Consider the following 125,164-nt stretch of genomic DNA (forward strand, 5'->3'; position numbering starts at 1 on the left):
TACTGAACTAAAGAAGCCTGCATACTGCCTGGTACAGACCCAAATTCCATTGTTGAAGCGGAAGTGCACATGACACGCTTTGCACAGGCTTTCTAGATGCTAGCTTGATGAAAGACAGGCAGGCAGTGGGTGGCTTTTGTGTATTCTAGCATGACACATTCACTGACCATCAATCACAGACCTATTCCTCAGCTTCAGCTCGGAACTTCAGTGGCGAAAAACAAAATCATTTAATCTACCCATTCAAAGTGCTAGATGACTTGAAGGTAAGCCAGTATATTACCCATTTGTTATCCCGTTATTGTCTGTCCATAAAACAAAACGGGAGTTTGGTTCCGCAAGGATTAACAAACGAGAGTCGTTTATTCACTATTAGTCACAGAATAAATAGCTTGGTCTTTGTTTTCCCAAAGACCATGTGATCACAAGAGACCATTATCCATTGTTTATCCAGTTCAATCATTAGAGCAAGATTAGAAATTAGACCACTGAAACCCTCATTTAGAAACACTTGTGTCCCCATGGTCAAAAATAGTGTTACTGCTAAATTCCCTATCAGTTGGTTTCGTGAAAAGTTCAACTAGACACACTACACTGAGCATGCAGGGTAGACAGAGAGTTACCACAGAGCTGTGTGTGAGACCAGGCCAGTACAGGTCAATTTCCCTCAATACATGCACACACACACACACACGCAATTTACAGTTTGGAGCGGCGTTGCTCTGGTGTGGCCTGTCTTACCCTTACTAGCTGTCTTGGTGCCAGATGGCTAATGAATCATTTAGAACAGCCATCCACATCAATTATTCATCACGGCTAAAGAGCATCATTTTTAGCAAAGTGTCACACTCTGTAACAAGGACAGCAGAGCAGGGCGTGGGTTGGTTAACTAATCTGTCATTCAGACTGATACGCACACACACCAATTCCGTGCCAAGAGGCCTGCTGGGAGCAAGTCCGAGGGGGCAGGAGCATCCCTCTGACCTACAAACAGGTTGTGCACAGTGTGAACCTGTAGCTTCAGAAGACACAGGTTGTGCACAGTGTGAACCTGTAGCTTCAGAAGGCACAGGTTGTGCACAGTGTGAACCTGTAGCTTCAGAAGTGGAGTAGCAGTTTTAAGGTCCTCCGAGACGGTGCTAATCAAAGACGCCAAATCCACCGGTGCCATACTTGTTGCCTGGGGGCTATAATTGACCATTTTTGGAATCCCGGAGATTCAAATTGGATTTTGTGTTGGCCGGTCTGAGGCGACTGACGTTTGTTTTTTTGCCACCATCCGCTAAATGAATGTTAATTGAGCTCTGTGTCCCCACAGATTAGCTTCCAGCTATTCATTAATTTCTGATGGAATGAGAGCCACCAGAGTTGGCCCAGTGGCCTTGTTTTCATTCCCAGACGGCCTCTGTGATACATGTGTGCTTTCTCTTTTAAGTCTGACTTACTTACTCTAGTCAGACTGTGCTATGGGCCAACATGTGTGTCACCCCAAAATATGTTGGAGGAGAGAAGGGAATCCAGGTCACAGAGCATAAGTTCCTCTCACAGTATAAACTAACGGACAGGAGCTTAGAGTGGAGTAGAGTAGCAGTTTATTAAAGCCTGAGGGGACCCTGCACTAGACGTTAGAAGTCATATTTCCCCCTTTTTGTTGAAATAATTATATTTACTATTTTCCAGATATCATTTCATCTCCCACACAGATGCAATGGTGTCCCTGTATAATATTGTCTAATATTCATGCTAACTTTGACTTTAATTATTGGGTGTGCTTTGCCTTTGGCAAGGGCACAACCTTTGTTCTCTCACATATATATTATTGTGAGAATGCTGTTAAGCATTCTCACTATTGTTTTCCTGTTTCTCTTTATTATTATTATTATATCAACTTCTTAGTTCTTCCGCCGTTTTTTGGCCTTTAACTCGTTCTGCATACTTTAACCGATTCCTACAACTTTTGTATCAAAACGTTCAGCTCCTTCAGGAGATGATGGCTATGACTTTTGGTATTTCTCACTTTTATACTTTTTAAGACATTAAGGTTTTTGTGCAAATTATTCTCCCATAAAAAGTAATGGTAAATCCTTTCAAATCAATAAAAAGCTTCCTCCTCTTTCAAACGTAACTACTTCAGCTTACTTTCAGCTAGAGACACCATTCAACCTTTAAAATGTTCACAAGACATTCAGCTATTCCCAAATGATTCAGCTTTTTCAAATGTTCAGCCAATTTTGAATTATGACAGTTTGAAATACATTAAAATGTTTGCTCCTTCTTGATTTTTATGAACAAGCAGCAAGCAGACTTGCTGCTCTTTTTCTGATATTCAACTAATTTGTCAAACAAATTCCTCTAACGTTCATATAGTTTAACTTACAGAAACAAGTTATACCTTAAAATGTAGGAAAATTTGTCCTCTTTCAGCCAATGTAACTACTAAAGAGCTCACATTTACAGATTTTCAGCTATGAGCCTTGAAGCGAGAGCAGCCTTTCAAATTCTCTCACTAACTTCAATGGAGAGGTGAGTAAAATCAGTCAGAGAAAGCAAGAAGGAACAAGATTTTGAAACTGCCGATAGAGTCGTATTTCTGACCGCACAGACATATAAAGGACATCTCTGGTTTCGGCAGAGTCTTGGGTCTCGGAAAATATCCTTATATTTTGGATTGGACGTATAGTTTTGCGTCTAGGTCAACTTGTTTGAGGTGTGGATGCTAGGTAAATGTTCGTTTTTCTCTCTGCCTAGCTCGTTAGCTTTCACAGCTGCGCCATCACCGTGGCAACCAAACAAACAAGCACCAGGAAAGCAAAAGGAACACGTTTTTGAAACTGCAGGTAGAGTCGTATTTCTGACTGCACAGATATATAAAGAATATCTCTGGTTTCGGCAGAGTCTTGGGTCTCGGAAAATATCCTTATATTTTGGATTGGACGTACAGTTTTGCGTCTAGGTTATCTTGTTTGAGGTGTGGATTCTAGCTACATTTCTCTTATTCTCTGCCCTCAGCGCATTAGCAATCATAGCTGCACCATCACCGTAACGACAGACACGCACCACTCAGTCTCTCACACAGGTGATTGGTACGTTTACTTGACCATGAGAAACACGATTACTAGCAATTGTCGGTTTATGCCAATAATACGATTACTCCGTTTACATGTGTAATTAGTTATGCGATTACTCAATAAACGCGTCTACATGATTCTTTTTTATTAATCGTTGTATGCTCCACGGACAAAACTTGCACCATCATCCTTCTGCAACAAAGTGTCGCCGTGTCTTCCTGTATCGGCCCTACTGCTGTATGTTTCATTCCATCAACACATTGAATCCAACTAAGAAAGCCGAGTAAACGCATAGGCTACATCTGCTACTGCTAATACTATCCCAACTATAATTTAATCTGTTAAAACGATAATATTCTTGTTACGACTAGCTAGCCTACTTCTTCTGTTTAACAGTTCAGCTTTCAGCTTCTCCCACATTGTAGGCTATTTTAGCTCTTAGCTTTGTTAAGATGATGCAGATGATGCAGTTCAGCTTCCACACTGCCTCTTTTGTGTCACTCACACATTTTTGAAATTCATTTCAGCTTGCGGGTAATTTCTCACTTTTATACTTTTTAAAATATAAAGCTTTTTGTGCAAATTATTCTCCCTTTAAAAGTAATGGTAAATCCTTTCAAATCATTGTTGGAATGCTGCTCCAGCCCCTTTCAAAAATACCTTTCGGTTGCTTTGAAGCTTCAGCTTATAACTTTCTACTAAATTTTCACTATTTTCAGCTTTTTTAGCATGGTCAGCTATCCCCATTCAGGTTTTCAGCATTCTCACTGCTGTTTCGCAGGAACAGCCTTTTCTAGTTATTATTATTTTTATTATTCTTTTTGCCCCCCTAAAACTCAGTCAATATTTGGCCTACATAGACAACCTAGGTGTCAAAAGTTTCGTCTTGGTAGCGATTGAGTTGCTTCTATTGGGATTTACGTTCCGTTGCATGGTTTAAGTGGAAATTAAGTTTTTGTGGCGAAAAGTGAAGCTAACGGTGGCTAACTTGCTAGCCACAGTCAATGACCCTACTTACGTCACTAACGTCACGAAAACTCGCGTGACTACCTCTAGCAGAACATTAGTTTAGCAGCTTGTTAACTTCTGGGAGATAGCTAAGCTAACTGCTTTACTGCAAGGCAGCTGCAGAAACGCCACAAGCAAAGAGGCCAGGGTGATAACTATTTACTAATTTTACTTTGTGATATGACACACAATTGTGACGTGTAATGTACAATATAAGCTGATTTTATTAAGGAAGTACATCTACTTTCGGAAACAGTAGTCTACTATGTCACTGAAGTATTAGCATCATGACATTAGCCTCTGTTGCCCGGGCAACACATACTACAGTGGTCTATGATGCATCTGTTTTCAATCGTTAAAATAAACATTCCTCACAAATACATTTTAGTTGTAGGATTTATTATGACATTACATTACAAGTAAACGATTTGTGGGTGAAATTATCATTACCTGTGGTTTCAAACCAGTGTTGCTCACTGAAACGCTGTAGCCTACGCGAGACACTACAAAAACATCTACACAGCTGTAGGAAGTCAAACGGCGACAGAACATGTTCGGCACTCCCCTTACTTAAATCAAAAATCTATCTAACTACTAACCTTAACTTCATTGCCACAGCCTAAACTTTGTCAATCTGTTCATGAAAATAATTAATTTCAGCCTAAACCGTACAACGGAACGTTAAATCCAATTCAACCAACGCAATCGCTACCAAGACGAACACAGCAGTAGTCTAGTACTGTACCGTAGTACAATTTACCGGGGCAGCTTCTCCACACAAGGCTATATCGCACTTGGCGTTGTTACTGACAATGATCGCTACCAGTGAGCTTTTTATGAAAGCGATTTTCCACGAAATAAATGTCAAGCTTATTTACGTTTTTGGGGGCATATTTTCAGTTAGCAGATGGTACTGTTTGAATCGCGATTCCATCTTATACTGCCGGTAACGTCGTAGAATAATCTTCAAAGGGGGTTCTTTATTCATGAATGAATGCAATATGAGTAGGCTAAATTCCTTAAAATATCACGAGAAGGGAAAAACTTAAAAGGACGTTTAAGTCATAAAGATAAGGTCAATTTTTACACCGGTCTGACAAATGTATTCGTTTTGATTCAACGATGAGGCTGCCTCTTGCAGGTGAAATAAGACATCTATTTTATTCTACACTTCACTCGTATTTTCAGTTGTAAATGAGCAGCACAAAAAAATGCTTTTAAATCTATGTAATATTTATAAATAAGTATGCATTTTTATATAAAGTATACAGAAATATCAGTTGTAAAAATGTCATTCAAAAACGGACCCCTGTGCAACCGACGCAAGCAAGCACACCCTACAATTTCCCCAGAAATTGTACCCTCTCTAGTTTCATTTCAGATAATTAAGTACTTCAGAACGGTCTTCAAACATTCCATGGAACAATGATCAACCATCTCTTGATTAACTGGATGTGGAATATCGACTGATGGTTTGTATCATAACTTTGGAGCGTAACTACAGACAGCTAATGTGGAGCGTTGCCAAGTAACATCTCCAATTAATCATAGAGTGCTATGCTATACATAGCTGCATAACATGACAATTTGTGATGACAAAAAGGAAAATACAGGTCACACTGGTGCGCTTACTAGCAGTTTAAAACTCAAATAAATAGTTCTGATTCACACAAATCCTAGCTTCACCCAGATGCCCTCCATATGGAGTACAGCTATGCAGCAGCGACAATGGCACGAAACACACACACAGTCATACACACACACACACTGACACACACAGTCATATACACACACACACACACACTAGCCACTCTCATGTTTACCAGATGGTGTTTGTGCTAGTGCACCATGGGGGCACAGAGACTCAGTGGTCCACCTATCTTCCACATGAACCAGATGACTCTTTGTTCAACATGGAAACAGCCTGCCTAAGTAGTCGACTCTCCATCAGACTCTGTGAACTGCCTGGACTCTAGCACTACAGAGGGAGGGAGGCATCCATACACACACCAACTGTATCTACCCCCCCCCCCCCCCCACACACACACCCGAACCAGAGATGTCTCTCAGTCAAGAAACTGACTACAGATGACTGCTGACAGCTAGTTTGACATAACCACCTCCAGCACTGACAGCTTCCTGAGCATGAGCATGAACAGAGCATGCTTTAGAAGATTCCAGAAACCGCACAGTTGCACATTTGCCATCTACAGTACATCAACATCTCCCATGGCTCCTGAAAATCCCCGATTCCTGTCCTTCTCTGTGAGTGACCTCCTTTGTTCGCTTCAGTCGACCCCCCGTACGAGCCAGGGAAAGCTGCCACACAGAGCTGGAGCATCTGTTCAGCTTGGACCTGTTCTCGGTGCTCTGTCAACGTGATGCTGTTCCTTTTATGTAAGTGCATTCAGTGCGAGAGAGTGGAGAGGAACTGACGTGGGTGTTGGGGTGAAATGAGAAGTCAACATGCCAACAGCTATCTTCCCTGAATAGTCTTCGTACCGTTAACCATAGAAAACAGACCCCTCGTCTGTCGTGTTCACTTGATGGCCGGCGCATAACTGTGCAAACACCTGAATAAATTAACTGAGTCCTGTGAGGAACAACAGAGCTGTCTGCCTCTCCACCTCTCTCTTTTTTTCATTGTCTTTCTTTTCCATGTCTCTCTTCTTCTCCTCTCATCCCTCTCTCGCGCTCCTTCAGCATTGAAATCTCCATGGCTACATTTACATTTATTCTACAGAGGTCCTGGGGGCTAAACGAAACAGGTTTTAGACACGACTGCCAATCCACTTACCCACCCACCTCTCCTCTGACTGCAAAACCACACTGAGCAATGGAAACATACTCACACCCGCAGTGGCTGTATGAGATGAGACACACGCACACACAGTCGTGTGCAAACCATGTCAAGAACAGGTAACGGCGACTGTGCCTGTTAAACATTCTTTAATTAGACAGCTCCCATGTACTGCTAACTATTCATGTCAAACATTAAAGCTTCCAATGTGAAACAACAAGCCAGGCGTCTACTGATGGACAGTGAGAATCCATCCATCCACCTTGAAAGGAGACAACAGTGAACTCTCCAACCTCTTCTGACGGTAACAGCGACAACTACCATCATGGCATGTACACAAGTCTGGAGACGGTTTCAGCCCAGTCTGCTGAGAACATCTGCTGAGAACATCACGCTCTGGTCTCCCCTGGAGGGTAGGGGAGACCAGAGCAGGGAGAGAATGGGGCAGGGAGAGACTAGAGCAGTGAGCGACCTGGACAGAGAACTCACCCGCTGAGCACCACGATGAAGTCCATGACGTTCCAGCCGTTCCTCAGGTAGGAGCCTTTATGGAACACAAAGCCCAGGGCCAGCAGCTTGATCGCCGCCTCCAAGCAGAAGATCCCAACAAAGTAGGGCTCCGTCTTCTCCTGTACACACACACACATGCAGGGACAACTGTATCATGGGTACACAGGGGGCATAGATAGGTACCCCTATAATGCATGAGCAACCCATACGCAAAACCCCTACGTGATGGCGTCTACATCGTCGTCTATATCAGTGCGTGCCTGCGTGCGCGTTGGCCGCGTGCATGGATGTGCATGGGTCAGTACTGTGTGTCTGTCGCTGGCAGGGGCGTTCCTCACCAGCCGTTTGGCCATGGGGGTCTTGTCTTCTCCAGGGAGGTGTTGCTCCAGGGCCAGCACGATGCAGTTGGCTGTGATGGTGGCCAGGATCATGTACTCGAACGGCGTAAAGGGACAGGGTCAAGGTCACAAGCTGTGTTCATGTATTGCACACGACACACCACATGACACACACCGAGAGCTCACGTCATGCATGGTGGCGTCAGGCCGTGATGGTATAGCATGAGTAAACATCATCATTCGATGGATGATTAAGATGATGGAACAGAGGAATGAAGAACCGTTGCAAATACGCTACCGTTGGAGACACTGTGCGTGAGGGGATGGAGTAACCATGGCAACCTGCTTTTAATGCTTCATAGGAGGATGGAAAGAGTGCTCCAACGTCCCTCTGGCCTGAGAGAGCGGCTTCCCAGCAGGCTAACTCCCCAGGCAGAGCCCTCTAATAGGACCTCTGGAATACAGCTATCAACGTGACTCACATTGTCTACATACCAAATTGCATTGGAAACTATACACACACAGTGTGCCGTGTGTATGTGTGTTTGAGAGAGAGAGAGAGAGAGAGAGAGAGAGAGAGAGAGAGAGATAGTGTGTTTGTTAGAGTAGGCCGTCTGTGTGTGTCATACAAATCCCTGTACCAGACGCTTTCTAATGTGTATGTGCACATATGTGTATGTGCACATATGTGTGTGAGAGAGTTTGTGCCTGTTTCTCATTGCTATGAATTCCTGTATCAAACCCTTTCTCCTGAATTATTACATTCTTGACTCGAGTGGAAATGGTGTCATTAACTCACTGAGTAGGCCTGTGATGGTGACCCTCAGGGGTTTCTAGTGACTCACATTGACAAGTCTGCATCTCCACCACTCAAACTGATCAAAAATAGCGGATCTAGAGAAGGCTCCACAATATCGCTCTCTAACCACTTCAGAACTTCAGAAATGGCGACAGAGAAATATTTGGTTTCAGTCCCAAACACAGGCAACACAGAGAAAGTGACACTTGAATATCTTGCGGTCACAGAGCATGCCAACAGACTCACAGCACACAGCAGCCTCCACAACACTGGCCACAGTCGCAAGTAGCTGCCTTCTAGAGGGTGTTGTGCCGCTGACCTGACCTCTAGAACTCAACACTGCAAGCCTCCCACCCAAACAGATTAGAGCACTGACAGCCGCACAGCGACACAACCTCAGATACCCAATGCCTGAAAGCAACAGAGCCACCCAGCTTCACATCCGCAAAGTCTCCCAGCAGAGCAGGTACACAACAACGTTGTGGAAACCCTCCCAGAGGCCTGTGGTGGTTTGCTATATGTGGACGGCGCCAAAGGTGTCCAGGGAACGTGTGTGGATTCTATCTCGCACTGAAGGTGATTTTGTGAGGACACGTGCAGTTGTATGCCTCGACACTACCAGAGAGGAACTCGAGAGACCACGCTTCTGTCCTGATACCCACGCATGCCCAAGTTCATGTTCCAAAGTGTAGGCTGAGAGTTATGCCTACATCCACCTCCCACTGTATGCAGAGCTGTTCCAAGAGATCATCTCTCACCTAGCCTGCTGCCTTAACAGAGCCCTAACTGACAACAAACTGTGTGTGATCAGAAGGTACTGTGCTCAACCAAGCTTAGCTAGCCTCAAGACTGATTTTAAGACATTCTCAAAGTTGCCACAATAACAGTTCTCATTCCCCTTATGATGATAGAAATGTCAACTTAACTTACAAATGATTGTCAGACACAACACACACATTGAACAGACACAGCTATTGCTGATTAATCACAACCAGAAACGGATTGCAAAGATAAAACATTTAAAAAGTTGACTAATTGTGCTGTATCACTTATGTAAGATCACAAATTGACAAACCGTTATGTATGGGGACACCTTCAAAAAATGCGAATGAGAAATCACAAGTTGCATAGTGACACTAACGCACCCACAAACTTTTATTTTGGGAAAAGGATATGGCCATTCTATCACCCTCCTAGCATATTTCCTAATGAAATTGTCCTCGGCGAATATAAAGAGCGATCTGTTGACGGTGAGGCAGTTCTGCCGATGGGGAACAGGGTTATAGAGTGCCATGGTGCGCGCTCTTTGCGCTTTAGCTTGTTTCAGCGACCCTGACATCCCACCTGAAGCGGCGTCCTGACCGTCTCCCCCGCGCTCTGGATCCCCCTCCCCGGAATCCGTGGTGTTCGGAACGTCGTCTCCAAAACGAGCCATCCTAGGAAGAAAATAATGATAACACTGGCTAAATGTTTTGATGTCTTAATCCATTGGCAGCCGATTTAGAGCGCAAAGATATCCCAAAAGTTGCAGTCTCATTCCATAAAAAAATGCATTCAGGTCAAATCTTTTTAGTAAGGCCTTTTAAAAAGAAAACTATTAATCCAAATAATATTTCGGTTATGTAAACTGTTCAACTTTACTATCAATATCCATCAGGTAGGGTTGGTGAAAAAGACGCAGTAAGGAGCAGTACTTCTGCCAACAAGTTTTGTGATGAAATGAGCACGCCGCTATATGTTCAGGTAACAACAGGTAAACGTTCCATCGAGATTCCATTGACACTTCCTTACACAATCGAAATTCAATTTAGTACATCGTAAGACCTATTCTGAACTAGTTCATCTTCAAACCGACTGATCGAACGTTTGCTTCCACAAACTTTAGACTAGGCATCTTCTTGAATTGCGAATAGACGTGCATAAGGCGAGTGTTTATCCCAGGTGACCATCACTTGGTATATTCCAAAACTATGTTCACAGACATTTATCCACTTGCAGTAAATGAATCAGGCATATGAAACTGTCTGTATCGAATACGCTTGATTTCATAAGCGCGCTCTTCGCTGATCTGTCGATGTTAACACCTGTTTCCCAACTGATCGAGACAGACATCACGCTCATGCAAACGATGCGCAGCCCCCTCCCACGTATGCTATTTCACTACAGTAATTTAAAAAAATTCATCTGAATGGGAATTAGAAGAGATGGGGAAAAAGTAGTGTTCCGTTGTCATGGCAATCTACCTTTTACATGATGAATACTGACATTTTCTCAAAATTGACGGTTTCTGTAAATAGCCTTTACGTGGGGATATGGAATTAAATCCATTACAGACCACTCCACCACTCATTTTAATCTCATTCAGCAGAGAAGAATAAATGAATAAAGAAATACGGAAATATCTGTGTGTCAATCAATGTGTAGGCTGCACGAATATTTAAAAAACAGAGCACAGCCTACATGGATTGTCTACATTACAGTGATATAACAATGCTTGAACAAAGATTATCTATTTTTCTTCAAAACCACATCTCAAGTGTAAAACTTTGTCCGATCTTGTGAAAAGCTTGCAATCAACTGGACCATTTTTGAATGTTTTTTTTAGGTTTGGGGGGGGGGGGGGCAAGATGATCTGGACAAGTTTTCTTGGCCCAGTCGCTATATGAACATAGCAGCCCAGTCGCTATGAACATAGCAGCCCAGTCGCTATGAACATAGCCCCACATCATAATACTTCAAAAGTCAGAGGATTGATGCATTTTCATTCATGGAGACCCACTTGTACTATTAACATGTTTTCAAAAAACCGGGTCATTGTGCTAATATCAGAGAAATATGTCGGAAATATAAATAGATCATGAAATAGATCTCAAGCCTGCTCTCTTTTCAAAGGGGGAGGAGAAAAAGCTGAGGATTTTGCGCGCGCGCACACACACACACACACACACACACACTCTCACACACACTCAAAGTGTGAACAAGACCTCATTTGGCGACCAGACTCAATCATTCCATCTGTCACCCTCCACGCCTCCCTACAGAGAGAGACTGGTGCTGTGACTCTTATCAAAATGACCACATCACACACCTTACTGCTCGTTCTGTCCGTCTGTCTCTCTCTCACACACAAACACACACTCGCCCACCCACACACGCCAGTAGGAATGATATTACCATGACTGTATGTATAGTATGTATTGACATATCATTTTGTCCACTAAGGGCCACTGTGGGAATATTCAAGAGTTAGGACCATTTCATCAAACACATAACTTGTTTAGAGAGGAGAGATTGATTTTAATCAGTCAACTCCTGTCTTTGAGTACCTCATCTCATTATAAACATAAAAAAATAATATTCCTGAAAGCATTTTGTCAAATGAAGCTTGAGCTATCCTTCAACTTACAGTGTTGTATTTATCAGTGTGAATCAGTTCTGTGTAGGCAGGAGGATGCTGACATAACAGGCCAATACTGTATAGACAAAATAACAGAAACATAATCTACCTATAGGAGACAAGTAAGTATGTGTTTACTCATCATGGGGCAAAGACATTTGGAAAGACAGAGAGAGAGAGAGAGAGAGAGAGAGAGAGAGAGAGAGAGAGCGAGAGAGAGAGAGAGAGAGAGAGAGAGAGAGAGAGAGAGAGAGAGAGAGAGAGAGCGAGAGAGAGAGAGAGAGAGAGAGAGAGAGAGAGAGAGAGAGAGAGAGAGAGAGAGCAGTTTTGTAGCACGGACCTGTTCTTCGATTCTGTTTCAAAAGGTAAAACAAGAAAGCAAGAGAAGGAGAAAAAACACAGAAAGAAAGAGAGAAAAAGACAGAATTGGGAGAACTTTTCAGGGGAAACCATTCCATGGGACAATTAGATGTTTTATATGAAAACTCAAACATTAAGAACACCCCCAAAGAAAAACATCCTCTGTCGGTCTCAAATATTTGTCCATTTCTATCATCATTACTTCCCTTTTCATTTCTTAACAGTGGTTTCCATAGCGACCCAGCTCGCTTGAATTTCTGCTCTGTTCTTTTCATTTTGCCAACAAAAGGCATGTTGCACAATAGCAACCTCTTCCTACAGAAATCTGTCTGTCCTCCAGAAGAAACCCTTTCAACACAGCATGTCAAGGCTGCCTTCCTGGCCTACGAGGCAGACAGACAGCAGCACACAGACAGCAGCACACAGCAGCAGCACACAGCAGCAGCACACAGCAGCAGCACACAGCAGCAGCACACAGCAGCAGCACACAGCAGCACACAGCAGGACACAGCAGGACACAGCAGGACACAGCAGGACACAGCAGGACACAGCAGCAGCACACAGCAGCAGCACACAGCAGGACACAGCAGCAGCACACAGCAGCAGCACACAGCAGCACACAGCAGCACACAGCAGGACACAGCAGAACACAGCAGCAGCACACAGCAGCACACAGCAGCACACAGCAGCACACAGCAGCAGCACACAGCAGGACACCGCAGCAGCACACAGCAGCAGCACACAGCAGCAGCACAGCTGGATGTGATCCATTTGCAATATTCCGTTTGCAAATAGAAAATTCCAATTTGCTGAGCTCCAAGTCTGTTTAGATGGTCAAATAGTGTCCAATGGTGAATAATCAAAAGATTCAGAGCCTACACACTGAAGAACAGAGAAACAACTTCTGTGGTAGCCTGTACGGGGGTCTGATGCTGTCTAACACCATCTCTACTCTATCAAGGTAACAAACAGCCAGATCAGAAAAGCATTAAGATCTGGCTACAGCAGTCTCTGCTGCTACAAAGAGAACAGTCACATAACAGAGCTACACTTCACTTTAAACTTGACAAAGACTGTGATGCACTTTTCTCTTCAACTTCCTTCATGGAATTTAGGAGCAATAAGCTCTTCTTTATATCTTTAAAAGGGTAGGTATACTGTACTGTAGGTGACAGGCACCATGAGTTAAAACGTTAATGGTTGTACTTATCGCCATAACTCTGTTGAGCATTTATGTAATTGGCGGCAGGCTTTCACCCCAGCGCTGATTGGAGTGGCTTTAGTGTTGTCTTTTTCCCTCCGTTACCAAGCAACAGACTCTCTTCATTCCTGAGTTGTGTCAGTTTGGTTCCAGCGATAAGCAAGGCTTACATAAACACACACATTAATCATAACCTACACTAAAAACACATCTTTCTGCTACGCAACAAACTTGCAAATTTGATCATGGTTAAATGTTACTTATGACAGAGCAAAAATGAAACACAAAACTATTAAGATAAAAGTAAATGTCACTGCACAGTCACCCTACTTGTAAAAATGTTTGGGACATTTAGCAAGTATAAGTGCACCAGGAGTAATACTACACATCAAAGACTGTAAACACTAAGTTCTGCTTCTAGCTGGGGTCTGAATACCCATAACACAAGGATTTCCTCAGTCAATGTTTGCACGCTGCACACCACTCAAATTTAAATAGTTCTAAGGTCCTGTCACACTGTCAATACAAAGTCATCAACCGGCCAATCTATTTGAAGTCCATCTGGAATGACCTCATGCTGCAGCTGCCATGTTTGGTCTCTGACGGCTTCCTATAGTTTGATTATGTGGCGCCCTCTATTGGCCAGACGTGCTCCCTGCAAGTCTTGTTAAAGAATGTCCTGCTGCTGGACAGCCTTGAACAGAAACACAAAGTGCATACCTGACAGATCTGAGTGAAATCTGCCACAAATACACACACTCAGCCAAACCCCAACTGAAAAAGAAGAGGGAGGGAGAGTAGAAGAGGCTTAATAGTAAGAGGGAGAGAGTGTGCATGCGTTTTTGTGTGAGCGTGTGTCTGTGTGAGCGTGTGTCTGTGTGAGCGTGTGTCTGTGTGAGTACGCTGGGTGTGGGGGTGCGCTGGGTGTGGGGGTGCGCTGGGTGTGGGGGTGCGCTGGGTGTGGGGGTGCGCTGGGTGTGGGGGTGCGCTGGGTGTGGGGGTGCGCTGGGTGTGGGGGTGCGCACCCCCACACCCAGCGCACCCCCACACACACGCACGCATGCCGAACACAAACGGTAGAGAAACAAAGGCAGGGTTCTCACACCCCTATGAGACTGCGGAGGTGAAGAGGATGGGGGCGGCCGAGGGAGATGAGAGGAGAGAGGGGGAACGGGGGGGGAACGGGGGGGTGCAGTGATGGAGTGCCACTCCACATTGGAGTGACTGGAAGAAGGTAATCAGAGCAAGACTCCAGATCTCAAAGTTCCACAATCAAGCATGTTCAGCCTCACCATTAATAATGTTAACATTTCGCATCAGATGTAACCACAGCCAGCAACAGTCGGCAGGTATGAAGACCACTTCACAGTCAAATGAACTGGCAAGTGCTTTCAGATGGAACACGGAGCACGTCAGCCAGGGCTGCACTCGCTGCCATCGCCTTTCTGCCTCAACACAAAATGGCGGCATCTACACAGCGCATGACAAAACATGGCTCTCCAGTAAACAGGATTAACAGTCATACTGGTTTGTGTCGTCATCCACATCGTGCTCCATCTGCACGTCCACCCTTATCCCCCCCACCCGCCCCGTCCCTGTCTCGTCCTCGCGCTGGGCAGACACATGAAGGGGAACCCCCCCCCCCGCGCGTACTCACTCCCACTCTTTCCTGCGGGCCTGGGGCGTGCTCTGGATCTTGTGGGCCTCGTGGGCCCTGACGACATCCCGCTGGTCCACCAGGCCCCCGCGTCTCCGCAGCATGCTGTGGGGGCTCACTGACCCCGGGCTCTCGTCCCCCCCGTAGGGAGACACGTCGAAGCTGGCCGCCCGGGGAGGGAGCCCCAGGCACTCGGGGACGGTGCGGGGCACCTGCAGGGAGCAGGAGCGCGAGCCCTGGGCCAGGCCCTGGCGGGCCACCGGGCTGGGGGTCCTGGGGATTCGCCAGGCCTCGGGCTCAGGGAGGGACAGGGAGGATCGGCCACTGCTGATGGGCCCCCGGGAGCCCCTGGGTCCAGAGATGGCAGGGCTGCTGTGTTTGGGGGTGAGGGGAAGGGACTGGTCTGAACTGGTAAGCATGTCTGGACAAGGTGCTGGCATCACTATACTGCTGAGGTAGAAGAGGGGTAGAAAGGAAAAAAGAGAGCTAGAGAGAGCGAGAGAGAGAAGACAGAGAGAACAGAAAGCGAGAGGGAAAGAAAGAAAAAGAGAAAAAGAGGGTTAGCTTGAAAGACCCAATATTTCTCCGTCCTCCGTTAGGTACCAGAAAAAATGTTCTCCTTTATTGACCAAAAAGGGGGTTCTCCTTCAACCTTTCTTCCCTCTCAGGAGGGCACAGCTTGCCTTACACCTGGGCCTTCCTTGTCAGCGTTGTGATGATGGACCAATAAAGAAGGGATGAAATGTGTGATCTCTCTGTGGGCGTTCAGCTGAACCGCTATTTGGAAGCTGAGTAATTGGATGGATCTGGTCAATTCAGACCGACGGATGAAAAGAAAAGCAGCTGACCTCCCTACATGCACCCGTCTCTCTCCCAGTGCTGTGCTTGTGTGATTCACTACATATAACTAACTCTGAACTGTGGAGGGATAGAAAACGTTATCCTGTACGGTTGATCGAGCCCGAGAATTAACATAAGGGATTCGATGGGCTTTTGTTTTTCTGAAGTACAAAGCCATTTCCAAATGCCCTAGTTATAGATTATTCCTGTCTTTTGCCTCAAGAAACGATGCCTTGATCCAGTCGATTCCTCAATTATGCTTCTCAACAAAAACGTCTGTAAAACAGCAGTTTTACAGACGGCATGCCTAACTGAGACACAGGAAACAAGGCCATTTCCATTGAGCAAGAGCTGAAAGGACCATTCCAGAGAGTGGGAGAGCTGAGGCAGGCAGTGACTCACTCATCAGCAGGGCTCTTCAGACCTGCACTGGAGACACTGCCCTCACCTAGCTACAAGGACATCAGGAGGAAAGCTGATGATCCTACGCATTGTACAGGATAATATACTATCTGGAATGGTGTTAGGGTGGAGGTGTTACCCCAGAACTCCATTAGGCTACATCACTGTAGGTATCACAGGGCAGACTCAAAGACCTGTACGTTTGAGGTTAATCAGAGTGACCACTTGATAAATACTGCTGATGTCCATAACTTTCATTCCACACAAAGTAGCCTAAATAAAGCAAGAAGTGGTATAGTAGAATGACCGACACATTATGATACAGATTTATATAATCTAGAATACATTTCCAGTGTTACAACCCAATGAACCGTTTGTTTATTTTGATTATTGATTTTTTAATGCTGTCAGTTTGATTCCGCCTCCCGTCATAGTAATGCACTTCAATAGAACGACAACATGTAGCCTACTTCTTGGTTAAAGCAAGCTTGAGTGTCTCACCTAATTTGTGCTTGTCAATAGACTAAGCGAGAAATGTCACTAAGCTTGGATATATTAAGAATTATAAGATGTTTGTTATTTTATCAAGAGTGCGCCTTCAACAACAAAAACTATTCGGCTAAATTACGGAGACCACATCAGATCGGAGAAAAAGCTGTTAAAATGGTCTCTCGGGAAAAGACGCATGGAACGTCAACGTTTAGGAAAAACATCAATTAACTAATAAAAATATAAATTAATAAATCAATTTTACCTTGAAGTGCTGTCGTTTTCTCCATATTATCATCTGAAAGTCAGTGTTGGATCAGGTGGACATGAATTCTAGCTTCTTTAAGTTGCCGTGATGATTTGAGGTGAATTTTGCGTGGATTCCTTGAGTGAAGATTACCGCTGGGGCTAAATACAGAAGAGTGGCACTGAGCCAAGGAGTCTGGCAGAGATGAATGTAAATAGGCAGGGGAAGGGAAGGGGGCTCAACATGCACACATCCCCATAATCTTTAGCCGACTGCTGTGCTACGAGTCGAGGGTACCTACTCTGTCAGATTACATTTCTAGATGCACAATAAATTAGTATGGCTGCGAATTATAAATAACAACTTGCTTTTATTCCATTTCTATCAGGGGATTTTATTCCAGTTAACTTCCAATACAGTTCTTCATCGTATTTTATTATTGGTTACTTATTTATTAATTGATAGACCATTCAAAATACTTGCACCACCTGGTTCATAAAACAATGGTGTATACTGTATAGGACTGTGTATCAAATCAACGTCACATCATCTGTAATAACAGTAAGGCAAATATTTTTAGATTAACCACTAGATGGTGGACTTATTTTACCACCGTAAATATTACAAAGTCTGGAATTATTTTCAAAAAATCTTAGTGACAACATTTTTGGAACCAAACTGAACTAAACTCAAGAAAAGTGGCAATTAGATCATTGCATTATTGGACAGGTTGTCCCAAAGAAAGGCGTGAATCCATTTTTTCTGGCAGAAAAGCACCAACGGGTGCGCTGGCGACCGCTACACCCCAGGGCGTCATCTCTTGACCGTTAGGACTAGCAAACTACAAGCTTAGGCTAAACAAAAATGTTGTATATTCTCGGCTAATTTAAGATATTAGATAATCATCAACGGGCTTTTTCAAGTAAGCTAGTAAGCAATTCGAGCAATACAGCATTATGAACAGATTCAAAACTGAGCATTTTGCATGACATTGCGGTAGGCGGATTGACCATTCGGTTCTTAGACCTTTAAAGCATTATGACATCACGTTTAAGAAATGTAAGTCAAGCAGAACTTTGACATGCACTTCCAAACACTCAAGAAGAATGCTGCAGTGTGCTGTGCTAAGCTTCACATTTGACCGATGTTGGACAAATACCAGAGTAAGTTGTTCTTAATTTTTTGTTTTGGAAAATGTATTTAGGTTCATATAGGCTACAACCTCTACAATGGTCAAACTCCGCTTCTATTGTCTGTAACATAAGGTGACCCCGGGTCACATGGCCCCATTCGGACCAAATGGAAAGATATTCTTGCTGAGGTAAAATAAATTACCGTGCTCTGTTTTGAAAATAATATTATAACAGTCGTAACAGTTTACTGAATGGTAAGATTTTTTTTTTTTTCTTAAACATGAAATCTAATCAAAAACGTAATTCCCCAGATAATATGGCAGAAACAGAACGCTACACTTCCTGCCCGGGTTAGGCCGACACAGACCCACATTAGTAACTCGGTAAATAGATACAGACCTATAACATAGGCCTTATCTTTGGTCAAAAGCTCTCCTTAGTGTTATAACTTTGTTTCTATGACAACCTTCCTAGTGTCATGGAAACCTTTCTGTTTGAAATATTGTAATTGCTATGACGATTTGGAGACGTCACAGTAACATGGTAGCTGTCTGTGACACAAATACAGTATATATCCATGATTCTTACAGTAATATGGTATTGCCTTAAAATATTGACAACATGTCTATGGTGATTGTATCTGCCGTTTGTGCTTGTATGAGTGTGTGTGTGTGTTTACTTGAGTGTAAAAATACTAATTAACATTTCCACAGAGACCAATTGGCCTCCCTCAATCTGTAATAGAGGGTCCAGATTCAATGGCGACAGACCCTTCCTTTCAGTCCCAGCAAACCTCTGATAACCAGAGATGGAGAACTGCCACATTCAACGCTGGCTAGTAAATTACCATCATCAAAATGTGACCATATTATTAATCTCAGAATAAAAGTGCTTTGTAATGTATTCCTAAAAAAAATAGTGTTGGCCCTTGTTTTAACAGCTTTGGAAGTCCAATCATGGCATCTACTTCTACTTGTACCCCTGTTCCTTTTACGTCCATTGGCACCCAGACCACATTTCCCAATCCCATCACAAAGAACTGTTTTGGGACCCCAGCAAACATGCAACAAGTGCCACTGTAAAAACCTTTTTTACTGTAAAACCCTTTTTACTGCTCCTGGCCGACCGTGCTGAGACACTGCTGTCATGACGTCACCGTGCTGAGACACTGCTGGCATGACGTCACCGTGCTGAGACACTGCTGTCATGACGACACCATGCTGAGACACTGCTGTCACGGAAGCGTGAGCCTGATGCTGAGGAGGAAGCTGTGTTGCTCTGGGAGGAGGAGCTCATGGAGGCGGCCGTATCTCAGGCACAGTGGCTTGTGGGTCCCACAAGGCAGGTGGAGGTCAACGAGGTGCCCAATGGCGTAGTTGAAGAGGAACTGCCAGAGGTGGAGGCAACACCTTCTCATGTTTTCGCCCCTGCCAATGGAGCCATTACCGAGGCGTCAGAAGAGCTTGTCAAGGAACATGTGTAGAAGGCTACCTCTGCTCCTGAACACACCCAAGCCCCTGTTCCTGCTCCTGCACCTGCCAGTGGAGCTCTAGGTGAGGTGACAAAGGAGAAACTTTAGGAGAATGTGGCAGCGGAGAAGGTTACCTCTGCTCCTGCCCCTACTCCTGCTGCTGAGCCTGCTCCTGTTCCTACCAGTGCAGAAGTGTCGAAGGTGCCGGAGGAGGACACAATGGAGGAGGAGAGGGCTCAGTCTGAGGCGGAGGAGGAGAGCGAGGAGGACATTGAGGAAGATGAGGAGGACGAGGCAGAGAAACGAGTAGATGACAGAGCAATTGAGCAGGAGGACAGAGTGGAGGAAGCTCAGCTGGAGAGCTCTGTGGAGACATCAGAGCAAGCTGATGATAGTTCTCCGAGGGTCCTTGTGACCCCAGGCCTCAACGTCATGGGTCCCTTCACAGCTGAGGAAGCCCCCAAGGTGACCTGGCTGGTGCACCTAGCCACGGACGCATTCTGGGAGTTCTGTGGCTTGCTCCAGGGGCCTCGTCTGTTGCAGGACACAAACGAGCCATCCATTCTAGGTTACTACCTCAGTGAAGTCTCCCATAGAGGCATTTGGGGTTTTAGCATGCATCGTTCCAAAATGGTGGTGAGTTGCGCTAACTGAACATCTAGTTTGGGACCATACTTTGTTTATAAGTGATGTTGCTCTGAGTGTACTTATTCTTGTTATTGTGTGCTATAAGGGCTGTTTTTGACCGGGCCTGGGACGTACTTAGAGATCAGTCCCCTGAAATGACACGTCATAGCCTCAGATATCTCAAGGTGAGCCTGTCTGGTTGCATGTTTTTTCGTTTCTTCTTATTGTATTTCATGTAGGAACACCTCACCCACGATGTTCTGCTGTCCTATGTACTCCTGGAGAAAGAAGATTCTCCTCTGGAGAATCTTGATGAGGACATGGTGGTGCAAGGCCTTAATCATAATACATATTGGGGGGGACACATCCCCCCCAATATTCCAATCTGGTCAAAATGTCCCCCCCCAATATATTGATATAAAAATATAAATGTGCTACGCTACGACAGGCAACCACGCACGCTCTTCGAAATTATCATAAAAAATAATAATTCGCCCCCCCCAATGTTGACTCCATGGCTACGGCCTTGTGGTGGTGGAATCAGAACGAGAGACTGAGCTGGAAGAGGAGGTGACGGATGTCAGCAAGGAGAGCGAGGAGTCAGAAGAAGAGGTAGTGGAAGAGGAGAGTTCTGAGGAAGAGGAGGACTTCAGATTTCTGATTGCTTAAATTATACAAAATTTAGGAATTGCTGATGGATATATGTTGTGGCCCCCTCATTTTAGGATGGGACCCCCAAAATAAAATTCTGGCTACGATCCTGCTCTATCAGCAAACTCTTTCTTGCTTTTCTTTCTCTCTATATATACATTATAGATCTACTGCACACACAAGCTGAATGAAATCTACTAGGGGTGGCGATTTAAATCGATTCACATTTCTTTCTTTTTTTTTTTATATATTTTTTTGGGGGTATAAAGAATCGCAAAAAATCGTGAATCGATTTTTAATCGAATCGTGACCCCAAGAATCGATTCGAATCGTGAGGTACCAAAAGATTCCCACCCCTAAAATCTACTCATGTATTTCAGTTGGAAGAGTTGCCTCAACACCAAATGCAGAATTGGCAGGAGGATGAGTTCAAGCTTTAAATGAAACTGGCAGACTGGTACTGTATATGAATACTTAATTCAAGATACAGTTGGAGCCCTGAACCAAGTCTGGGACAAAAAAGCCACTGGCCAAAGACCAGGCCAACAGTGAAGCAAAACAATTGCCTCAAATGCCACTGCAAAAAGGAAAGTAATAATATTTTCTGAAATATCTCTTGTATTTTCTAATTCCTTTTCCTATGTTTCTGTTTTTTGTACTTCTATCACTTTTTCACATTCAAAAGCAAATCATGTATTTCCTGCAAGATTAGTTTTGGTTATGATTATTAGGATGAACACTTTGTATAAAAGCACCTGGGAAATGAATACATTAAGTCAGAAAGCAGGTACTACAAACATTCATTCAGAAAGTAATGTTGACTCAAATTGTGACTAGAAAATTAGTCTGAAATGTCCTCTCCCATGTTTATGCCTTGGTGAAGGGTCAGTCTGTGCGAGTCTGTTTTATCTCTTTTAAAAAACACCAAAGAACAAAAACAGTTTTAATCATCAAGTGTTTTATTTTCATATTCTAAAATGCAAAGGACATAACAGGATTTGAGAATAAATCCCAGATTAAGTGCACAAAATATTCCACTGCAAGTGATTATGTACAAGAATGAAAAAAAATGACACACCGTAAATAATTGAACAGCTGTCAGTGGGGCCTTGAAAACAACTGAAGTGAGTTTCCACTCTTTTTGTCTTCCTAATCTTTTTTTTTTTTCACCTATACGAGAGACAACACAAACGTTCAGTTTTGTAAACCATTTTTTGCAACTATTCCGAGGTTCACAATTAGTGCATTAAGGACCACAGAGCCCTTCTTCTCCCTTTGTGGGAGAATCTATTCAGAAATATTCCTGTTGTCTCTGGAAAAACCTAACAGCAACATGTGAAAACGTCAGAATAAAATCTCAACCCAGGACTCATTTGACATTTCACCCCATTCTTCTACTTGTGTTTACCAATTACAAGCTATGGAATAAAAATGTGATTGTACCATCCATAATTCAAAATAAACAGAATCCATGTTTAACAAAGTTGTCTCACTTGCAGCTTAAAAAATGATTCACTTCAAGCAAAGGACATTTTGAGTAACGTTCCATTTTTATGTTACAAAAAAACATGATTTTGGTTTGGAGAAAAAAACGAGCATATTAAACAGTTCTGTTTGTGGTTGCTCACATTATTTCCAGTGTTGATTGTGTCAGCAACACCGCGTTCTGTTTGATTGACTGATGCCTCTACTAGTTACAAGATACAGATGGATATGAAAGCTAGTATAATTCAGTTTGACACTATGCGTGCTATATCAAGAGAAGCCAAAACACTTACTACCAATCCAACAAAACTGACATGAAAGTGACAATTTTCAGAATTTCAACACAGATGGGTTTAAATACATGGATACGTGATTACATTTCCAACCTTCAGTAGGCAATAACGAAAGTGCTCTTGTCAAACCTGTAAAAAAATAATTTATACACACCCCGTCATCTGATTGGACGATCAAAATTGGTTGACGACTGTCTGTTTATCGATGGTCCTTTGTCCCCATGGCACCTCCCCTCTCCCCTGTCCCTCCCCCTCCACCTCTGCCCAGAGGGCTGCTATTTGTTGAAGGGCAGACAGGCAGGTAGTATGACTGTGGAGCAGGCCGGTCCTGCCAGGGGCTCGGCCACCTCCCCTTCCAGCTCCATCCACGTTCCCTTCTCTGGACTGTAACATATGGTGGACGACTTGTAGGCTCCCTGCAAGCACAGCACAACTTGTCAGTTTCTCTGCCCTGAATGCGGAGCACTGTGTGCTTAACCTGTTCCAGCTGTTTTCAAAAGCTCCAGCGGGCTGACAAGCAGACTGGACGAACACCGGACGTCACGCACTACATGACTAGACTGAAAACACTTGGAAAAAAAAGAGTGTTCGATTCAACACTGCATTGGGAAGGTTTGTCAGAGCTGCTGCCCAGGCTGTGGGCGGAACCTCACCATGCTCCAGCTGTAGCCGCCCACCAGGTAGATGCTGTCGTCCAGCACGGCACAGCCAGGGCCACTGCGGCCCTCCAGGATGGGCGTCTGCAGGATGTTCCACTGGTCTCCTTTGGGGTCGTAGCACTCCACTAACATCACATCCAGATGGGAGAACCCTGGAAGAGGGACGGAGGGAGAAATTGAGGAGAGTGAAAGAGGGAGATGGAGAGAGAGAGGGATGGAGAGAGAGAGAGAGGGATGGAGAGAGGGATGGATGGAGAGAGGGGGACAGAGGAGAGGGAAAGAGAGGGATGGATGGAGAGAGGGGGACAGAGGAGAGGGAAAGAGAGGGGGAGATGGAGAGAGGGGGGCAAGAGCGGGAGGGGGAGAGGAGGATGAGGAAAGAGGGCATGAGGGAGAGGATTCAGTCCTAGATCCCACTATGTGACAGAGGTCACCGACATCAATGACGTCTCCGGCAAACCCCCTTAAAACAAGCACCATCCCCACCGCACCTTTCAGGTGGTTGCCGCCGATGGCGTAGAGGCGGTCGCTCATGCCAGCCAGGGTGTGGATGGCCCTCTTCGTGTTCATGTCCTGTTTCCTGGCCCACACGTCCATGACGGGGTCGTAGCAGTAGAGCCAGGAGACGTACTCTCCATTGTGCACCCCTCCTGCAAAGACAGCAGCGGGCACGAAGCGGCGTCAGCGCGCTATCGACATGCCTCGCACACCCAACAGGCCCCGACGTGCCGCGCGTCACCCAGGGACACGCGAGCCACGCGCTCCGGTGTTTACGCCAGAGAGGCGGAGCTCTCCGCCAATGACCCCGCGACGTGACGCCAAGGGGAATCTCCACCCTTTTCCACTTTGCCGACATCCGCATTCCACATCGGAATGCGCGTCGACGTCGACCCGCGCTAGGCTAAGTAAGAGAGGAGAGCTCTAACCTGAGATGTATATCTTCCCGTTGTGCACTGCTCCTGCGTGAGCAGCCAGAGGCTGGGGCAGAGATGACACATAGTTCCACTCGTTAGTCTCCAGGTTAAAGGACTCCACGCTGGAGAGATAGCCCGTCTCGTTCCTGCCGCCAATCACATACAGGTGTTTATCCAGGCGGCAGGCGAAGAAACTGGCTCTCCTGAGGAAGAGGTGTCAGCCAGACAACATCATTAAAACCGTCATGACACATTCATTGAACAGTTATAAACAGCTGAGCCGCGTGGGCGGGTGTGTATTTGCTAGGGGCGGTGGACATTGTGTATGTGTGGGTCTGTGAGTTGCGCAGGTGTACAGTATGCGTATCCGTCCGTTCATGTTCTCATGCACTCACCTCTCCTGCATAGGAGGAAGTTGTATCCAACTATTGAATCTGGGATCGTAGCGGCTGACAAAATTAGTGCTGTGTTTGCCTGCCAAACAAGAGATCAATTAGGATCCACTCATAAGGGAGACACTTGAACATATCTCGCTGTTTACAGTGTCACAGTGGAGTTCATTATCGTAGTACCGTTTGGGTTCCACTGGTCCTCCCCACCGAGCAGAAGCAGGAAATTCTCCACCTCAACCACACAGTGATGGGCACTGTTGTAAGGCATTACTAGACGAGCGGAGACACAACAAAGGGCAAAGTCATAAGAATCAACAGTAAAACAAGTGACTAAGTTATATTAGTTTGTGAAGAGACCCTGAACTAAACTAAAATCCGTCAGGACTTTCAACTAACACGTTTCAACTAAAACACAAACCCAAAACATACTAATGCTTGACTCCAAGTCAAAATAAACCTCACAGGTAGAAAACAGAACGTTTGAACAGTGCACTAGGCAGGTGGTAGTATCCCTAACAGTGTGTACTGTATATTTGGGACGTTCTGTCTCATCTTCCCCTGATAAAGTGACCCCACTGAGTTGGAAATGGTGTTAGGTGACAGTCATAATGAACACGATCGTGTTCACTCAATAAATCTCGGGCCCGGCGCCTTTTGAGCGTAAATCAGTGGAATGGTGAAGCCCACCTGTCTGTCTCCATCAGTCATTCCACCTGTCACCTCCCCACCGGCTGATGGATCACAGTTGCCGTAGAATTAGACAGCCTTGAATCTCGCTCCTCTCCGATTGGCCTCTCCTTACTGTCTCACTCTGGTTGGGAGACATTGACTCCACCCTCTGTGGGGGAGACTCGAGGCACAGCTCTATCTCAGAGCGCTGGAGAGGGGAGGGGGAGGGGGTGGGGGGATTCAACTTCCTGCCTTCACTGCGCTTCAAAGGCTACAGACGTGCGATTTCCTATTGATTTCCTTACATGTGTTATTTTTTTTTGCATTATGGTTCCATCAGTGTTATGGGGATTTGGATGGGCAGTTCTTGTTTTCTGGCGGTTGTCTCATGGTTCCAGGATGTAGTGACAACATCTGACATACCAACAAACTAAAAAAATATCACTGTGAACACCTTCTCAGAGCACCAAGGATCCAAATCATGGAAGACATCTTTAGGACCTCCACTGTCTAAGCCATTGGCTTTTAGCCAAAAACCTGTTCTGTCACAGGCTTATAGTTATAAGGGGCATCACCTACCAACTAGACATTGTGATGCTCTGGCGTTTGCATTTCACTTAGTTTATACCTTAACTCAAACCTACAGCAAGCCAAAAGCCTGCAGTGCTGTGTAAGCAACAGTGGGTTGGCTAAGCCGGCCCTTAGAGATGGACAGTAACGGCCCGGCTCACTAGAGGGAGTCAGACACCTCTGCATAGCAGCACGCGTTCGGTTCAGCCGGACCCCTCCACAGCTCATTCTCACTGCTCCACCAAACGCTACTTCGCATCGCTCCAACCACGTCTCAAAAGCATTCGTTTTCTATTCTTTAAGCACTAGGGTTAAGATAGCTTTCGACAAGTGAACACGTGATGTTGCTTTCATTGCGGGCACCTGAGGAGGGCAGCCTGCCAGCAGCGTGACCCAGCTTGTGTCACTGTCCTCCTGCACGCCTGCGTAGGCACACTAGATGGCAAGCGTTCCATTAGAAGCGACCAGAAGCAAGAGAGATCTGACACCATGAGAGGGATCAGGCTTCTTCCTAAATTGTGTTGATGAATGTCTTAATCAAACTCTGTCCCTCTCAGGCTTCGGCTCATTGAAAACTTATGATTGAATGTTAATAATCTTCTATTCCACATCCATTGTGTGGAAGCTACTTCAGGCTGCCAGTGATGTGTTAAGGGGATGATTTTGCAGTTTTGTCCTTCCACACGGCCACGGGCCATTTGAGAGTTAACTTTTTCGTTTTGAATGATGGAAATCCCTATTGACCTTTCGCTTTCAACACTTTCACTCTAGGAGTGTAACGATTTGAATGAGAAATGCTGTTTAGGAACACAAGATTAAACATGCCCGATAAACATCTGATGTGGGGCTCATACTGATGTCATTAATAGACAGACAGTAAATGGATATGGCTGTCATTTTTTAGATCATTTGCACTATTAGAAGACTCGTAATAGTGACATGCCATCATGAGTCACAATACAGGAAATATCAGCAAGGCAGACACCAAGTGGGAATGAGGAGGGCGGGAGGTCAAGCTGACAGCAGGTAAACCAGGGTCTCTAATATGTATGAATGAAGCATTAGTGAGGTATAGCCCACACCAAAGCACAGGGCAACAACTCAATAGGAGCACAGATGATGATGCAAAGGACAAATGGGGTTTCCCATTATCACTTGGTCGACCTTTGGAGTGTGGCAGGCCCATAGTGGTGCTCTGTAAAGGTCAGCGTAGACAGGTCGGACAGAGAGGAGAGGATGATACTGTATTCCTGGAGGTGACGTTACCCTTTGTCATTGCACACTTGCAGGATTGTAAGAATTATTCGAGGGTTTCTATTTTTGTAAACGGACCGTTTTGAGGTTCACAGCCTGAATTGTGGTACAATGTTACCTTCACATTAAAACAACTTCGATGAATTTGCACCTTAAATATCTTATTTTCGTCGAAACTTTAAAGCAAATATAATGCACAGCAAACGTGAAGCAAAAATCTTTTCAAAGCCATGTACATCTGTATTCCTCTCGTCTTGCTTTCTTTCTCAAGAACAAAAGGTAGCGTCTACCCAGTGCCCTACCTCAGTACTAAACATTAGAGCGTCCTTTGAGAAGCTGTTGGACAGTGACATGTCATTTCGCTTTGTTTCGTCTACACTTCAGTAGATCGTCAGAGTCAAGCGGATCTCGCCATGCATCTTTGCCAGGAGATTTCAGCGAAAAACATGGGAACCCAGGCATAAAGCCCTACAGTGGTGTAAAGTCACGCTCTGATTCAAAACTTATATTAAAAGTGATAGTGATACATCATTACCTCAAGGATTTAAGGAACTCTTTCTCTCATTTTTACCTGCAAATGAACCTGTGCTCGAGGAATCGCCCCAGGATCACTTCCCTCTATACTTGGTTATTGTGCTGTCATTAACTGGGATGTTAACTGTCATGCCTCGGCTAAGGAATTGTTTGTTCCATTGCTGCTCATTCTGTACATTAGCACGTTCGCATTTTCTTTTTCTTTATTCATTCGTTCGTTCATTTATTCACAAAAGGCAACTATGCACGTTCATACTCCCTCACATGTCCAATCCCTTCATTCATTCATTCATTTACATTTAGTCATTTAGCAGAAGCTCTTATCCAGAGCGACTTACAGTAAGTACAGGGACATTCCCCCCGAGGCAAGTAGGGTGAAGTGCCTTGCCCAAGGACACAACGTCATTTGACACGGCCGGGAATCGAACTGGCAACCTTCAGAGTACTAGCCCGATTCCCTAAGCGCTCAGCCACCTGACTCATTCATAACCGTCAGGGGTCTTCAGGTAGAAGGAGGGCCGGCGAGCCACTTACTTGTGAGGATCTTCCATGTCTTTTTCTCGTCGTCGTAGTACTGGACCAGATTACTGGGCAGCCGATCAGGTCCAGGGGGCAGGCCCCCGACCAGCAGGACCAGCCTCTTACTGGAACGGATCCTGTTATGAAGGAGCCAAACACAACAGGGGGGAAGACAGATCAACCCAGAGAGTCTGAATTGAAGAAACCAACACAGAACCAGGGAAGAATTCGACCCTTATAATCCCTAATATGAATGACGGATTGTGGTATGGCAGTTATTTGCTGGTATTTGTATAGTGCATATTCTGTGAATGTGGCAAGCCGTCGGCACATTTGTCATTTCGACAACGGAAACATGTTGTGTTAATGGCCAAAACATTTTGGTTTTGAGTGCGATAACTCAAATGGAGATTTGATTTGATCAATCAAATGAACATTTTGTGATCCCTATAGAACGATGCCATTATGTATGTATATAATAACCACTCATGTCAAAATGTTCAGTCACCTTTTGCATGGTTATTACAGCGAGCACCTATCATTTTGCATGCTTATTACACCCTTAAGACATCTAATCAATTAGCTGTGAAGTCATTAGGCCTGTTCTACAGGCTGCTACGCTGACAGGCAAATAAGCCCCTGCAACTAACCTATAACATGTCTCCATTCCATTGGTAGAGATGCCACATGTGACAGTTCGAAGCCAATTGCCCAACATATCCTGCAGTTTGTTTGCAAAGCATGGCGTCACAGCCAGACACCTTGACAAACATAAGTAGCTATTTCTAATAAAGTTCAGTCAAATAAAATATTTTTCAGGTCATACAAAGTTGGTTATTTTTTCATTTATACCAGAGCTTTTTTCTTCTATTTCATGCTTGACTAAATAGCCAACCTCTCTATGTATTGTGTCAGCTACACTGGCCCACTGTTAAGTGTTTGGGGGTTATTCATATGCAAATGAACCCTGGACATAGATAATGGTGATTAATTGAGAGGAGGGAATCAGTGGCATGTCATGTGATACTATTTATGAATATTCTTCATTCCTTGTTCATTTGAACCCATCTGTGCATCTCACTGAGAGTTAGCATGGCGCTACATGCAGCTCTCCTCTGTGTCAGAGCACCAACATCAGATTACCACAAGATACCCAACCACTGTGATCCATAAAATATTGGGAGAAACAGTGAAATTAATCATGCCATAAATTGCTCCTTCAAATGTAACTCTGGCAGTGTATTTGGATTGTGGTCGTTTCCGCATCTCTATGAGATATTCATACTGTTGTGCCAGTCTAACAAAAACACTTCCTAATGGCTCATCCAACTTTCTGAGGTCATTTAAACAGAACACCAAGTCTGTTTCCACCGGAAACAGTGGTGCAAAGCACTACCGACCGATCATGTCCCAGACCATGTCTGTCCTGTACCTGTCTCTGGGAGTGCTAGTCATGACACAAAGCACAAAGCAGGCTGTGCAGTTAGCCCTGTGGTTGAGGAGCTGAAGCAGACTCAGAACAGACAACCTGAGTAGTCAGGATAAACTTGTAGTGTGACGTAGCACAGGTCACAGCTGTTTAAAAAGATATGTTATTTATCATCCAATATAAGACACTGGTGAGTAGAACAACTGTGATGCTAAGTGAACCAAATGACTGAACATTTTGACTGAGCCAAATGACCATGAACATCAAACCGCCCAATAATATTTGCCGTAACCCGTGGTGGTTTATGGTTGTTATGACTGTGGCCGTTGTACACATCCCGGCAGTTTTGTAATGACACTGGAATTGAGTTGAGCTTTTTTGGCACTACACGGGTGGAGTGTACTAATAAGAAACGTCTTTCCTAACCCCAATGATTAAATATTCAGATAAGAAAGATCTGATGTATGTAAGTCCAGGCTTTTAACACAGGCATGGACCTGTTAAGGGTGTACAGTCTACATAAAATACTTCATACAGTCAGGAGATATTAACAACAGACAGCTGAAACTTGGCAACTATCAATATAGGCCTACTGATAACCCTGCAAACACTAACAACACAGCCTGATCTCTCTCTGTTTTGTAACAGTACAGCCTGATCTCTCTCTGTATTCTAACTGGGCCTGAACTTAATCCAATATGTCATCCTCCACCAACATTCTGTGTGTGTGTGTGTATTTGGGTCTGTGCATGTGAGTTTGTTCTTGTATGTGTGTGTGTGTGTGTGTGTGTGTGTGTGTGTGTGTGTGAGACACACCACTCACCTGCTAGCTATGGTCTGCCTGCAGTGCTGTCTGAAGGGCATCAGGTGATAGTTCATGGCATCCAAGAGCAGCTTCTGGCACACAGGGTCACTCCTCATGAAGTCCACTGACTGCACCCTCTCCACCAGCTCAGGGGCCGGGATGAGGGCGAACCGCAGCCTCTTCATCAGGTCCGGGGCGTAGTGCATACGCGTGTCCCTGTCGTGCTCCAGCCACAGCACCGACATCTGGAAGAGCGCCAGCTCCGACTCCACGGGGGGCGGCAGAGCGTCCAGCATGGCGCACATCTCCTCAAAGTTCAGCAGCAGCACGTCCTCCACCAGGTACTTGTTGGCCAGCTTCTTGGTCTCATCCAGGCCGTGGAGGGCCGCGATCTTGCAGATCTGCTTGTAGTTCTGCACCGAGATCTGGTCGTTGAGGAACTGGACGCTGAGCTTGGTGATCTGCGGGATGTTGAGAATCTTGCTGACCGAGAGAACTTCTTCCACAGTGTCCAGGGACAGAGTCACGTTGGCAGTGTACAGGTACTCCAGCACTAACCTTAGTCCAATGGAGGAGCAGCCCTGGAGAACCAGGTTGTTTATGGGCCGAGTGCTGGCCATGAGCTTGTCATCGGGAGAGGAAGATGGGGTCCCACTGCTCCCCTGGTCTTTGCTCCCCTCGCTGTTGAGCGAATGTGTGGAGAAGAGAGACCTGAAGTACTGGGAGCAGGATGCCAGCACTGCTTTGTGGCAGTGGAACTGCTGTCCCTGGGCAGTCAGAGTCACATCACAGAATAGCTGTTTCCTCCATAAAAGATTGAGCCCGTGCAGCAGGGTGTCACTGTGTGTTGGGTCAAAGGTGGATGTTCTATCCCCCGATCTGGACATGACTTCCTGCCTATGAACGCCACCTAGGCAACAAATAAACCATGCAGCCATTTACCTCAAGCCATTTCTCTTTTGAACAACATGAGATGATATCATTATTAAGATGCAGTCAGAAGGGATTTATCTCCAAGAACTTCACGTTATACCACGCTTAAACGTTGAATAGATATTCATCCGATTAGACCGGTAAACAAACATGACGACGTCGGGCTATTCACCATTGAAAAAGGTTCGGACGGTAGCGTATAATTTTAAACTTCGTTCTCTGTCCATAAAACAATGAAAAACTAAACCGTAATAACAATGTGTCACTCTTATTCATTCTTTCTATCGAAGATCTTAATGGACGCTGCGGTTTGAAGCGCGTTGTCAAAACAAACTGCGATAGGATGCTGCAGCGCTTTCCCTTCGATAACGCTACCGAAGTTGTAGGATTAGGGAACGGTGCAAGGATAATATGCAGTATTCAAGCAACACTTATCGTTCTCCTCTTATCTTGCTACACCCCCACAACGAGGACATTACACATTCCACAAATTTACGCACGGAGCGATACAAAAGCAATTAGTTTGTCTCTCACAGCCGTCATCACTGTCGGAGTGCGTTTTCCTTTTAACCTGAGTTAGGCAGACGTGAGTATCGAAAATTATTCATTAAATGCAGATATACAACCAATATTAATGAAATACGAACACATCTCGATACTTCTAAGGCGTAAAAATGATTTTACTTTATCAATTATGTTTGTAGACTTGATACAAACGTCCTGTACCTTGTTTCGTTGTCGCCACATTCTGTAAAGCGCCTCACAACTATATGATGTGAGCAGCTTGCCTGAGAACAAGCCAAACTTACCTGACTTCAGAGCTTCACAAAAAAAATAAAGTAAGCTTCAGGTTCCAAATATTTTCACTTGACTTTCCTTTGTTCTCCTTTGTAAAGAAATATCCTTTCCTTTAAAGTCTATGGTCGGTGCCTCAGAATAATCATTGATTCCAACTCATAAAGTCACTAATTCTCGTTATTTGTTGACGTTGATCATTTGTTCTTCTGAATTAACAAGAAGTGTGTGAGTGTGTGAGAGGGAGCTGTGCTTTCTGCAAGAGAAGAAGAAGAAGAAATATACGTGTGACAAATTATGCTACCAAGAAACAACACATCATTATCCTTGGGCCTGGGGCTCAGTGAGTCGTAACGAGAGTAATAGGAAATCCACGGTTGGGGAGAGAAACGGTCGTGCATGGCCGGTGGAGAGAGACCATGCAGGGGTATGGATGCTGGAGAGACTCGCAAAATTATGGCTCAAGGCTATTGTAAAAACTGTCGAGCGTAAATGACTGCGATTTCAAACATCTATGGAAGAAAGAAAAGAGAAAGGGGGAGAAAAACCTAGTCTTTCCCTCGCTGTTATAGAGAGAACCGTCAAGTTTTAGTGCGCATTGCTAATTAGTCAATTTCTCTCTGCCTTCACAGCCCGACGACTCTGCTGCTGAGCTGAAACTGCTAATTTCTGGGACCAGCCTTTTTTTGGCTGTGAACTGGATGGATGAATGGCTTGTCTCGCACAAATGACAAAAAGCCCCTGCCTTAATCTCCATCGCCAAAATAACCCCTCATCTTATTCTGTGCCTGCAAGTCCTTCAAAAGAAGGTGCTCTTTTAACAAACTTTAGTCCTACAGTATGCATTGCATTGGGACTGAGGTAATATGCATATTCAAAATGCATAAGATTTTCTTATATTTGGTCAGACAAGGTATGATCATTGACTGGGCACTATGGATACTATCCACATTGCAGTAACACAGTGCACAGTGACTTTAAGTAAGTAATATAGGCCTCATGTTCAAGTGTAAATTTCATTTCGACATCAAAACAATAATAGATAATATAACAAAAAAGTCCACTTTACAGATGATTGTTACATGCCCTTAGGCCTAGCTCTGAGCCAAACATAAACAAAGGTCTCAAGTCGAATACTTGATTGATTATGCCTGGATATGCAAGGTGTACTGAGATCATGAGAGAAAACTGCAGGTTTATACACATTTGGGCTCATGTTGGTTAATATGTCACAGTGGTGCAGTGAGTCTGTCTGCATGTCAAGGCCAACAACAGGTTCACCCACCACTGTATGCACAGCATATACTAAGGAGGAATATGCTCATTCTTACAAATGCCATAAAGGCTGCATGCATGAAAAGTAAAGAAAAGTAAAAGAGTCCCTGAACATTCAAGCTAATTATATATAAATGTAATTATATATATTTATAATTATATATGTGCCAAAAATACTTATTAGTAGTGTGAACTGTCAATTAAATAAAGAGCTCAATTGGAGCAAAAACCCACACATACAGTGTTCCCCTGGGACTAGAACTGACAGATACCTTGCAAGTTATCAAATGACAGATAGGGATAAATGGACTTGTTCATGTACTATGAAATAGACCAAACATCATGCTACCATACTGTAACGGAGGCCACACATAGATAGCATTTAAAAGAAGATCTAGAGATTTAATCGGGAGGTCTTGAATATCTAACAAAGAAATGTCCTTGTCTAACCTATATGCTAAATGGTTAGTCAGTGGGGTGCTTGGTTTCAACTGTGAACATAGTTACGCAATTATTAAATGTGTGTTTTTCAAGGTGCCATAAAAACCCAATGCAGCTTATTGGTTAGTTCAACCTCTTTCAAAGGACTTACCATATGCCCATTACAGTTCTACATTTCCGTTGTGTGCCAAGACTAAATTAGCACGACATTGCTTAAGCCTCTAGCGAGCCATCCTAGCACTATGAAATGACCATTTCTAACTCTTTCAGCTCTTTGTTGCAACTCAGTCTCCTGAGACCACTGGTCTTCAGATTGCAGGACATTTATGGCTGTAGGTTGTTGCAGCGAGGAGAGGGAGGGGGGGTCATCTGATAAGAGAAGAATTTCTAGACTAATTAAACCCTTTGAGACAAAGAATCACAGTACAGTGATTTACAACTCTCTCTATACCAGTTAACCCCACTCATATTTATCTGTCATATTACACATTTCCTATCTATTCCTTGTATAAAGAATTACAATGTTTGTTCATGCTTTCCATGCTTTTATTTCCTATACTTAAGAAATAGGAGTGCACAAACACTGGACAATATACCATTGTTTCTTTAAAAACAAAGCAAGAGTAGTCAGAAGGAATCACATGTCTACGTCAGGCCAGGTGATGATAAAAGTGATTTAATAACTTCAAGCAAAATGAGAATCAGCTGAGAGTCTGGAGTGCATGTTTGTGAAGATGATCATGATAAGGTGAATTGTCACCCTAAGCAAGTGGACATCAGTACATTTGACATACAATGAAGAGTCAAATCACAATTTTACTTGGCACTGTTCATGAGATGGACAGTGCAGCAACATTGAAAGATGTACTCTTTTAATACAATCTTACAATAGTACAAACCCCAATTAATACAGTAGATTAATTTCTAAATGTCATGGATGCATTCTCAGCCTAGAACATGCTTATTAATGTTAGTAACCACAGTTGTAACTATTGTGACTTATACTCATTCAATCAGCACAAACTGTGCCCTCCAATAATATAAGTAATTACTTTATACTGATAAAGAAAAGAACAGTGTTGTGTTTATCAATAAAAAAGACAGGAAATAACACAAGCCCACATCCTGCCCAGATAATTACAGATGAATATCAGATTAAAAACCGAGCCTTTAATCTAATCAATCCAGCAAAAATAAAACAAGGAGAAGATGGAAGTTGTGCATAGCAACGTCTACAAGGCATAATTCCTTTTGCTGGCTGCAGCAGAGGGTATGCTAAGATAGAAAGTATTATTTTCCTAAATGGAAGGTGTCAGATGGTCACGGAAATGTGATCAGCTGTTCAAGATCACTGCTTCCCATCTGCAATTTGTGATGTGTGAAAGATTCAGCCCAAATGTGCTCGCCAAGCGGAAATCCTCTGCACTTTCTCTTATCGTGGAAAAGCAAGATAACCAGCCGTTTACAGATCACAGAACATATCATATTAATATCATGGAGAGGGTGATATCATCTTGTTTGTAAAAACATATTTTGTTAACTAAGTGTGTTGGTATGCCAACCTTCACAGTGAAAGTTTTAATTTATCTCTCTTCCCAGAAGTCTGTCCGTTAAAAGTAGCTCTTCTCTGTCAATAAATCTATACAGGATGGCATAGCAGAATATCCAGGAGGGAAACATTAAGACACGTTCATTCTTGTGTTGGAGCTCCAACACTGTTCGTTTGTACTCCATGTTCCACAACATCTTAAGTTGAATATATACAGAGAAGTACAAGATTAATTTCAAAGCTTTAACTAGGGATAATAATCATGTATAGGTTGTCCCTGGAACCACCACCCCGAAACTCCCAACTAAATAGTTGTATTTGTAGATAAGGTCACAAGTTTAAATGTGATTCATGACAAATGGAGGGAGGCCCATTATTTACAACACAGAGCAAACACGGTTGTTGCTATTGCAGCTGCTTCTAAATTCATTGTAGTTTTGTAATGTTTTGGATAAATCCTCGTCACAATAAAATGCATACCTCTGATCCATTCATTAATCCTTGTTTCAACCACTTGTGACCGCCACAAAGTTATCACTCACTGCTTGGGGAGGCTGTGCACTTTCCCACTTAGTGAAACGTTAGTGATTGGGAGTCAATGGGAGTCTACCGTGTATTCGGTCGTCTGCTCTTATTTGCAGTAGGGAGGGCCTGCTGTTTGAAACCCCCAGACCCTCCACACATGGCGTCGCCACCACAGACACGGCTCAGAGCCCGCCAGCAGCCGGGAGGTGAGCAGAGAGAGGAACAGGCGGAGTCCCCTCTAGACTGAGCACAGGAGCACGCGCGTGTGTGTGTGTGTGTGTGAGAGAGACGGCGAGTACATGGCATTCTCATATGACAAAGGATAGCCGGTTTAAGCAGTGGGGGGAGGCCAGGGGGGTGGTCCAGAGGCTTACCTGGGGGAAGGTCTGGGGGGAGCAGGGAGATGAGCGTGTGTGTGGGGGTGAGAGTCAGGGTGCGGGGAGCCACAAGGGCCCACAGTGGGGAGGAGCAGCGAGGAGGCTGAGGGGAGAGGGGGTGCAGTCTCCCCAGCGTGATGCATCTACCTTCAGGGTGGCAGCAGGCGTGGAGTGGGGTGCGTTGGAGCGAGCATGGGCTCAGTGGCGCGGTCACCTAGGGACGCTAAAGCTGCTGTTGCAGGACTGATAGTTATTCCTTGGGAGAATTGCAAGATGAGCCCCATTGTATTAGCACCCCCCCCCCCCCATGACACACTCACACACACCTAAATTGTATCAATGCTGTTGAGCCCTGAAAGTAATGTTTTAGGTGTCGAGAAAATATGTTACACAATGTGACGTCATCTGAAAAGCAAATGCAGTGTCTTCAGTTTGGCAATCGAAGACAAACATTTTCCATGACTCAAAACATCAAACATCTGAATCAAATACCAAATATGTAAAAAAATGACCTTTTATTTTCGAAAGTGTATTATTTCCATGTACATGCTTGAACTATGAAACAGGACCACAGTAATAAACAGTTCACTGGCAACAACAAGCCAACAAATTATTCCAAACTGATTTGAAATTCTGAGACATTAAGCTTTTAATTTCCAGACGTACTTTGTGTTCTGACTATTGGAATTGTATCTTTTATAAATTCCCTGTGTCTAATATGGTCAGCACTCCCAATTATTCACTTCACTGACAAGTGAAACAAACGGGACCAACCAGTGCATTTTGTATTATCTACACTCCTTGGATTCTCTGACAATAATTAATACAATGGCAAGCTGCTGTTCCCAACCCTGGCGACATAAGCTCAACAACATTCCGCCCTCCCCATTCTAACAGCCCCAAACAAGAAATGACTTCCAGTGGTGATGTCATAGATGTTGTAGTGACTGATCCAAGGGTGTTGTGGTCAGTGTAGTTTCTATGAGTGAACGAAGGTCCCCCGACCAGGAAAAGGTTTTCATTCACCTCATAAACAATAATAATGGTGTGTGTCTGGAGGGCGTCAAGAATCATATAAATAGCTCTTTAACCATCACCATACAGCCTTTTAAATCACTGATTGTCCTATAAATCATGTCATGTCCAAGTCCTGTATGGTGTAACTAGCATGGGGACCGACAAACTCAGAGGAAGGCCTTGAGTCCATGAGACACAGTGTACACTACTCTGTCACTGAGCTCAAGCACACACAGCGGCATACACGGCAGAGCCACTTGGACACTGACCAGAAGTGAAGTGTTTGTACTTACATTATTACAAGGGAAAGACAGCACTGCACCATTATGTGTCATATCAATACAAATATGCATTGTGTACTATATGTACAGTAGCCGTGCTACCAAAGTTGACATGCACACAAGGTGAGTAAGGTGAATTACAAAGTATGCTCTGATTCGCTGTTTGGTTCCTCTCAACCTCAGCATATTTCACACTGACTTTAAATAAACATGTTTAAACATGTTTGTTTAACATTTCATTGGCATTTTATATATGCAGGTGTTTTTTTTTGCTCAGGAGGAGGCTAAAAGGTTTGTAATTATTGAGGGGCACTTTCCCCCAAACACCTATTAAAAGAATGCCACAGCATTTCTAAATCCTCACAGCAGGAGTTGGCATCAACCGAAAAGGAGTGGATGAGTTTCTCTTTAACAGCTGTAATTTGTGTTTTCCAATCACCATGCTGATTTCTGCTCATTATACTCTGGTTTCACACCGGTAAGTGAGCAAAGTTTGGATTGATTGACTCTAATTAACTAAAAAATGTTCAAGCATGGATTTATTATCATGCTAGCTAGCCACAAATGTCAAAGACTTTCACAAATTATTATCCTGTTAAGATAAATGTCTTTGAAATCAAAGGAGTGTGGAAACACAAGGAACACATATTACTTTTGTAATAAATGTGTTTGGCATGTTGGATATAGTCTTTAAGAACACAGATGTAGCATCGCTTCTCAAGCCCTAGTGACGCACAACATTTCCACACTGACAGACATGCTTGCAATTGATATCTAATAATTATCATTTGTATAGCACACTTTAAAATACAAAGAGGTCTCAAGGTGCTTTACGTAGGCTACCTAGGTGCAGCATGTCTAAAGAAACAACAACAGTTTTCATTTCTTTCTTAGATGAAATAACCATTTTTTTGTTGTTGTTTTTAACTGAATCTATGAGGCTAATCGAGAACCCGACCTAGCAGTAGGCCATTGTTGGCTCCTCTCTATCAAGCTCGATCCTCGTTGTGTGGACTGACTCTTGGCAGGCTCACCCTCATTGATATTTTAGACACAGTGGCACCTCTCCACACACATTCCTTACTTGACTCCCATCAGCTCCATGGCTCAACTCCCCACTCGGTGAAGAAAAAAGAAAGGACAGTTCAACAGTGGACAGGGACCAAACCCACTCCTCATTTCCCATGTTTTTAAAAACCTTCGACAGACATTCGGTTGGTCCCGGAAACATGCAGTGTTGCTACGATTCACTTGGCTTCACCTCACTGACCAGAGGTGATCAGTCAAGCGCAACCGACCGAAACGAAGCAATATTCAGTTTGGTTCCGCACTAATGTTTAGTATCAGGCAGTCGAGTCTCATCTTCCCTCCCTATCTTTTACAAACTGGCTGTTTATAGCACATGCCCGCACAGTAACTGTGTCGCAAAACGCAACAATAAAATGCCACAGTGAGGCATGTTCGTCATCTTATTAACACACCATAGCAAGCATCAGCAGCATATGACATGGGATTGAATATATGTCTGCTGTCCGGTCTTTACCTCCATCAATATCTACACACATAGTCACTTGCGCAGCTGTGCCTGCAGATGAATGCGATGACAGCAAGGACTGGGTCCTATTCATTTATTTAATGGATGGATTAGATACAAGGAGAGTAGATAAATGTGTTTGGGAGGTTCCTTCCTTTGAGATATGGCCACGTAGCCTATAAGAGATATCCGACACACTGAACATTTTTCATCGAATTTCATCAAGGTGCTTTTCGAGAGCTAACGGCCTCACTGCGTAGTGAGGTTTTGATCTGAGCCACTGTTTGGGCTCCATTAACCTGAGGCACTTCGGTGTGTCTGTGGAGAAGCACATATACGGAACAGTGCGGTGCTCTGTTGACACCCTGGTGTAACAACTCGTCCTGTATCCCAAATAGCACCCTTAATTTCCCAAAGACTAAATCCTCCTGTCTCCTGCTCTGAAAAACATCTTACAATTCTGTGGTACGTGGAAAAATTCACCTTTCAATACAGTGGGGGTCTACACACACATTCACAGGAGCAACATTGTCTTGAACTAAGATTGTGTGCTTCGAATAGTCATTGGAGTGACAGGAGTCTACTTAAGGAGTTGTTCCACACTGCCCCCCTCTGTCCCCCATGGGAGGTCCTGGGGTCATCAACAAATGCACTGCATCTCCCACACAGACAGGTGCGGAGGGCTGGGGGCTAACAGCTATAATTATGTTACATAATCACCCAGTGTCAACTGGGTGTATTAATTCAAAACACTTTACATTTACCGTGGTACCTTTTCTATAACCTATTTGCAATTACCCCAAGATATTTCAAAGTAATTTAGTTTATGCTAACATTTGCTTCAGAACTTCTGTGTTGGGGTATTAATGTGCCATTCCATTAGCATGAACAAGTTTGAAGATGCTTGACAAAATGAAAATCAATTATCTCTCAATACTAGGTGTACTGGTAAGGTGAGACGCCAAATTGAAAGCAGTGTTTCCTGAGGGCTCATTGGAAAGCTAGTGGATAGTGCTCACACAACATCCTTTTGTGCACACTATTTACCCCTGGATTGCTTCAGGCTAATGTCTCAATAATTTTCCCTCTTTTCTCAGGTCCTTCCCACAAAGGACTTAACTAATGATCCATGGACAAAATGAAGCATTTAAATTTATTCATTAATCATTCATCTCCAGCTCATTGAAAATGCTAAACTTCCACAAAATTAAGATTGAATATTGAAAAGTGATTGAGGGAGACAGCTTTCAGGGGGGCGCAGAGGAAAAAATGAAACAACAAAAATGAAAAAAAAGCAGAGGCCTTCAAGAGAGAGGAAGTGTCTCACCCGTGGGTATGGTCAGGCTACTGGAGGTGTACTAAGTGCTAGTTAAGGTCATGGGGTTTCACTAGTCCTAATTAGATCCTGGGATCTGGAGAAGCGTAGAATTTCTGTCAACACTGCCTGTAATTATTCTCTTTTCCAATTAATGGTGACATAGATTAATTATCTGATGAGGCAAAGCCAATTGCAATCATTCACCCAGCTAAAATTAGATCAGTCCTGACAGCAGCATGAAAGTCACCTGTTTCATTGTTATGGATCTGCTGCAAGTGAGATGGGGAGAGATAGTGAAGCATGCTGGGGTAAGTAAGTTGTCTGGCACAGGTGAATGTCCAATTACACTGCTATCTGAACTGTAGGCATCTTCTTGTTCAATCCAACGGCATCGGCACCGGCTTGTTTGTCCTCGGCGCCATCGTCGGAGGGAGTAGAGTCATCTGTCAGCGAGCGCAGAAACGCGGAGATGCGGCGAATAGCATTTGACAACTCCTCCTGTTGGAATAAGGGGAGCAAATGGAATCAATGAATGGCGGGGCTAATTAAGAACACAGAGTGACGTGGTGGAGCTGGGAGAGGCGTCTGTGCTGTGGAGCCACAACAAGGATACCGAGGAGGCTAGCTCTCTGTCTGTGTGTCACCCACCTCCCTGGCTAGCTCTCTGTCTGTGTGTCACCCACCTCCCTGGCTAGCCCTCTGTCTGTGTCCCCCCACCCCCCTCCCCACAGACGATGTCCCCCAGCCCTGTTCCTACTGTCGGAGTAACTTACCATCCTGATCTTATTGTGTGGAGGAGAAGGAACAGGAGGCTCCTGGTGAACCATGTGTGGGTTCAGTGGCTCTCTGTTTTAAAAACCTCAGCATCCAGTTTTTCTATTAAACTGCCTGGCACTGTCAACCAGCTTGGGAATCTGAACCGGCCTAGCCATGCAGAAATTCTCTGACTAACAATTATATCAGAAACAGGATCTTGGATTACGGTCCCCGGGGTCCAGGGCAGTGGGCGTCTGCTCCAATCATTACCGGCCATTCAACAAGGCGGTGCACTGCTCTATGCTGTTAGCCATTGTCAATTATACCATCCCTGGTGTAAACTGGCAGAACACACACACGCAAAAAAAAAAAAAACTGAACTGCCAGTTCTGGCAGCAGTGTAACAGGATGACAGCACCCCTCTCACACTCCCTTCCCCCCCCCCTCCCCCCACAGGATTCCCTTCGCCCTCCCTCCTCCAACCCCTTGAAGCTACTTTCTGAAAAAAAGGAACAAAAAAAGGTACCATTTGGCTCTGGTGCGAGCGAGCCTTAGTGGTGGAAGTGCTGAACTCAACCTGGCTTATGTTTTGGGCTCGTGAGGTTAAGTGGACACGATGGATTTGGATATCTCCCCTCCTGCTCTCTGGCTGGAGGTCTGGACGTTTCATATCCACGTTATTCGTTTCTTTTGGCGCAAAAAAACGGTGTTAAGTTAAGGGGACAAGCTGTGGCCGATGTCCTCTAAGCATACAATGCTCAGTTAGTCCGGCACTGGGAGGGTGGCCGTGTTGTAGGTGGATACCGGGAACACGGCACACTGCTGTGGAGGAGTCTGTGTTAAAGTGCTGCCTGCTCTGAGGGCCCCTGCGCTGGGCTGTGACGGGTGACGGCGCGCTGCGCTTCAATACACCAGCTCCTTTGTCCTTCACACTCTGCAGCTCCCTGATAGCTCCTCCCCCATCCGTGCCCCCCCACCTCCCTCCCTGCCTCGCAGCCTAGAGCTGCCGTCTGCCTGGGCCTCCTTGGGCTGGGCTGGGCTGGGAGACATGGCTGCTGTCTGGACTGTCGGGAGGGGACCTGTCAGAAGGTCCACGTCAGATATGGAAGGATTGGAATTGGGAGAGAGATCTCTCCATGTGGTACAGGCCACTGAGAGAGGTTCCCGAGATCATGTACGTTCCGTTCAAATCCATCAGTGTTTTGGGAGAGAAGGGGTTTTCAAGTCCGGATCTGGGAGGTAACGGTAGTGCAGGTAGGGAACACCGGACAAGCACGGCTGTCGGTCAGACAGACATGCAACGCAAAACGACTGGGCACCTCTGAGCGAGAGAGACAGAGAGAGAAAGAGGGAGAGAGCGAGAGAGACGCCGGGAAAAGAGGGGGAAAAGTGCATTTCTACGGATGAACGCCACCTGCTTCTTGATCGGTGACACAGGACAGGACGTTTGGTGGAGATCCATCACTCTCCTCCCCTGTCCGCTCTGACCTCTTCTCACGTCTCGGCACAGATTAGGCAGCCATTATCCTGTAATTGAAGGTCTTCACTCCTCTTCATGCAACCTTGCAGAATATGCACCTTTTTTTGTGTTACTTTTTTCTCCGGTGGAGGTGGGGGGGGGTTGGGGGGGGGGGGCGTTGGGGGGGGGGGGGGTTGGGGGAGGAGAGGGGGGTTTAGGGAGGTAATTCAACCCACAATAGGGTGGTTGTACTGGGGATGTCTCGTGTGTTCGCCCCGGGCCCGTTCCCCACACAGGGCCTGACTGTGAAAGCACAGAGAGGCAGAGGTGACCTGTCCCATGGGAGAGAGGGCTGTCCTGTGGGAGAGAGAGCTGTCCTATGGGAGAGAGGGCTGTCCTGTGGGAGAGAGAGCTGTCCTGTGGGAGAGAGGGCTGTCCTGTGGGAGAGAGCTGTCCTATGGGAGAGAGGGCTGTCCTGTGGGAGAGAGGGCTGTCCTGTGGGAGAGAGAGCTGTCCTATGGGAGAGAGGGCTGTCCCGTGGGAGAGAGGGCTGTCCTGTGGGAGAGAGGGCTGTCCCATGGGAGAGAGGGCTGTCCTGTGGGAGAGAGGGCTGTCCTGTGGGAGAGAGGGCTGTCCCATGGGAGAGAGGGCTGTCCTGTGGGAGAGAGGGCTGTCCTGTGGGAGAGAGGGCTGTCCTGTGGGAGAGAGGGCTGTCCTGTGGGAGAGAGGGCTGTACGGAGTAATCTGGAAGGGGGAGGCGGTGGCGGCGGAGGTCAGCCTCGGACGCTGGGTCACCGCATAGGCACCCCACTGTACACATCATCAATCACGCCCCCCCCCCATTCCTGTGACGCCTGGATGTACAGACAGGGCTGGCGGGCTTAACTGTGGCTAGCTGCAAGTGATCCTGCTGCTTGTTCCACTGTGCCTAGTTTCACTCTGCTCTGCCTGGGTTTCCTGACTGTGTAGGCTGGGGCACTGCACCAGCCAGACCACATTACAACTCTGGATACACACACACACACCTGCCATTCACAAAAGTCACTGTGATACCTACTATAGTTTTCAGAATAACTGAAATGCTAAAACTATCTATCAAGCTTGACATGGGAATGCAAATAGCCACCGACGGAGTCAGGTGGCTGAGCGGTGAGGGAATCGGGCTAGTAATCCGAAGGTTGCCAGTTCGATTCCCGGTCATGGCAACTGACGTTGTGTCCTTGGGCAAGGCACTTCACCCTACTTGCCTCGGGGGAATGTCCCTGTACTTACTGTAAGTCGCTCTGGATAAGAGCGTCTGCTAAATGACTAAATGTAAATGAAGGATTGTGCATTCGAGCTGAAATGTATAGTGCGTGTTGTGTTGGTCTGTGCATTCCCATAGTGGTAGCCATGTGACACGTACCTGGACACTTTTTATTTTGTGGTTGTTCTCGTTAGAGAGGACCTGGAAGTGAGCCAGTTCAGCCTGGCTGTGCAGGCTACGCTGTCTGAAGGATTTCACCACAGCTATGTGCATCCTATTCTGCAACAAAGAGAGCTGTGGAGAGAGCGCCAGAGAGAGAGAGAGAGAGAGAGAGAGAGAGAGAGAGAGAGAGAGAGAGAGAGAGAGAGAGAGAGAGAGAGAGAGAGAAGGCAGGGAAAAAGGATTGGTAAGGCAGGAGAGGAAATTAATGGCAGTGTTCAAGAAGAATGATGGAGGGGAATAGAGAAAGCAGTCAATAGCCCATTCTGCAGTACACGGGCCTGACAGGAATTTCACAGTCTCTTGGTTTCTCTGCCCACTCGTGTGCACTCATCAGTATCCAGTCACATCTGGCTGCCAGGATGGGGGGTTAATTTTCTCTAAATGCTTCAGCAGTTTTGTTCTAGCCGAGGCAAACTCTGTGACTGCAAAGCTGATGAGTAAAATATTTCTACTTCACCCAGTTTAACTTTATACCAATCCCCTCAAGACATATTTTACACATACACACAGAGTCATGAACCCCCCACCGAAACCACAAATTATTCCTAGTCTCTTGGAAAGACATGCTGCTCGCTTTATTATTTGAACACAGTTTTAAGCAAAGGGGTTTCAATTCTGATAGATGCCATTGCCTTTTTTTGTGTATTTTTTACTTTTTTTTCTCTCCCTAGCCATTTCTCCACTCTTCCTACAAAGCTTATCATTGCTTGGCAATGTGCTCTCTGGTGCATAAAAGAACGAAAGCGAATTAGCTCAGCCATCAACTGCAGAATGAAAGACAATAACAGGAATGCTGTTAAAACGCACCCTGTTAAAACCTGAGAGCTTGGGGCTTCCACAGAAACAAAACAATGCTTACAAGTACAAGAAGAGACAACAGGACGCTGAGGTGAACCACGAACAACTAGATGATCCTGGAGAGTAGAGGGGGCCAAACTGCTCTTCAAGAGTTTGGGATTGTTGCTGAGGGGGGGGGGGGGGGGGGGGAGACAGTACGTTGATAATGCAGCAGACCTTTGTAAGCCTCCTTCCAAGGTGAGGGAAGTATTAGACGCTTCCAGGTTGCCCAAGTACTGGGTTCCCCATTGGCTCTCTCTGCTGTATGACCAACCATGCAGGCGCAGTCTCTCTGACAGGAATGGAGTGTGATGCTTGTCATCATTCCTACCCACACTACCACACTCTGGGCTGTCAGGCAACAGCCGGCTATGATCCTGCAACACGGGATGATGTTGGCAGCCCGTCTCTCGTCTCCCTTTCCCCCAAAGTGAACTCAGCCAGCAATCACGGTTAAAAAGCTTGTGACGTCGAGAGCAGGGAATGACAACGGAGGACTTGCACTGTGATCACAAAGACATCAGGAAACGGACTGAAACGTCTCGTGAAATGTATCGACTAAATCAAGAAAAGGCACACATGCTGATGAGATTAATCCTTGTTCGGCGTGTAGACTCCTGAGAGATAATGTTAATTGTGGTGAAGTAATTGATATGAATTTGGATAGAGAGCAGGAATGATAGAAAGTGGCTGTTAAACATGTCTCGGGCTGAAACAAACAAAAAATGGCGGGGGCTGAATTGAGAGTAAAAGAAAATCAGGCTTTGATCATGACCGTGGCAAATCCTGTCCACAGGATTTTATTTTTGCATGCATTTCTCACTTGATAACATTCATGCAGTTAGATGAAGAATTTGCTCGAGTAAAGGTAGGCCCTATTAGTCATTTTTTGGAACAACTAATGTTTATTGCTTACTGCAGCGGCAACGTGGTTATTAAGGTTTTGGAAATGGTTGTCATCCGCTATTCCCCTGAACAGCAAAGTTAAACTGTCTAAGAAGAACAAAGTACTCAAACGGCTTGGGTTAGGGTTCCTGTTGTCTCTTCTAGCTTCTCTAGACTTGTTAGCAATGTTACACTTTGCTCTCCCAGAACGTATTCTATCACCAAACTAAAGCAGCAACATCATTCCCTCAGAGCACCCCGAGACCAAAGACCAGTTGAAACGGGTGAACTTTGTCTCCACGTATCTGCATGCGACTCTCCCTCCCTCCACTCCCATGTGGCCAGCCTACATCAACATCGTATCACATCGCATCCATCATCCTCCTACACGCCAGTTATCTCCTCGTTATTAGATTGCTGCAGTAACCTCCTCATTGGTTGCCCAACCAAAACTCTACTAAAGCCACTGCCCGTGCAAAGAGCCCTTCCATCACCCGGTAAACACTAAAAGCAAGTTCAGTGTTAAGTGTGGCCGTAACGCCGCATTGATTTGAGTTCCGTCCTTGTCTTGTGTGCCCTGTGTTGACGCCCTATGTTGTCCAGGTACTTTATGCATATTGCCCCAACCAAAACATCCCCAAGATCCAAAGTTAAAGTCGCTTAAAGTTGGTCCTTACATACAGTAGAACTGACGACCATAAAGTTCAGCCTGCAATGTTTGTGGGAGAAACCCAGTTCAGTCATAACACAGTGGATGGGATGTGGTTACTGCGTCATGTCTGGAAGAGTGGGCACCTGTTTGTGGTCGTGAAAAGACCCCTGGGCCCGGTTCTTCTTGTCGAACACACACACGGCCTCCTGCTTCTCCACCATCAGGACGTTCTGCAGCTCTCTGTACTCGGCGCCCAGCACCGCGTTCTCCTTCAGCTCCGTCTTCAAGGCGTCCTGGGAGCGCCCGGAAAAGAGGGGGTTATTGTAGGATGTCGTTATGGCGCTCTGAGCGTGGTGTTGCATGGTGGGCTTTACGGGTAGCTATGCAGAGTCGAGTGTTCAGTAATGGTTGATGTTGGAGGGTGTGATGCGATGTTGGTGTGTTAGGTTGAACTACCCAGCCAGTATAAACGCTGAGTTGGCAGAGATGCTGTACAGTACATCAGATAGAGTGTGATCAAAGATATGGATCAATGTCACTGCGTAGATTCTGTTGTGAGACTGTTAGCTCGGTAGACAAGCTTCAGACAGACAGATGGTTCACCTTCGGGGGAAAAGCGTGCTTGTAGAATGTTTTTTTTTATGCTTAAATTGATTCGTATTTTTACATGACACATCTTTCAGTTTCCATCAAAATCCTTGTTACCTTTCATCATGGAAGCAGGTTGATTTTCACGTCAATATTCCAAGCCTCCAAATAGTTGGGCTGGCATTTCTCAGAGATCTTACATGTTCTGCACTGAACACCCAATCTCCCCATTAATAAGATTCCACCAGGAACATTAGAACTGCTCCCATATCGGGTCTAGCTATGTCCTCTTTCTAAAGAATGATCAAGGTGATCTGCAGGGAACAGCGTGCGGGTGCTCATGATGAGTTGGAATACGTGTGTGTGTTACAAACTAGGCCACCGGGAACCGTGGAAGCCGGACACACTTTCCGGAAACCGAGTGAATAAATAACAGTAAGTGACTGTCTCCCTTGCCTGCACTGTTTTCATCTCAACGCTACTTGGACGGTGTTGGCTGGTGAATATCTCAACTGTACCTGCAGACATAATGAAGTGTGTCTCTGCAGTAAAACAGAACAGCACTAAAGTGATGAGTTTAACCCAGCAGAAAGAGGGGCTGTAAACATGACAAATGCCTGCTATTGATTTCAGGTTTAATTACTCCATGCAGCACTGACAAAGCCCATCTGAAGCTGTTGTGAAGTGTAAATGGAACAGATTCCACTTCATTGCCCAGAAGAAACTGATGGTGTAGGCAGTTTGGCTGTTTACTTTATCCTCGGCGAACGTCAGCCCCGATCAAATTAACGAATGAGCGCACCGCGGATCTCAAAAGATGTTTGGGTTGGAGCTGGAGATGACCACATCTCGTCTCTGCTTCAGGAGATAGCTGAATGTTTGTAGGCCCTGACCGCGGGAGCAAACAGGAACACAAGTTTGAGGAGAAGTGCGTGACTGAGGCCACAAGTAGGCCTATGCATAGACATGCAAGTGACTCCATGTAGTGTAGCCTAGGGTGTAGGCTCGCACACACACACACGCACACAGGAATAGACCCTTCAAGAGTTTAGTAATACTAATGAACTCCATCTGACACCTAACATCTCAAGTCAACATCCGTAGACACGGTGACCTCCAGCGCCTCACACTGATCATTTGAGGTCAGCATCTTTCTCCTGCGTAATCTTCTATCAGAATGTGTCCAGCCATTACCGCGCGCACGCTGTTCCGCGTCACGCACGCTGCTTTCCCGAACGCTTAGTGTGCTTATTATGCTATGCTAATGCGAACATTATGTGTGTTTTTTATTGAACTCAATGATCAAAGTAGCCAATTTCCTTAGAACCCAGCCCGCTCTAACCCTGATCTGTTCATTTGGTGTAGTGGGTGTATTGTTGTTTCCATTTTATTTTGTCAAGTGAAAAGGCTAAACCTCTTTTTGCATGGCTGACTTTTATCTGGCTAATGGGAGTCGCGTCTATGAGGAAGACTTCCAATTCTTAAATTGTCTCACGCCAACAACTTCTTTAAAGTTGCTGCACCCGGATGCATGGCGGCTTAAGCTCCATTGCCTTTTCTTGTTTTGAACTAATGCATTCTTGATCACCGTTTAATGAAACTATATACCACATGGCGATTTCACATTAGATAAGCCATGTGAAACTCCCATCAGCCAAGAGACTCCGGCTGGGGCTTCTAATCCTGCAGATAAAAACCTTACTACAAATAGGGCTTTTCTATTAAAACAGAGCATCGAAATAACTTATCATGTTCACACATCAAACCCCCCCCCCCATCCTTTTGATATGGATAAAAAAGAAGAAATGTATTGTTTTCAGTTACTGGATGTTAACAACAGCTTTGAGTCTAAATCAGCACATAGGGCAGTGGGTAAGGGTGGACATGTAGCCTGTACAGTCATCTTGAAGCTTCACTGTCCATCATTGAGTGTGAGGTGTGAATCCTCAACAGCTAGTTAGTCATTCATTGAAACTAGATAGAAACTAGATCGACCAAGGCATGTAATTTTAATTGCTCAGGGATCTTTTGTCTAGCCGTGTTGTAAGATAAGGATTGTGACAAGCAATTCTACTGACACTAATCCACAAATAAGTACACACAATGAGCTAAGAGCTGTTCAAGACTTGCCTATGTGGAGAGCATACGCTTTAGATTTCCAGGGGTTGGAACACTTCCGGCAATTTTGTAGAAAAAGTCAGTTTTTTGCATCTAATCCCGCAACTTTTTGTAATTTTAAGAAAATAGGGAAAGTGAAGGGAGTTGCAACGTATGCTGGCAGGAAGAGCATTGTGAACAGACAATGGAGCAGATATGGCCGTCAAGTTAAAGCACCAGTCAAGGGGAACTGTCAAAACGTCAAAAGCGTGTTATCAAGTCTTATGGAAGAATATAAGTGAATTATATAACTTAATGCACGTCTGCAGGGACGTATATAGCTACCAACTATGGAGCCATTGTTCTGCGTGACACACTTACTGTCCTTCCACGTTTTTATTGGGATTATTATAAGAGGCATTCAGCTGGAACGATCCCCTTACCTTGGTGTCCCTCATTTTCTGCTGTCTGATGGTGAGCAGTGCATTGTGGGCCTGCTCTGAGGCGTGTGTTCGCCGCTGGCAGGCCTCTGTGTCAGCCTGCAGCGTGCTCATGACCAACGTGGCCGTTTGCATTTTGAACTCCACAGCCTCCAGGACCGACCTGGAGAAGAACGACACACACGCAGCCATCACACGCATCGCATCGGAGCAGCACAACCCACCCCAGCATTACAAATCGATCATCCAAATTAGACGTCTTCAAAAATGGTGAGAAGGATCCTTCCGCGCTCCGAAGCCCAGCATGAGATGCAGTATTATATACGAGCCTCCAGACACTGTGGTGTCACGGCGTAGTCGTGGCACAGTGCTGTGGTTTCACAGGTCCTAGTCTGACTCTGGTGAAGGCTTCTTACTGTAGCTCGTCAATGACAGCAGGCATGGTTGCAGCTGTTTGGTCCATCTGATCGTTTGCTGCTCTGTACTCTTTGGATTTTTCGCTGAGCTCGTTCATCCTGCTCAGAGCGCGGTCGTATTTCTCTGTAAGTGCCCTGTGCTGTTTCTGTTGAAAAATAAGAAGAGGCTGGAGGCTTTGTACACAATGCACATTGCAAGGCTTTTAAAAGGCAGGGTAGGTCATGTTGTTGAGAAGCACTTTTTGACATTATTTGCTTTAATAAATTTCACATCCTGATAGCAACTAATAAATCTAAAGGTCTGACAGTAAAATGAAATTAATCCGATATCTGTGGGCATCTTAGGACTGTAATAAACACGACCAATCATTATGGTCGGAACGGCACTACTGATTGGACGGCATTTGGACCGAATTCATTGACTGGACTATTTGTCTGTCTATCTACCTACCTCCCATCAGTAGTCAGGCAGCGTTCATGTGTTTTGGGGGAGTGGCTTTGAAGGGAGGGGGTGGGATATTTTGGTTTGAATCCTTTCAAACTCAAGCTAAAATTGTTAGGTTCGCAAAACGTATCTACCCTGCCTTTAACATTAAGTATACGCTGACTTTAACTGTAGCACGTTGTGCATAGCTGCCAAATTACGTTGTGTCCTTGGGCAAGGCACTTCACCCTACTTGCCTCGGGGAGAATGTCCCTGTACTTACTGTAAGTCGCTCTGGATAAGAGCGTCTGCTAAATGTAAATGTAATGTTGTACCTTGACATTGCTCAAGTGGTCTAGTTTCAGGTTTCTCTCAGCTTCCATTTTGTCTGATGTTCTTTGGTGTTCAGATCGAATCTCGTTCAGTTTTTCCATCAAATTAGAAATGGTCTGAAAGATACACAGGTTAAAAATCAATGCACGTGAACAAAACTTTGCATTGTTGTTACTTACATACTGGTTCTGGTTGTAGTGCAATGGAATGTTGTACGGATCTTTCAGATCTCTACACATCTCAGTGTAGTCACAGTCACGTGACAGATCTCTACACAGCTCTGTCACGTGACGTCGGTTCCTCTACCTGGGACTTCTCCTCGTGGATCTTTCTCAGTTCCTCCATTTCTACCTCCAGGCATCCAGTAGCAGACAAAGCTTCTTCAAACTCCTTCTTAAGCTCTTGCTTGGCTACCTCTGTGGTGGACTGCTCCTGTTGCAATTGCGCCTTCACCGCTGAGAGTTGACTCTGAAAGCAGAATGGCGTCAACAGTCAACGCACGCTCCCAGGCCCCACTCGAGGAACGGCGAAGGGTGTCGCCGGAAGACGAGCCTCCGCCTCGAGATTTCCGACTCACCTTCAGAACGGCGAGGGCGTTCATCTCGCCCATCAGCTGTTTCTTCAGCTCTTCAATGGCTTTCTGTGAATGGAAACACATTGGTTACCCGGTGGTCCGTCCCTTCCTTCCTGTCGCGGCCGGGCCCCTGAGTGTGGCGCTGGGGCTGACCCTGTTCCTCTGCTCCTCCCTGAAGGTGAGCTGCTCCTGGGCTTCCAGCCTGGTCTTGGTGTCGTCGTGCACGCTGGCCGTCAGGTTCAGCTCCTCCTTGGCCTCGTCTCGCCGCTCCTCGTTCAGGCTGATCTTCTCCAGGAAGCGCTTCCTGTCCTTGTGCAGCCTCTTGACGGCCTGCTTGCTGGCACGTGCGCGCACGCAGACACACACACGCAAGCACAGGCGCACACACAGGCGGGCGCACAAACGCGCGCGCGCACACACGAGGACAGGCAGACACACCCAGACGCAGACATGCACATACGGGTGAAGGCATGCACACACACGCACAGAGTCAAGCACGCACTCACACACGCTCACACACACACGTTTCTATGTAGCTATAATACAGCTACTACAGTAAAGGTTTTTATTTGTTGGCCTAAATGTTATTGGACAGTGCATGTGTGTATTATGTGTTTTAATGTGTGTGTCCATGTCATGGAGGATGTGGAGAACCTCTCTTCGATCTTCTTGGTGTAGTCCTGAATCTCCATGTCTAACTCTGCGTTGTGGTCGAGGAGAGCCAGGAGGTCCTGGCGTTTCTTCCGGAACACCTCCTCCAGGAGAGAGACCTCTGCCTCGCCGGCGAGTCTCTGGAGCGGTCCCGTGGAGTTACAATGAGGTTCATGAAGTTCAACAGACATCCGTAAGGTTTGGGATGCTGGTTTGTGGAGTGCGGGACAGTGTATGCTTGCGCAACTCCGAGTTCATCATTACTCACAGTGCCTTGGATATCTTTCAGCAGCTCTGCAATCTGCTCCTTGATTTCATCTATTTTCCCGACTTCCTCGCCAATGATGATCTTCAGTTCCAAAACCTGTTATGTGAAATGTGTACAATATAAGCAATAAGGATTGTTGTGAGCGCGACTTAACACAGTTGCCAGAACAACCAGCGAGACCTAGAGTAGTGCATGGTATACTTCTTGGTGCAAACAATTACACGAGACAGTGTTTTGGGCGGCATACAGCATGCCAGTCCTCACCAGATCGGTACTGTCTCTCTCCTGCTTTTGCAGCAGGGGTATTTGTAGGGACAAGGCGACAGAGAGCTTCACGGTGAACGCCACCTTCTCCTCCATCTCCTCCACTTTACTGCGCTGCCCCTCCCCGTGGGCCTGCAACTGTTCCAAATCCTTTCTGGAGCAGGTAAACAGCAGCAGTTGTGAGTGCCTGAGTAGCGTGCGTGTATCTACCTCGCGGCGGAGTACTCACAGGCGTTGGTGCAGCTGGCTCTGGATGTCCTTGAGAACACAGGCCATCTCCTCCCTCTGCTTCTGCGCTGCCTCTTGTTCCCTTCTCAGCTGCTCCTCAGCGCTCCTCAGCTCTTTGAATTGATGTGTATATGACTCATCGGCCTACACGAAGACAAGATTGTTTTATTGATATTTTTGCATTCGTAACTACTTTTAGTGGAATGTTTTCCCACTGGTGGAACGATTCATAATGAACATTTAATCTCTGCACTTGACAAATGAACATTCTGACGAGTGAGAATGTGTCCAGAATAGAAAGTAAAGTTTAAAAAGGGTTTCAAAGAGTACAATGTCTACAGTATGATCACAAAAGCACAGAAAACCTTTCGGAAATAGACCACACCTGTTGTTGGGCGGTATTGATCTGATTCATGATGTTCCTCTCAAACTCCAGCTTCTCCTTCACGAGAGGGCCGTGCTTCTTAATGAAGTCAATGTCGTCCAGCAGGCGCTGGTTTACCACCGCCGTGTGGCTCAGCTTGTCTTCCACGTGGGTCAGTCGGTCTCTTCCAAACCTCAGGTGCCACTGCAGCTCACAAATGTCTCGCGTGCAAGCCTCGTGCTCTGGAAGGAAGTGGCGCTCGATGAAAACCAGGAACCGACCGCGTAATGACATCAAAGAGTGACAAGATCACGTTTGTCCTCTGATTCCGTTTGTGCCACTGACCTTTCTGAACGGCGCCAGGGAACTCCTGCTGTCTCCAGAGGCAGATGGAATCCATTTTCTTCCCCAGAGTTCTCCTCCTTTTCTTCTCCACCAGCAGAGCCTCCTCTGCATTCTGGCGGTCGGCCTCCAAGCGCTCGATCAGGTACACCACCTCCACAAGCACGTCTGTTGTCTCCTTCCTCAACGAGGGCGATGGAGCCCTCTCTGTGGAAAGAGAGGATCAGCTTCTTCATATCTGGACTGAAATGATTGAATGTGAGGTCGCTGTAAATCAATAGGACTTTCTGACAATGGTACATAGTATGAGAGGACTTTATTGAGTGCCCAGATCATAGTTATCTTATGGAAGGTAACCAAAGGTATATATTAAAGTCACCTCTTGCGCTGAGTCCAATTCCCTCAATGTATAGCTCTGTAGATATGAGTGAGTCCGTGTCTGAGTCAGTACAATGAAACCTGGCGAGGAGGGATTGTATGTCAAATTGAATAAGAAATACTGCATCATTAGACGAAAATGGGAACATCCCACAGGTAAAATACTGCTGTGAAATGATTTAGTTTGAAAACACACATTACCTAAGAGTTTTGCTGTTTTGGTGCTTTTCGTGAGACATCTGGTGCTGATCATTTACTGACTGGTAGGAGAGAAGGAAACCAAACATTATGGGATATTTAATGTAGTAAGTTAGTTTTTTTTCTTCTCCAGAATATGATCATACTGCTTCAAGGTCACATCTGATATTGGCAGTGTACCTGTTGACACCAATCTTCAAGTTTTCTCTTCAGCTCCTGGATATGGCAAACAGCTTTGTTGACACATGGTGAGGGGGTGTTAACCAAAGCACAGCTGCGACGTCTACCAGGGCACACTGCTTGAAGATCTTCCTGATCTTCAAAGATACCAGAAGTCACAAAACAAGCCGTAAAACAAAATTAAATTTTTATGTAGGCTTACATGAACCACGCTTGCTGTCAGGCTTGATAAGGAACCAAATATTAATACATGCCACCAAAAAAAATTATAAACCGATTTTGCATTTAGAATCCCTACGAAAAAAGTATGGTACCCTATGTTAGTGAATCAAATGTATTGTGTTTTAATGCAAAAATAACGCTTTTCATGTATCTAGCCTACTCTGTAGGTAAACCTAATCCATATGGTAAACTATGTTTCGAATTATTTGTCAGTTCCATAGCCTATTGAAAAAGAGGATTTTACTACTTTGAGGGCTTTTTAATTCTCCTTTCCAAAAGTAAAAAAAGTGACTCGGTGGTTGAAGAGCGCCATCTGGCCGCGACCGAGATTACATTATTACTGTATCAGTTTTAACATTATTCAGGGCAAGGGCCTGCTGGTGAAGCGATATCTGCAATGTACAGTAGCCTAGTTGAATAGGTGGCTGCCTAAATTAGAAAATATGCCTGTCTGCATTGTGGACCTGACATTAAGCAGTTTAGCTTGTATTATCAATTGTCCTCATAGGCTATTCAGTGTTTTTCTTTATTTTTAGAAAAAAATACTTAATTTCAGTCCAACCTTGTAAATTAAGTCCCCCTTCTCTTGATGGGAACCTGAGAGGTTCAACTTCAGGCATTTTGTTGTTGCTGGATCCAGTCTTCACGATCTAGGAATATGAAAATACATAGTTTAGTTGCATAGTTCAAGAGCAGCATCACATTTTGAGTTTGTACCGCGATACATAATGTTGGGGTACTAGTCTATCAGTAGTAGGCTAGGCTACAGTACTGGTAGCCTACTGTAGAGCAAACATTTCGTTGTGATAATCGGGTGCTGGTATCAACTTACTGTACTCCTCCCCTTGAATTGAATAGGGACCACTTTCTCTAGAAAATGTTACATATTAATTTACTTTCTGGCAGCTAAAATACATAACCCGCCAACAATTTATCCGGTAAAACCTTACTCAAAGTAACAAGTTTTGTGAAGGCGTTAAAATGTTACACAGGAGAATTATTTTTCGTCTCGAAAGGCTGCCTAAACTACTCAGCATATCCTGCGGTTGCTTAGCAACAGGCAGGTTCCCAGTGAGCTGCATTCACGAGCAGTGAAGATTGAATGTGTGTTCATTGCACCGTTGCAAAATTAAATAATTATCCAAACGACTTTAACGAGTCTTGAATATATTGAGAACTCGGTACGATGTCAGATTCGTGATAAAGTTATAGGCTGTTAATAAATATCAAGGATTAAGTTGTATACATTAAATAGTTAAATTACATTCAACTTAAGGCGCAATCAAATTGGATAGGCTTAATTAGCATCAGTTAGGCCGTAGTTACATATCTAAGTGATCCTGGACAAAATGAACGCCTTATTAATGAATAAAAGCAACCCAATTATTACCCTCCTCAGAAATACACAGAATATCAATAAAGTTTAAAACACATTCCCATACTTTAAGAGAAGCACTGACCAAAATGTTAAGGTCATAATATTACTTTTTGGGACGACTTCAATATTTGGGAAAGATATACAAAGTGTATGTACACTGACGCAAGAGAAGAGATTCCGCATTACGTCATCGTAGAGGCCACATACTCAAGGCAAATGCTGGGCTGCGCTACTAGAAAATTTCCATCACAGCACCATTTGAAAATGCACTCAGCAATAAAAGAATGTCCGTTCTAAGGAGGTAGCCAGGTAATTGATAAAATAAATAGTTATACCACCGCTGGAGACGGCTTACATTTCATTTTTTGGATAAACTATGCTGTTGAAAGATGCTTCGAAATTCTGGTAAGTCTAGAACAAGTGTACTGCTCCCGCCAGTATCGGCGATGAAACGACCTTCTGATTCGGAAAGATACAACTTTAACCGAGAAAGAAAACATTAGACCTATTGCATGCTTACAGACAATGCAGGTTATTAAACCCTAAAATTACACTGTTAAAGCTTTTATAAAGAGTGACTGCTTGTCGTGACAGGTGATCTCATAGCCTACACACAGGTAATAGTAGCGTGCATAGGTGTCAATATCTGCCTGTTGCCTTCACAGCTCGTCTTCTCATGTCAATTTGTTGAGCGATCTTCTCCTTCGCCTAAATATTGTTCTCAGTCAACTTGTGTTTGTATGACTTTATATCAGCTGAATCCGTTTAACCGACCTGTCCTTATAATGCAAGAAGAAGAATTAAGTTGGGCTAGCGTATTGAAACAGCTTGACGCGGGAAAAAAAAATCATAAACCATGCCACAAAATACACATTGAGCCAACAAGGGCTCTAAAGTTTTGGTCTTGTGAAGCAGAGAACCATGGTGATCAGTAAGCGGCAGTTCCAAGGCCCTTTGTGCAGACGTCACTAGCTGGTACCAGACAGCAGACTGTACTTTACAAGCACTCAGCCGCCACAGACATTCTGTCATATCTTACATTTACATTTAGTCATTTAGCAGACGCTTTTATCCAGAGCGACTTACAGTAAGTACAGGGACATTCTCCCCGAGGCAAGTAGGGTGAAGTGCCTTGCCCAAGGACAACGTCTTTTATGCACGGCCTGGAATCGAACCGGCAACCTTCTGATTACAAGCCCGGACTCTTGTCAATTATATGTACTAGTATTGCAGTTTGTGATGAGTATGCTTTGCTGACAAAGTATTGACGCTGTATTGTTAATTTAATAGACAAACTTTTTGTCCATTAAGTTGACAGTCCTTCACAGTCCCTCGAATCAGATGCCAACCTCAATTATATTCTCATGATGTAAAAATAACTCAGCTCAATCAGTGGATGTAAATGGACAGCTGCAATAAATAGCTCATGAGCCTACTGGGAATATGCAGGTCATAACTGAGGGAACTGCTTGTGTACAGAAACACTTTATGAAAATCTGACCCGAAGTATTTGGAGAATATAAATGGAAAAACACAGTCTCTTGCGTTTTCTTTACCCGTGTTGTAAATAGAGGCTTAATATAAATAAGAAACAACTAAAGTAATGGTTTTGCATGCCTGAAATTCAATAGATACGTAGCTGGGTGAGTATTAAACTGAAACGAGGTGACGCAGTGGTATGTTGCTAAGAGAAATGGCTGTAAACTGCATGGCTTGGATCATGGCAGGAAGGACGGCTACACACTTTATGGTATACAATGATCTGCTCTCTTAAGGGCAGTTATTTTCTAATACTGCCGGGGTGACACTGGCACAGACCAAGAGTAATGCCTGCTGGGCTGGTGCCAGTTGGGAAGTTTGAGGGGCTGCAACGAGAGAGCCAGCAAAGCTGGACAAGAATGTGGAGCCCTCTCATCTGAAGTTATAGATAGAGGCAGCAGAAACTGTGTCCAGACCGTTTCTAATTTCAGACATCTGTAGCTAGGCCTGTCCAACGGGGGTATAGCTTTCGTTGTCATAGCTAACAGGGGCTTATTCTGTACGGGTGTCATTAAGAAGGACATGCCTTTGCAACAGCGATCAGACAGACAGCAGAAGTGAGGATCATGGTTCTTTCTGAAGGGTAGGTCGATATTTGTCACTATTCAGTTTTTGACATCTGTGTGACGTCTTTTGTGATTTTCAATCAAAACACTCCTGGGTGATAGATCTGCGCTATATCTCAGAATTACAATATGATAAGTAGATACTTTGGCAGTCAAACTAGCTCTGTTCCGCTGTGATGTGGAAACTTATGTTTGTAACTTACCATTTAATTAGCAGTTAGTTACCATTCGCTTTGCACAATGTTCAACATTGGCCATACTGTAGACAATTAACAAGCAACGACTAAAGACAAATCTTTGACTCATGTAAACATGATGAAACCACAGTCATGAGCCTACTAAATCCGACCTTGGCAGAACATTGGTGAAGTCCTATTGCAAGATGTGGGTGTTCTGAGAAAATGGCATGTGTCCGCAATTGCTTGCTATTACACAATAAACAAGAAGTAAATTGTCGATCCGGTTAATATTGAAAATAACAGTTTGACACTACACAACCCATGCCCCGGTGCACAGTGTGTGTTCTGGTTTCTCCAGCTTGGATCTGAGTGAACTTAGCTTGATAGGTTACAATAATCTCTCTCTATATATAAAATAAAATGAAAAGAAAACGGATGTGCAAAGTATAAACTTTGGTCATCTGCAAAGGAAAAGGGGGGGCTGGGTGGGGGTGTTTGGGTTGGGGGCTGGGGGCTGGGGGGGTGGCACCCTGTTTTTAGGAATGGAGTGACTGGGTTCTTTGCTGCCATGGCAACAAACCACATGACTAGGTGTATTAGATTGCCTTGGACAGTGTGCAGTGAGGCATGGTGTGAGCATTCTCTGCCATTCTGCCTCGGTGAAAGACTTGTCCTTGTCTTACTCAAGTTTGTCAGCGGATTGAACCCGTCTCCCTTTGTTGTAAACACAAAACAACTTTATTAATCCCGACCCCTGACGAGTTAGCAACATACAGTATCCCTGGAGATATGTGTGTGTGTGTTAGTAGCACCCCACTGAATGCAGAATTAGCAAGAGCCAATCATGTCTAGATTGTAGTGAGTGCGTTTGAAATCCTCCATATGACACTATCATACCAAGTGAATTGTATGGAGTGGAACGTGACATTAAGTGGGCGATGATAGTGGTGGTCGGCCACTGCTGTTAACCAAGTGTTTCATATTACCGTTCTGTAATAGGGCCTAGTCCTGCATAGTAGCACACTTATGCTTTGGATAAAACGCTTGACATGCACTAGATACAGCCTGAGCAGTCGAAACACACATGCACTAGATACAGCCTGAGCAGTCAAAACACACATGCACTAGATACAGCCTGAGCAGTCAAACACGCATGCACTAGATACAGCCTGAGCAGTCGAAACACACATGCACTAGATACAGCCTGAGCAGTCGAAACACACGGGCACTAGATACAGCCTGAGCAGTCGAAACACACATGCACTAGATACAGCTTGAGCAGTCAAAACACACGTGCACTAGATGCAGCTTGAGTAGTCAAAACACACATGCACTAGATACAGCCTGAGCAGTCAAAACACACATGCACTAGATACAGCCTGAGCAGTCAAACACGCATGCCCTAGATACAGCCTGAGCAGTCAAAACACACGTGTACTAGATACAGCCTGAGCAGTCGAAACACACATGCACTAGATACAGCCTGAGCAGTCGAAACACACATGCACTAGATACAGCCTGAGCAGTCAAAACACACGTGCACTAGATACAGCCTGAGCAGTCGAAACACACATGCACTAGATACAGCCTGAGCAGTCGAAACACACGTGCACTAGATACAGCCTGAGCAGTCGAAACACACATGCACTAGATACAGCCTGAGCAGTCGAAACACACATGCACTAGATACAGCCTGAGCAGTCGAAACACACATGCACTAGATACAGCCTGAGCAGTCAAACACGCATGGACGTCAGGGCACCGCTAGAAAACCGGATCGACGGAAAAGAAACACTGCCGTTCTGCAGCACACACAAACAGCGCCATAGCTGTCCAGCTGAGCGCATGCAGCTCCTGTCCCTGTGACGGTGCGTGCGCCTGGGCGGTAGCTCTGTGTCGGGCCGCTGTACTGACACCCCTCTCCCTGTCCCTGCTCAGAGCCATAGAGGCCCGTGTGGCGAGCGGCGACACCATGGCGGACCGAAGACAACTGTTTGCGGAGATGAGTACGTATTCAGGGTCATTTCCAAAGTGACCCAGTTTTTGCGCCGATGTGCCGTGTGCAGTTCATCACATGGCACTGCGCATACAGTAGGAGCGACAAGCCCCTTTCCTGTAGAAGCTGTAAATGCAGATAAAGGATGTATGACAGAGTTGTCAGAGTGCTTAGGAAAGATTTGGGACACTGGCTTCAACACACAGGCATGCAGTGTTAATGGCTTCATGAGTGTGCTGCACATAGATATTTACTTGGAACATTGGCAGCGGCACCACACAGTCTATCATATGCATTCACTCCTGCCCGCAGTGTTGTGTTTCACACAGGTGTGTTTTTGTGTGTTTCTTTTCCAGGGGCTCAAGATCTGGACTCCATAAGGTTGTCGACGTACAGGACAGCTTGCAAACTCAGATTTGTTCAGAAGAAATGCAACCGTGAGTGTAGTACAATAACAGGCACATATATTGCATCGGTAACATTGAGATGTGTAGTGGCTGACGTCATGTTTGGCCTGCAGTCCATTTGGTGGACATCTGGAATGTGATCGAGGCTTTCAGAGAGAATGGCCTCAACACCATGGACCTCAACACGGAGTTCACTGTGGCTCGGCTGGAAGCAATACTGTCCACCATCTTCTGCCAGCTGAACAAGCGCATGCCCACCACTCACCAGATCAGCGTGGAGCAGTCCATAAGCCTACTGCTCAACTTCCTGCTGGCGGCGTATGACCCGTGAGTAGCCCCACCACACCGCCACCCACCCCCACCCCCAGTCATGGGGCAGTTGCTTGGCTCTGGGATGGTTGACGTAGCAGGGGTCCAGGCATCAGCAGCGTGACGAGGGAGCCCCGCAGAGCCACGGAGCCTGTCATGGCTCGAGGAAAAACACAGTCTGCTTTTCTATGGATGTGTCACCACGACGGTCTCGTAGCCAAGGCACGTATCTATCTAGTGACGGGTGTAGTAAACTGACGAGGATGCAAAGACGTCACGGGAAACATTAAGAAAGGGGACTGGGCTTTACTGTTGGATCGTGTGCGCTTCTAGCTCAACATACGTATGACAGGGAACTCTGTGCTATGCTCCACATGAAGACTGTTCTCTCTCTTGAAGAATAAACCTTTAGTACAAATTGTGAAATGACTTTTTCTCTTTCAGGGAAGGCCTTGGAAAAATATCCGTCTTCATTGTCAAAATGGCCCTAGCAACCATTTGCGGAGGGAAGATTATAGACAAGCTAAGATGTAAGTAAACCAATTCATCACTCAGTATTGATTCAAGTAAAGAATAAACCAATTTACCCAGAATGAAAAGCCAGCTTTAGTTGTGTACGGTTCAGAAATCCTGCACTGTAAAGAATGTGTGAACTTGAGTCTATAAGAATCTCACAGAATGTTCTGGAGCCAGAATGGGTTTCTTTAAATATCTATCTGCAGAGCCCATGGCTCGTAGACCATGCTCTCCACGGCTGGAAGAAATCATTATTCATAGTGTGAAGGATAGGGTTTATTACATAATCCACAAAATCTGTTTGCAGCTTCAGCAGTGTCTTGCGGAGGGGAAAGGGAGGGCTACTGATTTAGCTAATGTGTTGAAATAATTGACATGGAAAAACAGCCTTGCTTCAGTTTGTTTATCGCCTAGTAATGGCTATAATTGCATTGTCTAAACACTGCAATTAGTTCACTATGCTTTGTGACAACTGACAATTAGTCTGATTCATTTGATATTTTGAAAATAACCTTCCCCCCGTCCCCTGTGTTATGTCAAGACATTTTTTCACAGATATCAGATCCTGGTGGTATCCTGGTATACTCCCAGTTTGACCAATTTCTAAGGGAGGTACTCAAATTACCAATGACTGTTTTTGAGGGGCCATCCTTTGGCTATACTGAGCAAGCCACAAGAACATGCTTTGCACAGCAGGTGAGCATTTGTAGCGTGAATTGACAAAAACCCCAGACCGTTCCATAATGGGTATGCATGGATATGTGGGTGTTTTTTTTCTTTTTTTACTTTGTACTGTGATACGGATGTACCCCTGCCTGTGTGCTGTACTGTGATACGGATGTACCCCTGCCTGTGTGCTGTACTGTGATACAGATGTACCCCTGCCTGTGTGCTGTACTGTGATACGGATGTACCCCTGCCTGTGTGCTGTACTGTGATACGGATGTACCCCTGCCTGTGTGCTGTACTGTGATACGGATGTACCCCTGCCTGTGTGCTGTACTGTGATACGGATGTACCCCTGCCTGTGTGCTGTACTGTGATACGGATGTACCCCTGCCTGTGTGCTGTACTGTGATACGGATGTACCCCTGCCTGTGTGCTGTACTGTGATACAGATGTACCCCTGCCTGTGTGCTGTACTGTGATATGGATGTACCCCTGCCTGTGTGCTGTACTGTGATACAGATGTACCCCTGCCTGTGTGCTGTACTGTGATACGGATGTACCCCTGTCTGTGTGCTGTACTGTGATACGGATGTACCCCTGCCTGTGTGTTGTACTGTGATACAGATGTACCCCTGCCTGTGTGCTGTACTGTGATACGGATGTACCCCTGCCTGTGTGCTGTACTGTGATACGGATGTACCCCTGCCTGTGTGCTGTACTGTGATACGGATGTACCCCTGTCTGTGTGCTGTACTGTGATACGGATGTACCCCTGCCTGTGTGTTGTACTGTGATACAGATGTACCCCTGCCTGTGTGCTGTACTGTGATACGGATGTACCCCTGCCTGTGTGCTGTACTGTGATACGGATGTACCCCTGCCTGTGTGCTGTACTGTGATACGGATGTACCCCTGCCTGTGTGCTGTACTGTGATACGGATGTACCCCTGCCTGTGTGCTGTACTGTGATACGGATGTACCCCTGCCTGTGTGCTGTACTGTGATACGGATGTACCCCTGCCTGTGTGCTGTACTGTGATACAGATGTACCCCTGCCTGTGTGTTGACAGAAAAAGGTGTCCCTCAACACCTTCCTGGATACGCTGATGTGGGACCCTCCCCCTCAGTGTCTGGTGTGGTTACCGCTCATGCACCGCCTCGCCAATGTGGAGAACGGTGAGCCTCCGCTGCCTCACACGCTCGCACGCCTCGCGGCGACACTGTGGAGTCAGAAACGCACACAGACACTCGTGCAAAAAACACAAAGAGACACACGCAGGCCTGGTGTGTCACACATGAACTCGCCCTCGAAATCAGCTTCCCCGCAGTACCAATGACAGAGTGCTGATGCGGCCTCCTCCTCACACTGCTTATCACCGCTAGAACACCTGAATCGGTGTCAAATCCAAACAGTCGTTGGAGACACCAGCAAAACATCCAAGAACAACTGTCGTAAAACAAAATAAGGAGTGTTTACCCCGTGCTTGTGTGTGTGTGTGTGCCCCCTCCCCCCCCCCCCTGCAGTCTTCCACCCGGTCGAGTGCTCCTACTGCCACAGTGAGAGTATGATGGGCTTCCGCTACCGCTGCCAGCAATGTCATAATTACCAGCTCTGTCAGGACTGCTTCTGGAGGGGGCATGCCAGCGGTTCCCATAGCAACCAGCACCAGATGAAGGAATACACGTCATGGGTATGGGGGGAAGGGGGGGAACGGGGGTGGGGGAGGGTCAGTGGGCGTGACGGCACTGGGCCAGTCGGCGCAGCTGCGGCAGTGCGGTGGCAGCGCCGGGGCCCCGAAAGGGACGGACACCAAAAAGGCTCCTAAGTGACATGGGTGAGCCAGAGGGGGGGGGGCACGATCTTCTCTGATCCCAGGAGATCACATGTTCTTGTGTTCCTCCCAGAAATCCCCCGCGAAGAAGTTATCGAGCGCGCTCAGTAAGTCCCTGAGCTGTGCGTCCAGTCGGGAGCCTCTTCACCCCATGTTCCCTGACATGCCTGAGAAACCCCTAAACCTAGCCCACATAGTGTAAGTAAACACCGCTACACTCTCCTCAATCATTCACATCCACATGGATTCAATTTAGCAGAGACTTTTATCCAAGGCAACGGACATAGAGCATTGTAGATATAGTGAATGCAGCAGATCATCAAGGACTGTCATCTATGGCTACAGCCAGCCTGAGGCCTCTTCCACATCCAGCATCTTTCCAGTAGACCCTTATGATTGTAGATGAATGCTCTCTAATTGCCTGCACACGCCTCAACTCCTAGGGATCAATCTTTGGCAGCACACGATCGATGAGGCTTAATTGTGGCCTTGGGAATGGCCGCAGTCCAAACAGAGGATGTGCATCTCACTCAAATGTGTGTTCCTTTTCGTGAAATGTCGACAACGGCACTTTGTGTCACCGTTTAACGGGTGATCCTGAGTGAAAAACTATCTTGGCAGTTGTGGTCATTGGCTGGCAGATCTAGGATGTGATTGATTGTGTTTCGACGCCTGAACAGCTAAACTGACTCCTAACTCCTCTCAGAAGTTAAAGAGTAGAATGGCGGTTTATTATGACTAATATTGGGGAAATATTGACTGTAGAGTAAAATATAGTTGTACTAACTGTATCCTGTAAACACTTACCAAGGCCAATTGTGGGTTGTCGTAACATGTGCATTTGTTCTTTTCTTGCCGCTCAATAGGGACACATGGTAAGTTTTCTTTGTATATTTGCTAGAAGTCTCCCGTCTAGAACATTCTAACACATTAGATTAGATGGACAACCTCTGAAACGATGACCCATCTCATGTTTACTTTGTTAATTTAACATGCATTTTATTGAAAGCGACCGCACTGGTAGGATGTCCAGGGATGTCCTTTGTAGGCGGTTGATAACTTGTCGGCGGGAGTGGAAGCATGCCGTGGCACGACCTCGTGTCTTTCAACACTTCTGATTCCTCATTACGATGTCCTTGTCTCAGACTACATTCTAATCTCTTTTTAGGTCATCCCCTCTCCCACACACCTCTCCCATTCTTTGCCTGACAATATTTTCACCATCAGAAGAGCAGCCATTGTGTTTGCGCCGCACTGTGCCTCTGGCCTCTACAGACCCACTTCAGAAAACACACACACATCATGTCTCTCTTTCTCTTGAAGGCGGAAGCGAGTGCTAACCATGTATTGTGCCCTGCACAGGCCACCCAGACCAATGAACCTGACCAATGACTACGCCCTCTCCCACTCCATGCCCACCACAGGGAACCCCTACTCCACCAAACAGTGAGTACCAGCTCTCAGGCTAACCTCAGCGCCGGCTGGTAAGAGCCCGACCACAGGGTACACGGAGAGGAGTGAAGTAACACCCCTAAAAAGCCCACTTGTCCAATAACAGTGTGTGTGCTCTGTGGGTGAGTGTGTGTGTGTGTGCTATGTGGGTGAGTGCGTGTGTATGTTGCTCCTTTTGTGGTCTCACTCTTTTGTCTGATATAAATAGCACCAAGAATAATGAAGTTGAGCACAGAAAAAACTTGGCTAGGGCCGCACCAGATCTGTTGAGAGGGAAGGGGTAAGTGATCCGGGCTTGCCAGTAATAATGGCTGTGTGGCTCAAAATGCATGCGACTAATGTAGTTAGAAATAATCCTCATAGAGCATATATCAGTCCTAACCCATTCCAATGGAACTATTAGCTTTTACAGATTTTTTTGTTTGAGGGGGTTTGCATTGGGGTTCCCAAGGGATATATTTCACATAGACACTAGATGAAGCATGCCCAGCAAAGATCATCGACTATTCATTAGCTCAGAGTATCCATTACTGTCATTGTCATGGACACGCACAGTATCCTGGACAGTGAAACAAACTAGAAGCTCCCATCCCTGCATCGTAAACACACGACATGCTCGTGGTCGGCTTCCAGACGGCTCACTGCCTGAGCCTCTTACTGTTTGCTTCACAACGTCCACTTCAGACGCTGTGCAAACACACATCTTGATGACCTTGTCTGATCGAGTCAGGGGGAGAATGTTTGGAGGGGTAGGAAAGACCCCAGGATGGTTAAAGACCTCAGGATGGTTAAAGACCTCAGGATGGTTACCTATTAGGGGTGGGAATCTTTTTGGTACCTCACGATTCGATTCAAATCGATTCTTGGGGTCACGATTCGATGAAAAATTGATTCACGATTTTTCAGAGATAAAAAAACAACAAACAGGGTCAGATGGCTGAACAGTGGGTGAACGGGCTATTAATCAGAAGGTTGCCGGTTTGATTCCCGGCCGTGCGAAATGACGTTGTGTCCTTGGGTACGTCACTTCACTCTACTTGCCTCGGAGGGAATGTCCCTGTACTTACTGTAAGTCGCTCTGGATAAGAGCATCTGCTAAATGTAAAAACATCATAAAAAAAAATAATATTCACATACATTTCTGAATTGCTAGTTGACTGAATCCCGATTCAAATGTGATTTAATTTTTACACCTATTACCTATGGCACACCTGTGCTACATGAGGGGGGGTCCCATTGGGAAGATACTTCTCCCTGGGGGTGGGATGACTAGCAGAGGTTTCTGGCGGGGCCCCAGAGACACCTGTTTAGTTATGAAACCCCTCATGTGTAGTAGCCTTGAGGATACTGGATACCGGGTGGTATACACTGTTTGCATCTTGTAGGTGATTTGTGGTAGATGTAGATGATTTTTGTTGGTCATTCAAATAAATGATTTGGCTTTATGAATTTGTTGGCACTGCCTTTAAATGTACATCCTCAATTATTGACAGGTCATTTCAATACGGCTTCCATAGGAATGTCTACAACCATGTGCTGTGAAGATAGGGTTCGATAGATTGACCAAGCATGTGCTCTTTTCTAATAACGTTTATTTCTAAATGAACTGTGCTCTGTGAGTTAGTGAAGACTACTTTAGATAGGTAACTCTTTAGGTAACTCTTATCTTAAAGCCCGCTTTCATCCCTAGGTACTGAGGAGACAACATAGACAGATAGCATTACAAGGCTTTTGGTTTTCCTCTATAGACTTGAGAATGAGAATGTGTTGAGCCATTCTCTTTCTTTTCCAAACCTGTTTTTGTCCACCTTTTCTCTCCCTACCTGTCTCTCCTTATCTCTCTGTCTGTCTGTGTTTTGTCATCTGCACAATATGTTTCTTTCTGAAACCCTACACTGTTCCAGGTTAAACTACAGCCTTGATGTGGCCGATAGACTTGCCGATGAACATGTTCTGATTGGCCTCTATGTGAATCTGCTCCAAAACAACCCTAAATGGTTAGTGGGACTCCTCTGCCTCTATAACAGGCTGTCTACTCCAGTGTGGCTTCACTCTCCCTTAGTTTGGGTCATGAGCATTAAAAAGCCCTATTCCTGCACATGTTTCCTCTGGTCTCATGATATGAAAAATGAACAGCTAGACACTTGGCTTTTCACTGTTTGGTCAGTGTACGTTTGTAAACCATTATTACACTCATCTCTCACTACGGTAGCTTCATTCCACGTTCTTCCTGCCTTTGCATTCGCAAGTGTGGCAAAAGTAACCCTGTCTGAAGGTCAATACTATCTTGTTAAACTGCAACAAGTGATAGCAGTCCTCATAGTGCCTATCCAAACCAGATTTCAATAGTTGACATTTGTACGCCTTCATTTCTTTAAGAGCGGTCCTTGAGAATATTTTTATTGGAAACTTTTGACAGTAAATTTGATATACAGTGTAAACATGTTGATTATAGTTCATTTAGTTTATTTTGTAGTAGTGATGCTGAGCATACATGGAAAGTGTTGCTGTGAATAGAAACTCTGAACGGTTCATAAGACTTTATTGTGAAGTTTCATCTAGCTTGGGCCTTGAACCTACTATTGTCCCTGCTGCTGCTGTAAGCCTGCATTCAGCTGTGTTTGTTTATGTGTGTGCGTGTATGAGTGTGTATTATAATTTCTGTGCATTCTGCTACTAAACTGCTTTTTCTGACCATAGACTTGTTAATGCAGGAAACTTTTGTATAACATTTCCCTGGTAAACAAGCAGAATTGATGTTTATGTTTCAAACAAAACAAATTATATGTTGCAAAGTCAGGTGATCAGAGAATCCTCATCAAATGCCAAAGATGGTTTATAACTTGACGGTCCATGATACAGTCACCTACCAGTGTTTGACTGAAGGAATTAATAACAAACTTTTTACAGCCATTCAAAAATCTCCCTTAAATAATTGAATTAAAATCAAACTGTTGTCTTCTTATAAAGTGAATATACTGTATGTTGCTTCCTTGTTAAGAGTGAGTTGACTCTGAGAAATTAGTGTGCTGGTGTCAACCCCTGACTCCTCAACCGACTCCTCCCCCTGACTCCTCCCCCGACTCCTCCCCCTGACTCCTCCCCCTGACTCCTTCCCCTGACTCCTTAGTTTGCTGGAGAGCACCAACCACCAGGATGAAGAGCACAGCCTCATCGCCCGCTACGCCGCCAGACTGGCCTCCGACGCAGCCGTCACGGTGAGGACCCACGCTCACAGCAGCAGCGTCTGTGTGGATGATGTCATGGTGTGGTGTGTGTGGATGATGTCATGGTATGTGTGTGGATGATGTCATAGTGTGTGTGTGTGGATGATGTCATGGTGTGGTGTGTGGATGATGTCATGGTGTGGTGTGTGTGGATGATGTCATGTGTGGTGTGTGTGGATGATGTCATGGTGTGTGTGTGGATGATGTTGTGGTGTGGTGTGTGGATGATGTCATGGTGTGTGTGTGGATGATGTCATGGTGGTGTGTGTGTGGATGATGTCATGGTGTGGTGTGTGGATGATGTCATGGTGTGGTGTGTGGATGATGTCATGGTGTGTGTGTGGCAGCAGCGTGTGCAGCAGCAGAGGGTCCCCACAGAGCTGTGCTTCTCTCTGGACGCCAACAAGCAGCAGCGGCAGCTGATCGCTGAGTTGGAGGACAAAAACAGGTTGGTGGTAACCTGCCTCTACCTCCTCCCTTCCAAAACTGGCTGTTCCCAAGTTACAAGAAAGGAATGAGAAGTAAACTAGTGCCTTACTATGAACTGGTGTGTGCGTGGGTCCCACAGAGAGATCCTGCAGGAGATCCAGAGGTTGCGTGTGCAGCATGAGCAGGCCTCCCAGCCTCCCCCAGACAAGGGCCAGCAGAACCCCACTCTCCTGGCTGAGCTTCGCCTCCTCAGGTACCAGCCATGCACCCTGACCCAGTGTCTCCCCCTGCTGGACACTGCTACAACACCACTGTGACATAAATATATACACACCCGTTGGTTTATCAATATTCCTTCTTTTTAATTGTAAATGGTTTTTATTTTATTTTTACATTTGCTAAATGTAGCAGACGCTTTTATCAGTAAAGAAGCTGCTTTCTAGGACATGGTGGGTTTGACTTTTGTTTTTCTACGTCAGGCAACGCAAAGACGAGCTGGAGCAAAGAATGTCGGCTCTGCAGGAGAGTCGTAGGGAGCTCATGGTGCAGCTGGAGCAGCTGATGATGCTGCTGAAGGTACCCAACACCATCCCAGACTCACCCCACACCCTCTCAGGCTCACCCCACAGCCTCTCAGGCTCACCCCACACCATCCCAGACTCACCCCACACCCTCTCAGGCTCACCCCACACCATCCCAGACTCACCCCACACCCTCTCAGGCTCACCCCACACCCTCTCAGGCTCACCCCACAGCCTCTCAGGCTCACCCCACACCATCCCAGACTCACCCCACACCCTCTCAGGCTCACCCCACACCCTCTCAGGCTCACCCCACAGCCTCTCAGGCTCACCCCACACCCTCCCAGACTCACCCCACACCCTCTCAGGCTCACCCCACACCCTCTCAGGCTCACCCCACAGCCTCTCAGGCTCACCCCACACCCTCCCAGACTCACCCCACACCCTCTCAGGCTCACCCCACACCCTCTCAGGCTCACCCCACAGCCTCTCAGGCTCACCCCACACCCTCCCAGACTCACCCCACACCCTCTCAGGCTCACCCCACAGCCTCTCAGGCTCACCCCACACCATCCCAGACTCACCCCACACCCTCCCAGGCTCACCCCACAGCCTCTCAGGCTCACCCCACACCCTCTCAGGCTCACCCCACAGCCTCTCAGGCTCACCCCACACCCTCTCAGGCTCACCCCACACCCTCCCAGACTCACCCCACACCCTCTCAGGCTCACCCCACACCCTCTCAGGCTCACCCCACAGCCTCTCAGGCTCACCCCACAGCCTCTCAGGCTCACCCCACACCCTCCCAGACTCACCCCACACCCTCTCAGGCTCACCCCACACCCTCTCAGGCTCACCCCACAGCCTCTCAGGCTCACCCCACACCATCCCAGACTCACCCCACACCCTCCCAGACTCACCCCACACCCTCTCAGGCTCACCCCACAGCCTCTCAGGCTCACCCCACACCCTCCCAGGCTCACCCCACACCCTCTCAGGCTCACCCCACAGCCTCTCAGGCTCACCCCACACCCTCCCAGGCTCACCCCACACCCTCTCAGGCTCACCCCACAGCCTCTCAGGCTCACCCCACACCCTCCCAGGCTCACCCCACACCCTCCCAGACTCACCCCACACCCTCCCAGACTCACCCCACACCCTCTCAGGCTCACCCAACAGCCTCTCAGGCTCACCCCACACCCTCCCAGGCTCACCCCACACCCTCTCAGGCTCACCCCACAGCCTCTCAGGCTCACCCCACACCCTCCCAGGCTCACCCCACACCCTCCCAGGCTCACCCCACAGCCTCTCAGGCTCACACCCTCCCAGGCTCACACCCTCCCAGGCTCACACCCTCCCAGGCTCAGCCCACACCCTCCCAGGCTCACAACCTCCCAGGCAGGTGGAGCTGGCACACTGGCCACTAGAGGGTGTCACCCCACAGCCTTAATCACTCTCATCAGGGGACTTGGCAGACATCAGGGCCTATTGATTTTGTGTATCCCTATCCTTCTCTAATGAGCTGGTTCTCGCTGCTTTTGTCCATATATGGAAACTGTTATTTGTTTCTCCCCAGTCTCCCATTCTAACCTTAAGATTTTGAGGGAGAGGATTTAAGAAGCCAATGTAAACTGCTTATTGCACTGGCTTAAGTAGCAAAGATATCAATCTAATTAATCTTAATGGATCAATGCTAATCCAGTCAAGAAGCTCAATGGAGACGCACATTGACTAGAGAGGAAGTCCCAATTGAGTTTCGCAGGGGAAATGCTTGTGAGGGGTTAGAGTATGGCTGTGTGTTCATCTCTGGACCCAATGTGAATAAGTCTTTTCTCGACAGGAGGAAGAACGGAAGCAAGCTGTAAGTCTGGGAAGCAAGCGTGTCACAACTAATACTGCATTGCTCGTCGAGAGATACTTAGTGGTCAACTAGGTTTTGGTTTCACTGAATTGCCAACTCGCGATTAGCCGCATTTAAAAACACATCCAACACACAACAGATTAACAACCAATTCTAACAGTTCCATTGGTGTCATTTATGGTCAGAGTTTGTTCAGCTCTACTTAGGAACGAAAGCAGCCTGTTAAACTAACAGCATGTTTAATATGTGGTCAGTAGAGACTGATAGATACTGAATCTGGCTCAATTAACCTCCTGTGCATTGTGGCATGTGTGAAACGTTTGTTCCTCAGCAATTGTGCCATGAATTATTTGAGATGAACTAGCTAACCCCCCCCCCCCCCCCCCCAGAGATATGTAGCAATTGATATGTAATTATGCAAGGTGAAGTGCTATATGGGTCAATTACATCCTCACTAGGATAATGACCTGTTTACTGTTGCAGCCTCCTGATGACACCAAAGGGTGTTACTGCTTGTGCTGACACAGCAAATGACACCCTCACCCCTTCCTGTGTGCCTTCCAGACCCAGGGTCCTAGCTCCCCTCGCTCCTCCCCCAGCCACACCGTGTGCCGGCCCATCCCCACGCCGACCCAGTCAGAGTCCGCCGGCACCACCCCCACACACACGCCTCAGGACTCTCTCATGGGGGTGGGAGGGGACGTGCAGGAGGCCTTCGCTCAGGGTAACGCTCTCACACGCACGCACACACACACACACACACACACACACACTGAGGTGGTACTATATGTACACACCGGACAATACATTATACAGAATGCATACCTTTTTTTTTGTTTACACGTCTCTGAACCATTTAGAATAGCAATGAACCAGTGTCTCTGCTTTGAACCAAAGGACCCAGGAGAAACCTGAGGAACGACCTCCTCGTCGCCGCCGACTCCATCACTAACACCATGTCATCGCTCGTCAAGGAGCTGAACTCAGGTGAAGCTTCTGGCACACCGTCCTGCAGCACTGACGGTGTAACTACTTGAGAAAGACTGCCTTGAACACGCAGGCAGCCTTTTGACACACCCTGTTTGTGTACTCCAGAGGGGGGCAGCGAGACAGAGAGCCTTCTGGACTCAGAGTTCGGGCGTTGCCAGATCGACGACATGATGCCCACTCCCAGCTCAGAGGGGCTCCTGGCGCAGGTCACCACCAGACCAAGGTACCCACACACACACACACACACAGGGAGATGAGAATCAGCAGTGTTGGTCTTCAACAGGCTGTATTTATCCCCTGTGGAGTCTCAGCAGTGCATGCATGCGTTTGTGCAGCACTCTGGTGCATGCATGCGTTTGTGCAGCACTCTGTTCAGCACTGGTTGTTTTGAAACGTGCTTTATAAATAAATGGACTTGACTTGGTAGGCATGCAGGCGCGGGAGAGGAGGTGAGCTACGAGAACGAGTTGGAACGTCAGCTGGAGGAGGAGCTGGAGGAGGAGCTGGTGAAACACCGACCAGAGCCAGAGCAAGCCACGGTGAGCCCAGATCAGAGACTGAGCTGGAAATGCATGTGCGTCTAATTGTGCATTCAATCTTCGCTGAGCGAAACATACTCTGTTGCAATTGTTAAGTTGTTCTCTCTTGTGCTTTGATTATTTCCATGCTTTTTCACAGGTGACATTGAAGCAATGACCATGTATAGCTCATGTCCTGGTTCAGTAAGTCATTTCTTATAATTACCCATTGCAACAAGTCATCTTTGTCTTGTGTGATTATTATGATAAGGTAACAGAACGTCCTCCAATGTATTGTTTTCAATGTCGATTTATATTACTGTATGTATATATACTGTTCCTTTCGACAATGAAATATTCATGTATTTTCCATTTCTCTTCATAACAGGTGAGCAATATTTCAAATGACACAGGTACAGAACACTGGACAGACGGCAAAGCAAGCTGTTAAGAGACATCAAGGATCACAGTCTGTGACACTGATAGACCCACCTTATAATACATATATGATATGTAAATATCTATTTTTCAAAACCAACAACATATTAAAGAGAATACTGTGAACTGAAAGAGAGACAATGAACAACAGAGCTGTTTATAATACCACCGGTGCCATAAAATCTGATGACTTTTGGGGAATTATCTTTTGATTTTTATCCACAGTTTTGGGGTATTGGTCGTAAGAATTATGTACGTAGTAAGGACAGTATAGGTTTATGGTGGTCAAACCTGTTTGGCTGTGTTTCATTAAAACGGGTGACTCTGTTGAAAACAGGCAGAACATTATAAACAGGCAACAGTAATGTATGTCTGGCTGTATACATTCACCCACCAGTCCACAAACTTCTTACTACTACTGGTGTTGTGGGGCTTTCGTATTATTGTTTGACATTCATCTTTTTATCAAAAGAATAGTGACGTGGAGAGTTTATTTTTAATAGACGCATACCATATCTCATAATCAAATGCACTGCCTTAGCTGATGGTGGTTAGTCTCTGAATGGGATTCAGTCCGACCTTAAGTTCTAAACAGCAATGTTCGCACAAGTGTCGCACCAAACGGAGACTTGATTGAATGCCACTAATGGTGTTGTGCAGGTGAAAGCAAGGCTAGATGAGGAAGTGGTAAAAAGGTCTAAGAGGGTAGTTGAGTTTAATTGCATTGCTGATTGTCATGAGGAAATGATACATAAAAATGCATATGAAGATGGAGTATAACTTTTAACATAGAATTAAAAACATTGTTGAAGGCATAAACATTTGTTTACTTTCAGGCATTGAATCATTGTTCGCTTTTTGGTATAGGTTTTTGAAGTTGTCTTGTCATTTTAAATGTTCTGACCAAATTGTTAACTTTTTCTCAAACGTATACACAAAAACCCACACTTGATGTTCTTGATCAGTGTGCGTGTAAAATATAAAGTTACCCAGTCACTCTAAGACATGTGGCAAGCCAATCTTAAAATCACTAATGTGTGAAATATACCTTGTATGATTTTTTAGCTAGTTCATAACAGTGGTTTTGCATGGTGGTGATGCATAATAAAGAGTTGACACAACTGTGTTGCCTGACGACTCATTAGGATCCTACTGTCCTTCTACCACCCTTGTAATGCACACTTACTGGTCTACTGCACTAGATTTATATTAAAGTAAATTCATTAATTAAGTAAATTCACTGTTCACTTCTCTGAGACTATTCTTTATACCCAACAGATACCCTGCTATCTCCGGAAATGCACAAAGCATTGAACTAATATCAGACCAACACACCCATGATCTAACCGCGGATACAATGCGTTTCAACTGGCCTGCTGTACACTATGAATGTGTCCAATCAGCAAGCACACAGCTCCTGATACATTGAAAGCTACCAGAGAAGATATTAAAGTCTGTTTTTAGAAATCATATGCCCAGTTGTCCCTAGTGTGCCACGTCCAAACAAGGTTGCAAGTCTTTACATCCAAGCTGTTTTCTGTTCAGAAGACTGTACTTTGCTAACTCTTTGCCCCCAAAAACCCATAGAAAAAACCCATAGAAAGAACTAAAACTGAGGAAAGAATTGTGAGGAGGCTGATGAAGGATGAACAATACATTAAGAAAATGGTCTTGCATGTACTGTATATAATCCCTACACAATTCTTAGGACGCTTCCATTACGTTCAATGTGCTGCACTGTTTTCTCCTGTCATTAGCATTATAGTATCCACCCATGCGCAACATGCTACACTCAATTGTCTTTGTACTTGATCAAATGTTTGACTGCCCCCTGGTGTTAAACATGGATCAAAACAATCGGGGTGTTGGCCGACACCAGTGGTCTGTCCGTCACTAGGCTACCACACATTCATTCTATTCTATTCTAGGAGTCCTGCTATTTATTTCAGTAAAGTCATCTTGACTCCAGTGGCTGCAGTACAAAACAAGTAGCTTTCCTTGCTAGATTGTATTTATTTAGATCACACATATGCACAATACATTTTATTAATTTATTCATCTGATCCAAACAACTGAAAATAATATTTGGCCTTAGACTGGAATAATCCCTAAGGCCTATTTGGCACAGGTCTCCATGATTCTGTGTTTTATTCAGAACCGGTAGAGGTTTGCAATACAGCTCGTTGCTGCTCACTTGACCATATAGTGTGCAATGAAGGAGCTAAATCAGCTGCTGACCAGTCAATGTAGAATGGTGAAATATGCCCTTTGGACATACACAATTTCACATCTTAAGCCAGTATGTAACATTGCCCACACGTTTCCTTTCTTAATACGCACCCAAAACATTTGGGGGGAATTTTCGGATGTTTAAGGCCCAGGCCTTAGGTACCCATGCCTAGATGTTTTTTGTAAATCACTGACAAAGATTGTTTAACAACACAATCTTTCAAAAAGGCTATTTTTCGTGTTGAGATGCTAAAGCTCACGTAAATGTTCGGTTTCTCTCAGGGACATAACAATTATTTGTAAGATGTAGGCCTATGTATTACTGGTTGTAAAGAGGACAGAGTGACAAGTGTGTGCAGTAGTAGTTGACAGCTGTAGTCAATGAGCAACGCATCAAGTCATGACTGGTCAATATCGCAGCAGATGCCACAACTAAACCAATCAGCTTAAACGGTGCTGGCTTCTTGTCGAATGAAACATGTGTGCGTTTTTAGCGTCATCGGCTTGTACAATGAGTGGAAAGAGGGTGGGGTGACTCAGGAAAATAGCAGATTTAACACCATACGCGTAACCTGTGATCCGAGTTCAGTGGTAAGTCAAAACCAATGGTTGCAATGTGTGAATAACCCCATGACATTTGTGCAAAACATTCTTGTGCAACATTTGGACTGTGCGCTCATTTATTGTCGTCTGTGTTTTCTCGATTTAATGGAGTAAATATGTTGGCTACAGTTTCTGTCAAGTGGGCTCGTCATTACAGCAAGCTAGCTTGCTAGCTAGTTGGTCCATCCCGTATGCCACTGCTGCTAAACGTCTTGCCAAGGCGCCTTCCTTGATTTGGTTTGTGTTTCTAGCAAGCTAACACTTCGATACACATGTTTGACTATTCGCTTGTTGATACAGCTTAAGCACTAGTGAATTAATTTCATACAACCTAATTTGGTGTGTCTTTTCTGTGGCTTCTGTTGAAGTGAACTAACCGTAGTAAAGAAATCGTTGTAGATCAGATGAGAAGCGTTTAGAATGCCCGGGCCTCAGCGCGGAGCGCAACGGACCACCTAGAATGAAATGTTGATGTTTTAGCCGCGGATCCCTATTTTAAAGCGATGGCCAACCTGCCGTATGTCTCCTTTAAGCGTAAACACAAATGCACGTGGATGGGGCCAGTGGTCAGTGCTCACAAATTTAGAAAGTTTGTAAACACTTTCACTTGGCCATTACCGCCTAGTTGAAATTGATAAAACAAGTGTACCTAGTGTGTTGGCGAAAATGGTTGGCAATTAAACTAGAAATTATATTCTTCTTAGAAGCGCTAGATGTGTAGATATTCTACACGAGGATTGGTAAACCCAGGGATCTTGTACAAGGCTAATACAATAGCCTATATTTATGTCCAAACTGTAAAGCAAGCCTCATCATCCACAAGATAACTTCCTTATTCATTCAACCGTTCTAGACCGTCTCAATCTTCAATTCAAGGAACAGCAACAACCCCTATATGAAACGGTGTACTAATGCTTCAGTTTGTCGATGCAAGAATGAAGCTAGAGGTTAGCTGCCTTTTCTAAAATAAGGAGAACTATATGTGCATGTATTGTGACCCATGTCCACTGTCCCGACTAAAATACGACTGCAGATGTGCAGAAGGCCACAGTGGTTCTGAGCGTTATAGGCCATAAGGATAGGAGTGACATTAGAGCAGGTGAAGTGCAAATGCACCTTTGGTCTGTTGATGTTGACTCCTAATTAGTCACTCCCTCTGCGGAAGGAGGGTAAACATTAATTGTGGGTATGGTCAATTGGTCATCAATATATTTCACTATATATACATCACTATACAATGATTTCTGAAGTTCAGAAGGGCTGTGTGAACTCGTTGCATGAACGTGGGTCTTAGTCTCGCATTGGCTACATTATGGTGTGCTTATTGGCCCTTGGCAACACTTTGGCACAGATAGATTAGCCTGCATTCCAGACATCCATGCACTTTAGCGAAATGCCATTCCTTGAGTAGGGATGCAGATGAATGAAGCCCCAGCTATGTGCGTCTGCATTTGGTGTGTTAGTGCAAAATCCCATTTTTCTTTTTTAAATGGAGTTCGCTATCCCCTGTCAAAGGAAGGAGAGCAACCAGCCACCCCCATCAGTCACGTGGGTAGGGTGCAGCGACGTCACTAGACGGAGATTTGCAAAGACAGAGCGAGCCCGAGGTGCGGCACTTTCCAAGCATCGTCCTTTCAATCAGAGCGAACAGAAAATCTGTTCAATATTTTAGAGACCCAATGCCTGGTCCCACCCAAGCACTTTCCCCAAATGGAGAAAATAACAACGACATCATCCCGGACAACGGATCCAATGTTATTCCTTACAGGAAAAATACAGTGAGAGGAGAGCGCGCCTACAGGTAAATCAGTGTAATGTCGCATTTGGCGTGGCTTCATTACAAAGCTTCAAGCTGGAATTGCAAAACCTGGAATATGGTTGATGGTTTCCATTTTTTGTTTGACACTCAAACAATTGGTTTATGTTATAATCTATTGGTTCATTGCTTTATATCTTGATATGTTTTTCATAAACCTACTACTACGCCGTTTATTGATCTATGCATGGCGAAAAACGTCCAAGGCCCCTGCAAGTTAGCAATCCGTGAGAGCGATTTCATTAAATGTTATCTGAAAAGTAATACCATTGTTTGCCATGCAACTTGTATGGTATGATTGTGACTGGTTTGAGCTAAAGTGCAAGATTTCTTGATTGTCAAAAATGGCACACGAATTCGGTCAGTCGGCATTACTAGAATATTCTCAACAGACATGCCGTATTCTGTAAACCAGACTGTATTACAGGCTTACTAGGTATTTACAGAAATGTTTCTAATGCATTGACAACGGTTGACGTTAGGTTTTGACTATACCAACAATCAGTGGTTGTTTATCTTTGGGTAAGTCATGGCTAACAACTCCCCGTTGCTAACAAAGCTCGCCAGTACATCCGCTTTTGTTGACATGCGAGCGACCGTCTCAGTTTTCAGCCCCCTGAAATGGAGCAACTCCTGCATCAATGCGCAATATTGGGAGATAACATTTTAAAACAGCCCACACTGTTTTTGCTGTGTGTTGGGAATCGCATGATTTAAACCTGATATAATCATACTACTAACGGTTACCATAACAATGCAGTCTATTGGAAATGCATAGTCCGTCGTTCAGTTCTCATCAGGGGCAGTGATAACTAAGCTCATTATGGCTTTAATGTTTGCTTAGAAGGACAGTCCTTTGTAGGTTTACAAAATAACATATAGCTAGCTTTTTCACCATTGGACATTTGGCTCATGCAATATTATGTATCTGTTATAATTGGCTTTCTTTATTTGCCAGTGCCCCTGATAATTCAATTTAACTTCCTAAATTGCCAGTTTAGCCAATATATAAGATTCCAAGATTAAGAATAGGCTAATAGCTTGTAATTTCAGCCTGCTTGTCACTATCAGTCAATGCAACTTTGCATTCAACTATACATGCATTCAGCTACATGTGATGTTTCTGCTGGTCCCTTTTTGAAGTGTTCTCCTGATAGTACTCAATAATTCAAATGTATGTACAGTTACAGATTTTCCACAAAGCTTTGCTATGTTGCCAGAGCCTAATACGACCAAATGGATTTTAATGCAACTTGTGTAATGGGGAGGTGGAAATGACCTATGCTGGAATGAAAATCATCTTTAACTCAGCAATCTAAAGCAATTGGATTGAGAGAATTGAATTACTACTCAAGGTCAGTTTGTAGCATAGGCTTGCTGCAGCTATTCCAACAAACCAATGGTTGCCCTCGTGAAGAGGCATGTTGTCTACTGGAGCTCTTTTTACTGCATCAACTAGGTCTGAGGCAACTAGCTATTGCTTAGTGATTCCCAAATATTTAGGATGTTATCTTGAGGTCAACAAAATAAGGCTTTATCACATAACTGCAGCCAGTCCAAAGGGGTCATCAGCTACTTGTTTTTCTTCCTTTTTAAAGAGTGTATAAAATGTGCGGTTTGTATATCTGAGTTGTGGCATTTGTCTTTTGCAGTTGGGGGATGGCGGTCAACGTATACTCTACCTCAATAACCCAGGAGACGATGAGCAGGCATGATATCACTGCCTGGGTTAATGACATCCTCTGCCTAAACTACACTAAAGTGGAGCAGCTCTCCTCAGGTAGGAACCGACTGACCAAGCACATCATTCCCCTCCTGGCCATCTAGCCAGGGCACTGGACAGGAGGGAAATGTGCAGGCCACTCTGCTGTTCAGTGGTTTAACCCTGAAATGGGAATAACCCTGTAGTGAGCACAGAGAGCTGCGAGACGTATTCACCTAGGCTTTCACAGAGAAGATGGCTTCTATAAATAAGACCTGCTGCCTACCATCCCTCTTCAAGTAATCCAATCTGTGCTGAACCACATACAGTCATTTCTCAAGGTGCACTAAATCTAGTGTAAAGCTGATCACTTATCTGCTGTGTAGTTTGTTAGTCTGTTATGCATGCTCATTAGGAGAAAAATGTGAAAATTCATTGAAACATATTTTTTTTATTTGGTGCAAGAGTCCTGAAGGTTTGTGGCACTAAAATCGTCTTAGTGTTGTACAAAACGTAATTTTCTGCCTGTAGCTAAATATTGTTACCAAATGTAAATAAGGTTTTGACAAATATACTTATTTATTCCATCTGAGAGCCTGTAACTTTGAGCAAATGTTGTCTTCTAGGAGCGGCCTATTGCCAGTTTATGGATTTACTCTTTCCTGGCTGCATCAGTCTTAAGAAGGTCAAGTTCCAGGCTAAACTAGAACATGAGTACATTCACAACTTCAAGGTGCTCCAGGCCTCCTTCAAGAGGATGAATGTGGACAAGGTGAGTCTGCAGTTCATTCAAGTTCCCTCTCCTTCACGTCACTAAAGCATGTACAGTATTTTACAGTACACACCAGTCTAAACCTATGGGAATATGGATGCAGTGTGTCCCAATTTCTTGTTCTTGATATCCCCCCTCCCTTTCCAACAACCCAGATTATTCCTGTGGAGAAGCTGGTTAAGGGAAGATTTCAGGACAACCTTGATTTCATCCAGTGGTTCAAGAAGTTCTTTGATGCAAACTACGACGGCAAGGAGTACGACCCAGTCCAGGCAAGGCAGGGCCAGGATGCCATCCCTCCCCCTGACCCTGGAGAACAAATCTTCAACCTGCCAAAGAAGTCCCACCATGCAGCCAGCTCCCCTACTGCAGGTGACTGAACGACTGATGCCAACTGAACAACCCATACCTGACCCTTCTGTCTGATGGAAACCATTCAGCGCATTCACGTGGATTGTGTAACTGTGTTATAAACCTGACATGTTTCTGTGTTCTAGGAGCAACCCGGGCAAGTGCTACTACCCCCAAGACCATGACGCCATCATCCAGACCCTCTTCAGCCAAAAAGATCCCTGCACCATCAGCTCCTGCCAAAGGAGAGAAGGAACTGGAAGTCCAGGTTCTACAGCTCAACGACCAGGTACGACTCTACAACAGACTTGGTTTACATTTAATGGATTTCATTAGCATATTTTTTTTACTTCAAATACAGTTAATGAAATGTTTCAGTGTAACTGAACCACAAAGTAAATTCAACCACGATTCCCTAATCCTTAACTTGAATATATCAGCTTTAAAACCCCAACAAATGGGAAGGATCCAAACAAGCAGGTGACAGGAGATCAGTGCCACCTTCAGTGTTTCGAATGTCTCTCGCCTAACTCTCCCTTCCGTGTGCAGGTGAACACTTTGAAACTTGCACTGGAGGGGATGGAGAAAGAGCGGGACTTTTACTTTGGCAAGCTGCGCGAGGTGGAACTGCTGTGTCAGGACCAGGGCGAGGAGAGTGCTCAGTTTGTGGAGCGGCTAATGGAGGTCCTGTACTCTGCAGACGACCAGGTCAGTTGGCTGACAGTGGAGCAATCTGACACGATCGAACACTTGCACCCCATGATAATGCCTCTGGCTTTTTGTTGTTGCCAGAGCAGAACAATCTGAGAGTGCCTCGATCAGTAAAACAGTAGTGTTAAAAAATAAAGCTCTCCTTCCTGATTTGTATTTAATTATTTAACAATGATTGACCTGGTGTTTTTGGAGTGGAGTGTGTGGGATATTGACAGGATTCTGTTTGTGCCCCACACAGGAAGGAGCAGCCGAGCTGGGAGAAGGGGATGGAGAGGAAGTCCTGGTTCAGGAAGAGGAGGTACCAGATGATCAGCAGGACGAATACTGACCATCCTCCTCTGCCACAACAACATGCCCTTTTGTTTCATGAGAACTGTTACAGGATTTTAATTTTTGAATTTTAAGTTCGTTTTTTTTTTTTTTTTTTTTTCTCCTCATGGTTTTCTTTTTTGTTCTCTTGAAGACTGAGCACATGGAGCAACCTCAAAAGAAGCACCCTTGTTTGTTTTTAATCCCTCCGTTAAACATGCTGTGTTTTTGTGACTGTCGGTGAAATGCTGTGGACGGTTGCTGTTATTACCTCCATCAGCAGACAAGCTCAGACCATCACAGAAGTTTCCAAGGACTGTTTGGTTGAAAGGAAGTCATTCAAATCCTAGATTGAATCCTGACATTCTGAAGATCGGACCGGTAGTGTTATATCTGTCAGCATGTTTAGTTGCCAGCCTCTGTCCCCTCTATTGTTTGTGTTATAAAAAGTTATACTTTTTATAAATCTTTACATATCCTCCATATTAATCAAGATAATGCAATAAGCAAAGCCCTTAAGGGCCAGTAGTAGCTCCTATTTAATCTCCCATGTTTTGCACTGACACGTGATTCTGGAATGGACATGCTTTCTGTCCATAGACCCTCAACAATTCACACTCTTAGTCATGAATTGAAGAACAATATTTATTTAGACTTAGGAATAGTCTATTTTGTATTGTCTCTTTGGGAAGGGAGACAGTCAGTAAACTATGAATGAATGGTAGTAGTGTAATCAGTAATGACTGTGACTATCTTCAAAAGACATTTTGATAATCGGTGTACGCAACAAGTCTCATTTGCAGCTGGCTAGGTGCTTCAGTGACAGAGGTTGCCTCTGTTTGGCATCAATATTGGCATAGGCAAGAGAACATTTTAGTGTAGACTAGTCTGAACCACAATGGATGTTTTTAACTTAAGTTTCATCAGTAAATGGACAGTCAGGTACCACCATTTCAGATCTCAACATTATTTCATCCACAGATTTTGGGGGGGAAATTGTGAGTCAGTTCACTGAGTAATTTGACATACTATATTCCAGTGCGTACATTGTATACCCTTTCTTAATGTTGCATTTATTACTGAACTCAGCAGTGCACCATAATGCTTAAGTCATATATTATTGTGTAAATGAAAAGGAATGTAAACATGTACTGTCAATAACTATGAATAGACAATGTTTTTCTGATGTCCCACTCATTATGCATTCCCCAAAACGTGTTGCATGTTTGCATTTTTATTTGTGAATAACTTGATCTGCTTTTTACATATTTAATAAAAAAAAATAAAAAAGGTATGTTAAGTGAGTGTTTTGTATGTTTAACCTGCTATTTGACAGCTGTTTAGATTTGAATGGATTTGCTGTAATAAAATCTTTCACCGTTGAGTCAAATAGTGTTTCAATTACGCAGTTAGTTACATAAGGGAATTGACCTTGAAGAAGATGAATGACTTTATATTCATACTTAGTAGTGATTTAGGATTAAGATTAATTATTAGAAGTACAAAAAATGACAGCAATATATGTATAAGAGCACCACAAACGCACAGTTGGACTTGTTGGCAACTTACTACATTTCCCCAAAGCTCAGAGAATGCGTAGTACCCGTGAAACTGGGCTCGATTATCTTCCGCAGCATTTCTGGCTTTGCAAATTCGCTTTCAGAATAAAGGCATGGCTTGTGGATTATTTTTGATTAATAAAACGATTAATAAAATATGCTTATTTGAGGAAATATTTCCTCAGACCTCATGCCACTAATAACGACTGGGGCCTAGAGAATTGATGCATTGGAAAACGAATGTTCAAATATTTTTACCTCCATAATAATGGGTTTGTTAGTTTTCACAGCCTCAGTAATTGAAAGTCCAGACACGTCTTTTTGTCATTAGAAAAATGTCTTGCATAGCTGTGTACTGTTACATGTACCAATACTAAAATATACTGATTCTGCTCCCCCTGTGTGAGCAAAATATCTAGTTTTTCAGCCTTACTTATTGAACCCAAAAGTTCTTTACTATTTTTATTTGATTGTAATTACTGTTTATTTATTTATCATGTCAATGTTATTGTAGCTGTATTCTGTGTATTTTACAAAACATTTTGACTTTTCACATTGAAAGAAAAAAAGCGTATCGTAACTCTTATTTTGAAAAGGTTTGACGCAATCAACCGGAAATTAGATACCTCAATGATTCTGACGTCAGCTGCCTCAACGCGCCACCGCTTGAGCTGAAGTTCTTGCAGGTTTTCCTGTTTTGTTAGCAAGTTAAGATACAAAGGTGTAGTTAAAAAAGATCCTAGCACATTACTCACTGCTATACACATGTGCTGTATTATTATTGTATTTAGTGTGCTACCATGGCTTTTGTTGGAAAGGTATGTTTTTAGCTTTTTTGTTTATGTACGATCAACTTCGCTACAGTAGCTATCTTTTTATAACGTTGTGCCGGGCTGTGAGTCCAGCCAATGCCATGTCTCTCCAGCCCAGTGTACCTAAGTAATCAGCCTTCACCAATCTCTGTAAATTACACATTTATTATACATTGTGAATTATTTTTCAGCGCAAAAGGTACTCCAAGGACATAAAGTTAATCTTTTTTCCGGATGATATAAATGGAAGCAAGACAGTGGGAAGAGAGACGTCCACCTCGGCTAGTTCTGTCTCCAAGTCCTGGGAGAAATGCGGAGACAGTTTTTTGGACACTCCAGTTATAAAGGTCAATAAATATAATTTGCAATTAACTGCACATTGAGGCTAATGGTTTGTAGGGCTCAGCCTACTATTGTTGCTATTCATCATTCTTCACCAATTTACTTGTTATACCCCCTTAATTCACATCTCCCTGTGCATCCTTTTGTCAGTTTGACTGTTCAAGACAAAAGGACTTTACTAACTGCATTATCTTTTTATACTAGAATCTTTGGTCGTCTGGAAAGAAGTCAGCTGTGAGACAGTTGGCTACACAGTCCAGCCATGGTAAACAGTTGAGGAAGTCCTGATAATTCCAGCGGCTCCTATCCATATTCATTTAGCTATTCATGTATTTAATACTGATAAAGCTATCTTCGAAACACAACCACACATCCAAATACTCTTTTCTCCACTGACTGATGAGACATTAGGGAATGACAGACTACTCTTGTGTGTCCAGTGCTGCCCGGCAAAGCCGGGTGTGACGAGGAGCCGGTGCACATTACATGGAGCTCCAGTGAAAGTGAGCAGTCAGACAGTGAAACCCAGCAGCCAACCCCCAGCCTGGTGAGGAAGGAGCCCTGTCTCTGTCCTCAGAGACCAGCCAGGACAACAGCCCCCATCCAGTCCTACAGCAGAGCGCTACGCATGCTCAGCACTGGGGCAGGTAAATACCTACAGCTAGTGCACTGATACTGTCTTCACTGTGGGGTCAACGTAGACTACGATTTGTTAGCGAGGAGGTATCTTCGTGGGAGAAATCGTCTCTAGTTGGCATGATTAGGTTTAAGGCTTGTTTGATTAGGCTGTGAATTAGAGCCCGACCGATATTATCGGCCGATATTAGGCCTTTTACTATCGGTATCGGCATTTATAATGGCCGATAAAAAAATGATAAAAAACCCCGGATGAAACACCCTTCAACCATGTTATGAGTGTTGGCGTTGCTTAGTTTGGCCACCAGAGGGCACTCTACAATGTCCCTGTTGGCAACACTCGTGTTTAGAACCACAAACCCTACAACCAGCTGATCCAGCCAGAGTCGGGCAGAGTCTTAGGGAAATCTGTTTATGTTTTGTTACGCGTTTCTGGATTTATTTTTATTTTATATATCGGCCGATATATCGGAATATCGGAATTTTAAATCACCAAATATTTGTATCAATATAGGTCTTAAAAATCCTTTATCGGTCGGGCTCTACTGTGAAAGACTTCTGGGTAGTCTGCGTATTAGCATTCTATCAACTAATAACTGTTATTGATCAACAGAGCAAACATGACTAGTTTAAACCAATCCTTTTTAGATGACCTACCTTCCATAGACTGGGACAGTGAGCCAAGTGAATCTGAAGATGAAGAGAAAACAGAGGGAGAGATTTCTGACTGTGCGTCTGGGTCCTGTGATGAACATCCAAAAGAAACCTCAAACCCCACAGACGTGAGTAGTTCTTTTGTCACAGACAAACATACCTGTGTCAATACCAAACATTGTTTCACCTTTGACCCAAAAGACCAAACAGACTGGCTAGTCCTCCAGTATGTACACAGTGCTATATTGTAGGACACTAGGTTGTGCTGTATACCACAAATTCCCTTGTGTTGTTTCTTTGCATTAAGCCTGTCAAAGCTGTCCATACTGTTGACACTGTGTTTCCTATCCCTCTACTTCCAGTTTGAGTGTATTAGCAGGGTCAAGCTCCATGTCCTTCAGGCCTCAGCAGGGCCACTCGGTGCTGGACAATACCTGACCGCTAAGCGAGGCGGTCTTATCTGTGCGCCACTGTGCTGTAGCTGGCTGTTATTGTATCTTTACATGAATTACCACTAGGTGGAGTATTGAATCTGTTGAGTATGTTCTCACAGCTGGAGACAGGCCTGATTTGAAGTAACACACAGTGTAAAGTGCATGTCAATGAACACAGTGCAGGATCTGAGCTCAGGTCTTGTTCCACTGGCGCCGGTGATAAAGTTGAGGGGAAGAGATGTGGTGTGCTGCTGTCTGATGTAGAGAGATGGAACCCTGCACTACTAACCAGCAACCCGCCCCACCAAAAGCATCCTTGAATGCGCCCCGCTTCTTGTCACGTTTCTTATTTGGTTGTTGTACCTAGCTGCGCTTAACCGGCCTAATGTCTGCCGGTGTTCCATGGTCAGTCTACAGGGACAAGGAAAGGAGGCTCGCATGATGTGACTTGACAGGGGTTGTGTAGCAGTGTTTGTCGAAGGCTGGCTCAGGCATGGGGAGAATGTGTTCAAGGAGTAGTGTTTCTACCTCTATTGTTTGTAAAGTTCCTCGTTTGCTGTGGGTTAACAGAAGGAGGGCTCCTGTCATAGAGCATGGGGAGTCAGGTGGCTGAGCGGTTAGGGAGTCGGGCTAGTAATCTGAAGGTTGCCAGTTCGATTCCCGGCCATGCCAAATGACGTTGTGTCCTTGGGCAAGGCACTTCACCCTACTTGCCTCGGGGAGAATGTCCCTGTACTTACTGTAAGTCGCTCTGGATAAGAGCGTCTGCTAAATGACTAAATGTAAATGTAAATGTAGAGCATATACAGTGCTGCTCCAAGCCCGCTGCTGCACCACTCAGCTGATCAGTTAACACGTGCACTGTTTTCATCAGAAAAACCGGGGACTCTGGGAGAGTTTCACTCAGGAAGGGGAGGTTTGAACTCTGAACTTGGGAGACGCTAAAACACGACTTCACTGCTGCCAAAGGAGCCTCGTTGAGCCTCGCTCGTACCGGAGATGAAGGGTTGGAGTCATGGTTTCTGGTGCGATAACATGGGCCTCAAATGTCGAGCGCTGAGAGGAAAGCTACTGCAGAAAGGAAGCGTCAAGTTGATAGTCATCAGGCCCCCAGACCCTGCTATTTCCTCCTGTCACACTTTCATGTGGCGCTATCAGCCGAGCAGGGGTCGCAGGGGATCCAAGTTCACCCAACTGGAGGTTTGTGGTTTGAGGCCCCTCTTAGGAGAAGTCTTGTGAAAGCACAAATGTGCTTAGAATCCTTTTTTTATTGCTGTGAGGACATCAGTGGCCTATATGACAAATACTTGTTTGGTCTAGTTAATCGTCAATGCTATCTGTTATGTTCTGATCATGTATTTTGAGAAAATACGCAAAAAGTCTGATTACGTATTAGTAACTATGTATGCAGCAACACGAGGACACTTTTTTTCGAGAATGTATGCGATGATTGCAATTACGTAGGCCTAATTGAAACACTTGATTGCAAATGTTTCATTTTGAGCGGTTTCCACTCGAGTCAGTGGCCCCTCTTCATTCCATGACGGCTCATTTCTCTCTTTGGATTGCCTCGGATAAGTGGGCAGTTTTTGATTCTCCAAAAAAAGAAACCAAAAGAAAATAACACCAACTTGTAACTTCCTGCCAACACCAACTCAAACTGGATCAAACAGGATATTGTGTGGAGGATCTCTATCGCAGGCCGAGAGTAATGACTTAAAATAAAGCAGTAGTATACACAGGCTGACTCACTCCACCCAGTCATGTCAGAGCTCTTGGTTATTGTTAGAGGTGTAGCGTTGGGGACCTGGTGTTTCAAGGCCGGGAAGGACACGATCTGTTTCCCGGACAGCGTTAGATCCACCTCCGAGAGGCACGACCCAGGCAGCCAAACGGGTTCCTAACTTGAGCCACATCTGGGCCTGCAGGGGCTATAAACAGATATTTACTACCGTTTGTCCAGCGAAAGATTGCTAAGCGGAGCAGACTCAGTGATGCCAGAAAACTGTGTACTTACAATGCTTTCAGTGCCGGGTGAACACATTTTTGAGCATAGGCCAGGAACATAGTGTTCCTCTCTCTGTAGCTAGTTAGAGTGTGACGTCGGCTGGCATCCTGCCCAGCAAGGTCAAGTTGATTCAAATAAGAGAGCGCGTAGGCTGACGGCCTGGTATGCTAGTCTTGTCTGCACATGACAGTCCCAAAAAAAACACAAAACCTGTCTCTCCGTTGGATTTTTCCATGGGAACTGGTATTCTCAGGTGTACTCTGAGGAGACGGAAGCCTATAAAAAGTAGTGTTGGTGCATCTTGTTCTTTTGTATCACTAACTGCAATATTGTCGAGCAATAAGGATAGAGCTAACAAGTCATGTTTTTTTAAATATAAAACAAATGACATAATTATATAATATATTTGAATATTACAATTTGTTTTGTTTAACGTGTGACACACTTAAAGAAGAAAGAGTTGTTGAATAGCTCTAAATTGCAAAGCCCATATAAACAACCCAAGTTACAATGAGCTCCTGTCTATCGCCGCGTTTGAGTGTGTAAGTGTTCCTGGGTGTGCCCCCCCGCCCCCAACGCAGGTGACAGACACAGAGATCTCGGACTACGCCTCAGAGGGAGAGAGCGCGGCGGCCCACGGCAGGACCCCCAGCCTGTCTGAGGGCCGCGCGCTCCCAACGGGGAGGGCCAGCGAGAGGTCAGCCAGTGACTGGGTCAGGGCAGCTCAGGCCATGCTGCAGACGCCTCTGAAACAGGGCCACGCGCACTCCAAGACCCCAGAAGACTCCAGCAAGAAGAGAAGGAAGTTCCAGAGGTGAAGACCACTTTTAAGTGTGTTAAAGAAACAACACGTGTAATCTATGTCAGTACATGAGTATGTTGAGGGGACTTTGTGGGAGAGAAGGTTGGGGAGGAGGCAGGGGGGGAGAGGTGCTGGTAGTGAGAGGGTGTTGCTGATTGCTTCACCTCCCCTCTCGTCTGCTGGTTCGGAGGGAGTGATGTTTCCACGGCAGTTTTGCTGATCAAAAGGGCACCTGGGAGCATCGCGGGGGCGCTAAATGTCACCCCGTCACTGTGAAAGACCCTCAGATCAGACCCAGACCTCCTCCGCAGTTCAGTCACCTCGCCGCCAGGCGCAGAGCCGTCAACTTGCCGCGTTTGACCCCCGACGTGTTTGTTTGTCCCCAGTGGAGGTCTGGCCGAGAGGCTTAACCGATTACAGTGCAGACAGAGATCTGCCATCAGCTTCTGGAGACACCAGTCCATCTCCACAGGAACGACAGGTAACACACAGTCCATCTCCACAGGAACGACAGGTAACACACAGTCCATCTCCACAGGAACGACAGGTAACACACAGTCCATCTCCACAGGAACAACAGGTAACACACACACACACAGTCCATCTCCACAGGAACGACAGGTAACACACACACACACAGTCCATCTCCACAGGAACGACAGGTAACACACACACACAGTCCATCTCCACAGGAACGACAGGTAACACACACACACAGTGCACGCCGCTCTCTCTCTCTCCACATCACAAGTCCCCACGTACAGCAGCCGCTGTCTGTTCAGATCAGACGCCAGGCGTGACACTCTAAGATGAGACCAGATTTGATTTGTTGCTCAGATCTGTGGTTGGGGAGTTCGAGGGCGCATCAAGGAAATGCTCGTTGGTCGGCGTGGCAGTGATCTCAGGGCAGTAAGTAGGTGACAGGAAGTCGCGTGCTCGCTCGCTTGTTTTTCGTCTTTTCCTTTCCACGCTACGCCAGCAGCACGCGTCGGGTGTAAAAGGGGTCTGGGCGATTAGGCGGAAGCGCGCTTTGCAAAAGGTGACGGTTGATTGTGGAAACAAAGTCGGAACAGTCACGTTGCTCCTCCTGCTGTTTAGGGGTCAGCGGATGCTTCAGTCACACTCAGGCAGAGCGAGGTTGGTTCTTGTCAGGATGATAACCAGCCTGGCCTGGTTTTATTTTCATTTGAGGTCATGGTTGGTGGCTTTGTGGGGGCCCCTCCACGTTCAGTAAAACCTTTTTTCTTTTACTGAACAAAGACACTCCCCAGATGAATTCTGACAATTTTCTATTTACAAATTGAGCCTTTTGTCCCGTCCTCGCCCCCGTAAACGTTGGAGCGGTTGCTAAACAGCCCACCGTTTAGCGATGCGAGAGACGACATTGTTGATAAACAAACACGGCACCGAGAGACGGGGTGTTGTTGTCTCTGGCTCTCTCCTAATCTTATCATTCGCATAAACATGTTATGGATAACTCTCTTACACAACTGGTGAGAGCCGTCATAAAACACCTGTTCGTCCTGCCCGCGGTGGGAGTGTTTCCCGATGCCGTTTCATCTCGCAGTCTGTTCCTCTTCAGTCAGTTGAGTTACAGTATTACGGTTGAGAATGTCCTGTTAACCCTCGTGCTGCCTTCGGGTCACATGACCCAAAGGTTCATAACGAACCATTGTTGTGTTTACCCAATTTTACCCAATACAAAAACAAATAAAAATAATTTTCTTTTAACCATTCCAATGTGGGGGGTCTGAGACAGCCCGACAGTTAAAAGAAAATGCTTCACTTTGTTTTTGTATGAGGTAAATTTGTCGCAATACGACGGTGGGTCACAATGACTGATGGGTCAGAATGACCCGAAGATAACACAAGGGTTAAGCACTGCACAAAAGGCCCTGTCTGTCCAATAACTTCAGGATCAAAAACACACATTCAGGCAGAAACGTGTTTAAACAGTTCCCATCAGTGTGCGCATGTGAGGTGAAACACACCCAGAGGCCATTAGCAATTGTCACATACTCACTCATAGGGCTGCATTGTTTGAACTGAATTTCATAGGTATTGTGATTCATATCTCTCATAGCCTATAGCCAGTTATACGCTCGCTGGTATTCAGCCAAGTCACTGGCTGCTTATACAAACTTGAATTCACACCGTCAGACACTCAGTCAGTGACCCTGTCAGTCAAAGTTAAAGATCTGGAACACTAGAGTTAACTGATGGGTAACCTCCATGTTGCATCAAGGTCCATAGGGATAGACAGTTAAGCCTAAGTTCTACAAGTCCCTCAATTGGCCACACAAACACACACACACACGCTGGCTGTTGTTCCTGTTTCCTTCAGTGGACAGGCCTGGCGTGCTGCTGTTGGAGGTGCTGTGTGTCCGAGAGGAGAGCTGCATGCAGCTGGCCCTGTGTGAGCACCAGCATCAAGAAGCCCTGCCTGGCCAGCACCCCCAGGACCCCCCCTCCACCTCCCCAGGCCGGCTCCTGGTGCTCTTCAGCAGGGAAACGGCCGCCCAGCTGGTGCCTGCGCCCGGAGATGTCGTCCACGTCTACCCACCGTGGTGAGAGAGGGTGTCCGCATGGCGAACAGGACGGTTTGGCAGCTAGCTTTCTGATCAGGTTGAGAGATCAGTCTGTTTTCTTTATCTACCCCACCTATAGCCCAAATGAGTTTATCTACCCCACCTATAGCCCAAATGAGTTTATCTACCCCACGTAGAGCCCAAATGAGTTTATCTACCCCACCTATAGCCCAAATGAGTTTATCTACCCCACCTAGAGCCCAAATGAGTTTATCTACCCCACCTATAGCCCAAATGAGTTTATCTACCCCACCTATAGCCCAAATGAGTTTATCTACCCCACCTATAGCCCAAATGAGTTTATCTACCCCACTTAGAGCCCAAATGAGTTTATCTACCCCACCTATAGCCCAAATGAGTTTATCTACCCCACCTATAGCACAAATGAGTTTATCTACCCCACCTATAGCCCAAATGAGTTTATCTACCCCACCTATAGCCCAAATGAGTTTATCTACCCCACCTATAGCCCAAATGAGTTTATCTACCCCACCTAGAGCCCAAATGAGTTTATCTACCCCACCTATAGCCCAAATGAGTTTATCTACCCCACCTATAGCCCAAATGAGTTTATCTACCCCACCTATAGCCCAAATGAGTTTATCTACCCCACGTAGAGCCCAAATGAGTTTATCTACCCCACCTATAGCCCAAATGAGTTTATCTACCCCACCTATAGCCCAAATGAGTTTATCTACCCCACCTATAGCCCAAATGAGTTTATCTACCCCACGTAGAGCCCAAATGAGTTTATCTACCCCACCTATAGCCCAAATGAGTTTATCTACCCCACCTATAGCCCAAATGAGTTTATCTACCCCACCTATAGCCCAAATGAGTTTATCTACCCCACCTAGAGCCCAAATGAGTTTATCTACCCCACCTATAGCCCAAATGAGTTTATCTACCCCACCTATAGCCCAAATGAGTTTATCTACCCCACCTATAGCCCAAATGAGTTTATCTACCCCACCTAGAGCCCAAATGAGTTTATCTACCCCACGTAGAGCCCAAAGGAGTTCTCCACCTAGAGCCCAAAGGAGTTCTATGCTTTCTTTGATTATAATTTTTGTACAGCCTATTTAGCCCTACCTATTTGTTTGTTATAAAGTTGTACTAGGCCCTATCTCAGCCTTTGTCCCGGTCCTAGATCCAGCCCTAGTACCACTGCCAGTCAGTTGCAGTCCTAGATCCAGCCCTAGTACCACTGCCAGTCAGTTGCAGTCCTAGATCCAGCCCTAGTACCACTGCCAGTCAGTTGCAGTCCTAGATCCAGCCCTAGTACCACTGCCAGTTCAGTCTCAGTCCTAGATCCAGCCCTAGTACCACTGCCAGTTCAGTCTCAGTCCTAGGTCCAGTCCCAGTCGCAGCCTGCTACCAGTCAGCCTCAGCTCCAGAGTCTGTGTGAGACCCTGTCGACCCTGTCCCAGTGCCAGCTGCTGCACATGCTAGGCAGAGGGGCGTGCGTTGAGCTTGTTGTGGAGGGGAGAGGGAGTTAGCCGTGTCTGACTCCAGCTGTGTGTGTAAGGGAGGGGGGGAGGGGGGGTACGCTGGAATATCCAGGCTGGGGAAGTACAGGGGCCTGCTCAGCCTGCTGACGTCACCAGCTGCTCCTGGGAATGCTCCACATTCCTCTTCCTGGCAGTAGTGAGGTCATTTCCAGCAAACCGGGAAAGAACACACTGGGATTATTTTCTGGAGCATTTGGGAACAGAGTGGAAGAAGCCAGGAGACAGGATTGAAAACACATGCTGCTCTGCTTTAGCACTGGAGCAGCTATTCACACTGTGTGTGTATGTTTTTTTTTGTTTACCACAGCTAGCGTAGTAAAGTGGACCCCCGCAGTTTTCAAAGTACCCTTTTTGCATAAGTCGTCAAGTTTAGTTTTTTATGAATTTCAACCACATATGCTTATTGCCAGCCACTTTTGTTAGTTTTCCTTGAAGTTTATGAACTATGGCCTTAAATGTATGGTCAACTTTTTTCAAATGGACCTCATTCTAAACCTCTTGGAATTCATAAAAAAACACACTAACAAGTTAACTTAAGTGGAAAAACCCGGAATCCAGCATATAAGGTGGAGGAGGTCTGGTCAAATTCCACTTGTTATCAGTTTCCTGTGTGACACGTGAACTCTTGCCTCCCCCATGCTCCTGGGCTGAGTGGGCTGGCCCCTCCCTCTGGGTGAGTGGGCTGGCCCCTCCCTCTGGGTGAGTGGGCTGGCCCCTCCCTCTGGGTGAGTGGGCTGGCCCCTCCCTCTGGCTGAGTGGGCTGTGGCCTCGGCGGAATTACCTGCCTGAGTCCTGACTCACCCCCGCTCTGACGACAGCACCCAGCCAGGCCACTCCTTAACCCAGCCACCTGATGACAGCTGCCCTCGGGCACCTGAACACCCCTGCATCACACTTCCTGTCAGCAGGCCTCTACTGTACCTGTCCTGTACACACACACACACACATCGTACTATGTGTACCACACCACTTCCTGTGTGATGACCCACGTAGATAACAGCCCAGAAACCGAATCATAATTGTTTTCATTTTTTTAAAGTCTCTGATTCAGTGTTGACAGTTGTTATTGAATGAATAGAAAGTATGGAGGAGCAGGGGGGGGGCGTATTTTACCGAAAGGAACATATGTCATCTCGCTGAGAATTGGGTCTGTTCTGACTGTACCGTGCAAATGTACAGTATAATATTGGAACCACGCTAGTTTACCCTGACACTGCCTCCACTGGCATTCCAAAATTCGGAGGCACGCGGTGACAAGTACACGCACCAAAGCCCCAGTTCTCAGATTGCTACTATAGTCATCTTCTGATAACATCTGTCATAAAGGGAGAGATTCTCAGTATTGGGGAGAATGCTGTCTCGTAGTTGTCTAGATCAAACCGTCCGGAGTCAGCCAGGTAGGTTACCACTCAGGTGTGCAAACACATCCTCGAAAAGTTCTTTACCGATTTTCGAAAGAAATGGTTTGCTGTTGGTTTTTTTCCCTCTCATTTTGGATGGGATCCAGGTGTTTTCGATTTTCAGTTTGGTGTGTGAGACCAAAGCAATAATTATAGTTTTGGCGTCGTTGGTTAGAAGTGGAAGGAAAATGTTGGCAGCCAACCACCCGTCGCTAAGGTGACTGATGGCGGCGTCGAGAACACTCTCCATCAGACTCTGTTCCTTCTCTGAGAACCATGCATAGGAATCCACTCAAGTGGAACATGTACCTTTTTTCTGTGTAGTGACTGATCCGTTGTCAGTTTTCCACTCAGCGTGGGGCTTAGTTGTGCCTGTCCCTGGAGGGTACGCGGTGACGAGACGCGGGGAGGAAAGGCGGAGGTTGCTTATCTACATGCTGACATTCAACCATGGTCTACAACCCTCCTATAACCCCTCTAACACCACACAACATTTTCCACACACCAGTGTTCGAAAACCTGTATCAGGAACAGCTTCCGCTGAATACTCAGTTAGCGTTGACTTGTTTTCCATAACCATATTACTGTGGTTCCATATGGTTAAATATATGCCCCCCCCCTCTCCGTGATTGCAATTCTACGAAACTGCTCTGACCTCTTCTCTGTTCTTCTCTCCGCAGGCAAAGCCTGGTTATGGAGGGTGACAACATGACTGCTATTCTCAACACCCATTTCAGCCAGAAGCTCTTGTCTGAGTCCGGACAGGCCAGACAGAGCGTCCCCAGAGCCCTGCTCTCCGTGGAGAGACTCTGCTCCTACTCTCTGACCAGGTCCTTCTGTCTGCTGGACATGAACCAGGCCTCCCGCCACGGAGAGGCTCCTGCCACTCAGGTCCACTTCCCTCCCAGGAACACGCACACACTTGACACAGCGCTGGTTCTCATGGGCCACAGACTAACACCACGTCTGTCCCCCCGTGTGTCCAGGTGGCTGGCCCCCAGTCTGGGAGCTCCCGGCGGGGGCTAAGCGTGGGCTGTGACTCCCTCCTGGAGGCCATCGAGGGCCTGGGCCCGGCTGGCTCAGTGGGCCAGGAGGTGGAGGTGGTGGTCCAGAGGGTCTACCTCAGCCCCCTTCAGGAGCGCTTCCCCGCGGCCGTACTCAGGCCCAAGGCCCCCTGCAGACCCCCCTCGCGCCCTGCCATGCCCAGCGCCAGCAGCAGGTATGCGCACACCCCCCTCACCCTCTCACTCCTGACTCACTTTCAGTTTAGTGTAGCTTATTACCGAATGACCTTCTGTGTATTTAGTCATGGCAGGGGAAATAACATGGCTGTCCACTTCTCGCTAGACAAACTGTATCTCATCCAGTGGCTGTATCAGAAACCGTATGCTCCACCTCCCCACGGCTCATTGGTCATCTGCCACTCCTTGGTGGCACAGAGTGTCCTAGTTTCTAGCTATTGTTAGCAGAACAGGCTCCACCTAGCTCTCTCCCTGCATCCAGCCAGATGGCATTGCTTGACAAAGGACACAAACACGTCTAATTGAATCCAGGCGTGCTGTGAGTGATGCGGGCCAGTTGTGTGGAAAGGCATGAGTCATGTTGTGTTGGTTAGCTCTGAGGAGGGTCCCAGCACCAGGCCAGGCCTGGCCAGGTCCGGGTGCGCGCCCCATGTCCTGGAGGGTAGCAGGTCCGGGTGCGCGCCCCATGTCCTGGAGGGTAGCAGGTCCGGGTGCGCGCCCCATGTCCTGGAGGGTAGCAGGGCCGGGTGCGCGCCCCATGTCCTGGAGGGTAGCAGGTCCGGGTGCGCGCCCCATGTCCAGGAGGGTAGCAGGTCCGGGTGCGCGCCCCATGTCCTGGAGGGTAGCAGGTCCGGGTGCGCGCCCCATGTCCTGGAGGGTAGCAGGTCCGGGTGCGCGCCCCATGTCCAGGAGGGTAGCAGGTCCGGGTGCGCGCCCCATGTCCTGGAGGGTAGCAGGGCCGGGTGCGCGCCCCATGTCCTGGAGGGTAGCAGGTCCGGGTGCGCGCCCCATGCTTGTCCCCTGACCAGAGGAGCAGGCCTTGTGTCTGTGGGAGATGATGGAGTTTACACTGTACCTGTTATGATCAATGGCTGTTTGAGGCCTGGAGGCAGGGGTTTATGCTAGCAGCATATGGTTCCTTCCTTGAAACAAATGTTTTTTTGTACCTCACAGGCTAATTTCAAAAGAAATCAAATGGATGTCTATCCATCTTCACACAAACACTTTGATTGACAATGAAAACATGCTTATCTATTGAAAATAGAATTCTGAAATATCTTATTTGCATACTTATTACTATTACATTAACAATAAAGAAGTCATGTTTTGAACTTGGGCCAGCAATTCTTGCTTGCATTGACTTTCTTAAGTGTATGATCCATCAACATAATCCAATTAGCATCAGTGTTAACATGTAGCTGCCCCTAACCTTCTCACCCCCTTCAAGCTGACACTAAACCCAGTTCACATCTCAATGTGCCTATGAGGATCCACCTGTGGAGATGGATGACCTACTCTGGGACGGGGTGGAGTGCTTAGTCGACTAATCAAGCAGTTGAAACGGTGTTTGCATAATCAGCCTGGGGGTGCAAAGAGGTTGACCAAAGGTGAAAGGTTCCAAAAGGGTGACGGCTGCCATGTCATCGGATGGCCTTTTTGTGTCCCACAATAGACTCACATCATGAAGGAATGGGAAAAAATACATCTGAAATCTGAATACCAATAGTGTTTGCTGGAACTAAGGGTGGAGGAGTGGTCTGGTTTGTGGTCCATTACATCCACATGTGAGGCCCGTGTGCTTGACCTCAAGCTGCTGGGGCCTGCTCTTAGTGTTACTATTGTCCTCAGCTGAGTAATGGGATTGAGGGGAGGGTGGGGGGTGGTGTGGTCGGGAGTAGCGACAAGGACAGTCCTGGTCAGCTGACAGGAGGACCAGAGCGGGTGGGCGATGGGCGGTAACCCGACGCCCCCCCTCCTGCCACGCGGCCCGCCGCCGGTAAACAAACGCCTCCCTCAGACGGGAAACACTGGTCTCTCCCTTCTCCCTCCCTTCACACAACCAGATCCAACAGGTTTAGGGGATGGTCAGGAAGTGACCGCAACTTCCGGCGATTTCGATTGGATGTCTTGGCCAAGCCCCCACATAGGCCTCAATGTGGCTTTTTTAGATGAGAACAGCACAGTACATTTAAACAGACTGTAACTGCATTCTGTCATGGTGTGGCTGTTCTCCCTGTTGTGTTTTTATGCTACTATTCTTCCTGTGAGAACCTTCCTAACTTGTTGATAGCCTGGAGGCTGTAAGAGCCTCGCCCGCTGTGTTGTGCTAGTGGTCTAACTGGCCAGCCCTCCAGCCCCCTTCAGTCTCTCCAGTTTGTGCCTCCAAGTCCCTTCTGATATCCTGTTCCCAGTCTCTCCCTCACATGACCACTTCAGGTCTTAATCACTGCTCTAGTTGTTGAAGTCACAGACTGCTCTGTCCAAGGGGAGAGACCAATAAAACACATTTGTGCTCAAAAGAAAGCCGCCGAGTTCCAGTAAATTCTCAGATTGAATAAACAAGAAGATGAACTGTGTGTAGGGAGACAGGACAGGCGGGCTATTTTCCTGCTGCAGAGGGGACATGGTGTGCTTCAGGGATCCTGTTACAACTGTGTTTATCACTCTCCGCGCTGTGATTGGTGCACGCACAGAGGAAGGAATCCCACCCACATGCCCCCCCTGCCAATGAGGCCTCTCGGCTGGGTTCTCGGTGTGTAGGTCGCTCGCTTTCTGTGGGGGCCGGGCCGGGAGTGTGCTTGTGCACGCACACACATGCCTGGGTGTCTGTGTGCGAGAAGGCGTGCGTGTGTTTGGACAAGCTCGATAGATCGCAATTCCAGGAAGCACCTCCGAGTTGCTGAGAATTCCAGTGATTGCTCTCAAAAACAAATTCCTCAAATCAGCCTGTGACTGGAGCCGGCCAATGGCAGCGGGGTTTAGGGGGTGAGGCCAGCGCGGGAGGAAGTGCTGGGGGGGCTAAGAGGAGGGCGGGGGCGGGGCCCGGGGCCGAATGCTTGTTTGTGTCTCTGGTATCGCCAAGAGAAGCCCCTCGCCCCTGTCTCCACTGTCCTTCAGTATCCCCTTCTCACCATCTGCCTTCCCTTTGGTCGTTCGCGTTGGAACAAGCTCCGCTTTTCTCAGGAAGAGAACCAGAGGGTTGTTCTCTGCACTCCTCTGTCAGGGCTGAGCGTGTGAATGCTTAGTCACTGCTAAACATCCCACAGATCAACATCACAGTCACAATCTCAACCCTCACCACCGCAGCACAAAGACACGGTTGGCAGTAACAGGAGAGTCGCAAGCATATGTCCAACTATATTTAGCTGTTGTCACAGTAAACAATGTAACATTACCCTCTTAGTCTGCATGGAGTTGTTGTTTGTTTATAACTAAACATTACTTGCTACTTTCTTGTGTAACCCTGGATAATTCCCTGCTAGTCAGTAGCTCGTGCTACGAGGTGTCTATACCAAGCCTAGCTGTGCCTGTAGGCTCCTGATTGACAGGAGTTGTTTATGTTTATGGCTTTAAAGTTCAGAGGGGGGCGGTCTCTTGATCAATGAGCTGACATGGAGGCCACCTTCAAGGTTTGCCTTAGGAACACTTCTATGAACACTTCTCCTGTAAATTACAAATGTTTGTTATTTGGTTTATCAAGCGATTTTTGATGTACTGGGTTTACCTGAGGACAAGCTATAAACAATGGATCTACTCCCATGAAAACAAAAGAAAAGCTAAGTGGTCCAGTGTAAGATATTTTCGCATGCCTTGAAATACCCTGGGTCAGACTTGTGTTTACCTACACAAGCTGTTTATCGGCTCTGTCAGGGGGTTGGGGGAGAAAAAACGGACAACTTTCTAGTGTCTGCGTGTGCGCAGCTAGCCTTGAACTTTCTTGTGGGTGTCACTATCCTCCACCCCCCTCCCCCCCCTCCTCCTCCCCTCCTTCTCCCTCCTTCTCCCCCCCCCTCCTCCTCCTCCTCCCCTCTTTCTCCCTCCTTCTCCCCCCCTCTCCTCCCCCCCCCCTCCTCCCCTCTTTCTCCCTCCTTCTCCCCCCTCCTCCCCCTCCTCCCCCCCCCCCCCCCTCCTCCCCTCTTTCTCCCTCCTCCTCCCCCCCCTCCTCTTCCCCTCTTTCTCCCTCCTCCCCTCCCCCCTCCTCCTCCCTTCCCCCCCCTCCTCCTCCCCCCCTCCTCCTCCCCTCTTTCTCCCTCCTTCTCCCCCCTCCTCCTCCCCTCCCCCCCCCTCCTCCCCCCCCTCCCCCCCCTCCTCCTCCTCCAGCTTCCTTGAGGGTTTAGGTTGGTTGAGGGGCAGTTCTATGGGCATATGTGAAGCCCTCTGTGACATGCTTGCGTGTAAAAAGGGCTATACAAATACATTTGATTTGATTTGATTTGATCCTCCTCCCCCCCTGTCCCCTCTCCTGAGTGAGCTGCAGAGAGCCCTTTCCCCCCTGCTCCCTCCCTGATTCGGAGAAGCGGGGCTCATGAACTTGGTGCTGGCAGCTTAGCACAGTACAAAGGCTGTGTCCAGACTTGAAGGGCTGTGCAGACAGGCAGCTCCCGCTCCTCCTCCTGCTCGGCTGCCGAGAGCGGCAGAGCTTGGCACAGAGCAGCATATCACAGCTCACTAGGTCAAAGGTTCACCCTTCCAACAACCTCCCACAGCTGCAGAAACAGCAAGCAGAAACATTTCAATCTGTCAATACAGGCCTTTCATAAATCCAGGCCTTTTTACTCAAACTGCAAAACCATTATAATTGTATTTATTTTACATGAAAAGGAAATATGCCTTTTTCTAAATGGTTCCGGTTTACTATGAACTGTATGAATGTGTGTTTCCTGTGTTGTGTCCCAGGCTGTGCGTGCTGGTCCAGGACAGCTACGGCATGTTCAGCGTGGTGCAGCTGCAGACCCAGGCCCGGCGGGACCCCCCGGACCTCCAGCTGTACAGCAGGAGGTGGCAGGGCCGAGCCTGTCTGCTGACACATGTCAAAGTGGTGCAGCGGGTCACTCGAGAGAGGTGAGAGAGAGAGAGAGATCCCCCACAGCTCTGAGTTAGCATGGAAACACCTACAACCAAGACCGTTAGGCCTAGAGTTCTGTGAAACGCCAGAGCTGTGTAATCGCGCTCCCCTTAGCTAGTCACCCAGCCTGAAACGTGTTAGCCCACTAAAGTGAAACGCCGGCAAGGGGACCCAAAGCAACCCCTGGAGCGCGGGCAGCTCCCAACCTTCTGGGCCCAGGCCCAGTACAACAGGTGTGACGGTTCTCCGCATGCTAACCAACAGACGGTGATTTTCCACTGGCCTCTGAACGGCTGGTCTCCATAGCGGCGCTGTGTATTTATGACGGGGGACGAGAACTGGATGTTTGTCAACACTGGCCCCGGCCAGTGTTGACATGGAAAGCGATATGGAGATGTGCACGCCGTCCCCGCGCCGCCCCCCGCTCAGATTACAAACAGTTCGAGGAACCGGGCGTGAGGACGTTCTGGAGAGGGGGGGCGGTTACGAGGGGGACATCGCCAGGAGTCGTCCTGTCCTGGCGGACACCCTGGGGGGTGCGTCTCGTAGCATTTCTGTCACCTTACAGCGTCCCATCACCCCCCTCATGAAACACTGCGTACTGAGATGGAATGTTCTCTCTCTCTCTGCACACCACGAGAATTGAGTATTTAAGTTTGGGGGTGGGGGGGGGTGAACGATTCATTCAGACGTTTTTCTCCGAGGGGGGTTGTCATGTGGTAAGGTAACTTCAGCCCAGACCTGCGCCCCGTCACACTGCGCACCGTCACACTGCGCCCCGTCACACTGCGCACCGTCACACTGCGCCCCGTCACACTGCGCCCCGTCACACTGCGCCCCGTCAGACCCGCGCCCCGTCACACTGCGCCCCGTCACACTGCGCCCCGTCACACTGCGCCCCGTCAGACCCGCGCCCCGTCACACTGCGCCCCCGTCACACTGCACCCTGTCACACTACGCCCCGTCAGACCCGCGCCCCGTCACACCGCGCCCCGTCACACTGCGCCCTGTCACACTGCGCCCTGTCAGACCTGCGCCCCGTCACACTGCGCCCCGTCAGACCCGCGCCCCATCACACTGCGCCCCGTCAGACCCGTGCCCGTCACACTGCGCCCCGTCACACTGTGCCCTGTCAGACCCGCGCCCCATCACACTGCGCCCCGTCAGACCCGCGCCCGTCACACTGCGCCCTGTCAGACCCGTGCCTGTCACACTGCGCCCCGTCACACTGTGCCCCGTCAGACCCGCGCCCGTCACACTGCGCCCCGTCAGACCCGTGCCTGTCACACTGCGCCCCGTCACACTGTGCCCCGTCAGACCCGCGCCCCATCACACTGCGCCCCGTCAGACCCGTGCCCGTCACACTGCGCCCCGTCACACTGTGCCCTGTCAGACCCGCGCCCCATCACACTGCGCCCCGTCAGACCCGCGCCCGTCACACTGCGCCCTGTCAGACCCGTGCCTGTCACACTGCGCCCCGTCACACTGTGCCCCGTCAGACCCGCGCCCGTCACACTGCGCCCCGTCAGACCCGTGCCTGTCACACTGCGCCCCGTCACACTGTGCCCCGTCAGACCCGCGCCCGTCACACTGCGCCCCGTCAGACCCGCGCCCGTCACACTGTGCCCCGTCAGACCCGCGCCCCATCACACTGCGCCCCGTCAGACCCGCGCCCCGTCACACTGCGCCCCGTCACACTGCGCCCCGTCAGACCTGCCGGAGCAGCAGAGCCGGTTCTCTGACACACTAACCCTGTGATTAGGAGCAGGTCTGACAGGCCGACAGGTTCCTGAAGACACACCGAACACACCCACTCACACACCAGACAGAGCAGACCACATTAACTGAGCCAACAGTTGAGTTGGGATTATATTTGAGATACTGTATATATATTTGTGATACATGTCTTTTTTTATATATAAAAACATTGATGACATTATACACGTATGCAGTGTATATATATATAATGTGATTTACGATCCTTGCGTCTCTGTCTTCACGCCAAGGATTAGATCAACTGAAGTTTCATTCAGCACGTAGCTCTCTATATCTGTACCACAATCTCGTCCAGATTACAGGCTCTTTGACAAATTGTCAGCGCGTGGGTGTGCCCGTGAACAAAATATACGTGTGCAGATCTCGTTGGTTTGGGGATGTGCAAAATGTCTATGAGAAAACATTGCATAGCGATGTACAGTAGTCGGTTGTATACTGTGCAACGCCTCAAGGCAGGATTCGAATTACGGGGGGTTTGGGGAGGGTTTGACCCCCCCTAATTAAGACTTGGATCCCCCCAAAAGAGGTAAAAACAACAGGTCGGGGGGGTCGATACATTTATATACCGTTCTTATCTGTAATCGTAAATATGACTTGATGCCCTGGAGAAGAAGTTGACCCCCCCCCCGATTGTCATTGTATAATTTGCACTCTGCCTCAAGGTGTATGAATGATATTTGGTAATGGAGCCAAAGAGGCCTAGAAGAATGTGTGTGTGTGTGTGTGTGTCTCAGTCTCAACCGCCTCAGGATGGTTTCTGTTGATCCTAAAACCCCTCTTGTCTCAACAGATTTGTGATTGAATGGAGATGAGAAGGAGGGTGAAACCACTCTAATCCCTCACCTCTCTCTCTCTGCCTCGCTCTTTTTCTCCCTCTCTCTTTGTATCTCTTTCTCTCTATCTCCCCCCCCCCTCTCTATCTCCCACAATCAAGGTGCCCCAGACTATTCAACCTAATAGACAGTATGTGGCCCCCAGTAGTGCCCATCAAAGTGCATGGAAGCACACACAGCCCTGAGAAAGTAGGTGTCTAGGTGTTTTGACCTTTAGGATTCTTCTTCCGAGGAAGAGGCGACTCAATGAGTGTATCGTCACAGGCCAGGGTCTTTTAGAACAACTGGGTTAGCTTGACTGTAGTACATGGTTGCTGTAGCGGCTAGTCAATGCCGATGTGTGTCTGGTTCCAGGACTGCAGGTCCGCGGGTCCAGCCCCCAGCTTCTGTTACCTGCTGTCAGGCCAGGAAGGCTCCGTGGAGCCCATCGAGGGCCAGGCCGTGTCCCCCCTCTACTGCACCCCCGCAAGACACACACTACGACACATCCTCCAGGTAACGGGGGGGGGAGTGAAGCATGAAGTCACCCTTCGTGCATGTTTGGATTTTCATTCCATCCCCCCTTTCTCTTTTTCTTTTGGTCTCTCTCACTGTCTCTCTCGCATACACAAGAACTTTCAATCCTTCTGATTAGAGATTGTTTGGAGTCTCTTTGTGCTTCTCTACTCCCATTTAAATCCCATCAGGTTTTCTTATATATTTTCTTGTTCCAGAACGAGCATGAAGGCCTCCGTGTCAGCTTCACCGCCACCGCTGTGTACAAGAGAACACAGGTAATCACCTGACAACACGCTGGGGGGGGGGGGGGGGGGGGGGGGGGGGGGTTGGGAGCAGGGAGACTGATAAGGCAGGCTGAACCAGCGGATCAGGGCACAGGGCGTCCTCCGACACGATCAATGAAACCTTTACACTTTGACCCTGCTGAGATAAGAGCTCAGAACACAGCTCTGGACTTTGACACACTCACACACACACACACAGTCCCTTTTTCCTACTGTTCCTCTGCCTTTCATGTCACTGTTGATGATACGCGTTACCTCAATGATTGGTCGTTAATCAGTGTTTGTGACACGATCAAACCCCCCCCCCCCCCACACACACACACACACACCCCCACCCCACACACACCCCCACCCCACACACACCCCCACCCCACACACACCCCCACCCCACACACACCCCCACCCCACACACACCCTCACTCTCTGCGCTCCCAGAACGCTGACGTGGGCCGGGCCGAGGCCTGGCTGGCGGTGACTGACCCCAGCCTGCAGGGTGCCGACGCCCCAGGCGGTGGAGGCAGACGGACGCTGGCTCTGTGCCTGAGGCCCTCCTGCCTGCTGGCCCCTCCTGTCGCCCAGGCTCTGCTCGCCCCTGGAGCCTGCCACCTGGCCGTCAGCGACGCAGTCCTGGAGAACGGTACGGAGCCCTTGATGCTGTGGCGCTGTTCCAACTCAACTCTAATTCCTGTACATAGTTGTAGTCATGCAAGGTTAAATAATTGTATAATTCCATACACAGTTATGTGTGTACATAGCTGTGTATCCTGGTGTATAGCTGGTTTTGACCTTTTATCGTTTCCGAAAGGAGATGAATAAAGTACCTGTATATCTTTTGATCTAATACGTTGTGATCTCTCAACGCCCAGGTGTCATTCTGTGTGTGGAACAGTCGGTTGTGCAGCTCCAGAGCCCTGTGGAGGCTGTGTGCAACACAGACAACACAGAGAGCTCCCTGTTCCTAACACAGGCCCCCAACCAGGCCTACTCCCTGCCACGGCCCATAAGGCTGGATCCCTTGGGCCCTGAAACCACAGCCAACTCTCTCTGCAGCCTGTCTGGTCAGTATTTGCTGTCTGTCCCTCACCTCGCCCCGCTGGTTTGTCCGGTCGTTGTTGGTTTGCCTTAAACACAACCATGTTTGTATTTGTATTGTTTTGGGATCTGTGGCTCTGCCGTTTTGTTCTGAATGCTCAGCAAAATGTTCTGTGGTTCTGCAAAGGCAGTGTTTTCTGTCAGTCACTCAGTCTCAGGTCATCCTTTGGACTCCAGACACTCTTCCAGAGCTGGGGAATTGTAGTATTCTTTTTTTTATTGGATTCAAAGTAAATAATTAACATATGGAAATTTGGAAGACCTCAGTGGTGTCAATGCTTAGTCATTTGTCAGGCAGTCTGAAAGCAATACAATCTGTTTAGTAGTGTCATTTTGTATTGGATTTATCCAGTCTACTCTGCTGTGGGATATTCATGATCAGGCCAAATGTGAAATACTATTAAGATAATAGACCTAAATGTTCAAGTGGGTTCTCAGTCAAACAGTAGCCAAATGTACTCCTCCTTAATCTGTTACATTGCTGTCATGTTCTGTTCACTATCTTGACTGTGTTACAGTATGCAGATGTGGAGGTAAGAGATGTCATCTACATTGGTCTTGTGTTGCTGCAAAGGGCAACAGTCTTGCTGTTGCAAGCCTTGGGGTTCATGACCAATCGACCCCACATGTTTGAGCAGCTGTTATAATGATATGACAAACAAAAAATTACTATTCACACTCTCTCTGAGCTGGGAGCGTGCATGTGTGAAATAAAAGACCGGAAGACAGAGTATTTTATCACTTTTTTTTTTATCTAACAGAAGGTGCTATATGTGTATGAGGCTGTCTTTGGTCTTCAGGATAAACGCTCCGTTTAGCAGAGGGAGTCAACACTTGCTATCTTTGTCACCGCTGATAAACATGTACAGAGGTCCAGTCTAATATAGCCCATGTTCTACGAAATGCGTCTTAACATTTATCAATCTTGTTTCCTCTTTTTTCAATTTAAGCAGCTATGCATTTAATGCCTTGTGGCACCTATTTCAACTTTACCTACTGTGTTTTTTTTTATTTTGTCTTTAGTTTTTGGTATGTTTGTTTTGGACAGGCGTAATAGTTGGTGTGGATGAGGACACAGCTTACTCCTGGCCAGTATGCAGCAGTTGTCTAAGTGACCGTTTGGAGATTGCTCCGAATAAAACGTACGTGCACAGACCACCCTCAGTTACCAATTTGCTTGTAAATAAGGATAAAGTCATGTCATCTGCAATCGAAAATGACCTGCGCTTGTCATTCTCCAGTCAAGCCTTCCATTGCTCGTCCTGTGATTCGACAGTGGACCAGCCAACCATTAAGATGCAGCTTGAAGCATTCATAAGTTCTTCACTAAGTGACTGTACTGTGAAAATTAAGGTGAGATGCAGCTCTTATTGTTAGTGTCCTCATGATTTAGCTTTGAACGCACCCCAATAATGTGCTTATTGCAAATGACTTGATCAATCAAATCATGAACCTGATTTTATAGTTGCAGTCAAGTTCAGTTCAGTAGACATGATGGTTCAACCAAGCCATTGTAAGGATAAGCAGCAGGTGTGTGGTTTAGATAGGTCAGCCATGCTGGGCTCAGATGTACTACGAGTGGTGTTCTGCAGGGGTTTGTCATCACCCAGGTGGTTACTATTTCTCTCTTTTACTTTTCTTTTTTAGCTACAACAATCCACTATTGTGAGCCTCCTAAACTCTGCAAAAAGTGACACTGAGGTGAGCTGACAAGCAAACTTTGTCAACTATGCACCTTACATTACACTGTAGTAAACATGCATTCAATGCACACCGTAGCCATAATATTTTGCCAGTGCTATTGGTTGCTAGATGATAATCTCCCAGAAGGCTCTTGATACACCCATGCACTGGCCCAGAATAACAACCAGGTATTTTTCATGCTCAGGTAGTGACCCTCCCATCTGCTTCAGTTCCCAGGTTACGAGGTCGAGAATGTTCTAGGGAAGGAGGTGGGGCCCCTCACTGCCTACGTCCGTGTCGTCACCAGGAAACCTGCCCTTTGGATTGGTCTAGAAGAAATCTGCCTAGCTGAGATTGGCAGCGTGATGGGGCCCAGTGAAATAAATCTGTGGCCTCAGCCTAACCCTGAGAGTTAGTCACTGCAGGCCTCATTTACAGCCGCAAGCTCAGTGAAAAAGCTTGGCTGCCCTATTTCTACAAGTTTAAAGCTCATGCATCAAACTATCTATGTGCTCAACTGAGGTGACTAGCAGGATATGCCCCTTTTGGTGTAAATACATGTTAAAGTCTTGTGTTTGTTGGAAGTCTACCTCCCAGTGCATTTTAAAGACAACTGAATGGCATAGCTAGTCACAATAAAATACAGTTGTGTTTTGAATATCAGTTCTTTTCTTCTCTTCCAATGAGACAATATCTTTCCTTATGACATAACACAACCAGGACACAGCTGTGTCACCCTCAATTTTGCCAAGTCATGGATCACTACACTTGAATAACTTTTCAGCAATTTTATTATAGATTCCAAGTATTTCAATGTTTTATACAAACTATATAAAATTCAAACATGCTCTGGCTTTTTTACAAAGTTTGGAATTATAAAACATGTACCATATCTGGTATAAAAACATGTAAATGAAGTGGTAAAATAATTTAATGTAAAAAAATGCATTTTTCCCCCGAAAAAAGATTATGGCATCAACATGAGTAGGCTCCGTCCAACATTTCCAGTGCCATGAAGGTAAGCTTTAAAATGCATCTGTTACAGATGGTAAATATGTATGAGGTATGTCTTTAAAAGTTCCGTTTAGAGATGCCAATAATCTATTATCGACTGTCCGCACCCGTGGACCCAAACGATGACTGCTTGAAGAATTCTCTCAAACCGGTCAACTCGCGAGTTAGCTGCTCTATAGTTTTGTGTAATCTGTCGTTCTCCGCAGCCAGTTCAATCATATTTTGCTGTACGTCAAGGTTGCGTTGCTTTGCCTTGTCCCTGCTTTTCCTCACAGCAATGTTATTCCTCTCCCGTCTCTGACGATATTCGTGGCTGTATCTGTCAACAGACTTTTTCACCCTCTCCTTTCCGATTTTACGAGGTGAGGAGTGGGCTGAGCTCGCGGAAGAGAGCGGCTCTGGGGTTGATGGTGGCGTAGGTTGTCCCATAGGCAAACTGACCGAGGTCTGTGCGCAGGTTTCTATCTGGGAAGGTAGTGACGAGGACATTTCACTGTCACTCCAATCCGGCTCATGTTTAATTGGTGCACTGAACATCTTGTCATATCCAACGTCGAGTTTCCTCTCGAATTCTTTTTGGCTTCCAACGACTGTGTATGTGTTGGTTGACAGCTGCTGCGGGTTGTTGATTGTCGAGTTTTGCATGTAGAAATCATTCTTTTCTTGTTTCACAGTATTGAACAGATCGAGAAAAAGTTCGTCGTTGCAAAGCTCAAGGTTTGGCACCGCTGTCATGGACTCTATGTACGAGCTGAAGTCAATGGCACTCTCATCGTCGTACATCGCAGGAGCTGTGCTTAACTCGGCCATGGTGCCGTCTTCGCCCGTGCCATCCCCTCGCCCGGGCTTGCAGACCTCCTGAAGACCGCTCCTCTTGTTATTGTCGTAGAAATTGGCAGGCTCCATTGACCAACTCATCTTGCATTGTGGTGACACGCACTGCGAATCCAGGCTGTATATGTCACACATGAACCCTGGTTTTCTCCACGTGGGGTCGGATGTAATCAAGTGTTGTCAATCAGTAACGTGCAAAGTCGATACAAAAGGCTATAGTCGCACAGTAGGCTACACTGCTGTGACCCCCTCTCTTCTATGACCACGGGTTGCGTTATTTAAGTGGCGTGGTTTAATCCCTGTGCGTAAAGTTGTCACCGCACGTTACTAACTTCTTGTCAGAAGTACCTAAGTTTTCTGAAGCAGAAGACTTTCGCGGAGTGTAATTTGTATCGTCCCCGTGCTTACGTCAACCGTTTAGCTCCCCCTTTGACAAACCAGTCATGTCAAGTTTGGGTCACGTGCTCCCCGTAGCTCCCATTTGATGAGAGAAGGGCGGGTGCAAAGGCCACCCCCTCTTTACTACGACTGTACTGGCAGGCGGACAATTTGATGTTGTTTATATAGTTAGACTTTCAAGCCAGCATTCGTCTTTAAATTTCTGATATAGCAAAGGAGACTCAAGTCAGGTGATACGGTATTTTGGACATGGTGTACAACCCAATGTTATTTTTAGCATTTCCCCTTCACCTCCAAAATAACGCACTGTTGCTGCATCAGTGTAGTAGCATGTCATATACACAAAACAGATAGATTGTGATTGTTTTATAAAAGCAATATCACAGTGAAATGTTATAGTCACATGAAAAACCCGCACAGAGACGGTTCACTGTCAGATACATTCAGGAAATCGGACAGAAAATATGTTGTTTGTCAGTTTCCTATTATCGTTGACAATGATTTTGACTTTGATTTGTTGTCAGATTATATTGACATTTTCATGTAACATACGCCACCCTGTGGCAAAAGTTGATGAATGGCGTAGCTGCAGGTACACGGTTTCTTCAACATACAATTTTCTAAAAAAATACACTAGGAGGTGTCTACAAAACACTCTTTTGTAGATTTGGTCACACGGTCAGTAATATAGGCCTACAGGAATTCTTATAGAGTACTCACTGCATTAACTGCCCTAAATTCAGTCGATCAAGTCTGAATAAAATGATAGCCTAAAGTCTATGTCAGATTCTTGCCAAAAGTCTGATCGCACGTATAAAAGAAAGAAAATGTATGAATTGTATAAGAAATTAATGACAAGCACAAGAAAAGCTTATGTGAAACATAATCGTGAATTTATATATGTAAACGTAAAATCTATAGGCCTACGACTATTAAAATAGACCTATACGTCCAATTCTTTTGTCGTTTTACTTGTTCACGGTTATAGAAAATGGTCTTCTGAGCGATTAAAACGTTTCATGTTTTTTAAATTTAGATTTTTTAGCTTTCTTCCCACTCTAACTCAGAGGTTGGAAGAAACCAATATAGAATGGCGGGATGACATCGCACTTCGCACAATAACATTGACTAGAGTAGATTCAGGGTAGACATTTAGACATCTTGTACGAATATATAAACAATACATACAATACATGTTTACTGTTAAATAGATATAAAGAAATCAGCTCGACAACCTAAAAACTGACACCCCTTGAATTAGATGGTTTGCACTCCAAGGTAGTCATTGGCTAAAAATTCCCCGCGAATATTACGTCACATGTACAATTTCGCGCCATATCTTGTATAGTTCGACGTAAGTTTGATATCAGGTAAGCTTAAATAATTCTAAAGTTAGTTAAAGTTGCTTCCACCGTTTATAACTGTTCCAAATGGATGAAATACACACGCATTATGCGTAAATGTGCTGTGCTAGTGTGTGTAGAGTGTCTTATCCATGTTTTCTTGCACAGCCAACATGCTTCTTTGTTAAAAGTATCAGTGGATTGACTACTGGACACGTGTCAATGATCAAATCAGAGATTATTTTACATACTACAATTCTGATGTTTCATTGTAGAAGTTTGAACAACAATGTCTTCCCCAACTTCAACTCCCGGTGGACGTAAGCGTGGGAGAAGTGACAATCCATCTACTCGTAAGTTAGCAGGCTAGTTGTTGGCTAGCTAGCTTCAAATCTACAAAGGCATTGCTTATGATCAGCTAAATTACACGTTTAACGGTAAATTAACCACATGTTACGCATTTGGCGGTTTTCAATTGAAAATCCCACTGGTGCATCTCTTAATGTTTTCCTGTAAACATTGTGAGTTTGACATGCTAACGTTACCTAAAGGCTTTGATGACCACCTGTATGTTCTCTCTCTACAGCTGGTAGTGATGGCCCGCTGTCTCCTCCATCCCAGAGACACCGAGCTCAGGACTCTTCCAACGGGGATCTGCCACCTATGCCCACCTCCCCGGCCACAGACATCCAGAGCCCGGCCGTCCAAGACGCCCTGTTCTCCAGCCCCAGATGCTCAGGTAGCTACCGCTCCTGGTTCTTTTAAACAACAATGTGCACCTTTCTCAGGACCTATTAAGTCTTATTCACTGTTGTACAGTCTGAAGTGCAACGTGGTAACTAACAACATAATCCAATATTCTGTCCTGTCAGTTCTACCCAGTGAGGTGGACATGAGCTCTCCGCTTACCTACGGGACCCCCAGCTCCAGGGTGGAAGGGACCCCCCGCAGTGGCATCCGTGGTACCCCGGCCAGGCAGCGCCCGGACTTGGGGTCAGTCAGGAAGGCTCCCCAGGTGGACCTGCACTCTGAGCCGGTAGGTGAAGCGATACGCAGAATAACTTGTCTTTTGGAGATTTATTAATCAGTTGCACCCAGACAGGGTGATTAAAACCACACCTCAGTTATGTTATTTCTCGTTTTCAAACTGCATGTCTTACACTTGAGAATGATAGAGTTAGGTGAAAACGTGTGTGCGGAGGCCATGATAACGGATTGTGTCACAGTCAATTCACTCTGTGGATGAACACGTTTCCCTCCCCCACAGCCGTCAGCGGACGGAGCAGTGGCCAGCGAGCAGCCGGCAGGTCAGAGGCTGGTCATCTGGGGAACGGACGTCAATGTGGGGACCTGCAAGGAAAAGTTTCAGGTATGGATGCCCAGCATGGCCCTCACGTCAGTCATGACCACAACCGTCTCCTTCATCCGGTGTCCATTTGTAATGGCCTCACTTGAATATTAAAGATTGTTTTTTGGGTTTCTTTGTCTTGTCCACAGAGGTTCCTGCAGAGATTCATTGACCTCAATTCAAATGAAGATGAGAATGCTGGCCTGGACCTGAACGAGCCCCTGTACATGCAGAAGCTGGAGGAGGCAAGTCCCACCCGGCCCAGTGGCTTCCCTACCACATCCCTCTCACCTGACCTGTCACAAGTCAATCCCTTACCACGAAAACCGGCTCTTTCCTAGGAACGTAACAATATTGCAGAAGTGGTTCACGATGCCCAGCGGTTGAAATGCTCACAGAACATTTTCTGTCTTGTAGATCAGTGTTGTTGGTGAGCCTGTGCTGAACGTGAATTGTGGACATGTGCAGTCCTTTGATGCAGACCTGTACAGGCAACTCATCTCGTACCCTCAGGTAAAAAGAAGAGCTCGGGATGATCAACATGATCAACTAAATACAATTTCTTTGGATGGAGAACTAAATGAATTCCCAATAACTCAGTCCTTCAATTCTTAACCATAACTCGACACATTAATGACACTCAAATGACTGCTCAGCAAAGTCCTTCTGTCACCTAGTGTTAAATGCTTAGTGTCTTCCTTAACCTTTACCCCCCCACACAGGAAGTGATCCCGACCTTCGACATGGCCGTGAACGAGCTCTTCTTCGAGCGCTTCCCCGACTCCATCCTGGAGCACCAGATCCAGGTGCGCCCGTACAACGCTCTGAAGACCCGCAACATGAGGAGCCTCAACCCAGAGGGTGAGTTAGTAACCCCGCCTGGCCCCCTTCCGCAACCTTCCCCCGATGTGACGTCATGCTCGTAACGATCCTCCCGTCTGGCATCGCACTTCCTGTAACACGCCGACAAGCACGATCTGTAAAGGGGAAGGTGGGCGAGGTCTTGACTCTAAGCCCAAGTTAAAAATCAAAATCAAATAAAAAAATTGAATATATATATATATTTTTTTAAATGTACAACCCAGACATCGACCAGCTGATCACCATCAGCGGCATGGTGATCCGCACATCCCAGCTGATCCCAGAGATGCAGGAAGCCTTCTTCCAGTGCCAGGTGTGCGCTTTCAGCTCCCGCGTGGAGGTGGACCGTGGGCGCATCGCTGAGCCTGCCGTGTGCCGCCACTGCAACACCACCCACAGCCTGGCGCTCATCCACAACCGCTCCGCCTTCTCCGACAAACAGATGGTGAGCTGAGGTGTTCAGAAAACGGGCTGCTTGTGCATGATTGATAGGCTTTCCCTCGCAGCTACCGTGCTGAGGACGTATTTCCGTATGTGCTGTGCTAGAGTATGGCCCGGAAGTGAAACTGTTAGTCTGTGCTCTCCCTGGCTAAATCTCACCCGATTTTGATTTTGTATCAAATATTTTTGGGTTCTTTTAAGATTAAATGAATGCTTTAAGATGTATCATCAAAAAGATGGAACAGTCCCCCTGACAAAAAAGGAAGAACTTCTGAAGACGTCCCCAATATCCTGTCTTAAGAAGTCTTTCCATATGAAGACCTCAGCGTGTAGTCCCAGTCCTGTCTTCACGATGCCTCTGGTGATCCTCAGATCAAGCTCCAGGAATCTCCTGAGGACATGCCCGCTGGCCAGACGCCTCACACCACCATCGTCTACGCTCACAACGACCTGGTGGACAAAGTCCAGCCAGGAGACCGCATCAACATCACGGGTGAGTCCCTCCAAATGCCTCTTCCCGTTTGCAGGCTCATGTTCTGTTGTTGTTGTTGTTGTTTGGTCAAAGCGGAAGGCAACTTCAGGGCTGACGATGGCGGTGTGTAAACGCATGGACCCCTCAGGCATCTACAGGGCTGTGCCCATGCGCATGAACCCCCGCCAGAGCAACGTGAAGTCGGTGTACAAGACCCACATCGACGCCATCCACTTCCGCAAGACGGACGAGAAGCGCCTGCACGTCCTGGGAGACGAGAGCGAGCACAAGCTGTTCACGGAGGAGCGCGTGCAGACCCTGAAAGAGCTGGCGGCCAAGCCCGATGTGTACGAGCGCCTCTCCTCCGCCCTGGCGCCCAGCATCTACGAACACGAGGACATTAAGAAGGTCCGTGTCCATGGGAAGCACAGCCGTTACCTTTCTGATTACGACTTCCTCTTGAGACCATGCCCAGCGGTGGTTCATCATGCAGCACTTTTGTGACAGTAAAACGGGTATTAATCCCATAGTTCTGACAGTTAACTAGTAAATAGTTTGTCTCGTTTTGATGCAAAGTCAGACTGTTTAACGTAAAGGTGCAATAGGTATGATTTAGTTCTTTCAGGAATCCCCCCCCCCTTATAAACATGTTGTGTAAGCTAATGAGGCCCTCTGAGTGTTGTTTAGCAACACAGACAAATCAGTGCCAGAAAAAGAATTTCGAACTTTGGAGTCATGTTCCAGCCAATCGGTTATCTCGTTACTACAGACTGTTCCATGGCACACGCAAAACATCTGCAATACCGTTAAGTACTGTGCACATGCACTACATGCATGTTGCGTTGGATAAAAGCATTGGGTAAATAAATGCATGTAACATGGTCTTCCAGGGCATTCTGCTGCAGCTGTTCGGGGGCACCCGTAAGGACTTCAGCCAGACGGGCAGAGGGAACTTCCGTGCCGAGGTCAACATCCTGCTCTGCGGAGACCCCGGCACCAGCAAGTCCCAGCTGCTGCAGTACGTGTACAACCTGGTGCCCCGCGGCCAGTACACGTCCGGGAAGGGCTCCAGCGCCGTGGGGCTGACGGCCTACGTGATGAAGGACCCAGAGACGCGGCAGCTGGTGCTGCAGACGGGGGCGCTGGTGCTCAGCGACAACGGCATCTGCTGCATTGACGAGTTCGACAAGATGAGTGACAGCACGCGCTCAGTGCTGCACGAGGTCATGGAGCAGCAGACCCTCTCCATCGCTAAGGCAGGTTTCCTTCCTGGTGGGCTGGCTCTGGCTGTGGGAGGGATGCAGGGGGAGATCCAGAGGCCGCAGGTTCAAATCCCACTGTGCTGTACTTTTGCTTTGGATGAATTAGTTTCTATTTAAGTCTGCTAAATGAAGGAAAAATAAAAAGATTAAGGTTACAGGTTGGAACTTATTGCAACTGGGTGGAGTTTTACTATGCATTTTTGAGAAGTTGCACTCACACTTTTGTTTGTGTGTGCAGGCTGGAATCATTTGCCAGCTGAATGCCCGTACATCCGTCTTGGCTGCAGCCAACCCAGTGGAATCACAGTGGAACCCCAAGAAGACGACCATCGAGAACATCCAGCTGCCTCACACGCTACTGTCAAGGTACGCAACACCCGTCAGCAGGGCTTGACATGAGCACCCGCTCACCCGCCAAATGCGGGTAGAACTCGGCTGTGGCAGGTAAAGCAGTCACCCTCTGGCCACTTTGGCACTTTTGACTGATGCGACTTATACTCCGGAGAGACTTATAGTCTGGAAAATACGGTCGATGCGCGAACACTCAGAACAGTTTCGGCCACCGTACGTTCGTTACTAGGTAAGAAACATAGACGCGCGAACACACGTGACGGAGAAGGTAAGTTGGAAGAAAGCTTGTCTAACATTTTTTAATCCTGAGAGGCTGGATTTGGTAATATAGCCCATTTTTGACTAAATTATTATTGACGCAGTCAAAAACTGCAACTGCTTTGCAACCAGAAGCTTTGGCTCAGTTTGGCTGGCTTAGGCCTACATTATCTGAAACTAAGGGAAATGTTAGAGGGTATGGGAAGGACTGAAGATGTATTTCAAATTATACTAGTCTTTCTAGTTACATTAAGACTGCATTTATTAAAGCTATGGATATTTCTGTAATGTTTCACATCCTGTCAAAACAGGCCTATATTAAATCTCACTCCAAGCTTTTGATCAAACTTGAGGACCCCGTCTAAAATAATAAACTCATTGCAAGGAGGTGGCGGCACATAACAGGTGTAGGAAAACCCGGAGGGCAGACACCAACACAAAAGAAAGAAACTGGTGATGAAACCGAAAATGAAGAGACAAAGAAAAAGAAAAGACTGTTCAACAAAAATTGTGCCTAAGAAATTGCTGAGTTGCTAGAAACCTTGGAAACCACTAGCCACTGGCTGGTGAGCAAAAATGTTAATGTCAAGTGCTGCTTGTCAGCTAGGTGGACCCAAATATTTTGTGAATATAAATGGTTGGTTTTCTAAAAATAGGTTACTTAAATCTATTTCCAAAATGATAATTGCTGATTAACTCTGTTGGAATTTCCTCCCTGACAGATTCGATCTCATCTTCCTCATGCTGGATCCCCAAGACGAGGCTTATGACCGTCGCCTGGCCCACCACCTGGTGGCGCTCTATTACCAGAGCGAGGAACAAATTGAAGAGGAATTCCTGGACATGGCTGTGCTGAAGGACTACATAGCATACGCACGCACCTACATTAATCCAAGACTGAATGAAGAAGCTGGCCAGGCACTCATTGAGGTATTTTACTAACATCTTTTACCCTTGGTGGGTGTGTCTCACAACTCTGGAATTATTGGCACTCCTGGTAAAGAGGTTTATATATATTTGTTCTTTGTTCACACTTTGTTTTTTAACAATACAACTTTCAATTGAATATTTATTTAGAGGAAAAAAATGGAAGAATAGGACAAAAAATGGAGAATAGATATAGTTAACAAAACCACGTATATATATTATTGTGTGGCAACGGCTAACTAACTGCTCTCGCTCCAGGCCTATGTAGACATGAGGAAGATAGGCAGTGGCCGGGGCATGGTATCTGCCTACCCCAGGCAGCTGGAGTCTCTGATCCGCCTGGCAGAGGCCCACGCCAAAGTGCGCTTCTCTGACAAGGTAGAGACCATCGACGTAGAGGAGGCCAAGCGGCTGCACCGCGAGGCCCTCAAGCAGTCAGCCACAGACCCCAGAACCGGCTTCGTGGACATCTCTATCCTCACAACAGGTATGCTCTGAAGTTGACAGTTTACCAAAGGCTTAAATGCTAGTTTGATAGTAGATGACAATATCCATGACCCACGCATAGCCCTATGTGAAACTTTTTGGTCATACTTGGGTTATCTGTTTTTGACTGACTTGTTTCTCTGCTTACAGGAATGAGTGCCACGGCCCGGAAACGCAAAGAAGAGCTTGCACAGGCTCTTAAGAAGTTAATGCAGTCCAAGGGAAAGACCCCTTCCATGAAATACCAGCAACTATTTGATGACCTCCGAGGACAGTCTGAAGCTGTAAGTTACTGCCAAACATTCTCTTCACCCTCATATCTGCCTTCACTTCCAATTAAATTACATTTGCTACACAGCCCTGACAAATTAAACAAAGATGACATTCCCCTCAACTGATGGTTTTGTTTGATTGTTTTCCAGGCCATAACAAAGGACATGTTTGAGGAGGCACTTCGGGCCTTGGCAGATGAAGATTATCTGACAGTCACTGGAAAGACTGTTCGTCTTCTTGCCTAGAACACAGCCGCCTCCCATGTACAGTCAATAACACCGCATGTCTCTCACCCCCTGTAGCAGAATTCTCTGCTGAGCTGTAAAATATCTTTGATTCCCTGAATGTTATGAGACTTGATTATAGAACTAGCAATGTATACTTAAAGATGCTTTCCGACTGGAGTTATTGTGGTAAACAATAAATGCTTTTGTATGTAATTTGTTAATGATTGAGAATAATTCAGATGGTTAATGTTATCAGCATGTTTTATTCCAGTGCAAACCTGTTCAGATAAGTCTGTGTGAACAACTACACATACATTTATTTATGAAGGCAGTTTTAAAACTTAATGTGAGTGGCTCTGAGCCATCGATCACCATCACAATGGCAACACTGTATACTCTTTGTTAATGTATGCTTATGTAACTGGGTTACCTATTCCTTTTTATCGGTTCTTTGAGTGAAGACTTGTTGTGCGTTGCACTATTTTCCTGCTCACTCCTATGCGCCCGTTGTTATATTGCCTGATCTGGTACAGACCTAAAAGTATTTCAAGTCATCACAACCTGATGAATTTCAACCAAACGTTTAAAACCCTTATCTAGTTGCCCACCAATGTCTCTTTGACACCAATGCTGTTATCAATATGCAATCTCTGCATACTTGCTCCGCCCACGTTCCGAAACTTCCTACGAACTGATGCAGCATCATCCTTTGACTACTGTCTGTTGACTCGTTTTTGGATTTGGCAGGTGAAGATGGCGGTCCCCTCAGGTTGGTCTGCCCTAATTATTCTCGTATGTTATTATATTGTTGATCAGCTAATGACAGACACCAGAGGTCAGAAATGACTTTCCAGCACTTTAGGTAGGATGCTAAAATAACCAGCTAGTCAACTAGACGGAAAGCCTGATTGCCGAAATGTAGCCGAATGAATCAGTGAGTGGTCGTAACTAGCTTGTGTTGTGTGATCACATACTGACCGCACCAGCCGGTCTAGCTAGCTACAGTAGTTTGTCAATGAAGAAAAATAACTCGCAGACCCACGCAACATACTTATTAAATAATATCCTTCCCTTCATAGGAGCTATGAGCAGTGAAGATGAACTATAAGAGCACAACAAAGCTTGCTAGCTATTGAAGGCAACATGGGGGGGCCTTTTTAGCGAGGCTAACTAGAGTGCTAATGCCTGGTAGTAATGTTTTGTCCTTTTTAGCTAGCATACCTCATAAAACTGATGAGTCTTAAGCTACAACTAGCTAGCACTAGCTCGATCAATTAACTGGAAACTGTACACTATGTTCCATACCTTAAAACTTGTGGACATGATATATTGGTTTGGGATAACTGCTTCACTACAACGTATACTACTACGTTTTACTTAAATAATTTAACGATGAAAATATGGTCAGATTATTGCAATAACCGGGCCTGCCAGTGCAGGTGTGACGCTGCCTTTCTTTGCACTCGAGAAGAGCCATTGAAAAAGAAAAGCCCTTTTCAATGGCTCTGCAGTGGAGGAAGTTGTAGCAGCTTTCATACAAGTGCAGTCCGTTTTCACCCGCGGAATTTGCTGCAGCAGAGTTGTCATACCACATCAGTTTTTATGCATTTGAAGAATCTGCTGCACTTGTCATACCAGACCTGTCAGCATGCCATTGCGCAGTGAGGTCCTCCTTACACCTGTTCCTTGTCCACTGCTCTAGTGTTCCTTAAAGCCAGTATAACAGTACATTTCAAGTGGATATAGTATAATAGGCCTAATTAGTGCTTACAAGTGAAATATTTTTTTTAGACGGGGTCATTATTTTAACAAATCTAGCAGGACACTTTTCATTTGTATTGGTCATACCATAGTAGGCTACAGTTCCAATAATGTTTTTGCCCTAAAACCCTCCGTCATTTGAAATAAGTTTTCGAGGCAGAGTTCAATGAATAAAACTGAACATGTCTCCTTGTCTTTTTGCATCTGAAATATTGTCAAGCGCTGGCCCTTATAGCTACGGATTTGTGTTTGCTTCCATATTTTCTAGGAATTAAAGTTCCACGCAATTTTCGTTTGTTGGAGGAATTGGAAGAGGGCCAGAAGGGTGGAGATGGCACAGTCAGCTGGGGCCTTGAAGACGATGAAGACAGGACACTCACACGGTGGACAGGCATGATTCTGGGACCACCACGTGTAAGCAAAGCAGCCCCAAAGGCACTAGATATAGCCACACACACACACAACCTTATCACTTGCATCACTCATTATCGAACCTAGGCACTTGACTATGTCTTTACCATCTTGTCAAAAGCCCTACGTTTATGGTAGGAGGTTAGGGAGCAAGTGCAAACGGGTTTGGAAACGACAGTAAATCATTTCATAGAATAAAAAGATTAAGTTAATCCTGTTTTATTATTATTCTAATCCCCATTATGTTTTCTATGTTTCCCTCTATTTTCCAGACTAATTATGAGAACAGGATATACAGTCTGAATATGGAATGTGGACCTAAATACCCAGAGGCACCTCCCACCTTTAGATTTGTTACCAAAATTTGCATGAATGGGATAAATAATTCAAATGGGACGGTAAGTCAATTCATGTTTGAACTTTTTAACTTGACCAATAGTTTTTACATGATTCTGCATAATGAAAAATGTGTCGATGAAGTAGTCAATTAAGAGCTCATCAAGGTTCGTAACTGAGTGTTTTCCCTCTCGTTTCTCCTCTTTCTCTCTCTCTCCCTTTCTCTCTCTCAGGTGGATGCACGTAGCATACCAATTCTGGCTAAATGGCAAAATTCGTTTAGCATTAAATTTGTTCTTCACGAGTTAAGGCGTCTGATGATGTCCAAAGAGAATATGAAGCTTCCACAGCCCCCTGAAGGACAAACCTACAGCAATTAATTGTACTAGAATGTTTTGACCCTCGGTCTTAAACCCTTGTAAAAGTGGTGTTCATCATGACAGATGCTCACTTCATACATTGACAGATATGTCTGAAGACAAGACTGGACTCGATTACTCACTTGGAAATATCCCCACAGCAAGGCAATGACTAAAATTGAATTGAGTTTAATTGCACAAAGTCGTCAATTCTTTATCAAAGTTACTTTGACAGTAAACTTTAGAATGGTAATTGCTGGCTTTTAAAGAGAAGCATGACACCAGCTGAAGGTTCTTTTGGAGTCTGGAAAATGTAATGAACAATGGCTTGACATGTCAATGAGTCTATAAATAAGCAGGTATCAGATACTTTTTGAAATGTGGCTGTTATTTAAAACTAGTGTATTGTTTATTTTATTTTTTTATATCAGTGTTTAACACAGTACCAATATGTTTCATGCTGCTCCCTACCTTACAGTGTGAAGCCTGTTGTGAAGGACGGGAACTTTTTGTTTTACAAAGCCGTTTTATATCTGTATTCACATGATTCCAAAACACCCATATTCGTTATGTTTGATTATTTAGATTTTTGTTAAAGAAAGTCACTGGCTCACTTGATTTAATTCAAGTGGTTACAAGTTCCTCTCACCAGGTTACTTTGACAGTAACATTTGTTTGAAAGGGTAAAATTTGGCCTGACAGAAGGCTATACACAAGTCTTGATTTAATTTAGAATGATCAATTTAGGAAAGATATGGGAATATGCTGCATATATAAATATTAAGTGTCTTTAGTGGAACAGTAATGTCACAAGATGTTTTGGGGGGTTTTATTTTATTTTTATAGCTGAGTTTGACACTATACCATTGTTTTCCCCTGCTTTTTGACATGTAACAGGTTTTGAAGCCTGTTCTCAATAAAGATATTACATTTATTGAAGTTAAAAATAACCTGGATCCAAATGTGGATTTCTGAAATAAAATTCAGTCTGAGAATTAAGTTGCATACAGAAATGATACATTGTTCTGTTCTGCAGTGACAGGAATGATGCTCTGGTCTGCAGTGACAGGAATGATGCTCTGGTCTGCAGTGACAGTGTACTTTAACTTTTACTGTTGTTACTGTTTCCTTTTTCTTGTATTCACAATTCTGTTGATGCACTATGAAGTTAAATGAACTACACTTATTTCCAGTATATAGCCTATTCTACACATTCTATGATAATGTTTGTCATGCTTAAATGGGTCCAAAGATTAATTTCTGAATCTAAAGCAATTGCTTTGTGGATGGATTACCATTTGGAATAATAAGAGTACTGTTATAATAGGCCAGCTATAGCCAAGATATTGCACTAGCAGATAGTTAAGCCTGCATTAATCAAATGCCCACTGGGCATGCTGTACTACATTCATTTGCTTCATATCCTGTATTATGGATTTTCAGTTCCCAGAAGTCGTAATGATTACCTCAGGATATGGAAAATGGAACCAAACTAAAATAGTACTAAAATAGTACTAAAACCATGAGGGTTCCCGAGGTCAATCCCATCCCAGTCCAGGCACTGAGGATGGGGTGGGTTGGTTCCTGACAGGCCACTACCCCTGGCCTGGGATAACCTTCTACCATGCTTCTCTCCTGCGGCGGCCGGCTGGCTAGGAGCAGCTGGTCCTGTCTGAAGCGCATCGCTGCGCTGTCAGAACGCCCACGATGCTCTGCACTCAGCACGCCATCACCTCCGAATGGAGGAGATTTGCGATGACACAGACGCCCTTCCTCGGTTAAACAGTGTGTTCACTGGGGTCACATACTGTATTTGTTTAGAGATCTCATCTCGCAACAGATAGGCTTACATAAACAGATAGGCTTCCATAAACAGCGGATATACTGCGTATCCAAAAGAACAGTGGAGAAAACTTGAGATGTCATTTCATGAGTGTTAGTTAGATTGTAAATAGAACGGCTGTTGAACTATAGAGCGGCACAAACATCTCAGCAGAATATTAAAACAACCTAAATACTCAAAGAAACCACATCCGTATTAGAAATCCTTCATCCATTTCTATCATTTATACATCAAAAATCCTTGTTCCGACTGCTTTATTTTGCCCAGTTATATTTGCATGGATGCTCAAGAAATGTGTCTTTGATGTGTAGGTGGGGAATCTTTGGCCCCTGTCTCGGCTTCAAGCAACACCAGAACAAATACACTCAGACATCATCCCCTAGAGGGAGCTGTTTACTAGTTCATGTTGCCGAGCAGCCGTTGTCAGGGGGCCTCTGGAGGACTTGACTGTTGTGAGAGATGGGGACAGTGTGAGAGGGGGGACAGTTTGTAAGTAGGGACAGTGTGAGAGGGGGGACAGTGTGAGAGGGGGGCAGTGTGAGAGGGGGGACAGTGTGAGAGGGGGGGACAGTGAGAGGGAGGACAGTGTGAGAGGGGGGACAGTGTGAGGGGGGGGACAGTGTGAGAGGGGGGGACAGTGTGAGAGGGGGGGGACAGTGTGAGAGGGGGGACAGTGTGAGAGGGGGGGACAGTGTGAGAGGGGGGACAGTGTGAGAGGGGGGGACAGTGTGAGAGGGGGGACAGTGTGAGAGGGGGGACAGTGTGAGAGGGGGGACAGTGTGAGAGGGGGGGACAGTGTGAGAGGGGGGACAGTGTGAGAGGGGGGACAGTGTGAGAGGGGGGGACAGTGTGAGAGGGGGGACAGTGTGAGAGGGGGGACAGTGTGAGAGGGGGGACAGTGTGAGAGGGGGGACAGTGTGAGAGGGGGGGACAGTGTGAGAGGGGGGACAGTGTGAGAGGGGGGACAGTGTGAGAGGGGGTACAGTGTGAGAGGGGGGGACAGTGTGAGAGGGGGGACAGTGAGAGAGGGGGGACAGTGAGAGAGGGGGGGACAGTGTGAGAGGGGGGACAGTGTGAGAGGGGGGACAGTGTGAGAGGGGGGGACAGTGTGAGAGGGGGGACAGTGTGAGAGGGGGGGACAGTGTGAGAGGGGGGACAGTGTGAGAGGGGGGGACAGTGAGAGAGGGGGGACAGTGAGAGAGGGGGGGACAGTGTGAGAGGGGGGACAGTGTGATGCTTGTGGTGCTCCCAGCTCCATTTCTACGTGTTCATATCATGTTCTTGAATACAGCTTTGTTGTTGTTGCCAAAGGGATGCACGCTTATTCTTTTAGTGCTGCTCATTACTCTGTGTCCTTTTTTGTACTCTTTGTGCGTCTAAATCTAATTACAATTAATTAATTATTTATTAACATTACGAATAAATCATTCTGTTCATTTCCACTGTCTTGCCTGCCGGAAGTTCCTAAAGGAAAAGTTCACTGGGAATACAATGTTGTTCATCCAAATGACTCCTGTCTGTTGAGTTTGTTCCTGTTGCAGTGGATATTCCAGTGATTAAACAGTGTCAGGCGGAAACGATGTCACTGGAAGACGTCCGTTCCTTGCTTCTATGACTTCCAGCAGACATATGGGACACACCAGACCTTCAGTGCACGACACAAGGGCAAAACACTGAAAGAATTTTAGAATTTTAGAGTTGGTGAACTCAGTTCTGTCTGCTGCTCCTGAAAGATTACGACTGTCTCAGGCCTTTCAAATACTGTGGTACATAACTGCCACCCTGACTGTGTGACCCTTCACACACCAGAGACATCCTCCAATGTATTACCATTCAAACTAAGCCTTCTATGCTTTAACTCAAGAGAAACTCATCTTATTCAGAGCAGCCAAGTCATACCTGATGGTTTAACCCCCAACCCATCAGGCTAATCTGAATTTCAAACTCGGTCATCTGAACAAAGCATCTGTCGAATCCCTTTTCTTTTATCTCCTACCTCTATGCAAGAAAAATGGATTGGAGGCTTACTGAGATGATTTCATGTTTTATTCCAGTTCTGCTCCAGTTCTGGAGTGTGCAGTGTCACACTCTCAGACAGGGAGAGAAATGGGTAAACGTTAGTTTTGGGTTGGAATGACTCGACCTAGCCTGAGACTGCTCAGTGATCTAAGTTGGGAAGGAATGTCATGAGAACACAAGTGCTAGTCTACTGTGACCGGCTTCTGGAGCCACAACTCCTTCGTGAGTTCTTGCCTTGCACCCCCAACTCAACCCACCCACCCCTCCCCCCTTCCCTGTCGCCCGGGGTCCAAGAGGTCATGTCTTCTGTCTGCTCATACTGTAAATAGCTTTGTCTTCTTTATGGCCATGGGAAGAATGTGTAAAAAAAGGAAGTCTCCCTCCTTATGAAATATTCCTTCTTTTTTGGGGGGTTCAGCTTTGTCATGCTAATGATGTCCTTCGCATACATTTTACATAATATGACATGCTTGAAGAATGTGGTGTAGAATATAATTTGAAACTGGGGGAAATTGCACCCCAAGACACTCAGCCTACATTTCTATCAACATGGGGAGGTGGAACAGTGAATGGGAGACAGTGTCCCAGCCAGGGTTTCTCTTTTCAAGTAGTTGTTTATCTATAGTTTATTAGAAAAAAGACTTCAATTGGTAACAGAATCGCATTGTTTATTCTGATGGGATTTGATTACATATTCAGGTTTTGTGCTGTGAAAACAGTCAACGTCTGGTGTGTGTTTAAGTCCTGTATTTACAGTGAGGTACATGAATGGCCTCCTCTTACTGTGAGAAAAGAGAGCGATTGGAACCACATGTCAGCTGCACTCTGGTCTCCCTGAGCTATTGACATGCACTTCACAGAGCAGCACTTCGCAGAGCAGTACAGAGCAGCGCTTCACATAGCAGCACTTCACAGAACAGCACAGAGCTGAGAAGCACAGAGCAGAGCAGCACAGAGCAGCGCTTCACAGAGCAGCACAGAGCAGCACAGAGCAGCGCTTCACAGAGCAGCACTTCACAGAACAGCG

The 125,164-nt window shown here is 46.1% G+C and overlaps 9 protein-coding genes across 24 annotated transcripts in view; 5 read left to right on the forward strand and 4 right to left on the reverse strand.

The window, feature by feature from the left end:
• Positions 1-17,268, reverse strand: part of LOC134036218 (voltage-dependent R-type calcium channel subunit alpha-1E-like) — a 44,912-nt gene extending 27,644 nt beyond the window's left edge. The window contains 5 exon segments of the mRNA XM_062481050.1: positions 7,366-7,505; positions 7,725-7,830; positions 9,699-9,959; positions 15,139-15,624; positions 17,135-17,268. Coding sequence (XP_062337034.1) covers positions 7,366-7,505; positions 7,725-7,830; positions 9,699-9,959; positions 15,139-15,578 — 947 coding nt within the window. The 5' untranslated portion in view covers positions 15,579-15,624; positions 17,135-17,268.
• A 4,677-nt stretch (positions 17,269-21,945) lies between these two features.
• Positions 21,946-32,709, reverse strand: klhl14 (kelch-like family member 14). The gene is made up of 9 exons (XM_062481244.1): positions 32,264-32,709; positions 30,540-31,431; positions 28,303-28,424; positions 24,922-25,011; positions 24,745-24,823; positions 24,362-24,552; positions 23,927-24,085; positions 23,430-23,587; positions 21,946-23,192 (listed from the first exon to the last, which is right to left on the reverse strand). The coding sequence occupies exons 2-9, from the start codon at positions 31,406-31,408 to the stop codon at positions 23,052-23,054; spliced, it is 1,809 nt and encodes a 602-aa protein (XP_062337228.1). The 5' UTR covers positions 31,409-31,431; positions 32,264-32,709; the 3' UTR covers positions 21,946-23,051.
• Positions 32,710-40,387: 7,678 nt separating this feature from the next.
• On the reverse strand, positions 40,388-86,042 carry LOC134036303 (coiled-coil domain-containing protein 178). 2 transcript variants are annotated; one of them, XM_062481182.1, is made up of 20 exons: positions 85,920-86,042; positions 55,153-55,240; positions 54,369-54,505; positions 54,192-54,250; positions 53,992-54,071; positions 53,616-53,819; positions 53,292-53,512; positions 52,908-53,050; positions 52,679-52,832; positions 52,415-52,510; positions 52,150-52,286; positions 51,649-51,832; positions 51,499-51,561; positions 51,228-51,389; positions 50,924-51,037; positions 50,165-50,310; positions 49,752-49,911; positions 46,767-46,916; positions 44,187-44,321; positions 40,388-41,064 (listed from the first exon to the last, which is right to left on the reverse strand). In XM_062481182.1, the coding sequence occupies exons 2-20, from the start codon at positions 55,208-55,210 to the stop codon at positions 40,909-40,911; spliced, it is 2,559 nt and encodes an 852-aa protein (XP_062337166.1). In that variant the 5' UTR covers positions 55,211-55,240; positions 85,920-86,042; the 3' UTR covers positions 40,388-40,908. The 2 variants fall into 2 exon arrangements, with proteins under 2 accessions (XP_062337166.1, XP_062337167.1); XM_062481183.1 differs by lacking the exon at positions 85,920-86,042 and adding an exon at positions 55,423-55,590.
• Positions 56,180-74,558, forward strand: dtna (dystrobrevin, alpha). 11 transcript variants are annotated; one of them, XM_062480769.1, is made up of 23 exons: positions 56,180-56,373; positions 60,191-60,258; positions 60,605-60,685; positions 60,769-60,982; positions 61,409-61,494; positions 62,022-62,176; positions 63,220-63,325; positions 63,674-63,840; positions 64,055-64,179; positions 65,344-65,427; positions 65,642-65,713; positions 67,338-67,430; positions 68,564-68,651; positions 69,008-69,108; positions 69,229-69,342; positions 69,569-69,665; positions 71,451-71,471; positions 72,036-72,195; positions 72,369-72,458; positions 72,567-72,684; positions 72,897-73,000; positions 73,140-73,183; positions 73,368-74,558. In XM_062480769.1, the coding sequence occupies exons 2-23, from the start codon at positions 60,225-60,227 to the stop codon at positions 73,428-73,430; spliced, it is 2,217 nt and encodes a 738-aa protein (XP_062336753.1). In that variant the 5' UTR covers positions 56,180-56,373; positions 60,191-60,224; the 3' UTR covers positions 73,431-74,558. The 11 variants fall into 11 exon arrangements, with proteins under 11 accessions (XP_062336753.1, XP_062336759.1, XP_062336748.1 ...); XM_062480764.1 differs by lacking the exon at positions 56,180-56,373 and adding an exon at positions 57,900-58,090; XM_062480770.1 differs by lacking the exon at positions 56,180-56,373 and adding an exon at positions 57,901-58,090 and having other exon boundaries at positions 72,889-73,000.
• On the forward strand, positions 76,137-83,207 carry mapre2 (microtubule-associated protein, RP/EB family, member 2). 3 transcript variants are annotated; one of them, XM_062481184.1, is made up of 8 exons: positions 76,142-76,237; positions 77,765-78,050; positions 79,718-79,845; positions 80,394-80,539; positions 80,695-80,911; positions 81,037-81,179; positions 81,440-81,598; positions 81,843-83,207. In XM_062481184.1, exons 2-8 carry the CDS (start codon positions 77,929-77,931, stop codon positions 81,930-81,932), a joined length of 1,005 nt encoding a protein of 334 aa, XP_062337168.1. In that variant the 5' UTR covers positions 76,142-76,237; positions 77,765-77,928; the 3' UTR covers positions 81,933-83,207. The 3 variants fall into 3 exon arrangements, with proteins under 3 accessions (XP_062337169.1, XP_062337168.1, XP_062337170.1); XM_062481185.1 differs by lacking the exon at positions 77,765-78,050 and having other exon boundaries at positions 76,137-76,237; XM_062481186.1 differs by lacking the exons at positions 76,142-76,237; positions 77,765-78,050 and adding an exon at positions 79,066-79,420.
• Positions 84,110-107,564, forward strand: spidr (scaffold protein involved in DNA repair). Of its 2 annotated transcripts, XM_062481179.1 has the most exons (20): positions 84,110-84,290; positions 84,476-84,631; positions 84,831-84,891; positions 85,067-85,273; positions 85,911-86,044; positions 88,940-89,172; positions 89,547-89,641; positions 91,505-91,727; positions 95,340-95,550; positions 95,646-95,878; positions 100,578-100,742; positions 103,457-103,544; positions 103,710-103,850; positions 104,069-104,128; positions 104,573-104,774; positions 105,004-105,195; positions 106,278-106,371; positions 106,471-106,582; positions 106,877-106,930; positions 107,143-107,564. In XM_062481179.1, exons 1-20 carry the CDS (start codon positions 84,273-84,275, stop codon positions 107,326-107,328), a joined length of 2,865 nt encoding a protein of 954 aa, XP_062337163.1. In that variant the 5' UTR covers positions 84,110-84,272; the 3' UTR covers positions 107,329-107,564. The 2 variants fall into 2 exon arrangements, 1 of the variants encoding a protein (XP_062337163.1); XR_009932401.1 differs by lacking the exons at positions 106,877-106,930; positions 107,143-107,564 and having other exon boundaries at positions 104,573-104,847; positions 106,471-106,516.
• Positions 107,565-107,685: 121 nt separating this feature from the next.
• Positions 107,686-109,131, reverse strand: cebpd (CCAAT enhancer binding protein delta). Its single transcript, XM_062481187.1, has one exon. It carries the CDS (start codon positions 108,893-108,895, stop codon positions 108,017-108,019), a length of 879 nt encoding a protein of 292 aa, XP_062337171.1. The 5' UTR covers positions 108,896-109,131; the 3' UTR covers positions 107,686-108,016.
• A 1,324-nt stretch (positions 109,132-110,455) lies between these two features.
• On the forward strand, positions 110,456-117,621 carry mcm4 (minichromosome maintenance complex component 4). 2 transcript variants are annotated; one of them, XM_062481180.1, is made up of 17 exons: positions 110,456-110,529; positions 110,778-110,855; positions 111,089-111,241; positions 111,375-111,538; positions 111,770-111,871; positions 112,000-112,095; positions 112,268-112,363; positions 112,573-112,711; positions 112,936-113,156; positions 113,525-113,645; positions 113,773-114,032; positions 114,515-114,880; positions 115,125-115,252; positions 116,218-116,425; positions 116,681-116,909; positions 117,059-117,192; positions 117,331-117,621. In XM_062481180.1, the coding sequence occupies exons 2-17, from the start codon at positions 110,792-110,794 to the stop codon at positions 117,424-117,426; spliced, it is 2,577 nt and encodes an 858-aa protein (XP_062337164.1). In that variant the 5' UTR covers positions 110,456-110,529; positions 110,778-110,791; the 3' UTR covers positions 117,427-117,621. The 2 variants fall into 2 exon arrangements, with proteins under 2 accessions (XP_062337164.1, XP_062337165.1); XM_062481181.1 differs by having other exon boundaries at positions 110,528-110,632.
• Positions 117,622-118,064: 443 nt separating this feature from the next.
• Positions 118,065-121,270, forward strand: ube2v2 (ubiquitin-conjugating enzyme E2 variant 2). Its single transcript, XM_062481188.1, has 4 exons — positions 118,065-118,177; positions 119,438-119,583; positions 119,853-119,978; positions 120,150-121,270. Exons 1-4 carry the CDS (start codon positions 118,162-118,164, stop codon positions 120,294-120,296), a joined length of 435 nt encoding a protein of 144 aa, XP_062337172.1. The 5' UTR covers positions 118,065-118,161; the 3' UTR covers positions 120,297-121,270.
• Positions 121,271-125,164: the final 3,894 nt, after the last annotated feature.

This window comes from Osmerus eperlanus, chromosome 16, assembly GCF_963692335.1.
Source record: "Osmerus eperlanus chromosome 16, fOsmEpe2.1, whole genome shotgun sequence".
NCBI classification, from domain to species: domain Eukaryota; kingdom Metazoa; phylum Chordata; class Actinopteri; order Osmeriformes; family Osmeridae; genus Osmerus; species Osmerus eperlanus.

Bases quoted from the DNA above. Each gene is read 5' to 3' on its own strand.
- klhl14 (XM_062481244.1), bottom strand. From the start codon at position 31,408: ATGTCCAGATCGGGGGATAGAACATCCACCTTTGACCCAACACACAGT. The intron at 24,553-24,744 runs GTGAGTGCATGA...CCTCTTCCTCAG, and splicing joins CTTCCTCCTATGCAGGAGAG to GAGAGCCAGTTTCTTCGCCT. The intron at 23,193-23,429 runs GTGAGGTTCCGC...CTGTGCTTGCAG, and splicing joins GCGGCTACAGCTGGAGCATG to GGAGCCTACAAGTCGTCCAC.
- LOC134036303 (XM_062481182.1), bottom strand. From the start codon at position 55,210: ATGCCTGAAGTTGAACCTCTCAGGTTCCCATCAAGAGAAGGGGGACTT. The intron at 51,038-51,227 runs GTAGAGGAACCG...TGTATCTTTCAG, and splicing joins TCCACGAGGAGAAGTCCCAG to ACCATTTCTAATTTGATGGA. The intron at 44,322-46,766 runs GTGCCCACTCTT...CTCTCTCCACAG, and splicing joins CTTTTCACGACCACAAACAG to CTCTCTTTGTTGCAGAATAG.
- dtna (XM_062480764.1), top strand. The intron at 69,343-69,568 runs GTACCAGCCATG...TTTCTACGTCAG, and splicing joins GCTGAGCTTCGCCTCCTCAG to GCAACGCAAAGACGAGCTGG. The intron at 73,001-73,139 runs GTGAGCCCAGAT...GCTTTTTCACAG, and splicing joins CAGAGCCAGAGCAAGCCACG to GTGACATTGAAGCAATGACC.
- mapre2 (XM_062481184.1), top strand. From the start codon at position 77,929: ATGCCTGGTCCCACCCAAGCACTTTCCCCAAATGGAGAAAATAACAAC. The intron at 78,051-79,717 runs GTAAATCAGTGT...TGTCTTTTGCAG, and splicing joins AGAGGAGAGCGCGCCTACAG to TTGGGGGATGGCGGTCAACG. The intron at 80,912-81,036 runs GTGACTGAACGA...TCTGTGTTCTAG, and splicing joins AGCCAGCTCCCCTACTGCAG to GAGCAACCCGGGCAAGTGCT.
- spidr (XM_062481179.1), top strand. The intron at 104,129-104,572 runs GTAATCACCTGA...CTGCGCTCCCAG, and splicing joins CTGTGTACAAGAGAACACAG to AACGCTGACGTGGGCCGGGC. The intron at 106,583-106,876 runs GTGAGATGCAGC...TTTCTTTTTTAG, and splicing joins ACTGTACTGTGAAAATTAAG to CTACAACAATCCACTATTGT.
- cebpd (XM_062481187.1), bottom strand. From the start codon at position 108,895: ATGTGTGACATATACAGCCTGGATTCGCAGTGCGTGTCACCACAATGC.
- mcm4 (XM_062481180.1), top strand. From the start codon at position 110,792: ATGTCTTCCCCAACTTCAACTCCCGGTGGACGTAAGCGTGGGAGAAGT. The intron at 111,539-111,769 runs GTAGGTGAAGCG...CCTCCCCCACAG, and splicing joins TGGACCTGCACTCTGAGCCG to CCGTCAGCGGACGGAGCAGT. The intron at 116,426-116,680 runs GTATTTTACTAA...CTCTCGCTCCAG, and splicing joins CTGGCCAGGCACTCATTGAG to GCCTATGTAGACATGAGGAA.
- ube2v2 (XM_062481188.1), top strand. The intron at 119,584-119,852 runs GTAAGCAAAGCA...TCTATTTTCCAG, and splicing joins TGATTCTGGGACCACCACGT to ACTAATTATGAGAACAGGAT. The intron at 119,979-120,149 runs GTAAGTCAATTC...TCTCTCTCTCAG, and splicing joins TAAATAATTCAAATGGGACG to GTGGATGCACGTAGCATACC.